General features: G+C 45.8%; 2 protein-coding genes across 6 annotated transcripts in view; both read right to left on the bottom strand.

Moving 5' to 3' along the window:
• The window catches only part of SIN3A (SIN3 transcription regulator family member A), a 66,049-nt gene extending 21,178 nt beyond the window's left edge, over nucleotides 1-44,871 (bottom strand). For 2 of the 4 annotated variants that reach the window (XM_079953166.1, XM_079953168.1), the window contains exons 1-11: nucleotides 31,703-32,374; nucleotides 13,983-14,204; nucleotides 13,243-13,419; nucleotides 10,345-10,451; nucleotides 8,471-8,765; nucleotides 7,649-7,897; nucleotides 6,848-7,000; nucleotides 6,161-6,319; nucleotides 4,261-4,344; nucleotides 3,421-3,539; nucleotides 2,773-2,983 (exon numbers count right to left, since the gene is read on the bottom strand). In XM_079953166.1, the coding sequence (XP_079809292.1) occupies nucleotides 2,773-2,983; nucleotides 3,421-3,539; nucleotides 4,261-4,344; nucleotides 6,161-6,319; nucleotides 6,848-7,000; nucleotides 7,649-7,897; nucleotides 8,471-8,765; nucleotides 10,345-10,451; nucleotides 13,243-13,419; nucleotides 13,983-14,171 (1,743 nt within the window). In that variant the 5' untranslated portion in view covers nucleotides 14,172-14,204; nucleotides 31,703-32,374. Of the gene's footprint in view, nucleotides 1-2,772; nucleotides 2,984-3,420; nucleotides 3,540-4,260; nucleotides 4,345-6,160; nucleotides 6,320-6,847; nucleotides 7,001-7,648; nucleotides 7,898-8,470; nucleotides 8,766-10,344; nucleotides 10,452-13,242; nucleotides 13,420-13,982; nucleotides 14,205-31,702; nucleotides 32,375-44,847 lie in introns of those variants that run through there. The other 2 variants (XM_079953167.1, XM_079953169.1) reach the window with 2 other exon arrangements.
• Nucleotides 44,872-64,687: 19,816 nt separating this feature from the next.
• On the bottom strand, nucleotides 64,688-143,517 carry PTPN9 (protein tyrosine phosphatase non-receptor type 9). Of its 2 annotated transcripts, none has more exons than XM_079953302.1 (13): nucleotides 143,379-143,517; nucleotides 124,134-124,277; nucleotides 123,352-123,441; nucleotides 117,575-117,699; nucleotides 116,214-116,319; nucleotides 111,337-111,447; nucleotides 109,797-110,125; nucleotides 108,906-108,999; nucleotides 106,609-106,678; nucleotides 103,744-103,822; nucleotides 96,615-96,765; nucleotides 94,750-94,957; nucleotides 64,688-66,508 (listed from the first exon to the last, which is right to left on the bottom strand). In XM_079953302.1, the coding sequence occupies exons 1-13, from the start codon at nucleotides 143,409-143,411 to the stop codon at nucleotides 66,294-66,296; spliced, it is 1,755 nt and encodes a 584-aa protein (XP_079809428.1). In that variant the 5' UTR covers nucleotides 143,412-143,517; the 3' UTR covers nucleotides 64,688-66,293. The 2 variants fall into 2 exon arrangements, with proteins under 2 accessions (XP_079809428.1, XP_079809429.1); XM_079953303.1 differs by lacking the exon at nucleotides 143,379-143,517 and adding an exon at nucleotides 143,195-143,316.
• Between the last annotated feature and the right edge of the window lie 662 nt (nucleotides 143,518-144,179).

The raw sequence follows: 144,179 nt of genomic DNA, 5'->3' as shown, positions 1-144,179 counted from the left end.
TCCAAATCTGGCACTCTGTCTCCAGCTGTGCCATCCTTGTGTCATGCGTGGTTATCTCAACTTTTACTTCCTTTAAGTCAGTGCTTAAAAGCTCAAATCTTTTCTCCAATTTATCAATACTTGCTGTATTACGATTAAAACCTTCTCTAATGCCACTCAAGATTGCAATCACCGACTTCTCAAATTGCTGGGCTTTAGAGCCACGTCTTGTTTTTTCTGGGCGCATAATAGCTTAGGAATGTCAAGGTCAGTCCCACAGTCTGGCGCAGTGGTGGAAAATAACAATTTCCCTCCACCAGTCCCACTGCAGCCGGCCCAGAGGCTGTGTCCCTGTTCTTTCAAACAGGATGAAAACCAAAAGCCAGGGTGGCAGAAAGAAAAATCTCTGGAGCTCCCCTTTGTTCTGAGGGAAGAAGACACTTTTTATCAATTTAAAGTATAGCCAGGCAGCTCCGGAAAGTTTGTAACAAAGTCAGTGGAAACGGAGACTGAATGCTTCCTCTTCCATTGTGACATCACAATGGAGACTAGTCTTCCCTCCTGGGTGGTCTGCTGCAGAATGGGGAAGTCTCAATCAAATTCACAATCTTCCTAGGTTAAAGTCTTAAACACAATTACCCCCTCGAGGAGGGGGAGTAAAATTGCTTGCAAAGTTTTAAAAACTTTTCACTTCATTAGGGCTTTGGTCTTTGTACGCCAATTCTCTCTTTCTCCAACAAAATAGGACCGACCTCCATTTTTAAGTCTCCCTTCTCTTCCAAATTCTTTTCAAATTATTTATTGTAGTTACTTACAGTTCCAAATTTTTAAGTCTTTTTTTTTCCCCTGAAGGAACTGGCCGCTCACGATCACCAGTCTTGGAGCTTCGCTGCTTTGAAGGAAGCGGTCGTTTCCGCTGTGCCGTGTCTCCAAACCCGCTTGCTTTCGGGGCTCTTACGAGCTTACCGGGGAGCAGGGGAGTGGCTGGAAGGCACCCGCCGGAACACCAGGTCCTCAGAACGCTTGATCTGAGGTTTTTAATGGAGAACCACAACGCTCTCAAGGTCTCCCCAATTTCAAAGCGCTGGGGCTCTTTCAGCCGAAAGAGCTCCCGACTGCCATTATCGGGCGACCAACCGGAAGTGACATCATATGATTTATCAACTGTGAGGTGTAACTCTTGAGGCATTTGTCACTACAGTACCCTTTGAGCGAATGAAGACTACAATGGTACCTCAGGTTATAGACGCTTCAGGTTACAGACTCTGCTAACCCAGAAATAGTACCTCGGGGTAAGAAATTTGCTTCAGGATGAGAACAGAAATCGTGTGGCAGTGGCGGGAGGCCCCATTAGCTAAAGTGGTACCTCAGGTTAAGAACGGACCTCTGGAATGAACTAAGTTCTTAACCTGAGGTACCACTGTATTTAAGGCAGGGAGGGTTGCTATTTGTGGGATAACAACTCCCATTGCCTCAGACTTTTGGGAGCTAGCATGATGTGCTGGTTAGTGTGCAGGACACTAGTTCAGAGCATGATGGGAGTTGCAATCCAAATCCTAGAGGGCCACCGGTTCACGGCTCCTGGCATCAGGGACCGTATACAATATATTCCCCATTTGAGCCTGCTCACATCCTGGGTGCTTGAAATAATGTACAGCTGACTCCCAAGTTGAGTAGTGACCATGAGAGCTTATCTCAAAGATCAGGGAGACTTGGGTGGAGAATATAGGGGGCAGAAAAGGCAAATGCATTCCTCAAACACTCTGGTGGTACCAGGGTGGCAAATTATGCCACAAGCACTGTTTGCTCCCTCTCCCTGCCAGAGTCAAAGGACTCTGATACAGGCAGGAGAGGCAAGGGGTGGATGGACATCTCTGCTGACTCCACTGCCGAAAAGCCTCAGAAGCGAACATGTAAGCAGCTGGCTTCCTTATAAATTTGATTAATTTGGCTTAAAGTAGAAGGCATTCTTGTCCATGTGGGAGGTGACAGCAAAAGAAGAGATCTAATGAGAAATCTTTTGTGGAAGAATGAGATCCTTATTTGGACAATTTGGGAAATATCATAGTTAAATGGAATTGCAGGCAGGATTAAAATATGAGCAGCAGAAGATGAATGATAAATTTGTAATGAAGGGAATGTGGAATAGATAAAGGCATAATTGCTGCAGGAATGGGTGGGAATACAAACACCAGGGAAGAAGGGTGAGGAGTCAACTTTTAAAATGTGTAGAAATTTGGTGTAAAATTTGATGTTAATTTGTGAAAATTGTGAAAATTAAAATGAAATTAATTGGAAAAGAAATTATGTACATTTTATAATAATCTGGATATTTATTCGGACATATGGACTGCCTACATTAATTTATACATTTAAGTCAGGATTGACAGAATACTTTAATTGTTGGTGCTAGCTGCTGTTTCTTCTTTTCCTCTTATTTTTGCAAAAAGAAAGAAAGCTTATGACTTCAGTCATTTTGGCCAAAGTTGCGCCATTTTCCTCCTGCCTACTTAAGTCTCAGGGTACTGTCATTCCAAGGGCTCTTCCTCTGAACCTCATCCAAGGAAAGAACGACAGAACAGTGGTAGCACACATGGCTTAAAGGAATGTCCCAGGCACCTCCAATTTATTATGCTGCAGCAAATGATGGGAAAGATCTTTCCCTGAGACGATAGAGAGCCACTGCCAGACAGAGCAGACTCTCCTGGGCTAGGCAACTGTCCAAGCTGATGCACAGCACCTTCCTATTTTCCACTAGCACCATTTACTTCAATATGAAGAATGCTGCCTTACCTCCTTACACAACGGAGTCCGACCAGTGCACTTGGGCTGCTGGTAGCTCTTCGGCAAGGCTCTGTAGCTAGAGCCAAGTCTCTTACAAGAAGCGTAGTCTATTTCCATTGCTATCCCTTCTGTAGCCCGTTCCTTAGGGAAAGTTTCCATGTGTGCAGACTCTTTGTAGCCCAGAAAGTTTTTAAACCAAGTGAACAGCTCTGGGAATTTCCTAAAAAGAGGGGGGGAAATGGGAGAGGAAAGAGAAAAGATTATAGAACTCAATGGTTGCAGGAAGATTATCTAAGTCTTTTGTCTAAATGATTTACACATTTAGGACACAAAAAAGGACAAACTGCATTGCCATAACTTATTCTTGTTTGGAATTGTGGTTTAAGCATGCCACATTTTGCTGTGTGGATTCAGCACCACAACTATGGTTTGCAACCAACCAGAAGCAGAAGCATCTAATCTCTTTGCCTTGCAATTGGAGGAAGAAGGAAAGCAGGGGAGGGAGCAAGTGAGCCCAATGTTCACTGCTGCTAATTCCCAACTTTCCAAATCAAGTTGACTCAATGCAGCCAGTAAATTCATCTCCTTTGTCAAGCACCCCAATGTACAAACAGCTGGCAATGAATCATGGAGCCAAATATCATTTATTTCACTTACCCCAAAAATGGAGAAACTAACTGCACAAGCTCAGCTCGGGATATCACCTCCTGATTAAAAATGACCAGGCAACGGAGGAAATTCTCATATGCTTCTGTGCTTCGCAGAGCTTTCCGAACCTTGTGGGGGAAGGAAAAATATGGTTAGCAAATTGTTGAGAAAAATGAATGACAACACCGTCAATACACTGTACTTAACACCATCTCTTTGGGATGCAACATGAGAAACAATTCATAAATGGAATAAACACCTATATAAAATTTTACTGATTTAAGAGCTAATGCTCCAATTTAAACAAGCCTTGAATCCACTTTGGTAGATTATTATTATGCGGTTTTAAAGCTGGTTAATCTTAGTACCTGACAAATGAAAATGTTGTTCATATGCATCTGAATTTGTTTTTACACATTTTACATTCTTTTTGATAGTTGTAATTGTTTTCATTGCTGAAAATTATAATGCAAAGCCGCCTAGTTCACTGCTACTTTTGTACAGAAGGGTACTTTTTTCAAAATTTGCTGGGGTTTTGCAAATTTTCAAAATGTCATTTAGTCTCTGAAACAGTGGCTTCAAAAGGTATCTAGAAATCAGAGATCTCACCTAGTCAGGAGAAATATACAGCCGGCTGAGGTGTGAAAAGGGGCAGTGATGCAGAAGTTGTGTGAGAAGGTCAACCCCCCCCCATGTTAGATGCTGAGACTGACAGACAGGTAACATCTGGGAGGCTTAAGGCTGCTTTCCTAATGCACACTGATCTGGGAGTAGGACTCAAATAAAAGAAAGTGCTAGGGCTGTTTGAAAACCAATGGCTGCTTCAGCAGATGTCATCCAAAGCCTCACCTTGTCAAAGAACAGAGACTCTGTCCCATGTTTTCCAGCTTCTACCACTGAAGGGTCCTTCAAACTGAGCAGCTTTGGTTTCTTCTGCAGAAAGAGAGAATGAGCCGCAAAAGAGTTTCAAAAACCAGAGCCGAAAGATAATACTTGGGCTGATGCCTATTGCAAAATATTTTAGTTTTGCTAAGCTGCTGCAGAGAAGCCAGAGAAGTGGAGAATGGTATACATTACTGTTGTTTTGGTAGAGTTAAACAATGGTTACTGAAGGCATATGAAGTAGGCATGTAAGAAAACCAGTCAGTAGAAACATACTACTAACTCTTCCCTGGGTTTTCATTATCAGCTTGGAAAGGCAAAGCATTAAAATACGAATGGTGAATTACAAACACTGTTTCATTTGCAACAAGTTAATTGATCAACAAGAGTTCAACAACCTTCCTTATTTGCTGGCATCCCATCCCAGGTCTCCTCACACAAGGGCTCCCAGATGCCATGGGACACCTTTACTGGCTGTTCCCTCACTCTCACCAAGGTTAACTCCCTGCTTAAGAGTTTTTTCTCCTAGAGCAGCACAGCCCCTCCATTCCCTTCAGAAGAATTTGCATCCTGAAATGTTATTGTAATAAATAAATATTAGGAAGACAATGATTCAAAAGCTCTGATAGGCTCTGATGAACAAATGATTTTCCAGCTAAAATGAGCCCATTTGTAACTTACAACTAAGCATACAGTCAATCAAGCATACAGTCAATCAAACTAAGCATACAGTCAATCAAAACGACCTTGACAGATTAGAGAACTGGGCCAAAACAAACAAGATGAATTTTAACAGGGAGAAATGTAAAGTATTGCACTTGGGCAAAAAAAATGAGAGGCACAAATACAAGATGGGTGACACCTGGCTTGAGAGCAGTACATGTGAAAAGGATCTAGGAGTCTTGGTTGACCACAAACTTGACATGAGCCAACAGTGTGACGCGACAGCTAAAAAAGCCAATGCAATTCTGGGCTGCATCAATAGGAGTATAGCATCTAGATCAAGGGAAGTAATAGTGCCACTGTATTCTGCTCTGGTCAGACCTCACCTGGAGTACTGTGTCCAGTTCTGGGCACCACAGTTCAAGAAGGACACTGACAAACTGGAACGTGTCCAGAGGAGGGCAACCAAAATGGTCAAAGGCCTGGAAACGATGCCTTATGAGGAAGGGCTAAGGGAGCTGGGCATGCTTAGCCTGGAGAAGAGGAGGTTAAGGGGTGATATGATAGCCATGTTCAAATATATAAAAGGATGTCACATAGAGGAGGGAGAAAGGTTGTTTTCTGCTGCTCCAGAGAAGCGGACACGGAGCAATGGCTCTAAACTACAAGAAAGAAGATTCCACCTAAACATTAGGAAGAACTTCCTGACAGTAAGAGCTGTTCGACAGTGGAATTTGCTGCCAAGGAGTGTGGTGGAGTCTCCTTCTTTGGAGGTCTTTAAGCAGAGGCTTGACAACCATATGTCAGGAGTGCTCTGATGGTGTTTCCTGCTTGGCAGGGGGTTGGACTCGATGGCCCTTGTGGTCTCTTCCAACTCTATGATTCTATGATTCTAGGGACCGCTGTCCCACTAACAGCTCACTCTGTTCTTGCTTTGGGCTTTATGCAGAAATGCAGCAGACCTTCTGTGACCTTCTTCATGGTCTCCTCCTCCAGCCCAATCCTACTGTTTTCAAACATAAATATGTGCATCTACCAACTAATGAAACACCTTCATGCATCTGATCCAGTAGCCTCTAGTCCACAGAAGCTTAGGCCACAATACAACATTTAAGGGTCACAAGGGACTCTGTTGCTTTCATTGCAACAGACCATTGCAGTATCTGGTATCAGCCTATTGATGAAGATGATGATCAATGCTCACCTTCACTGGAGGAGCTGTCCCAGTTGTGGCATGCCGCCGGATCTGACAGCCATTCTGATTAGGTCTTTGCTGCTTGCTGTTAAGTTGGGGCTTCTTGACTGTGCCCCCATGGTCATTTCTCACAGACTCCACTTTCTCTGCAGTTGTCTTGCTTAAAAGCTTGTTTAAACAACAATGTACAAATACATTTATTGATCCCAGTATCTCATACAGGCAAATGTATTTAATTGTAATCACCCAGGCAAAGCTCTAGAGCTCAAGGAACTTGATATTAAAATGGCCTTGTTAACTGGGGGGGGGGCAGGGGGGGGCGGGCGAAGAGAACAGGACTCACGCAAAGTATATCCTTTCCAGAAAGGAAATTAAGAAAATTGGCTCTTTGCCTGTGATACTCTAAAAGGGAATCATAAGACAATTTGTTGTTTAGTCGTGTCCGACTCTTCGTGACCCCATGGACCAGAGCACACTAGGCACTCCTGTCTTCAATAGAAACCCAAATTAGGAACTCTTGCTCTGAAGTCCAATCTATTTTATTTATTTAATTATTATAATTAAATATCCCCACCTCATTAATCCATATCCCAGTACTTCAAAAGTTACACTATGCCATAAGGAGTAAGCAGAACAGGATAAGCAATGCTCTCCTTCAAGGTGCCCTGTAAGTAACAACATTAGGAGCAAACTCACCACAGAGCTGTTTGCATCTGGCAGGAACTGCCCAAACTCCGAGAGCAGATCTTCCTGGTTCTTGAAAAGACGGGCCACCTGGGCATAGACCTCCTGCTCAGTCAGTGCCGGTGTGTAGTTGCCTCCTGCTTCCTTGGCATTCCGCTGCTCTTTCTGTCATGAGATGGAAGAGAAAGGAAGAGCTCAGAGCAGCTGTTCTAACCAGTTTCATTCTCCTGGTTCTTTAAAGAAAATCCACAACACCTAGCATGAGAGCTCAAGAGAAAGGCATCAGATGACAAGATAAAAAGGACACTGAAGAAGTTTCCTTCCTGCCCCTGGAAGGATTCCACGGAGGGCCAGACACTTGAGAGGCACATCTGGCTGTTCTACAAGTGTTGCACCCTTTGTATGACTCATCTCCATTAATGATGGCTTTTAAACAGCATCTCTGGAGAAAATTTCCTGCTCTGCAGGTAGGAACTTTGAAGGTTTGAAGCAGGTAGGTTTGAAGCAAAACTGAGCTAGTGTCAACTGGCTGGGGATTTACTACTTGTTATGCTTCACCCAGTCAGGGCTTTTTTTAGGCAGAACTTGCCGGAACTGAGTTCTGGCACCTCTCAGGTGGGCGCCATTGCCATTATAAGAGAACAAGGGAGGTGTTCAGGGTGAGTTCCGGTACCTCTTTTTCTAGAAAAATAGCACTGCACCCAGTAATCATCTTTTCCTGCTTTGCTTGACAAGCCACTCTTTTCTTCTATATAAAAGTGAATATTGAACAGGAAAAAGGTGTCATTAAGACTTGTGCAGTTGCTCACTCACCTGATAGGTATGGAGGATCTCCAAGAAAGCCTTGTAAATGTCTGGCTGTCCCTGGAAACGATTCTTGATCTTATTGACGTAGTTGATTGCATGATTAAACTCAACCGGCTGGTTATTCTGGAGGGATGGTGTGGATCCAAGAGAGATTGTCACAGGTGCATGGGGCTGGACTGGTGGAGAGCGAGGGGATGCATAGGGGATTGGGGGAGTCTGCTGGCTGGTTGGTGTATGTGTCTGTAGCTGGGATGGCTGGGAATGAAAAGCAGACACTGGGTTACACTGGTTCCTGAACAGCCACGTATTGAGTGAGCCCTTAGTGAGCCCTCCAGAGTGCTGCGTGACTATGCTCAAAAGCAAAACAAACAGCAAAACTTATTATTACCTCAGGATACAGAGCTTGCCCAGAATAACCATGCAGCAATATAGAGATGAAAGGAACGAGACGCTCATCTACTTCAACTTCTTTCCCAAAGGCAGTGCTATTCCCTTGTGAATCCACCTAGCTAGATCATTTACACAACACCAACTATGGTATGCTAACAAAGCAGAGCTGCAAAGCTTGGTTGGCCCAGAAATTTTTGTGCCTGAAGAGGGAAATTCCAAACAGATATTGTGCTCGTGCAGTGATTCTTGCACAGAATGTGTTGGTGGATTGTGCCCCGAAAGTCAGCTATCTGTCTCTGACTCTCCACTTTGGCAACATGCCTCCTTGACAAAACCCCAAATCAACCTCACTTTCTCCCTTGAGGGGGCCTTCTCTGTCCGGAAACCACAGGTGTCCCTACTTCTAAGCTAGAGGCTACCTGTTTCATTTGAGGTTACCTTGCTGATCTTGGCAGGTGTCGGCTGTGGTGCTGGCTGTGCCGGGGCTGGGGCAGACTGTGCTGATGGCTGAGACTGATGCTGATGCTGGGGCTGGGGCTGGGGCTGAGGCTGGGGCTGGAGGCCGTGGGTCGGGATCTGATGAACCTGCCCTGGTGTCGTTACATTCACCATGTCATTAGTCTGCACTTCAATTTTGTAGCCAGGAGGCAAGAAAGTGTTGAAACCCATAATCAAATCAGGATGGCCTTTGAACAGCTGAGACACCCGGCTAATCACTCCTGGAGTATCAATGCTGTGAAATCAAAAGACAAGGAGGAAGAGAGAGATCAGGTCTCCTCTGTGGATTTGACACATTTCAGACACGCATAGCACTACATTTAGAGAATGTTGTTAACACACATCCCCCATTATAGCTACTAGCAGAAAATAAGGCAGGCAAGCTGCCAACAAAACATGCTGCTTGGGGAAATAAAAGTAACCAAATTCTTGAACAAGCACCTCTTTCCTTTCCAGCCTGCCCACGCCTGAAGAACTTCTGGAATGGTTCTGCTTCAACTACCCTCTTTAGCAGAAATATGTCATGCTTCTATAAAGAAGAGCGCCTTACCTATGGTGTCACCTCAACTGTGGAATGCCCCTCATCAGGAGGCCCACCTGGCATGACATCACAAGCTGTCAGAGCCTGATGAAGACCGTCCTATTTGTCCAGGCATTTAGACTGTAGATGGGTTTTGGAATTGTTTGTTCTGTTTTTAGCTTTTTAAGAATTTATTTTTAATGCTTATTTGCTGGTTACAAATGAATTTATTTGTTTTATGAATTGATTTTATTAACACTTTGGAATTTTTTTTAATGAAAGGCAGATAATATTTAATGTAAATAAAGAAAATATATAGGCATGGGCATTTCACAATAAGCAAAAAGGTGAACAGGACAAGTTTGTCTGATAATCTATTGCTAAAACTCAAGATTCTAAATCTCATGGGGGAGGGGGTGAGAAAAAAGAGTTCTCAGGGATTGTGTTTTCTTTTTCTGCCCCCCCCCCAAAAGCATCTACTTCTTTCCCCTTCCCCCAAGAAACAATCTTTATACAAGTATCAAATCTGCAATGACAAGTTAAGTGGCTGTTGGTAGTATTTATCATTTCCTTTTTATTTTGATACTTTGGCAACTCCTGTTTGCTTTATTTTTCTTTGGGTATATTAAAAAATCTAATAAAAATTCATTTTTTTTTCTTTTTAAAGTGCAACATCAGAAAGTAAATCATGGACTTCTTAATTTTGTTACGTGCATTTCTTCCACAGTGGAAGTCGATGAGACAGGTTCCAAGTGAGTCTTCAAAAGCAAAAAAAGGCAGCTGCAGAAGTGAACATGAAGCATAAAAGCCTCTCCTGGAAAGAGGAGTTTTCTCAAAATACATTGAGAACCATATCTAGTGATGCAGCCACTTTTTCACATTTTACTTGTGTTTTCCTATGGCTGCTATTGATTCTCTTCCAGCCTCCTATCAAGACACTAAGCATGCTCAGGCCCTACCAGTTTCAGCAACTTTGCTATATCAAGCCCATCCAGACTATGATTTGGACCTTGGATAAGGCATACTTAAGAGCAAACTTTGCTTTTTGGGGGACCACTATAGATGGGGGTGTTAGGCATGAGGGGTTTTAACCAGATCAGGGGCTAAAAAAGGAAGTTTGGCTACGCACAAGAAAAAAACAGCAGGCAAGATAGGACTGTGGTGAATTTAGGGCAGACAAAGGGAAAGATTCAAATGTGTGATATTGTCAGGTATTTGATTTTGACCTTACTAGTGAAATACTACATGGCCCAAAGAAGCATCAGTTAAAATAAAGCACACAGCAGGTTCGCACCTTTGAGATTTAAACTCCTTCATGATGTCCAAGAAGTCGTTGTAGACTTGAGGCTGGCTGCCAAATTGCAGCTTCACTTGGTCAAGGTAGGAGAGGGCATCTTCCACCTAGGACCAACAAAAGCAACTTAGGAACATGTCTTTCTGTCACCATTTTATCTCCATTCTTGCACATGCACAGGGAATGCAACCCCTGAGATACAAAAGAGCAGTTAAGCAAAACTTATTCTTCCACCAGAAAGCAATTCAGCACTGTGTATAGCTCTCTCTTCTGTGAAGCCCAGCCGTAGAGTGGTGCCTCGCAAGACGAAAAGAATCCGTTCCGCGAGTCTCTTCGTCTTGCGGTTTTTTTGTCTTGCGAAGCAACCCTATTAGCGGATTAGCACTATTAGCGGCTTAGCGGCCAAGCGGCTTAGAAAAAGGGAGAAAAAAGCGAAAAAAATCACAAGACTCACAAGACGTTTTCGTCTTGCGAAGCAAGCCCATAGGGAAATTCATCTTGCGAAGCGCCTCGAAAAACGGAAAACCCTTTCGTCTAGCGGGTTTTTCGTCTTGCGAGGCATTGGTCTTGCGGGGCACCACTGTACATAAGAGATATAAAGGCCTGGGGGAAAACAGAGAACTGGGAAGAGTGGAGGAGAATAGTCTGTCCCGCACTTCTACCATTTTTTTTTTTTTGGGGGGGTGGCCTTTCTGGAGCTTCACATCTCTTGTCATGCAACACAACAGTCCTCTCAAGAAGTGAGTAGTGCTACTGCAGCCCAAAGCAAAGTTCCAAGGAGGGGCACAGTAAGGGACCTGACACTACTTTCTTGTTTTACGTTGTGATGGGTGTGGCCGTTTTGTGATGTGCATTTTGCTGCTGCTTTCTGGGGAAATTTACAAATTACAAAGGGTTGGATAAGAGCGTCTATTTCCACAGACCCAGAAGAGTGATGGATCCAGGGCTTCCAAGCAGGCTTTTAAAACAAATGTCTAGTGGACAAGCCTGAAACTGCAAACCCTTCATAAGCAGGGTGCTGTGCAGAAAAACAATATACTGTACCACAGCCACTCTTCAGGCTGGTTATTTAAGCAATATTTCAGCCTGAGTGAAAACCTGTTTTTTAAAGGTTTTTTTTTCTGCAACAGCTGGGCTATGCATGTGCTCTTTTCTCAGACTTACGTAACAGTTTTCCTGAGTTCAATGATAGAAACTTTTGTTCACTTTTTTGTTCGACAACCAAGGCACAATTGCCGGTTGGCAAATTCCTTTTAAAAAATGGAGAAACACGCCTCAGAGGGCTTCTCTCCCCACCCCCTGCAGGCCATTTCCTGGCCGCAGCCAAGAGCTATACCAGAGATACTTTCACAAAGTAATACTCACTGCGCCTGACAGTGGCAACAGCACATGCTGCAGCAGAAAACAAGTACAGGACAAAGAAACACCCCCCAAAAGTAGATATTTACATACATATAAGAAATGGGATGTATGTAAAGTCAGCCTTACTCAGAATAAAAGTTAATGAAAAGGACTGTCTTAAGTTCATTAATTTCAGAGGGTTTACTTTGAGTAGTACTAGTATTGAATACAGCGTAACAAAACAACCTATAGAAGAGATGATCAGAGGCTATCAGAGTTCACACATCCCCTTGTCAGGGACATGCCCTCCTTGGCCAAGGACGACAACCATAAAGCTCCCTGGGAGACCTTGGGCCCAACACCATCTCCTAACCTAACCTACCTCACAGGGTTGTTGTGAGGGTGAAATAGGGAGGCAGAAAACCATGTACACCACCTTGAGCTTGTTGAAAGAAAAATGTGGTATATAAATACAATAATTTGTCCAGGTGAGCACGCAAGAAATCAAAACGTCCTAGGCCTGCACAAAATTTTAGTGGGACAGCAAGTGGCCTTAACCAAAAGATTGGGAACCTGTGGCCATCCAATTGTTTCTGACATACAACTCCCATTATGCCTGACCACTAGTGTGGAGACTAAGGCTGATGTGAACCGGAGTCCAACAAGAACTTGGGGGAGGGGGTGTCACAGGCCCTCCATCACTGACTTAAAGGCTGTTTGACTTCTGCCTCCCCCTCTGTTGCTGACCTTTATGTAGGGGTGGCAGTGGGAAAGAAACCTTTTAACAGCCAAGATATGAGATCCATGCAGTTAGATTAACAGCAATGTAAGAAGAAGAGAGAAAGCCATAACAGTACAGTTGAAGTTCTTCAGTGTTACTAAACTATGGATAAAACAGGGTATGTATCTTATTTCTACTATTCCTCAATGTACACCACTATAGCTTATCTGGTCAGGTTTGCAGCAAGGCACAAAAACAAACCTTGACTAGTTATTCCAAAAGCTGCTAGCAAAGACTCATACAAAAACTGCATACCATCCCCTAGATAAAACCTCCCCTAGATAAAACCAGGATTCTCCTACTTCATGGGTAGGCAAACTAAGGCCCGGGGCCCAGATCCGGCCCAATCGCCTTCTAAATCTGGCCCACGGACGGTCCAGGAATCAGCGTGTTTTTACATGAGTAGAATGTGCGCTTTTATTTAAAATGCATCTCTGGGTTATTTTTGGGCCATGGGAATTCGTTCATTTCCCCCCTCAAAATACAGTCCGGCCCCCCACAAGGTCTAAGGGACAGTGGACCGGCCCCCTGCTGAAAAAGTTTGCTGACCCCTGACCTAAAAGTTCTAAAAGCCCGCAGCCATACAACACTTTATTTTATATATTTATACAATATGTTAATCGCTTTATGTTGCCAACGGCAACCCAAAGCAACTTGCAACCAAGTAAGTGGATATCCACTTGAGCTAACAGAGTAACTTTCTCATTTCCCCAAGCAGTCTGTGCTTCTCTGAAGAAAGGTTAAATGAAACCAAGTTAATCTACCTCAGACCTTACCTTCAGCCTCTGGAACTGTTGCTGCCCCTGCACTGGTGCTGCAGGGGGAGTTGGGTGAGCATGACTCTGCACCACTTGGCTGCCATGAGGCTGGGGTGGGTTGGGATGGTGATGCCCACTATGGGCAGTTGCGAGAGTGGGCCCATGACTGCTGGAGCTCTGCGGCACAGTGGACACCTGGGAAGGAGAGAATAAAGACAAGCCACTAGGGTTAAGCCTTATGCCAGCATGGGTATCTCCAAACAATTGCTCTGGAGGTCACCTGGGAATGATGACTCTGTGGCAAAAAATGAACTCATATTGCTGAAGCATCTTTGGTTGTCCAGCCTAGAGCTTTGCTTTCAAGTGCTCCTTTGAGAAAGCTAAGCCTGGCCTGGAGTGACATGTCTGAACAACAATGATGCATCCCTGTGCAGAGTCCCCACAGTTGGGCACAGGAAGAGCACGGCTAGAACCCTGTCACCTATTTAAACTGATACACCCATCCCCATTACTGACAGTACCAGCTTGACCATGAGATTTACTTCCAAACAAACACGCTGAGGATTGCACTGTTAAATGATGGGCCTCAAGACTGTATCTACTTCCAAGGGCAAGGAGGCTCGAGTCTCACACACTGGGAGGTGGATGAGAGAGAAAACATGCTCTTTATTGTTATGTTATTGTTTGCCCACAGAGCAATGAAGATTGATGAACTTCCTGAGAGGACATAAGTTTAAAAAACATGACAGCAATTCTACCTGGTAGCTGGGTGTTACAGAGTACTGTATCCCAGTAGCAGATTGCATGGTCTCCGAAACAGATTCATATACAGGAGGTGCTGGAGCAAGAACACGATGCTGGTGTTGGAATGGTTCTGTGTTGCTGGCGATACGTCTCTGCTGTGACGCGTACACAGGTGACTCCTGTTCATCCAGTCGCCGCTTCATTCTGAATTCATGCTCAGGAAAGCACTATAAAACCTGTTAGAAAGAGGAATGGACAAATAGAAGCAATGAATTGTCAACCTTAACAGTAAAAATTTTATTTCAAAATCAAGGAGACAAAACAACAAAGATTCTAGTTATGCATTTAAACAAAGGCTGCTCTTTGTAGGAATTTAGAGCAGTGTTTCCCAAACTTGGGTCTCAGCTGTTTTTAGACTACAACTCTCATCATCCCTCACGAGCAGGACCAGTGGGGTCAGGGTTGGTGGGAATTGTAGTCCCAACACAGCTGGAGACCAAAGTTTGGGAAACACGAGTTTAGAGGGTATAATGTGACTAGACTGAAGATTTATAGGTGGACAAACATATTACATTTTAGTTTCACCTTAAATGTATCATGATAAACTTGACAGAAACTGGATGGCTTCATGAGTGCAGTTATGCCAAACTATAGAACTAAAGCACCATATACAAGATAAATGCTACCATATCTGCTTGTGCAGATCCTAATCCACCCCCACCCCACCCCACCAGAAGAAAGACCAGTTTCAATCCAAGCTGAGTTAGCAAAGTTCTTCTGAATGGCCTTTGCAGATCACTCTTTTAGCCTAACCTACTTCTCAGGTTAACCTGCTTTTTAAAAGCTTCCTTAAGTGTTTTTGTTTGCAAAGTGTTTTTGTTTGCAATACTCTACTTCACAAGGGTTGTCTGCAGTGTTAGAAACTGAGATATAAAAGCTAGGAGCCATAGCAAAACAGATCATACAGAGAGCACAGTGGGACTGAAATTTAGGCACGTGTGGGACAATAACAACTAGTGAATTTCATGGCTGAGTAAGGATTTGAATTCCAGCATCATAATATCCTTTAAGAGTTGTGGTAACCAGGATTGTACACAGTATTTCAAGTGCAGCTGCACCATAGGCTTGTATAAGGCCATTGTGATATTTCCAGTTCTGTTTCCAATCCTTTCCCTGATGATCCCAAAAATATAATTCCCCATTTTTACTGCTGCCACAACCTGGGTCAACATCTTCATTGGGCCCTATGACCCTATAATGGTAGGACACCACCAGCTCAGCCCTCAATAGCATATATGTAATTGCGTGCATCCCCTTACACTTATTAACACTGCATCAGATTTATCATTTTAATACTCATTCACCCAGTTTGGAGAGATCCCTTTGGAGCGATTTACAGCCTCTTTTTGTTCAAAACTACCCTGAACAACTTGGTGTCATCAGCAAACTTTGCTAACTCATCTCCAGGAAGGAATAGAAAGGCGTTCTGCCTCATGCTGCAGAGTTGGGTTCAAAAAGCAGGTAAATCTCACTCACTGTCACAGGACCAGAACCAAGAACAAGACAAAAATGGTTCTCATATCTATTTCAAGATATAAGAATATTTATTCTACTTGGACTCAGCATTCAAAATTAGCCAGGTGCTGGTTACATTTTGCAACTGACAACCGGCCTTTAACGAGTCAGTGGAGATGTCCAGGCGCCATTGTTTGGTGCCTAACATCTCCACCTGACTGGTGTAGCTGCAATGCCACGTCAGTCAGTTGGTCTGCGGGGCAGCAGCGCACCAAAATATATGCCTCTTTTGCTGCTGCACTGCTCTGCGAATCACCTGGTCTGCAGGGTAACATGGCACCAGAAGTGCTGCACAAGCCAAGTGATTCCCCACAGCCAGCCAGCCACTCCAGCTCACTGGGCTTTAGCAGCTCCGCAAAGGCCACCTGGGTCCAGTTTTGTTAGGGCCAAGGCAGTGACTTTTGAGCCCTGGAAGTAGAGGGCTGCTCCTTGTGGTGACGGGCAACAGCGGGATGCGGACGGTTGCAGCAAGAGGGTGCAGACACCCGAGATTGCACTGCTGGGGATGCTGCCGAGGAGCCTTTGGGGGCTGTTGCCTGGAGCCCCACCAGCGCTGCAAATGCAGACCTAGCTGCTCGTTTTGCTGCTCCAACTTCTTAAGCAGCTCCTGCAGCTTCCAAACATTGGTGTCAGTGCTACCGCAGCTCCAAAGAACCCTGTAACCCTTTCGCCCCACAAGGCAGCTCCAGGAGTGCTCCAGTTGCCGTCTACTCCTCCTATTCTCCCTGTGTCAGGTGAAGCTTCCCCCTCCACCCCCTTATCCCCCTTCCCCAACACAACCTGGCCGTGTAGAGGGGGCCCACCTTCCTTAGGCCAGCTCTGCTCTCCCCACCCCCATGCTCAATATGCATTCCTAGAAAAGAAAATGATGCAGCAGAATCCAAATAAAGGGGGCAAACCTTCCAAGCAAGCCAGCAAAAATATTATTATGGGAAAAAATGAAAGGCAAAGCAATAAAAGAGGCACTGCTTAACTGCCAGAGTCATTTCACTTCTGAGAAGCAAGATCACCATTAGAAACTCCTTAAATAATCAGCCAGCTCAGGAATCAGCAGCAGAAGCCCCACAATAAAAACCAGTCCTTTTTCTCAATGCCTTCTTTGCCTCAGTCTTCTCCGATAAAGAAAACAAAGAAGATTGGAAGAAATTCAAGATCTATCTACAAAAGTATTGTAATTTGGTTGAATGCTAAGAAGGATGCTAGATCATAAATAATTGCCTACCATTGAATTAGATTTGAATTTGACGATAAGTGAGATTGAGGGAAACACAAAATTTTTGGAGATTAGATTAAATTAACTGAACAAGATTTAAGAATATAAATAAGATGCTAAATTGCTGGAAAAAATTTATACTGATGTAAGTGGGAGTGGGAGACGTGAGGGAGTCCAAAGAAGTTCTGAAAAATGTGTTATGATCCATGTTATATTGTTTATTATTTTTGCATTTGGTATTTAAAAAAAAATCTCAATAAATATTTATAAAAAAAAAGAAAGAAAACAATGCCCGACCTGAAGAATTTGGAGCAAATGATTCAGCAGAGGAAACACAGCCCAGAATAACTAAGGAGATAGTACAAGAATACTTGGCTAGTTTAGATGTATTCAAGTCTCCAGGGACAGATGAACTGCATCCAAGAGTATTAAAAGAACTGGCAGATGTGATCTCAGAACCACTGGCAGTCATCTTTGAGAATTCCTGGAGAACAGGCGAAGTCCCGGCAGACTGGAGGAGGGCAAATGTTGTCCCTATTTTCAAAAAGGGGAAAAGAGAGGACCCAAATAATTACCGCCCAGTCAGTCTGACATCAATACCAGGGAAGATTCTGGAGCAGATCATTAAGCAAACAGTCTGTGAGCACCTAGAAAGGAATGCTGTGATCACCAATAGTCAGCATGGATTTCTGAAAAATAAGTCGTGTCAGACTAACCTGATCTCGTTTTTCGACAGAATTACAAGCCTGGTAGATGAAGGGAACGCAGTGGATGTAGCCTACCTTGATTTCAGCAAGGCATTTGACAAGGTGCCCCATGATATTCTTGTAAAGAAGCTGGTAAAATGCGGACTTGACTATGCTACCACTCAGTGGATTTGTAACTGGCTGACTGACCAAACCCAAAGGGTGCTCATCAATGGTTCCTCTTCATCCTGGAGAAGAGTGACTAGTGGGGTGCCACAGGGTTCTGTCTTGGGCCCGGTCTTATTCAACATCTTTATCAACGACTTGGATGATGGACTCAAGGGCATCCTGATCAAATTTGCAGATGACACCAAACTGGGAGGGGTGGCTAACACCCCAGAGGACAGGATCACACTTCAAAACGACCTTGACAGATTAGAGAACTGGGCCAAAACAAACAAGATGAATTTTAATAGGGAGAAATGTAAAGTATTGCACTTGGGCAAAAAAAAATGAGAGGCACAAATACAAGATGGGTGACACCTGGCTTGAGAGCAGTACATGTGAAAAGGATCTAGGAGTCTTGGTTGACCACAAACTTGACATGAGCCAACAGTGTGACGCGGCAGCTAAAAAAGCCAATGCAATTCTGGGCTCCATCAATAGGAGTATTGCATCTAGATCAAGGGAAGTAATAGTGCCACTGTATTCTGCTCTGGTCAGACCTCACCTGGAGTACTGTGTCCAGTTCTGGGCACCACAGTTCAAGAAGGACACTGGCAAACTGGAACGTGTCCAGAGGAGGGCAACCAAAATGGTCAAAGGCCTGGAAACGATGCCTTATGAGGAAGGGCTAAGGGAGCTGGGCATGTTTAGCCTGGAGAAGAGGAGGTTAAGGGGTGATATGATAGCCATGTTCAAATATATAAAAGGATGTCATATAGAGGAGGGAGAAAGGTTGTTTTCGGCTGCTCCAGAGAAGCGGACACGGAGCAATGGTTCCAAACTACAAGAAAAAAGATTCCACCTAAACATTAGGAAGAACTTCCTGACAGTAAGAGCTGTTTGACAGTGGAATTTGCTGCCAAGGAGTGGTGGAGTCTCCTTCTTTGGAGGTCTTTAAGCAGAGGCTTGACAACCATATGTCAGGAGTGCTCTGATGGTGTTTCCTGCTTGGCAGGGGGTTGGACTCGATGGCCCTTGTGGTCTCTTCCAACTCTATGATTCTATGATTCTGTCAAGGGTATGCAGTACAAGCACCTTTCTCCCCCTAGAAAAAAGGCACTGGTTAAAAGCGTGGCACTTGCTTTAACAGCTTCATGGCACCTTTTTTCTAAGGCCCTGAGTAAAACCCATTTAACTGTCCATAACTTGCAGTCTCACAGAAAGGCTGAAGGGGTGGCGTGAAAATTGGCCAGATCTCCCTTTCTGCCCCCGCCCCAAGAGAAGCAATCTATTTAACTGTGTGAAAGAGCTTCTTATGTAAATTGTACAACAATGGAAAAGACATCAACAAGCGTCCTAGAAGGCATCTCCTGCCCAGCCAGAAGAGTTCTCTGCACCATGTGCAAACCATGTGGCTGCAAATCTCAACTTGGCCACAAGGGAGCACTCCTGAGTTGCAGAAAGCGACTGGCAACTGGTTAATTTCGAACACTGGTTGCCTGGGAAAAGGAAAATATGTTCACAAGGCAACTAGTCCACAGAACCATTGTAGTCTGCTATCCACATGATGCCCAGCTAGCCATTCTGGCTCTGAAAGGCACAGAGGACCAACTTTTTTTTACACCTCCCTTACCTGCTAGTCTAAATGAGATTGTTTCTTCCCAAGGATGACCAGATTATGTGGCTACTTATAAACATCAGTGAGGAATGAACTGTTATCCAGACAAAAACTTTGAAAAGGAAAATGAAGAAAAAGAGGAGAATGCGGCAAATTAAAAAAACAAAAATAGTCATACAAAGATAAAGGTTAGGGCCAGAGGCCCAACTGGACTGCAGTAGTGGATACTTGGAGCTGTCTTCTAGCTACTTTTTCCAACAATGTGAATGCTGAATGTTGACTGTGACATCCTTTTCACAACAAGAGCAACGCCATACAATAGTTCACTCCAGGGATCTAAATCATCCCCCTTATCATACCCCAGGTGTCACCTGTGGATCATTTAGGCAGTTTAAGGCAGGCTTGCAGAATAATACAGCTTTATTTCAAAGAGCTTCACATGCATTACCTCCCTGATCCTTACCACAATCCTGTAAGGTAGGCAAATGCCAGTCTTCTTATATGGGAGATGTGGGGCTGAGGTGAAGAGAATGTTGGCTTGCCTAAGACCACCTAAGAGGGTTCCACCAACTGGGAATGTCCCAGGCTTCCCCACTCAATAACTGTGCTACACTAGCCACTTCAGCTATACATACACTCAGGTAACAAAGTAGAGATGTTTTTACAAAAGCTGGGTGCTTTTAGTTTTTTTGCCCTTAAAGCCACTAATGACAAGTTAAATATGATAGCTTTGCACCTTTTAAGAATTATTTGCAAGGTATTTCATGGTATTTCAGAAAGGCAATAAAAAGGCTCATTCATGGTTGTGAGCCATTATATCAGTGAGTCAACATATTAGTTCTGTTGAGTGACACTTGAAAGGAATCTTCCCCAAACTGGTGCCCTCTGGATGGTTTGGGCAACATCAGGACCAGCCAGCACAGAAAGGAAGTGGTGGACATAAAACACAGTGATGATGTCCATCTTTTAATATCTTGCCTTCTGCAACAAATCTGTCCCCAAAAATGATGGGATGTGTATCATGTGCAAGGCAGAACCACAAAAACCAGAGACCCTCTAGTTTGTTGCCTAACCTATGGATGATGATTAAATAAGTCATCAGAAATAACATACAGTGGTACCTCGGGTTAAGTACTTAATTCGTTCCGGAGGTCCGTTCTTAACCTGAAACTGTTCTTAACCTGAAGCACCACTTTAGCTAATGGGGCATCCTGGTACCGCTGCGCCACCAGAGCACGATTTCTGTTCTCATCCTGAAGCAAAGTTCTTAACCTGAAGCACTATTTCTGGGTTAGCAGAGTCTGTAACCTGAAGCGTATGTAACCTGAAGTGTATTTAACCCGAGGTACCACTGTATTCTACCCTATTTTTTAAAAGCTTTCCACAATGGAGATTTCAGTTTCCATAATTAAATTTCCTCTTGAAAATATTTATGAACGTTTGTTTTTCTTTCTACACAATCTCCCTAAATGACAAAAATTAGAGACAATATTCACTCCGTTATGGAATATATTTATTCTCTTTGATTCTTGTCTATTGGAGTTCTATTGGAATTGTCTATTCTACTAGAACTTCATTTGATCAAGCTCTGCAAGTCATATGGACTTTGATCAAGCTCTGCAGTTCATACCTGCAGTTCTCAATATCATACCTTTTCAATTTGGGAGACATGGTCCAGGGATGTTATGTCAGTGAGGGGATATCATTTCTTTACAGGGGAGGCTAGCATGGGGGCTGGGATTGCCACCATCAAAGGGCATGGGAGGAATGGCGGTAGGGGTAGATATTATCGGCGAAGGGTTTTGAGATGCGGTGATGCTTGAACCCCTTCCAATCTATGCCCCATCCCAAGGGACGTGGTTAGGGTGAGCAGGGATTACCCACTTCCGTCATTGGTGCTGTGCAATGCCAGGTCCATAGGCAATAAAACCGCCACCTTGCGAGACTTCTTTATCTCGCAAGGGGTTGACGTGGCGTGCGTGACGGAGACCTGGGTGTGCGAAGGTGAAGTAGTCACCTTGCATGCGATGACACCACCAGGTTTCTCCGTCCTCCACCAATCACAGTCTGTGGGTCGGAGGGGGAGGGGTAGCGTTGTTAATCCAGGAGGATTGCTCTTTCAGGGCTGTACCATCACTTCCAATCTCCAGCATTGAATGTGTTGGCCTAGTGTGGGGCACCAAGGAGAGCTTGGCTGTCTGGCTGGTGTACCAACCACCTAACACACCAGCAGCCACCCTGTCAGGCCTGTTGGATGTGGCGGCAGGCTGGGCCTTGAAGTTCCTTAACCTACTGGTTTTGGGAGACTTCAACGTCCATACTGATGCCACCCCCTCCTCACGGGCTCTGGACCTGGTGTCTTCCATGGCGACACTAGGGCTCTCCCAGTTTGTTTTGGGTCCCACACCAACAGGCCACACGCTGGATTTGATTTTTGGTGCGGGTATAGATGTGATCATGTCCTCACTTGTGGAAGTGCCACGATCTGATCACTATGCTCTGAAAGCCAGGATTGACTTCCCGCCCCCACCCCGCTTGAGTGGTGAGCCTATTTGAGCTCAGCCGCGAAAACTGATGGATCCTGATGGATTTCGTCAGGCCTTGCGGGACCCTGCTCCCCCAGCGGCTCACTAGATGAGCTTGTCGAGAACTAGAATAACTGGCTCTTGGTGGCTGTAATGGTTGTAAGGGGGTTACTTGTGCGTAAGTTGCCTTCAGATTTAGTTATATTGCCTGCCCAACCATGCCTTGGCTGACAGCTCACACTCCGTGACCGGTCAGTCACTTGCAGAATCTGTCAGTGGGCGTTTCTTGAACCTCTTCCAGCATAAGAGCTGTTTGACGCCTAGTCTCCTCCTACTTTCCCTGTGCGGAACTCGTCTGCGCAAGTACGGGGAAGGCAGGGGTGTGTCAGCGCTCTCTCCACTAGTCTCTGGTGAAGGGTCTTGGAGAGCTGTCTCCACTTCCTCCATCTCCCTCTCTTCTCTACTGGTGTTACGCTGAATTCCTTCCCCCCTGCTGGTCCCCTCTCTGGCATCGCTCTGGAGCCCTGCCTCCGCCTCTCGCTCTGATGTCAGTTCCCTGACAGTGGCCATCAATGAGATCGCACCTAAGCGCCCTCTGTGACCCCGCCGAAACCCCCTGGTTTACCGAGGAGCTCCGGAAAATGAAGCGGGACCTCAGACACCTAGAGCGAGTACGGCGGCGTGCTCGCAACGGAGCCTCAAGAACATCTTATAGGACGCTTATGAAAGCCTATGAGATGGCAGTGAAAGCTGCAAAGACGTTTTACTTCTCAGCTTCCATTGCATCCACTAGCTCTCGCCAGGCGCAACTTTTTAGAATAATTAGGTCTTTAACAACCCTAGAGGAACAGCCAAATATAAATACGAATTTGACCCATAGTTGTGAGGCATTTGCGAGCTTTTTTGCGGAGAAAGTCTTGCTGCTCCGCCATGACTTCCCTGCCAATTTGGATACAGTAACAGAACTGGAGGCCCCTCGACTGTCCCCAGGTCCAGTATTGGACCACTTTGATCGGATACTCCCTGCCGATGTAGACAGCCAGGATGGGCACTTGCCCTGTGCCCATCCTGGCTGATTAGAGCGTGTCCAGACGAGGTGCAGGCCCACCTGGGTGAGATCATCAATCAGTCCCAATCAGGGGACTTTCCCAGGGGAGTTGAAGGAAGCAGTGTTGCATCCGCTTTTAAAGAAAACATCTCTAGATCCTTTAGATCTATCCAATTACCGCCCGGTTTTGAATCTTCCATACCTGGGTAAGGTAATTGAGGGAGTGGTTGCCGAACAGTAGTTGGCAGGTTTCTGGATGAAACATCGGCTCTGGACCCATTTCAGTCCAGCTTTCGCCCTGGTTACGGGACCGAGACGGCTTTGGTTGCCCTAACAGATGATCTCCGTAAATAGCTGGATTGAGGTGGGTCAGGACTGCTGATTCTCTTAAGACCTGTCAGCAGCCTTCGACATGGTCGATCACAAACTTTTGGATCACCGCCTTGCCAACATGGAGATTCAGAGCACAGTCTGACAATGGCTGCGCTCCTTTATCTCAGGTCAGGGACAGAGGGTGGCGCTAGGAAGGGAGTTATTACCGCGGCACTCCTTGGTGTGTTGGAGTGTGGATTGCACAGGGTGCAATCCTTTCCCCGATGCTTTTCAATATCTTTATGTGCCCCTTGCCCGGAGCTTTGGGCTGGGTTGTCATCAATATGCTGATAACACCCAGCTTTATCTGTTGATGGACAGCCACCCTGACTCGGCCCCGGACACACTGACCTGATGCTTGGAAGCTGTGGCTGGATAAGTTGCGTGGGAGCCGGTTGAAGTTAAATCCTTCAAAGACGGAAGTCCTCTGGCTGGGTCGAGACGACATGGGGTTGGGGGGCCAACTCCCATCTCTTGTGGGGGCTCAATTAGTACCAGTGCCTTCTGTCAAGAGCTTGGGTGTAACCTTCGATGCCTCCTTTTACTTGGCGGCGCAGGTTGTGGCCACAGCAAAGGTGGCATTTTCCCATCTCCGCCGTATTAAGCATTGGTCCCTTACCTTTCTCGCCCTGATCTGGCCACAGTGATCCATGTGACGGTCACCTCCAGGCTTGATTATTGTAACTCACTCTACGTGGGGCTGCCCTTGAAGCTGACCCAGAAACTCCAGTGGGTGCAGAATGCTGTGGCGAGGCTCCTTACGGAGTCCTTTCCATGGGATCACATTCATCCAGTGCTTTACCAACTGCACTGGCTCCCGGTGGTGTACAGGGTGCTGGTTTTGACCTACAGGACCGCCTCTTCTGGTATGCCCCGCAGAGGACCTTAAGGTCCACAAATGACAACATTTTGGAGGTCCTAAGTCGCAAGGTGGTTAGATTGGGCTCAACTAGGGCCAAGACCTTTTCAGTACTGGCCCCAACACGGTGGAACGCTCTCTCACAAGAGACTAGGGCCCTGCGGGACTTGACATCTTTCCGCAGGGCCTGCAAGACAGAGCTGTTCCGCCTAGCCTTTGGTTTGGACTCAGTCTAACCCTTATGTTTCCCTCCCCTTATAGTATTGATCTATGGGCTATTATTAAAATGAAGCTGCATTTTAAATTGTATTTTTAACCTGTATTTTAAATTGTTGCGTCCCCCCCCCCCGTTTTTATTGTAATTTTACTGGTGTTAGCCGCCCTGAGCCTGGCTCTGGCCGGGGAATAAATAAAAATTTACTATTATACAGCTTCCTACTCAAACATATACTGGTCTTGTCAAGAATTCTTTACACATTATTATTACTTCCTGTTCAGATCATAATTATTAAGGAGAAAAAGAATGCCACTATCTGAGCCCTACATAGGGAGGTTCAGAGAGAGCAAATATCAAATGCTGACAAAAACATAATCGCCTTCAGATGATCTGGTTGTGCTGTACTGGTCTCTGCAAACGTCTTCACTTTAGCCAATTTATCTTGTTTACATATAATCCGCTTGAACATTTCAACAATGCAAAGTGGCTTATCTCTGGAAAGTGATATGCTTTACATTTTAAAATAAAAGGGCATATCCTCTTTATTTTCCTTTTTCAACCAAAGTGCCAATGAGAATTTGAGCCAATGTAATAGGGGGGGTTTAAAATTAAAACAAGCTTTTTAGTAGGACAATAACATCAAAGTAGCCCAATGTGTGGCTGAGAGTTGAACTACCATTCCATGAACTAAAGGCTGCCTTTTGTTCACCAATAGAACTGGGATTCAGTAGCAGTGCATTCTGCATTTTTCACGAATTACCTCTCATACAGCTCTGGGGAGTCTCCTAAACCTCTGGGGCAATTTTTCAAGAGGCAAAGGGGCTACCGAGGAAGGGATGTCCCAAAAGCAGAACTCACAGGATTCATCCACCAGTGGCACCATAATCAGAACCTACAAGCTCAACACTAAGAATGCTAAGCTTCGCATATGCTAAATATTCCTGTTTCTCATTCCAGATCCCTTCAAGCAACTGAAATAATTTTGTCCTAATCTGCATGGTCTAAGCCTCAGGAGGCTAAAGGAAACTATTGACATACATAACCTTCCATTAACTCTGAAGATACATACATGTCAGTTGATAGTGCTAATTAGATTTAGGTCACTTAACTATAGGAAGTGATGCTCCTATGTATTGTTCCCCAAGACACACACACTCTCTCTCCTTCTGCATCCATTAGAACAGTGTTTCCCAACCTTGGGCCTCCAGCTGTTTTTGAACTACAATTCCCATCATCCCTGACCACTGGTCTTGCTAGCTAGGGATGATGGGAGTTGTAGGCCAAAAACATCTGGAGGCCCAAGGTTGGGAAACACTGCATTAGAACACATGCTGTTGATTTGCCCAGAGGTTAGGCAAGGTCAGACAGCTGCTGTAACAGTCACCATTCAGAAGTAGATCCCAAACTTGTAACAGGGTTTTGGGAATTGCTTGAAAATGAAAAAAAAGCAAGCAACCAAGCAAGCAAACCACCAACTGTGTTTTTCAAAGGAACAACACAAATTTCTAGTTAAGACAACAAAGAGTAAAATTTCACCCAGAAGATTAAGTACCATAATTTTAAAAATATCAACTTCTAATACTTAAAATGTAGAGATAAGGCACACAGTTATAGAACAACATAGTATATCCAGCATCATTTGCAATACAACTCACCCCAACCTTAGCATGGAAAAGAATTGTAGCATCAGCAATTAGCAGGTGAAATTAGCTTTAATTCAAATGTCATCATTACACAAATCAAACCTTTTTCATCAGCCAAAAGCAGATTTTTTTCCATTCCCCATTGCATATGATTTGCACTCACTAGAAAGAATGAACTTTATCCACTGATTTCAAACCACTACTCAGGAAGAAAGATATGTAAGAAATGGAAAGGAGAAAAGGACAGTTTTAAGAGGACACCATAGTCTGGCAAAGTACAGTAGCACATATGAGGCACACTCCCTGATCTGGCTCCTCACAGGGTCCCTGCCATGGGAGCATATTCATCCACTGCTTTTCCAGCTGCACTGGCTCCCGGTGGAGTACAGGGTCAGATTTAAGGTGCTGGTTTTGACCTTTAAAGCCCTTCACGGCCTAGGACCCTCGTACCTACGGGTCCGCCTCTCCCGGTATGCCCCACGGAGAGCCTCAAGGTCCATAAATAGCAACACCCTAGAGGTCCCGGGCCCTAAGGAAGTTAGATTAGCTTCAACCAGAGCCAGGGCCTTTTCAACACTGGTGGAACGCTCTGCCTCATGAGACCAGGGCCCTGCAGGATCTGATTTCTTTCCGCAGGGCCTGTAAGACAGAGTTGTTCCACCTGGCCTTTGGCTAGGAGCCAATTTGATTCCCTCCCCCTCTTTCTTTTCCTTTCTCCTCCTGTGATGAGGCTGCATTTTAATGTTTCAATATTTTAATGTTGTATTTTAATCTTGTTTTTAAGTTTGTATTCATTCAACTTGTTTTTATTATTACTTGTTAGCTGCCCTGAGCCCAGCCTGGGGAGGACGGGGTATAAATAAAAACTATTATTATTATTATTATTATTATTATTATTATTATTAAAAATGACCATTTCCCTAAAAGGCATTCCAGACTGATCCAAATATAAGGGCACAAACATTTACAAATCAAGGGCAATGTCCTCCTACTCAAAAGATATACACCAGGGTTTTACAGGTGCAGGTGCCAGAATGCCCTCTTCCTGGCAACTGCATTTGCCTATGTCTGTGAAGTGAGAGGCCACTCTCCTCCACCAAATAATGTGCTTCATGCCACGCAGGGGAGAAAAACAGCTATAAACCTGTATGGTGAAGTGTCAGGTTCAAGCCACTCAGATATAAAGCTCAATAGGTGACATTAACCTAATTCCCTGACAGGGTTGTTGGGAAGATTAAGATTAAGTTGGTGGCGGCGGGAAAATAACCGTGTACCTGAGATTTTTGGAGGAAGGGCACAATAGAAACATAATAAAATTAAATAACATCTGAATCTTGTCCTCTGACACAGGCAAAAGAATCAAGAAAAGGGAGGAGTCAGCATCATCCTTTGCCACCCTTAGGCTAAGAGACACGCAATGGCTGCTTGCAGCATGCTTGTGAGTAGCTCCAGTGCTAAGAAGGATCCCACAATTTGCCTAAGTTCCAAAGGGCAGCAAGGAGTGGAAAGGGCTCTTTTTTCACTCTGCACTAGGTTTTGAGAGCAGCCAGTAGCAGCAATGCACCTTCTGCCCAGTATGAAGACAACCAGCCTCTATCCCAGGGGTCAGCAACCTGTTTCAGCCATGGGCTGGTCCACCATCCCTCAGACCATGTGGTGGGCCAGACTATATGGGGGGGGGCAGGATGAACGATTCCCATGCCCACAAATAACCCAGAGATGCATTTTAAATAAAAGGAAACATTCTACTCATGTAAAAACACGCTGATTGAGAAGGCGATTGGGCCACATCCGGCCCACGGGCCTTAGTTTACCTATCCCTGTTCTATCCTGAAGCTCTAGCTGTGAAGCCTACTAGAAAGTCTAAGAATCACTATCTCCCCTGCAAACTACCGCAGAAGGTTGTTGTTAAAAAGATAAAATGTCACTGTGGAATCCTTGAAGGAAGAAATTGATAATAAGCAATTCATCAGCAATTACCTTATCCCCTCTTGGATATGACCAAAGTAAAGGCAAGAGGCAACATACCAATTTTTTATAACCATTTCACTCATTTATAACTGTGGAATACAGTGGTACCTCGGTTTTCGAACGTCTCCATTGCTGAATATTTTGGTTTTCAAATGCCATAAACCCAGAAGTAAATGCTTTGGTTTTCAAACACGCTTTGAAAGTCGAACATGCCATGCAGCTTGAACTGGGTGTAAGATCCTGAGGCCTAGCTGTCAGCTATTGAGTTTTCGGTTTTTGAACGTTTCAGAACTTAAAAGGTCTTCTGGAATGGATTACATTCGAAAACTGAGGTACCACTGTATGGCTATACTGAAGTAAAATCTGAATTTTTTAAATTTTAAAAATGTAAAGTTTTAATTTAATTTTTAAAAATCTAATTACTTTTAAGTAGACAAAACCAACTTATGTAGGCTGTGGGTCCCAATGCATTTTAGAACACAGTTTTTCCAAATACCGTGGTACCTTGATTTAAGAACAGCTTAGTTTATGAACAACTTGGATTAAGAACGCTGAAAACCTGGAAGGTGTTTTGGTTTGTGAACTTTGCTTTGGAATAAGAACATGTTTCGCTTCCTGTTGAGTGTGTTCCATTTGTAAATTGAGTCCCCCGCTGCTATGGGAAAGCACGCCTTGGTTTAAGAATGCTTTGGTTTAAGAACCAACTTCCACAATGGATTAAGTTCATAAACCAAAGCACCACTGTAATAATTTTTAAAAATTGCAGTGAATTTTCAGAGATACAGAAGTCCCCAGCTTCATAGTTGCCGTCCACAAGTTGATGACAGGATGGGGGGCATGAAGCTAGCATGCTCATTCCCATCAGTCTCCCTTGGGTGATTAATAGACCGGGCAATAGGCTGCCTGAATAGGGCTATTGAGAATGAATTATCAGTAAAGAACTTCAGATTTCTGCATGATAAAGTCACAAGTACATATCCAGAGGTCTAAATCCTAGCCTTTTGCACTAGGAGTCAGCAAGTTTGTTTATAAAGCACAGACCCTGTTATATTAATGCAGCTGCACTGAAGTACTTTTACAATCAATATCACTCATAGCAACAAACCACTCTAGATTTCATTAATGCAGATAGAGGCATGAGATTTACAAATCAGAAGCATCAACATACAGTAAGAATTTTATTTCCTGTTTCCAATAAAACTATGTTTGTATGTTTTTGGCGATATTGTAGCACACCATTTGTGTAAATGACCACATAAGGGCCAGTAGTAATTTCACATGCTCCCTGATCTAAACCGCCTATAACATCACTCCCCTATATTTTTTTATTAAAAAGTCCTAAGACTTTATGTTATTGTTACTGCTTTGTAGTGGTTTATAAGCCCACTTAAGCATGGAAGTGAAGTAAACATAAAATATGGCTATGCAGAACTTATGTCAACATGAAAATGATATTCTATGCCCAACAATCCTGTATGTGCCTACTCAGAAGGCCGACTGAGCTCAGTGGAGCTTCCTCCCAGCGGATTACTCCCAGCCAGTGTGGTGGAGTGGTCAGAGTGTAGGACAGGACTGGACAGACCCAGTTTCAAACCCCAATTCAGCTGTAAAGTTCAAGAGGTGACTACAGACTTGTCGTTTTCACTCAGCCTAACTTACCTCACAGGGACGTTCTGAAGGAAAGAAAAGGGAAACTGTATGCTAAATTGAGCTCCTTGAAGAAGGCAAGATGCAGTTTTAATAAAATGAATGAGTATAACACATATGTAGATTTGAGTTGAGAAGTTTAATATCCTGACCCTATGCTGACCTATCCCTCCATCCCCCACAAAACCAAACCAATGGTAACTAATGACAAAATGCTTTTGGCAGGGATGGAGAACCTGTGGCCCTCCAGATGCTGCACTGCAACTCCTATTAGCCTCAGTTGGCATGGTTAAGAACACCTAGAGATCCACAGGTTCTCCATCCCTGTAAAAGAAGCACAAAACCACTCTGCCCTGAAACCATAGCATAGAATACGATGGAACCTTTAAGAGAACTAGTATGATCTATTTCTATAACTGCACTTCAAGTGGAGAGACATGGTTGTATCCATGACAGCAAAAAACTGAATAAATAAATTAAATTCAATAACATTGCACACAACATGTAAAATATTTACACAAGGTTTGAAGAAATCTAGAAACTTACACAGCAATTTTTTCAAAGGGAAAAACAGTCACTTAAAAAAAATCATTTTAATAGTTATGTATTATTTATAACCAACTCTTCTAGATATCCAATTGCATTCCTAAAATAGAGGAAAGTAACTGCCAGCTAGCTGCTCTCTAAATTCCACAACACAAACACCATTATTTTTAAACAGCCACTCTTAAAAATTGCACACTTTCTATTTAAAGAGCATATTTAATGGCAGTGAACCCCATTTAAGCACAACCCAGTGTCTGGAAAAGCAAAATGTGCTGCCTCTGTTCACACTCGGGCATCTGAGGACAAAAGGCATCAGTGTAAGAACTGAGTGATTAAGGATTCAAAGTGATTGGTTGCATTACAAGGGGCCTCCAGGGTCTGTCACCATCCGCTCTTCTGGCAACAGCCCAACTTCACCCTGATGACCTCGGATAAGGTCCTTTAAAGGGGGCTTTTATGACTGTCATAGCTCTCGCCTGGAAAGCCATGAGGTGGTGCCCAGGCAGCTACTACTTCCTGCAGCTGCTTCTCAGGCACGTGGAATGAAAGGGTGGCTGTTCCTGAGCTCCCGAGCTGCTAGCCAGGTTTTTTACCAGCCACACGTTGAAGAGCTTTGTGCCCACACTGACAAGAAGAAAAAGCAAATACATCCATTCATTTAGCCACGCTTCCTCATCCACTCAAGCTTTCCCTGCCGGAGCTGAAGTGAAAGTGAGCCATCAGGATAGCGACATTCCTGGGATGTTCTCCCCAGGGAGGTTCGTCTGGCATTTTCATTATACTTAGGTGAAAAAGTTCCTCTTCAAAAAGGCCTTTGGCTGGCTAACATCCTATATTCTTTTAAATGTGCTTGCAGGAAGGGAGGGGGGATTATTGTTTTGTTCTATTTCTTAAAGCATTTTGTGTTTTTATCTACCCGAGATCTACGGATGAAGGGCGGTATACAAATTTAATAAATGATAATGATAATGTTAATAACAATGAAGTCCTCTTGGTCTTACTCCCAAGTAATCGGGGCTAGGCTTGCAGGACAAACAGCTCTCCTCCTCTTCGTCGTGAAAGTGAAGCAGAATTCCAGGAAGAGTGATAATGTTTGATTTTATTTTATTTTGAAAGGACCCAAACTCCCGACTGCAGCGACCACGGCCCGCAGGAGGGGCCGCATCACCCTGGGCGAAACTACCGAGGGGGGAAGGGGAACAGAGGCGGCGCCGGTGGCCGCGGAAGCGCCACCGGAGGGAGAGGGAGAGGGAGGCCCCGCCCACCCGGCGGCGCCCTCGCCCCCTCCCCGAGGGGGCGGAGCCACAATGCATCGCGAATAAGCAGGGTGGGGAGACTGAAGAGAGCCGGCCGGGAAGGGGAAACTTGGGGGGCGGGCCAGGCAGCCAGAACCGCCTAGGATTGGCGGCGCGGGAACAAGAAGAGGGGCCGACACCGCCTTAGTGCCGATGACCGAACGAATCGCTTCCACTCCCTCCATCCCCCCCTCCCTCTCCCGCTTTCAACGGATGGCGCGCGCGACACAGGCGCGAAGCCACGCCCCTCCACACACTGCGCGCGCACCAAGCTCCGCTTCGCCCGCCCGCCCGCCCGCCACGGGTCTTGTCAGCGCGCGTGCGCGCGCCCAGCCGCTCGCGCCTTCTGCTCACCTCAGCGCCGCCGCTGCCTCGTACTTGCCGTCCTCCTCGCGCTCAGGGCGCCCGCCTCGTCTCGCTCCCCGCCGTTGCCGCTTTCTCCTCAGGCGGCGGGGCTGGGAGCCTCGTCAGGAGCCGAAGGCCGAGCCAGGCCTCCGTCTGCCCGCCCCGCGTCCCCCACACCGAGCAGGGCGGCGAGGCAGCTCGCGGCGGGGGCGCCGCTCGAAGGGAAGCGGGCGAAGGGAAGCGAAGGCAGCAGCGAGGGAGCAGGTTGCCCAGACCAACCGCCTCAGGACGGCCGCCGCCGCCGAGCACTGCCCGCTTCTCTGTTCCTTGGGAAATCCCGCCTCTCCCCTGCCCCCGGGGCGGCCTCCCGCACGGCCATTGGGCGGTGCTGACGCCGCTCGGCCTCTCTGCCAATTGCCGCGCGGCGCTGGCCAGCTTCCGCTGCCTCGATTGGGCGACGGCTCCCAGGAAGGGGATGCGAAAGGAGGGTTGTAGGAGGAAGGGGGAGAAGGCTAAAAAAAATTCCGGATCGGAATCAAAGGCCCGCCCTTCCCGTTCGCCCATTGGATGGCGAAGCACGGCCCCAGGCCCGCGGGTGGCGGAGGAAGCCGTCGCTCGAGGAGGCGGAGAGGCAGGCCCCGCCCACCTGGGTGGCTGCAGGAGCCCTTTTGTGGAATGTTTACATCGCGGCTCGTGGCGGCGCAGCGGCCTCGGCAAAGGGCGGCCGGCAGGGAAGGAGGGGCCCGTGGGGCGCCAGGCGCGCGCGGGCCCTGGCCGGGAACGCGGCGCCGCCAACACGCCGCCGCGCGGCGCGCTTCGAGGACCCCCGGCTGACGCCGCCGCGCGCCAGACAAACGCAGGCGAGCAGCGCCAGAGCGCGCGCTCTCGGGAGGAAGGCGGGCGGCCCCGGGGCAACAGGTTGCCAGAGCTACCATACGGCCGCGAAGTAGAAATGCCCGCAAAAAACAGTCGCCGGGAATAATTTCTGAAAATACTGGTGCGCAGGAGGTCCGACAGCTTGGGGTTAGGAAAAACATTTATCAAGTCCCCCTTGTGTTTACGGGGATTTCCAAAGGATTGTTAGCATTCAAGTTTCTAACCTCTGGCAATAAAGAACTGTTGCAATCCTATGCATTCTTACCTCGGAATAACTCCTGCTCTGTTCAGTGGTCCTTACTTCCAAGGAAACATGTATAGACTTGTACCACCTATTTAAGTCAGTCACAGAATTTAAACTTCACAGAGTGAGAATACCCTGAGAATACCCTGAGAATACTCAATTGGATCTCCTGACTGTTTTCATTGTCACAGGCAACCAACCCCAGATAATATTGAATTCTTAAAAACATTCAGGACACCTTGCCAGCATCATGAGAGCCAATTCCCAAAGAATTTTCCCAAACCAAGTACTGTACACACAAGACCAGTTGAACACAGCAAGCTGCAGTGTTAAATAGAAATTCAGTCCGCACAATGATCGCTATAGATCTGCAGTCCAAAAACAAAAACTACTTTGCTTGCTATGTGTCCTCTTTTTAATATATACACTGGGGAAGCACATTTTTAAGCAAAAAGAGAGCCCAGCCACCAAAACAACGCTAAGTATGTTTTAAAAATGTGTATAGTTAGCTTGCAAATGCTCTCCCCCACCCCCAAACTTTAATGCTGGTGCATCATCACACGAGAGATTTATGTACACAATGACTGGTTTGGGAAATTGCAGTCTTAGAAAACTCATTTGCTCTTACATCAGCTGTGCTTTTTTCCAGAGGTAAGACACCTGCCCATCCTAAACCTACATTCATGTACACTCACACCTGAACATCCAGTTTAAAGGGTAGCAACACAACCTGCCTCTCCAAGTCAATGATGTATGTCTTGAGTCGCAGTTCTGATCAAATGAAACGCATTATAGAATTGTTGAGTTGGATGGGTCCATGGCGGACTTCTAGTCCAGCCCCTGCAATGCAGGAATCTTTTTGTCCAATGTGAGGTTTGAACCCACAACCCTGAGAGTAAGAGTCTCATGCTCTACCAGCTGAGCTACCCAGGCTCTGACATGTAGGAGTCCATTCCAAACCTTCAGGTGGCATGAGTTTATAGGCTGCTTTGGTAACAAAAACAACTTCCAGAACAGCAAAATTCTGTAAAGTACAGTTTATCTATCCGTGTATGTATTATTTATTTATTACATTTATATACCACCTTCTTCTTCCAAGGAGCTCAAGGCGGTGTATGAAGTTTGTAACCACTGCATTAAACCAATGATTTTCCAGCTAGGAACTCCTTTGTTGTTGTTGTTGTTGTTTAGTCGTTTAGTCGTGTCCGACTCTTCGTGACCCCATGGACCAGAGAACGCCAGGCACTCCTGTCCTCCACTGCCCCCCGCAGCTTGGTCAGACTCATGCTGGTAACCTCAAAAACACTATCCAACCATCTCTTCCTCTGTCGCCCCCTTCTCCTTGTGCCCTCCATCTTTCCCAACATCAGGGTCTTCTCCAGGGAGTCTTCTCTTCTCATGAGGTGGCCAAAGTACTGGAGCCTCAGCTTCACAATCTGTCCTTCCAGTGAGCACTCAGGGCTGATTTCCTTCAGAATGGAGAGGTTTGATCTTCTTGCAGTCCATGGGACACTCAAGAGTCTCCTCCAGCACCATAATTCAAAAGCATCAATTCTTCGGCGATCAGCCTTCCTTATGATCCAGCTCTCACTTCCATACATCACTACTGGGAAAACCATAGCTTTAACTATACGGACCTTTGTTGGCAAGGTGATGTCTCTACTTCTCAAGATGCTGTCTAGGCCTGTCATTGCCCTTCTCCCAAGAAGCAGACGTCTTTTAATTTCGTGGCTGCTGTCACCATCTGCAGTGATCATGGAGCCCAAGAAAGTAAAATCTCTCACTGCCTCCATTTCTTCCCCTTCTATTTGCCAGGAGGTGATGGGACCAGTAGCCATGATCTTCGTTTTTTTGATGTTGAGCTTCAGACCATATTTTGCACTCTCCTCTTTCACCCTCAATAAAAGGTTCTTTAATTCCTCCTCACTTTCTGCCATCAAGGTTGTGTCATCTGCATATCTGAGGTTGTTGATATTTCTTCCGGCAATCTTAATTCCGGCTAGGGATTCATCCAGCCCAGCCTTTCGCATGATGAATTCTGCATATAAGTTAAATAAGCAGGGAGACAATATACAGCCTTGCCGTACTCCTTTCCCAATTTTGAACCAATCAGTTGTTCCATATCCAGTTCTAACTGTAGCTTCCTATCACATATAGAGATTTCTCAGGAGACAGATGAGGTGATCAGGCACTCCCACTTCTTTAAGAACTTGCCATAGTTTGCCATGGTCGACACAGTCAAAGGCTTTTGCATAGTCAATGAAGCAGAAGTAAATGTCTTTCTGGAACTCTCTAGCTTTCTCCATAATCCAGCGCATGTTTGCAATTTGGTCTCTGGTTCCTCTGCCTCTTCTAAATCCAGCTTGCACTTCTGGGAGTTCTCGGTCCACATACTGCTTGAGCCTTCCTTGTAGAATTTTAAGCATAACCTTGCTAGCATGAGAAATTAGTGCAATTGTGCGATAGTTGGAGCATTCTTTGGCACTGCCCTTCTTTGGGATTGGGATGTAGACTGATCTTCTCCAATCTTCTGGCCACTGCTGAGTTTTCCAAACTTGCTGGCAATATTGAGTGTAGCACCTTAACAGCATCATCTTTTAAAATTTTAAATAGTTCAGCTGGAATACCATCACTTCCACTGGCCTTGTTATTTGCAGTGCTTTCTAAGGCCCATTTGACTAAACTCTCCAGGATGTCTGGCTCAAGGTCAGCAACCACACTACCTGGGGTATATGAGACATCCGTTTCTTTCTGGTATAATTCCTCTGTGTATTCTTGCCACCTCTTCTTGATGTCTTCTGCTTCTGTTAGGTCCTTTCCACTTTTGTCCTTTATTATGGAAATCTTTGTACGAAATGTTCCTTTCATATCTCCAATTTTCTTGAACAGATCTCTGGTTCTTCCCATTCTATTGCTTTCCTCTATTTCTTTGCATTGCTTGTTTAAGAAGGTCTTCTTGTCTCTCCTTGCTATTCTTTGGAAATCTGCATTCAATTTCCTGTATGTTTCACGATCTCCCTTGCATTTTGCTTGCCTTCTCTCCCCCGCTATTTGTACGGCCTCATTGGACAGCCACTTTGCTTTCTTGCATTTCCTTTTCATTGGGATGGTTTTCGTTGCTGCCTCCTGTATAATGTTACGAGCCTCCATCCATAGTTCTTCAGGCACTCTGTCCACCAAATCTAAATCCTTAAACCTGTTCCTCACTTCCACTGTGTATTCATAAGGGATTTGACTTAGATTGTATCTTACCGGCCCAGTGGTTTTTCCTACTTTCTTCAGTTTAAGCTTGAATTTTGCTATAAGAAGCTGATGATCTGAGCCACAGTCAGCTCCAGGTCTTGTTTTTGCTGACTGTATACAGCTTCTCCATCTTTGGCTGCAGAGAATATAATCAATCTGATTTCGATGCTGCCCATCTGGTGATGTCCATGTGTAGAGTCGTCTCTTGTGTTGTTGGAAAAGCGTGTTTGTGATGACCAGCTTGTTCTCTTGACAGAACTCTATTAGCCTTTGCCCTGCTTCGTTTTGATCTCCAAGGCCAAACTTGCCGGTTGTTCCTTTTATCTCTTGACTCCCTACTTTAGCATTCCAATCCCCTATAATGAGAAGAACATCCTTCTTTGGTGTCACTTCTATAAGGTGTTGTAAGTCTTCATAGAATTGGTCAATTTCAGTTTCTTCAGCACCAGTAGTTGGTGCATAAACTTGGATTACTGTGATGTTAAAAGGTCTGCCTTGGATTCGTATCGAGATCATTCTATCATTTTTGAGATTGCATCCCAGTACAGCTTTTGCCACTCTTTTGTTGACTATGAGGGCCACTCCATTTCTTTTACGGGTTTCTTGCCCACAGTAGTAGATATGATGGTCATCCGAACTGAATTCACCCATTCCCGTCCATTTTAGTTCACTGATGCCCAGGATGTCAATATTTGTTCTTGCCATCTCATTTTTGACCACCTCCAACTTACCCATGTTCATGGTTCTTACATTCCAGGTTCCTATGCAATATTTTTCTTTACAGCATTGGACTTTCCTTTCGCTTCCAGGCATATCCGCAACTGAGCGTCCTTTCGGCTTTGGCCCAGCCGCTTCATCAGCTCTGGATCTACTTGTACTTGCCCTCTGCTCTTCCCCAGTAGCATGTTGGACGCCTTCCGACCTGAGGGGCTCATCTTCCAGCGTCATAACTTTTATATGCCTGTTGTCTTTGTCCATGGAGTTTTCTTGGCAGGGATACTGGAGTGGCTTGCCGGTTCCTCCTCCAGGTGGATCACGTTTGGTCAAAACTCTCCACTATGACCTGTTCATCTTGGGTGCCCTGCACGGCATAGTTCATAGCTTCTCTGAGTTCTTCAAGTTCCTTCGCCACGGCAAGGCAGTGATCCATGAAGGGGAGGAACTCCTTAGAAGAGGGCATAATGTTTCTGATGCTCCCAGTGCCATGAAAATATACTCAGAACTGTGTGTGAGTGAAAGTATCAAAAGACGGGGCTCAATATGTGTGTTTCTCTACAAAAAAAGAGCACAGGTGCAGCAAAATGCACAGACCACCAGTCACTGGTACGATGAACATTCTCTCCTGCTGTGTGGGTCTGGTTCCATGTCTTAATGCATCCTCTTGCCTATTTATGTATACATATACACACTACAGATGCAAAAGAAAACAGCCCATCTACATTATGGAATGGCAGAAACCACAGAGCAACAAGAAGAAATGGGATTAGGCAGCTCACTACATCCATAAGCCAGACACTTGGCCCACCAAGCTCAGTCCTGTCCACGGACGAGCAGCAGCTCTCCAGGGTTTCAGGCAGGGAGATGCCAGGGACTGAACCTGGTGTCTTCTGTGTGCAAAAACAGCAGCTCTATTGCTGAGCTATGGTCCTTCCACATTTGCATGCTCCCCAAGAAATTATTCTTGCAACTGCATCTTGTAGGGACTTGTTGAGCTGCTTGACATAGAATGGTCAGAAGCAATGTTTTTTCTGGGGGTACTCAAGGATATGCAGTACTGGCACCTATTTTCTTTTTTAAAAAGCACTGGTCAGAAGGGAAATGGGCTAGCACCCAAATCAGGGAGAAGTCTCTCCCACATGTGATTTCATGCAAAGCTTTGGTCTGAGAGAACCAAGGTACAGCTGTAATGGAATGGAGTATCCCGAGAGAAGGCATGGCTGGCTAGAACACTGAATACAAGCACTCCACAAGGCACAATTACATTACAGTTCCTGCTTAAAAACAAGAAGTGATTGTTTACTCCCCTAACCTAATGCTGTGGACATAGCGTATCTTGGTTTTAGTAAGGCTTTTGACAAAGTCCCCCATGATGTTTTTGCAAGGAAGCTGGTACAATGTGGGTTGAAAGAAGTATCTGTTAGGGGCATTTGTAGCTGCTGACCAAACCCGAAGAGTACTCCTTGTCATCCTGGGAAAAAGTAACAAGAGCTGTTTGACAGTGGCACAGACTTCCTCAGGAGGTGATGGACTCTCCTTCCTTGGAGGTTTTTAAGCAGAAGTTGGATGACCGCCTGTCATAGATGTTTTTGCTAAGATTCCTGCATTGCAGGAGGTTGGACTAGATGACTCTTGGGGTCCCTTCCAACTCTGCAATTCTAGGATTCCACCCAGCTGTCACCAGTAGTTACATATTAAACTCACCCACTCCTTCCAACAATGATATCTGGGCCAGATCAAAGGGCAGGAAGGTGACACAGTCTCTGCTTATGCCCAAGTTCATCACAGCATACATGAGAGGAGGCTCCTTCTTGGATTTCAGATCCACTATTTGGGAGCATGATTTTATCCAGGAAGCAGCAAACACAAGCATTGCCCAAGAAGCTCCAAAGTGGTGCATCATCACCCAACAAATCCCATAATTGTGAAGATGGCAGCCACACATGCTCAGAGCATTGCTTGTCCACACATTTTCCCACATGGATAAAGCTACTAGCAATTAAGCCGCTTCCGTCACCAGGAACACCTCTGACTTGCAGCTGCTGCACAGCAGACGTTCACATTAGCCTGACTCTTAAAAAAAAAGAAGTAAAAATAAATCAGCCAACATGACTGGGCTTGAATTAATAGAAACTCTGTCCCTCACAAGACGGCGCCTAAGCTAAATGTGGGGAAATAATTATATTCACTTAGCTGGAAATCTCTAGGATTTGATTCAGTGTGATAGCTTTAAAAAGGTAGAGAAAAGTGGACTAATTCATGGATAACCAAGTCTGCCATCAGTGATTGGCCACATTAGCTACATAAAACCTCCACATCTAAAAGCACCTGTGAGTATCAGCTCCTGAGGAGGACCACTGCCTTCATGCCCTTCTCATAAACATGACAGAAAAAGCAGATCGACCCAGTGTGTGAAATTAGCCAGGCACATTTTGCACCTGGCTTTCAACCACTTGCAACCAAGTGAAGATGCCTGGGCGCCAGGATGGCACCTGTCATCTTAGTCATCTCAGGATCATTGGCTCTGAACTGTTTTCACACACTAATATCCCATTTTGTAGAATTCCGTTTTATCTGCAAAATCAGAATGAATTTCTGGAACCAAATTGCTTTTTCTGTTCTGCCTGAACAGGGCGGAATAGGCCAATATATATGCAGACTGTCCCTCAATCAAGTGACTTTTCTTCTTTAAGTTCTCCAAGCTCTTAACCTAGCTCAAGGTTGGCAGTGAACTAGCCAGATGGTTAACTGAGAATCATAGCCAGCCCATCATATGAAAAATAGGACTTTAGAGCCATCTTGCCCACGAAATGGCAACTATACATTCCGTTTTAGTGACCACAACCTTGGTTTAAGGCAGTGGTTTTTCAGCAAGTGTGCCATGGCACCCTGGGGTGCCTTGATTAACAGTCAGAGGTGCCGTGGGCAACACTGCCCTCTGTCCCTCCCTCCTCTGATGCCCTTTCATGTCTCTGCTGCCCAAAGGCTTGCACAGCTGTTTGTTGCAGCAGCCCTGGCTATTTGACACCTTGGTTATCTATCTAACACTATTGAAAACGCTGGTCCAATTCTGTGGGGGGGGGGTTCTCACAAAAGCTGTGTTCTAGACCAGAGCTTTCAAAACTTTTCATGTTGGTGACACATTTTTTAGACATGCATCATTTTGTGACACGGTAATTCAGTTTTACTAGCAAACCGGAGGTTAAACTAACCTCTTTCCAGCCCCAGGAGGAGCGCTGGGAGTATTCGTGTGACACACCTACACACTGCAGCCAACACAATGTGTCATGACACACACTTTGGAAAGCTCTGCGCCAGACAGTTGGGATCCAGACTGAGGAAACCTGCATTCAAATCCTTACACAACCATGAAATTCACTGGGTGTTACCTCAGCCTGCAATGGCATCGTCACACAACAGCTATCATAAAGTTACGAAGGTAGGGAATCATAGAATCATAGAGTTGGAAGAGACCACAAGGGCCATCGAGCCCAACCCCCTGCCAAGCAGGAAACACCATCAGAGCACTCCCGACACATGGTTGTCAAGCCTCTGCTTAAAGACCTCCAAAGAAGGAGACTCCACCACACTCCTTGGCAGCAAATTCCACTGTCGAACAGCTCTTACTGTCAGGAAGTTCTTCCTAATGTTTAGGTGGAATCTTCTTTCTTGTAGTTTGGAACCATTGCTCCGTGTCCGCTTCTCTGGAGCAGCAGAAAACAACCTTTCTCCCTCCTCTATGTGACATCCTTTTATATATTTGAACATGGCTATCATATCACCCCTTAACCTCCTCTTCCCCAGGCTAAACATGCCCAGCTCCCTTAGCCCTTCCTCATAAGGCATCGTTTCCAGGCCTTTGACCATTTTGGTTGCCCTCCTCTGGACACGTTCCAGTTTGTCAGTGTCCTTCTTGAACTGTGGTGCCCAGAACTAGACGTCTGACCAGAGCAGAATACAGTGGCACTATTACTTCCCTTGATCGAGATGCTATACTCCTATTGATGCAGCCCAGAATTGCATTGGCTTTTTTAGCTGCCACGTCACACTGTTGGCTCATGTCAAGTTTGTGGTCAACCAAGACTCCTAGATCCTTTTCACATGTACTGCTCTCAAGCCAGGTGTCACCCATCTTGTATTTGTGCCTCTCATTTTTTTTGCCCAAGTGCAATACTTTACATTTCTCCCTGTTAAAATTCATCTTGTTTGTTTGGGAAGACACGCATGAATTAATATCGTCCCACTGAAGCTTGTTTAGTTCTCCTAAGTAACTTTTGCCCCAAGCTCTTGATGTTTTATAGCCTCCCTGCACCGTACCGGTTCTGACACCCCAACACCACCAAGAGGAAAAGGAGATCCTTCAAAATTTTGCAGGCAGCAAAAGAAAAATGCTGAAGTCTGAAAGAGAGAAAGAGTTATGTATGATTGTCAAAGACCAGTGGAGCAAGAGTAAAAACCACTTCCTGTTGAGATCAAGGAGTTAAAAAACAACTTGAAACCTACCACTTGAACTTAACAGGGTTGTATTTGACTCCTCATAAAACAGTCCTCTGCTTTGATTTACAGACTGAACTCCAGGAGAATTTACTGCCCCTAAAGACTAGAAAAGATTGCTTTGAAGAACAGAAGACACGCCGTGCTGGATCAGGCCAAAGGCCCATCCCGTCCAGCATCTTGTCCTCCTCGCAAGAGCCACCCAGATGCCCATCAGGGGAAGCCCACCAAAAGGGCATGAGGAGCACTCTGTTCACCTGCAAATCCAGGTAACTGATATTCAGGAGATGCCGCCTACAAGAGGGTCATTGTAATGGTCATTGTGGCTACTAGCTACTGAGAGCCTGCTCTTCCCCAAGTTTGTTTAAACCCCTTTCCTTTGCAAAGCCTCCATCCAAGTTGGTGGCCACAACCCCCCACTCAGCCACAAAGCTCCCTGGGTGACCTTGGGTCAGTCACCTTCCTCACTAGGTTGTTGTATGGATCAAATTAGGAAGATAACCATGTACAACCACCTTGAGCTCATAGGAAGATAAAGGTGGCATATAAATGCAGTACATAAATAAACAAAGTGTACTGTGTGGAAAAAGTCCTCTGTCTATCCTGAATCCTCCAACATTTGGCTTCATGGGACAACCCCACTGGATTCCACTTTCTCCATGAGATGCATAATTTCATATACAGTCGTACCTCGGCTCCCGAACGCCTTGGGAGTCTAACGTTTTGGAATCCGAACGTCCGCTGGGGCTTCTGCAGCTTCCTGCAGCCAATCAGAAGCCATGCTTTGGAAGCTGAACATTTCAGAAGTCGAACAGACTTCTGGAACAGATTCTGTTCCACTTCCGAGGTACGACTCTACCTCTATAATATGCTCCCTAATACTCACCTTCCCCACGAACCCCCAAATGTTGCAATCCTCCCACATATGGGAGTTATCTGCCAGGCTTCTTATTATTGTTGTTGTTTTAAAGCAGCCTTATGGGTGAAGACATGCCTCACCCAGGAGCAAAGGATGACAGAGACTCATCAAGTGCCTTCTCAGGTGTCCTGGAGCTGGTGAGGAAACACAGGGGCAGGCAGGACAAACACTGAGGGGGAAATGAAAGGCGCCCACAGCATTCAAAGGTATTTGGCATTCAAGTCATAATGGAAGAAGGGAACAGAGCAACCAGCAAAGTTGCCTTACATTAAGTCAGACTGTGGGTCCACCAAGCTCAGCGGCTCCTCAAGCATCTCTCCCTGCCCTTCCAGCAGATGCCAAGGATGGGACCTGGCCCTTCTGCATGCAAAGCAACTGTTCTCTCCAGGAACAACTTTTAATCCAGAGCCCCCAAGACACACAGGCAGAAGCCACAATGCTGGCTGTTCAACAGCCTCCACCCCTTTTTCTTGTACAAGGAGGAAGATGTGTCCTAGCCCTCCCTGAGGTTCTGCACAAGGCAGGGTGGAGATATGAGCTTTGTTGTGGCAGCTCTTGCAGGAAGGTGGCAGAGAGTCCCAGATTCCTCTTCTGAAAGGCAAAAGCACCAGGAGCTCTGCTCCATCCCACCCCAAGCCCATCCGTCTCTGGGCATCCCACAAGCTTTCTCCCTGGCCTCTGAGGTTCCTATACCTGCCCTAAATCTGGATGCTTCCTATCTTTGCGACAGTCAATAGTGAATCTTCCATGGCTCTAACTAACCCCCATCCATACCATTTCTACTCCAATGAGCAAAGAGAGACGCTATTTGAGCCAATGGTATAGCAGAACTGATGGCGAGAGAAACCGGCTCTGCTTCTACCTAGCCTTCGCCAACCTGGCGCCCTCCAGCTGCACTGAACTATAACTCCCACATAGTTCCATCTGGAGGGTGCCAGGTCGAGGAAGGCTGAAGTACCTGCGATTCCACAGGTCGGATGTTCCCTTTCTGTTTCCTAGAGGCACAAGAGCAGCCCTGCAGGATCAGCCACTGCACCGGACGCCGGGCAGCCAGATTCCTCTGCAAATGTACTGCTTCTGCAAATGGAGGACTCAAGGGCCTTTAGCGCACCGACCCCTCGTGCAACTCAAGCCTGCCGAAATGTCGCGAGGGAGCACGATCCCTGGGGCCGGCTCCTTAGATCGCTCTTATCCTACTCCTCCTCTGCAACCGAATTTCAGTTTCACTTCCGGGATGCTTTCCAACAGCCGTCACCTCCCCCCCCCGCCCCCCAACCATAACAGGGAAGGAGGCGGAGCCCGTTTTCCGCCCTGCCCCAATCCGCTTCAAGGAGAAAGGCGCGCTCCCTCGCCGCTCCCCTCGGGAATTACGAGTCACATTCTTGACCAACGGCACGATCCGAATTGCGGCGGCGCCTCCCCCGCCCTGGAAGCCCGGCCCTCTTCGACGAGATGGCCGCGGGAGGGGCCATCCCGGCCAGAGCGCGGCGTCCCGCCTCCAAATCCACGCACTTCGGGGGGGGGGGGGAGATGCCCGTCAAAGCTGCGCCGTAAACGACGGAGGCCGCCGTCCCTCTTCCTGCCCAGCCCCGCGAAACGCAGCGCCGTCTACTCCCGAGCAAACGGGCGCAAGGGGAGGGGAGAGCAAGACCTCCGAATGGGCCGCCCTCCCGCCCGCTTCTCTTCCCGTTGCCTTCGTTGTTTTCCCAGCACCCCGTTCACACGCACACCCAAAAAGCAGCCAAGCCCCGCGTATGATTTAAGTGATAAAAAAAATAATAGGGAGATCCCCTCGGCAATCGCACGCCAGCCAGGTTTTTGTGGGAGGTTTTGCGCCTCCTCCCGTTGTGGGAAAATCGGGACGCCACATTAAAGAGACTCCCTTCCCCCGTGGGAACGGGAGAGTTAATGCGAAGGCGGCCGGCGGATCTGGCGAGCGAGCCACCCAGAAGCCAGCCGCGCGAGGAGGAGACGAAGTGCCACAGCTCCGCGTTAGTTGCAAGGAGGGCGCCCGCCAGGCGAGCGAGGCGCGCCATCCCGGCACAGGCGCCACCGGGGGAACCCTCGCCCGCCCGGCAGCGAGCGAGGATGGAGCGCGGCGGAAAACGAAATCGGAAGCGAGACTTCCCCGCGGAGGGGGGGGGGGAGCAGCCGCGGATCCCCAGACACGCGACACACGCGCGATTCGGCCACAGAATGACGCTCCCCGGCTAGTAACAGCCGTCCTCCCGCCCCGCCAGGAAAAGGGGCGGAGGGAGCAGCGTCGAGACCACATCCGGCCCGGGAGCCGGTGCGCGGCGGGCTTCCAACTCTCCCCGCCAGCCCGAGGCCAGAAGCGGGCGCTGCAAGCCCGCCCTTGCCCCTCTGTCCCCCGGCAGCGCTTTTGCTTCGGGGGGCGCCGAGAGGCGGAGGGTCCCTCGCTCCTCCCTCGGCCGCTTTGGGACAGAGCGGAATCCGGAGCCGCGCCGGAGAGAAGGCGCCGCGCCCGGCGGGCAGGCAGGCAGGCAGGCGAGCGAGCGAGCCCAGCCCCCGCCGCCCTCCCCCTCTGGCGGCCCGGCTCCGCAGCCCCTCCCCCGCCAGCCACGGCCTTCCGAACTCGCGCGCCCCCCGCTTTCCAAAGGGCACCTCGGGGGGACGCGCTGGGAAGCAGCTGTTACATACCCTCCAAGCCGGACGAGGAATCCTGAATGGGAGGGAACGCCCCCCGAAGCGGATTGGCTGCTGGCGGAAGAATCGCGGAGGTTGGGGCGGGGACTGACCCGACATAGTTAGGCCACGCCCCCCGGAGCGCCCGGGCTCCGCGCGGGAAGGCGACTTCCGGCCGGTGAGCGGCCGAAGGAACTCCGGGAGGCCCCTGGGCTGCAGAAGCGCTTTCCCGCCTGCTCCAAGGGCGTCCAGCTGGGCTCCCCGAGAACAGGAGCGGAGCGGCTGCCGGATCCTCTTCCCACCGCGGCCAAGCAGATGCCCTCGGGGGAAACCCGCCGGCAGGCTGCCGCCCAAGAGCCCCCTCCCGCCCCGCCAACAGCCCCTTCCGCCAGTTCGTCGGTGGGGAAAGTGCTGCACTTTCTCTGTCCTGAATCTTTCACCGTTCAGCCACTTTGGGTGTCCCTGAGTCTGAGTATTGTGAGAGACGGAGAGCAACGTTTCTCGATCCACTTTCTCTGTACCATGTATAACTTTATAAACTCTAGGACTGCAATATCTGATTTTCAACATGATGATATATCACCAATCAAACACCATGATATACTGATATATCATGATGTCTGAAATAAGAATGCAGCTATGTAGAGGCATTGGCTGGTTTCATGGTTTCCCCCACATCATGATTTTTGCATAGCACACCATGATTCACAATATTGCCAACTCAAAAATTATAAAACTAATATCACAATATAGACTTTGAACCAGTTCTGGACAATGGATTGCCCAGTCCTAACACACATTAGGAGGCACGCGGGTGGCACTGTGGGTAAAACCTCAGCGCCTAGGACCTGCCAATCGCATGGTCGGCGGTTCGAATACCCGCGGCGGGGTGAGCTCATGTCGTTCGGTCCCAGCTCCTGCCCACCTAGCAGTTCGAAAGCACCCTTAAAGTGCAAGTAGATAAATAGGTACTGCTTTATAGCGGGAAGATAAACGGCGTTCCGTGTGCTGCTCTGGTGCCGGTTCGCTGGAGCAGCTTCGTCACGCTGGCCACGTGACCCGGAAGTGTCTGCGGACAGCGCTGGCTCCCGGCCTCTAGAGTGAGATGAGCGCACAACCCTAGAGTCTGTCAAGACTGGCCCATACGGGCAGGGGTACCTTTACCATTACCTTTAACACACATTATTATTTTATCACTATTAAATTTGTATGTCGCCCTATACCTACAGGACTCAAGGTGGATCACACTCATTTGTTGTTGTTTAATCGTGTCCGACTCTTCGTGACCCCATGGACCAGAGCACGCCAGGCACTCCTGTTTTCCACTGACTCCCACACTTAGGTCAAACTCATGCTGCTGGCTTCGAGGTACAGTGAAATTGTATATACTGAATCACAGCCATGTTATCACAATTTGCTTTAAAGTAAAAAAAAAAAAATCATCTTTACAAATGTTTTCTAGATCAAAATAGTTTCCTACACTGCCTTGGCTTCAGAGACTAGAAATTATTGTCTATTTTTTACATTATTCTTTTCATATTAAGTCTGAAAGTAGTAACAAAATATACAAAGCAAAAAACTTTTATCCTCCCTTTTCAAACTAGAATCCAACCATCTCGTCCTCTGTTGTCCCCTTCTCCTTGTGCCCTCCATCTTACCCAACATCAGGGTCTTTTCCAGGGAGTCTTCTCTTCTCATGAGGTGGCCAAAGTATTGGAGCCTCAGCTTCAGGATCTGTCCTTCCAGTGAGCACTCGGGGCTGATTTCCTTCAGAATGGAGAGGTTTGATCTTCTTGCATTTCATGGGACTCTCAAGAGTCTCCTCCAGCACCATAATTCAAAAGCATAAATTCTTTGGATATCAGCTTTCTTTATGGTCCAGCTCTCACTTCCATACATCACTACAGGGAAAACCATAGCTTTAACTATACGGACCTTTGTCGACAAGGCAATATCTCTACTTTTTAAGATGCTGTCTAGGTTTGTCATTGCTTTTCTACCAAGAAGCAGGCGTCTTTTAACTTTGTGACTACTGTCACCATCTGCAGTGATCATGGAGCCCAAGAAAGTAAAATCTCTCACTGCCTCCAATTCTTCCCCTTCTATTTGCCAGGAGGTGATGGGACCAATGACCATGATCTTCATTTTTTGATGTTGAGCTTCAAACCATATTTTGCGCTCTCCTCTTTCACCCTCATTAAAAGGTTCTTTAATTCCTCCTCACTTTCTGCCATCAAGGTTGTGTCATCTGCATATCTGAGGTTGTTGATATTTCTTCTGGCAATCTTAATTCCGGCTAGGGATTCATCCAGTCCAGCCTTTCGCATGATGACTTCTGCATATAAGTTAAATAAGCAGGGAGACAATATACAGCCTTGTCGTACTCCTTTCCCAATTTTGAACCAGTCAGTTGTTCCATATCCAGTTCTAACTGTAGCTTCTTGTCCCACATAGAGATTTCTCAGGAGACAGATGAGGTGATCAGGCACTCCCATTTCTTTAAGAACTTGCCACAGTTTGCTGTGGTTGACACAATCAAAGGCTTTTGCATAGTCAATGAAGCAGAAGTACCGTAGATGTCTTTCTGGAACTCTCTAGCTTTCTCCAAAATCCAGCACATGTTTGCAATTTGGTCTCTGGTTCCTCTGCCTCTTCTAAATCCAGCTTGCACTTCTGGGAGATCTCGGTCCACATACAGCTTGAGCCTTCCTTGTAGAATTTTAAGCATAACCTTGCTAGCATGTGAAATGAGTGCAATTGTGTGGTAGTTGGAGCATTCTTTGGCACTGCCCTTCTTTGGGATTGGGATGTAGACTGATCTTCTCCAATCCTCTGACCATTGCTGAGTTTTCCAACTTGCTGGCATATTGAGTGTAGCACCTTAACAGCATCATCTTTTAAAATTTTAAATAGTTCGAGAGCCAGTGTCGTGTAGTCACGTAATCTGGGGAACCGGGTTTGCGTCTCTGCTCCTCCACATGCAGCTGCTGGGTGACCTTGGGCCAGTCACACTTCTGTGAAGTCTCTCAGCCCCACTCACCTCACAGAGTGTTTGTTGTGGGGGAGGAAGGGAAAGGAGAATGTTAGCTGCTTTGAGACTTCTGAAGGGGAGTGAAAGGCGGGATATCAAATCCAAACTCTTCTTCTTCTTCAGCTGGAATATCATCACTTCCACTGGCCTTGTTATTTGCAGTGATTTCTAAGGCCCATTTGACTTCACTCTCCAGGATCTCTGGCTCAAAGTCAGCAACCACACTACCTGGGGTGTACGAGCCATCCATATCTTTATGGTATAATTCCTCTGTGTATTCTTGCCACCTCTTCTTGATGTCTTCTGCTTCTGTTAGGTCCTTACCACTTTTATCCTTTATTATGGTAATCTTTGTACGAAATGTTCCTTTCATATCTCCAATTTTCTTGAACAGATCTCTGGTTCTTCCCATTCTGTTGTTTTCCTCTATTTCTTTGCATCGCTCATTTAAGAAGGCCTTCTTGTCTCTCCTTGCTGTTTTTTGGAAATCTGCTTTCAGTTTCCTGTATCTTTCACTATCTCCCTTGCATTTTGCTTGCCTTCTCTCCCCCACTATTTGTAAGGTCTCGTTGGACAGCTACTTTGCTTTCTTGCATTTCCTTTTCATTGGGATGGTTTTCGTTGCTGCCTCCTGTATAATGTTGCGAGCCTCCATCCATAGTTCTTCAGGCACTCTGTCCACCAAATCTAAAATCTTAAACCTGTTCCTCACTTCCACTGTGTATTCATAAAGGATTTGATTTAGATTGTATCTTACCGGCCCAGTGGTTTTTCCTACTTTCTTCAGTTTAAGCTTGAATTTTGCTATAAGAAGCTGATGATATGAGCCACAGTCAGCTCCAGGTCTTGTTTTTGCTGACTGTATAGAGCTTCTCCATCTTTGGCTGCAGATAATATAATCAATCTGATTTTGATGCTGCCCATCTGGTGATGTCCATGTGTAGAGTTGTCTCTTGTGTTGTTGGAAAAGCGTGTTTGTGATGACCAGCTTGTTCTCTTGACAGAACTCTATTAGCCTTTGCCCTGCTTCGTTTTGATCTCCAAGGCCAAACTTGCCAGCTGTTCCTTTTATCTCTTGATTCCCTACTTTAGCATTCCAATCCCCTATGAGAAGAACATCCTTCTTTGGTGTCACTTCTATAAGGTGTTGTAAGTCTTCATAGAATTGGTCAATTTCAGTTTCTTCAGCACCAGTAGTTGGTGCATAAACTTGGATTACTGTGATGTTAAAAGGTCTGCCTTGGATTCGTATCGAGATCATTCTATCATTTTTGAGATTGCATCCCAGCACAGCTTTCACCACTCTTTTGTTCACTATGAGGGCCACTCCATTTCTTTTATGGGTTTCTTGCCCACAGTAGTAGATATGATGGTCATCTGAACTGAATTCGCCCATTCCTGTCCATTTTAGTTCACTGATGCCCAGGATGTCAATATTTATTCTTGGCATCTCATTTTTGACCACATCCAACTTACTCAGGTTCATGGTTCTTACATTCTAGGTTCCTATGCAATATTTTTCTTTACAGCATTGGACTTTCCTTTCGCTTCCAGGCATATCCGCAACTGAGCGACTTTTCGGCTTTGGCCCAGCCGCTTCATCAATTCTGAATCTACTTGAACTTGTCCTCCGCTCTTCCTCAGTAGCATGTTGGACGCCATCTGACCTGAGGGGCTCATCTTCCAGCATCATAATTTTTATATGCCTGTTGTCTTTGTCCATGGAATTTTCTTGGCAGGGATACTGGAGTGGATTGCCAGTTCCTGTTCCAGGTGGATCATGTTTGGTCAAAACTCTCCACTATGACCTGTCCATCTTGGGTGGCCCTGCACGGCATAGTTCATAGCTTCTCTGAGTTATTCAAGCCCCTTCGCCACAGCAAGGCAGTGATCCATGAAGGGGCTCACACTCATAACAAATAGCAAAGGTCCCCAAAATACTGGCAGACTCTAGAAATGTTTCAGCACAGATATTAGCATCTTTCCCAAAACCCATATCTGAAAATGAACAATAAAATTAGTTCAAACAATTGTTTTACTAACTAAGCAAATAAAGGCATATATTTTCATTGAAAAAACGGATCAATACAGCTCAAAGCATTGCAGGATTGGGGAGGAGCACAGCTAGAAGTGTGCACAGCTTTAATTTAACGTTTGTGTCTATGTCCAAAAACAATTCTTCCAAATTAACCTGCTGGGTTGGTTTTTATGCAGGCATCTATACCTGAACACTACAATCTAAAACCTCTTTAATTACTTATTAATTGTTGTGCCTAAAAGATTTCAATATACAGCAACCATACTCAAATTGTCAAAATATAACAGTGAAAACTCTAATCAATGTTTTAGATATTAGGCAACTTCCAGAGGGAAAGCCATTGCAGTTGCAACATGAAATAAGAGTCTTGTGACATCTTAAAGACTAACAGATTTACTGTGGCACAGGTTTGCAGATAAATGAAGTGTTATCCTCAGATGGCAAACAGATTAGAGTAGATAAGAGAGAGAAAGTATAAAGAATAACATCATGATTTACGATATATTGCCAGGTCAAAAGTTATGAAATTATTTTTTAAAAAAATTATTTAATCATTTTTTCGATACAAACAACCGCAAAAGACACTTCAACAAAAACCATAATATCAATAATAACACAATTTGACAATTCAGATTTAAATACACTGATATACCTATGACTGCACCTTTTAAACAATATTTTCCCACCTCTCTCTCCTCCCCTCACTTTCCCCACTATCCGCCTTATCGCTTAAATATTCATTCCAGATTTCTTCATATTTATCCATTCTTAATTTGCGTCGACATGCAATTCGTTCATATGTAGCTAATCTGTCCATATTATCAATCCATGGGCTCAATTGAATCGTTTTGCGGCTCTTCCAATTCATCAAAAAAGTTTTTTTGCTTCTAATATAGCACGGTACACCCATTTTTTTTGACCCCTTGAAATTTCCCACGTTTCCAGAATATAATTTAAAATTAAATTCAATTCCCCTAAATAACCATTTCTTTTTATTACTCTTACTATAAGTATCCTCACGTCGCACCAAAATGATCTTATCATCGGGCAGTTACAGATAGGTAACCGTGTTGGTCTGCCATAGTCAAAACAAAATAAAACAAAAAATTCCTTCCAGTAGCACCTTAAAGACCAACTAAGTTAGTTCTTGGTATGAGCTTTCGTGTGCATGCACACTTCTTCAGATACGGGCAGTTAATCATCTTATGTACTAAGTTCGCATTTTTACTCCCACATCTCCAGCAGTTGTCTGCACTTGTTATTTTCTTCTGCTATAGTTTTGCTGGAGTCTAGTGGACTCTGAATATTATTTTCTGCTGAATAAGTCTTAGTCTTAGATCCATAGAGGCTAGTTCTGTTGATTTTATACTTGACTCCAATATATCATTTGTTATATGTACCCCTAACTCTTCACTCCATTTTTGTCTATCATATTCTAAATCATATTTCTTCCTGTTGAGTAGGGTTTTATTTAGTGCAAGTGTAGAGTTTTTTGTTTTTGTTGCAGGGATTAAATCTTGTAGCAGCATGGGTGTTTCCGATGCTGCTATAGCCAAACTGCCTTTCCAACATATGTTTCAATTGGATGTATTGCCATTGGGTTTCACTGGTTAATCCATACTTTATTTGCAAAGTCTTATATTCCACAAATTTGTAATTTTCATCAATTAATTGATTCAATGTCAAAATACGTTTTTTCATCCAATTTTGCCAAATTATTACTTTATTTCCAATTTTTAATTTTGGGCTGGCCCATATTGTTAATTTCTCATGCTGATAGGGGTCATCTTTATTATTTTTATTTATATTCATCCAAATTTTTATAGGTGCTTTAATAGTCTCTAGGATAATAGGATATTTCATAAAATTGGAGCCAAGTTTAGTCCACCCTATAAGAGCTTCAAAGAAACTATACTCGAGAGTACAGTGGTGCCCCACAAGACGAATGCCTCGCAAGACGAAAAACCCGCTAGATGAAAGGGTTTTCCGTTTTGGAGGCGCTTCGCAAGACGAATTTCCCTATGGGCTTGCTTCGCAAGACAAAAATGTCTTGCGAGTTTTTCCTACTTTCCCCCCCCCCTTTTCCCCCCTTCCCCCCTTTTTCTAAGCCGCTAAGCCGCTTATCCGCTAAGCCGCTAAAAGCCGCTAAGCCGCTAATAGCGCTAAACCGCTAAGCCGCTAATGGGCTTGCTTCGCAAGACGAAAAAACCGCTAGACGAAGAGACTCGCGGAACGGATTCTTTTCGTCTTGCGAGGCACCACTGTAGCCCAATTGGGATTCCTGCTAGCTCTCCAGTCATTAGTCTTACTCAGCAGGTAGGCCTGGTGATATAGTTCCCGATTTGGGAGGCCAAAGCTGCCTTCCTCAGTTGGCAGTTGCATTTTATGTAGTGATATTTTTGGTGGCTTTGTACCCCACAGGCACAATCTAAATAGTTGATTTATTTTTTGGAAATAAAATTTGGGAATATGTATTGGTAATCTTCTAAGAATGTATAAAAGCTTTGGAACAACATTCATTCTGAGGATGTTAACCTTTCCCCAAAGGGAGAGGTTTAGAGTTCCCCACCTTTCTATATCAAAAGAAATCTCATTTATAATTTGATTCAAATTTAATTTTACAATTTGGTCCATATCTGATGAAATAATTATACCCAAGTATTTGATAAAGTCTTTGCACATCCAAAATTGATGGTTTCTATACAATGTAGCCCTTGGTAAAATCTCTGATTTTGTCCAGTTTATAGAATATCCCGATATTCTGCCAAAGGTTTTTATTTTCTCCATAATTTTTGGAATTGTATCTTCTGGTTTTGTAATAAATAAAAGGTTATCATCCGCAAATAATACAATTTTGTAATTATGTTTGTTGTGTTTTACACCCTTGATATGCTCATCCTGAATTATTGCTCTTGTTAATGGTTCCAGGCAGAGATTAAATAGTAATGGGGAAAGAGGACATCCTTGTCTCATTCCTCGATTTAAACTAATTAAATTTGAAATTCTTCCATTTGTCCAGAACATTGGGTTTTTATAAATCATTTTAATCCAATTACAGTATTCTATAGGGAAACCAAATTTATGTAACACAAACCCTATGAATTTATATGAATTTTTGTGAATCAAAAGAAGTGCCATGGTCAGATCACTTCCTTGTGCAACTGGACTTCTCCACGACCCTTCCCCTCTGCAGGGTGGTGGGACTAATTCAGATGGTCCGCCCCCGCCACTTAATGGATCCAAATGGCTTCCAGAGAGTGGCAGGGGATTCTGGTGGCCCGCTGGAATGCGGAGTTAACCAGGGCTATTGACTGTCTGGCTCCGAAGTGCCCTCTCCAATTGCATGGAGCCTGGACAGCCCCATGGTTTTCTTCGGAGCTGAGGGTGATGAAACAATCGCTGAGACGGCTAGAGCGTCGGTGGCAGAAAACTCATTCTGAATCAGACCGGACACAGGTTAGAGCTCAACGTCGAGCCTACCAAGTGGCAATAGCGACGGCGAAGAAGACTTTCTTCACCGCCTCTTCACTTGCATCTGCAGAAAATAGTAGCTGGAGACTCTTTCAGGTGGTCCGCAATTTAACTGAACCACCTTTACCACCGAGGCCTTGTAAAGATCCCAAGATCTCCTGCAACGATTTTGCAAAGTTTTTTGCAGATAAAAATCACTCATATTCGGAAGGAGCTAGACACCACCATGGGAGCAGGGCTGGGGCGGGAGAGTGCTAGAGCCCTGTCTGGTCAAGTTGCATGGAATCAATTTCAATCCATTACCCACGAGGATGTGGACAGGCTGCTTGGACGCGTAAAACCAACCACCTGTCTCCTTGATCCCTGCCCATCCTGGCTAATAAAAGCAAGCCGGGAAGGGCTGGGTGATGGGCTCTGCGGGGTGGTGAATGCCTCCCTCTGTGAGGGAACATTCCCAGATCTGCTGAAAGAGGCGGTCATTAAACTGCTTCTTAAAAAAACATCTTTAGACCCGGCCAGTATGGTCAACTATCGCCCAGTCTCAAATCTTCCGTTCTTGGGCAAGGTGATTGAGCGAGTGGTTGCTGAACAACTCCAGGCACGCCTGGAAGAAGCGGACCATTTGGATCCCTTCCAATCGGGATTCAGGCCTCATCATGGGACTGAAACTGCCTTGGTTGCGCTGGTCGATGATCTCCAGCGAGCTAGGGACGAAGGTGAGAGCTGTTTCCTAGTTCTGCTGGATCTCTCAGCAGCCTTTGATACAATCGACCATAACATCCTTCTGGACCGTCTAGAGGGGCTGGGAGCTGGGGGCACTGTTATACAGTGGTTCCGCTCCTTCGTCCTGGGCCGTGTTCAGAAAGTGGTGGTGGGGGATGAGTGTTCAGACCCCTGGGCTCTCACTTGTGGGGTGCCTCAGGGTTCTGTCTTCTCCCCCATGTTTTTTAACATCTATATGAAGCCGCTGGGAGATATCATCAGGGGGGTTGGACTGGGTGTCCATCAATATGCAGATGATACCCAGCTCTACCTCTCTTTCAAATCAGAACCAGTGAAGGCGGTGAAGGTCCTGTGTGAGTGCCTGGAGGTGGTTGGAAGATGGATGGCGGCTAATGGATTGAGGTTGAATCCTGACAAGACAGAAGTACTGCTATTGGGGGACAGGGGTCAGGCAGGTGTGGAGGACTCCCTGGTCCTGAATGGGGTAACTGTGCCCCTGAAGGACCGGGTGCGCAGCCTGGGAGTCATTTTGGACTCACAGCTGTCCATGGAGGCGCAGGTCAATTCTGTGTCCAGGGCAGCTGTTTACCAACTCCACCTGGTACGCAGGCTGAGACCCTACCTGCCCGCGGACTGTCTCGACAGAGTGGTGCATGCTCTAGTTATCTCCTGCTTGGACTACTGCAATGCGCTCTACGTGGGGCTACCTTTGAAGGTGACCCAGAAACTGCAATTAATCCAGAATGCGGCAGCTAGACTGGTGACTGGGGGTGGCCACCAAGACCACATAACACCGGTTTTGAAAGACCTACATTGGCTTCCAGTACGTTTCCAAGCACAATTCAAAGTGTTGGTGTTGACCTTCAAAGCCCTAAACGGCCTCGGCCCAGTATACCTGAAGGAGCGTCTCAAACCCCATCGTTCTGCCCGGACGCTGAGGTCCAGCGCCGAGGGCCTTCTGGCGGTTCCCTATTTCTGGGTTAGCGGAGTGTGTAACCTGAAGCGTATATAACCTGAAGCGTATGTAACCTGAGGTACATAAGAAGCTTACATCAGAGGGAAGATAATATCCTTCCCTGCCAACAATGCCAAGCTGCAAAGATTAAAAGAAAATAATATTAAAATTTCTTTAAAAACACTATGGCACCCCATGGCAAATGACCCATCTACGGGTACATATGAAAGAATACAACAACTAACATTAGAACTGAATAATATACTAGCTCAAAAGATTGAGTTCAGCCTACTAAGTCTAAGACAAATATATTGGGAACAGGGAAAAAGACTGACAAAAATTCTAGCTAATTGTCTAAAATAAAAGAAAGCGAACCAAATAGTACCCTTAATAAGAAATGAAATAATATTGCAGCGACCTCATCAATAGATATAAATAATGAATTTTTTTAATTCTCAAAAAAAATTATATTTAGGGCCAGAAAATATATCAGAGGATGAGGTGGAGAACTTCTTTCAAGATATTAAAATACCAACTATTGAAGAATATCAAAAAGATATGCTATCAGCACCCCTAAATATATCAGATATTGAGAATGTAATAGAAACAATGGGGAATGGGAAATCACCTGGACCAGATGGTTTTCCTATAGAATGGTATAAAATATTCAAAAATCTACTAGTTCCCAGACTTCTATGAGGAAATAGGTCATAAAGGTATATCTGCTACAACATTCCATGAAGCTTTAATAATAATTATTCCAAAACCTAACAAAGACCCTACTAAATGTGCAAATTATAGACCAATATCACTAATGAATGTTGATGCAAAGATTTTGAATGCAATATTGGCAGCAAAATTACAAAAAGTTATTCAAGACTTGATACCTAATAATCAACCAGGTTTTATAAAAACAAGACAAGCTACAGATAATATCAGATTAACAAAGATTTGATGAAAAGGAGTTTATGATATGAGCTCTGGGCGGCTTCCACAGAGACCAAAAATACACTAAAATGTCACACATTAAAAACGTCCCTCAACAGGGCTGCCTTAAGATGTCTTCGGAATGTCAGGTAGTTGTTTATCGCTTTGACATCTGATGGGAGGACATTCCACAGGGCGGGTGCCACTACCGAGAAGGCTCTCTGTCTGGTTCCCTGTAACCTCACTTCTCACCTGGAGTACTGTGTCCAGTTCTGGGCACCACAGTTCAAGAAGGACACTGACAAACTGGAACAGGTCCAGAGGAGGGCAACCAAAATGGTCAAAGGCCTGGAAACGATGCCTTATGAGGAACGGCTAAGGGAGCTGGGCATGTTTAGCCTGGAGAAGAGGAGGTTAAGGGGTGATATGATAGCCATGTTCAAATATATAAAAAGATGTCACATAGAGGAGGGAGAAAGGTTGTTTTCTGCTGCTCCAGAGAAGCGGACACGGAGCAATGGCTCTAAACTACAAGAAAGAAGATTCCACCTAAACAGTAGGAAGAACTTCCTGACAGTAAGAGCTGTTCGACAGTGGAATTTGCTGCCAAGGAGTGTGGTGGAGTCTCCTTCTTTGGAGGTCTTTAAGCAGAGGCTTGACAACCATATGTCAGGAGTGCTCTGATGGTGTTTCCTGCTTGGCAGGGGGTTGGACTCGATGGCCCTTGTGGTCTCTTCCAGCTCTATGATTCTATGATTCTATGAAACCGGAAAGACAGAGCAAGCAAGTGGAGTGCAAAATCTGGTAGAGAGGAACCGAGATTTGGAACAGCATGTGGCTCTCCTGACGGCGCGGCTGGACGAAAGACGAACTCAGGATGCACAGGTCAGACCCACCCCCATCGCAAGGAAGGTACACAAGTTTGGGGGAAAGCCCCAGGACTACAATGCGTTCTGAACGGAAATAAGAGTACGCTTTGGAACTGCAGCATAATGACTTTGCTGATGATGGGGAGAGGGTAGCCTACATCGTGGGGCATCTGGAGGATGGGGCACGCGAATGGATCAGGCCCCTAATGGCCACGCAAAATGCTGCCTTGAAGGACCTTAGGAAATTTTTTCAAGCGATGAATGCGATGTATTCCAGTGAAGTGGAGCAAAGTGTGACTCGGCGGGAACTGATGGGGTGCAAGCAGGGGAACCAGTTAGTGAGAGACTACTGGTCGCGCTTTGCGATGTTGATCCACCGGCTTGGGTGGGATCTGGACTCTGAACCTATTCAAATGTTGTTTGAGGAGGGGTTGTCCCCAATGGTGAAGGACGAGCTGTCCCGTGCGCCCCGTCCACAGTCGATGGATCAGCTGACCAAGGCTGTGCTTGCGATTGGAGTGCGCCAGGAAGAGCGGGCTCAGGAGAAACGCGAGGTGAGAGGGGAACGTTGCCATGACTACCGCATTCCTGAAATACCGAGACAGCCTTCCCAGGCGGCTGAGCCAATGGAAATAGATGGCGTGCGCGCGCGAGGTTTCAAATCTCAGTGAAGGTCGCAAGAGGGAGGGAAAGGATTGGAAAACCACCAGGAAGTGTTTCCTCTGCCAACAGCCAGGACATTTTGCCAGGGTCTGCCCTCAAAGGAAGGCCTGGCAAGGGATGGTGGGAGCTGCTGGCTGTGAGGAGAAGGGGGAGGAAGTGCAGGCGCAGGGAAACGACAACGCCTGGCTGCCAACCAGCAGGGGCAGCAGCCAGGCCAGCAACCAGCCCCAGCCTGACCCTCCCAAAGTAGCTATAGCCATAGAAGTGGTGCTAGAACTCCCGAATGGGCACCCAGTCAAAGTTAAGGGGCTGCTGGATTCAGGCAGCTCCTGCAATTTTTTCAGCAGGGACTTCGCTCTGGAGCATCAACTCCACCTGCTGCCCCTGGATTATCCCTTGCAAGTGACCACTATCGATGGCAGGGAACTTCGGGGGGGGGGGGAGTGACACACCTGACCCCGCCAATGAGAATGAGGGTTTCCAGGCACACGGAAACCATTGCCTTTCACGTGGCCACACTTGCAGAGCCCCCGATAATACTGGGGATGAGCTGGCTGGCACTGCATGATCAAGTAGTGTCATGGCATCAGCGGTCAGTCACCTTTGGGTCAGCTTACTGCTTGGAACACTGTCTGGGGGGGAGAACCCAAGGATGACAGTGGCCAGGGTGGCTGGGCTGGCTGTGGAACCAAAAGGGGAGGTGCCACCACAATATGCTGACCTGAAGGAAGTCTTCAGTGAGAAGGAGGCGGATAGACTACCCCCCCATAGGCCCTTTGACTGCCAAATCAACTTACTCCCAGGGGCTCAGCTGCCGGTGGGTAAGCTGTATGCCATGTCTGACCGGGAGATGCAAGAGTTGTGACAATTTATTGACAAGAACCTGAAGAGGGGGTTCATAAGAGAATCAAAGGCGGTGGGGGGCAGTCCGGTGTTCTTTGTAGACAAAAAGGACACTAATCAGCCCAGACTTGTAGTGGATTACCGGGCCGTCAACCTGGTGTCCGAACCCGTGACCTTCCCGATGCCCAGGATTGATGACATTTTAACACGGGTGAGGCAGGGGAAATTTTTTACCAAGCTGGACCTCAGGGGTGCGTACAATTTGATTAGGATGAGGGAGGGGGATGAATGGAAAACCACCATGTTCACCCCCCCGGGGGCTTTTGAATACTTGGTCATGCCATTTGGATTACAATCGGGCTCCACCTGCTTTCAAGCTTTCATGCACCACATGTTGGGGTCCCTGCGGTACAAGAACTGCGTAGCCTTTTTGGACGATGTCTTAATCTATTCAGACAATGAGAAGCAACATGTCAAAGACGTCAGGGAAGTGCTACAGAGACTGCAGAAGCACCAGTTGTGGGTCAAGCTGGAAAAATGTCAATTTCACGCCAGAGAGGTCGAGTTTCTGGGGTACAAGTTGTCAGACAAGGGCCTAGCTATGGACCCAAGCAAGGTGCAGGCAGTGCTGGAATGGAAGGCCCCCAAAACCCGGAAGGACATGCAGAGGTTCCTAGGGTTCAGCAACTTCTACAGGAAGTTCATCAAGAACTTTGCCCACTTGACAGCGCCCATCACAGATTGCCTCAGTAGCAAAAAGAAGTTCACCTGGACAGAAAGTGCCCAGCAATCCTTTGAAAGACTGAAGAAGGCGTTCGCTTCGGAAGAGCAGCTCCTGCACGTTGATCTGGAGAAGCCCATGAGGCTGGAGACCAACGCGTCAGACCAGGCCATTGGAGCGGTGCTTTTGCAGCCAGGGGCCAAGAAGGGCTGGAAGCCGTGTGCCTTTTTCTCGAGGAAGCTGAGCAAGTCGGAGCAAAACTATACGGTGTATGACCACGAACTGCTTGCGATCTATGCGGCGTTTCACCGATGGAGACATCTGTTAATAGGGACGCAGCACAAGATCCAGGTTTGTACAGATCACAAGAACTTGGAATACTGGAGGACCGCGCGAGTACTCAACCAGAGACAGATTCGATGGGCACAGGAGTTCTCCAAGTTTTCCTTCGAGATCCGATACGTGGCGGGAGAGGAAAACGTAAGAGCAGATGCGCTCTCCCGGAAGCCGGAGTACATGGAAGGAGAGGGACCACCAGAGATCCGACACGTGTTCCCCGAGAACCGATGGGTGTGTGGGGGAGCGTTGGTTGGGAAACGAGAACTGGCCGGCCTTACTAGAAATGACGAGTTCGCTCAAACTAAAATCAGGGAACTCCGGGACAGAAGGGAAAACCACGGAGGGTTTGAGGAAAAGGAAGGGCTACTGTACTATAAGGAGACGCTGTATGTACCAGGGGAGACCTTGGGGGGAAGGTACTCAAACAACTCCACGACAACCCAACAGCTGGGCACTTTGGACAGCACAAAACCATGCTGCTTGTCACCAGGCAGTTCCGGTGGCCAAGGGTGAGGGAAGATGTATGGGAATATGTACGGGGGTGCGACCGATGCCAGAGGGCAAAGGGGGAGAGGGCGGCCTCCACAGGGTTGCTGGAACCCTTACCCACGCCGGGAAGACCCTGGGAGGTGGTGTCCATTGATTTTATGACAGATTTGCCCAAGTCAAAGGGGAAGACAGCAGTCATGGTAGTAGTCGATCTACTGACGAAGATGTGCCATTTCATAGCTTGCTCACATGCAGTGACGGCAGAGGAGACAGCCAGGTTGTTTGTGGATCACATCTTCCGGCTGCATGGGGCTCCTTCGAGGGTCATCTCAGATCGCGGGAAACCATTTACTTCCCGGTTCTGGAGGAAGCTCATGAGCTTGCTGCAGGTCGAGGTGGGCTTCTCGACGGCGAGACACCCGGAAACCAACGGGCAAGCAGAAAGAACGAACAGTATACTCCAGCAATACCTGCGCTGCTACGTCGGCGAGAGACAGAACGATTGGGTAGAGAAACTCGCGCTGGCGGAATTTGTGTACAATAATGCTGAACATGTGTCCACGGGAATGAGCCCGTTCATGGCCAATTATGGGTGTCACCCCAGGGCCTTCTCGGGGAGGGGGGAGGAAGGGTGGAGTGTACCTGCGGCTGAGCAGTTTGTGGAAGAAATGGAGGCCTTGCACCAGCAACTCAAGATGAACTTGGAGCGGGCCAAGGAAGTTTATAAGAGGCAGGCAGACAAGCACCGTCGGGAGGGGGAGGCCATACGGGTGGGAGACCGAGTGTGGTTGTCAATGCAAGGGTTACCCCTAAAGGGAGGGTGCAAGAAGTTGCAGCCAAGGCGGCTGGGACCTTTTGAGGTAACACAGCAGGTGAACCCTGTGGCATTTAAGCTCAAGTTGCCTGAAAGCATGAAGATACTGTGGCTAGTTTCAGAACTCACAGGGTTAAGGAGTTCTGAGTGACGTCTCTCCATTCCTGAGGCGTGACTAGAGGGAGTGGCTTTATTCCACTGTCTGTTTGTCTCTGCTTCCGAAAGAGACGGAAGCAACATGAGTGCTCTGAGTCCAGGGAAATCCAGTAAAGTTCTCTTTTATTGTTTTACTGCTTGAATAAAGACTGAGATATAAACACACTAATGTCTAAGTGTGAGTGATCTTCTAAACACCGGGGAGCAACAGCACGCTGTGTTATTACTCTGCAATCGTGGCGGACGGAGGATCGAAGCAGCAAGGAGGCAGCGAGAGAGGGAAGTGTGCCGGGCTGCGGTTCGATTAGCTACGGCTAATTGGGGTCCAATCCAATTAGCTACGCCACGCCTTCATAGATACATCCGGTGTTCCATACTGTACTCTCACCGTACAGGGAGGGGTGGGAATTTTCAGGGCGGGAGGGAGGAGTCACCACCCACCCATGGGTAGAGGAGAGGGAACACCACAACCAAGCCACGGAAATACTCGATTCCAGGTGGCGAGGGCGCCAGGTGGAGTACTTGGTAGCTTGGGAGGGAGAACCCAGGTCAGAAAACACGTGGGTTCCCACTGAGGCTATTGATGGGTATTTGGTGGAAGAGTTCCACAGCCTGTTCCCAGATAAACCAAAACCACTAGCGAGATTCTGGGAGGAAGAATTTGGAACCACAGACGACAAAGAGGACTTTGTGGGTTTCCCTGCCTCAGAAGAGGAGGGAGGGGAGGTGTCAGAGGGAGAAGAATCAGACTGGGAGGCCCACCCCGCGGGAAGAGATCGGAGCGGGTGGGAAGCGGGTTTTGAATCCTCCGAGGAGGGCGACAGCTCCTTCCATGGATTCCCCGCATCGTCGGCCGAGGAAAGGGAGGAGGTTGGATCAGAAGGTCGGGCCGGGGGTGGAGGGGGTCCTGGGGGGGAGGTGGATGTCAGGGAACTTCCATCAGAGCTGGAGGCAGAGGGAAGGCTCCAGAGGGATGCCGGAGAGGGTCCCAGTAGGGAGAGAGGCAGCCCATCTGCTGGGGAAGGAAATCAGCGTAACACCAGTGGAGAAGGGGGGCAGAGAGGGGATTTGGAGAGGAGGCTCCAAGACTCTTCGCCAGAAACCAGCGGGGAGAGCACGGGTACTCTGCTGCCCACTCCCTCCCTGCGCAGAAGACTTCCGCGCAGGGAGAGTAGGAGGAGACTTGGCGTCAAAGAACTTCTTTGCTGGAAGAGATTCAAAAAACGCCCACTGACAGATTCTGCCAGCGACTGAGACAGCCACGAAGTGAAGGGCTGTCCAGACAGAAAGGGTTCAACCAGACAACCAAGCCAAGACTGGCGGCAACTTACGCACAAGCAACCCCTAGAACCATTACAGTTCCCTATCCCTGGTTCACATTGACTAACAGGTGGAGCAGAGGTCTGATTTAGTAAATTATTATTACATTCATACAGCACCTTTATCTTCCAAGGATCTCAAGGTGGTGTACATAGTTCCCCTCCTTCCCATTTCATCCTCACAACAACCCAGTGAGATAAGTTAGGCTTCTAGCCTAAGGTCACCCAGTGAGCTCCATGGCTGAGTGGGGATTTCCCTCCCAGGTCCTTGTCCAACACTCTAGCCATTATGCCACATAGTTTCTCATGTCCATCCATATTCCTGGGTTCTAAGGCATATAGGATTGTAAAGCTAAACACTTGAATTGTGGTTGGAAACGGAAGTGTTTAATTCATTTTTTAGGAAGGTGGAGGGGGAAATCACAGGTACTGAGACCTGGGATTCCATGCCGAGTTATTGATTTCACTTCACAGGCTGGTAAGATGTGGAGGCAACTGGGAAACCCTCTGTGCTGTCAAGAGACAGACATATTTCATCTTTTGCCATTGCTATTTCACTGCCCCCGACTTGTAGCCATGGGCCAAAGAACTCGGTGGGTGTTTTGGTTTCAGTAATTATGACTGTGATGTAGAGAAAAAAAAAGGGCTGCCTCTTTCCTTGCAACAAAGGCAGCAACTAAATATTGGACAAATATAACAATCCTTAATGGAGTTCAGTCAAAGGTGCTGCCAAAGACAGGTAGGTCACAGGATTTGCACGAAGCAGAAGAGTGAGTCATTTTATTGCCAACAAAATGCCTGCAATTTTGAGCTGAGCTTTAACCACCCAATTACCTTGATTTCTTTCTTTTTCTTAAAAGAAAGAAAATATAATCAAGTAAAGAATAGGAGAAACCAGAATCAATGATCCTCTTTCCACTCCAGGTGGAGACCAACACAGCAGCAAAGGTGGTGTCTAGTAGGTCTCAATAAATGAGATAAATTGCTTATGTTTAAAGGACTTTTTGTTGTGATGCGACGGGTGGGGTGAAATGCCAGTTTGTGAAGGACTTAAAGAAAAGAAGCTGGACTGATACTAGCTACTGCCAAGTAACTCTTGCATGAGAGGAATTTATCTGTTATAAATTTTGGAAAGTTGTTTCTGTATTTGCTATGCATTTGGACTCCTCTTAGCTTTTGTAACCCAATTTTACCTGCTCCCAAGGAGCAGGTTTTTGTATTTTGCTTGGGTACAATTGGATGCCATTTTTAATCAATATGGCAGACTGAACTTTCCAAAAGCACGGATTTCAAAAGTGCAATGATTTTGTTTGGCTTCTTAGAAAGCCCAAGCACTGCTGGCAGAGCATTTCCTTTGCATGCAACAGGTTCCAGGTTCAATCTCCAGCAACCGCAGAAAGGGCTGGGAGAGATCCCTTCGGACATCCTAGAGAACTTCTGCCATGGTTTGACTCCTATAAACAGCTTCCCACTTTCCCATCTTCTGTGAGCTGCTTGGAGTACAGTGGGTTTGTAGGAAATGAGGTATGTAAATGATCTGACTGCTTCTTGGCCTTTCAGCTAGGATCATGCAAAAACATTATCTATGCTAATTCATCGGTTCTTACCAGATCCAATACAAATCCAATACAGGATTTGAGGACTATATATTAACTGGATTTTTGGAACTCGGAGATGGAATAGGGGCTTCCTCCATCTGCTCCACGCATCAATCCAGTACAGTGGTACCTTGGGTTAAGAACTTAATTCGTTCTGGAGATCCGTTCTTAACCTGAAACTGTTCTGAACCTGAAGCATCACTTTAGCTAATGTGGCCTCCCGCTGCTGCCGCACCGCCGGAGCACGATTTCTGTTCTCATCCTGAAGCAAAGTTCTTAACCCGAGGTACTATTTCTGGGTTATTGGAGTCTGTAACCTGAAGCGTCTGTAACCTGAAGTGTCTGTAACCCGAGGTACCACTGTATTGCAGTACACCTCCAAGAATGGCTCACAAAAAATAAACAAATCAACTATTTTTGAGAGATGTTCAGTGCAAAACTGAAATTGAGAAAGAAACCACGACAGTTTAAGCTGGTACCAGAAACTGACCCACACCAGGAATCTCCCAGTCATTCACATGCTTTAACTGAGGGCCAAGTAATGTTTTTCCAGCTTGAGGAGCACACACTCTCATCAGTTTTTGGAAAGCTGTATGCCAGGCTGGGTGGGGCCAGAGGCAAAGGGGGTGGAGCAAACAGATGCAACTCGGAACTTGCTATGGGAGCCAGGCCAAAGCACTAGAGGCGTCTCCAGCTCTCCGCACCCTGCTTCATACAGGAAAGCAGAAGCATTATCACAGCTCAAGGGCCTGTTCCTGTCAGGCAAAACCAGCGCCGGAAGTATGAGAATGGAGGGGTCTGGGGAAGAGTCCTAAGAGGCAGGCTGACTGGCCCCTGGGGCTTGACTTTCACCACCTCTGCTTTAAACCAAGGCAACAAATGAGACGGCAGTGAAGGTGTGGGTTGTAGGTATATTTATTTGCAGAGAGAGAGAGAGAGAGAGAGGGAGGGAGAGAAAGAAATCGCCTTACAATAGCAAATAGGAACATTTACAGTTATCTCCAATTCGGACATGATCAAGTTAATGTTAAATACAAAACTGAGAAAGAGAGGGAGAGAAAGAAAGAAAAAGGGATTGTAAAAAATAAAAAATATGCGCATTCAAAAGAGCTTATTCCAGTATAAAGTTACTGAGGGCAGCTCAGATGCCACCCTCCTCCTCTCCAAGCAGAAATTGGGGTGGAGAGTGGCTGTCAGCCTGCTTTAAGAAAACAGGAGCTCCCAGTCTTGTCACTGGCAGGCTGCGCAAGGAGAAAGAATTGGATGTAGAGAGCAATTGCCCCACTTAAACAAAATTCGCTTTCAAGGTTTTGTCGGAGAGGAGGGGCTGTGGAAGAGAACAGATCTGAGGCCCGATATCAAGTCTCCTTCCTCTACCTCCCTTCTCCCAGATGTTTGGGGGTTAAGCCCCACTTATTTGGCCACTCACATCCACACTGTCCCCTGCTGAGTCCTTCGTACCAACAACTGCCTAGCATTCCTGGATAGCAGCAAAACTGCAAGTGGCTTCCACATGCCCCGCCCCACATCGCAGGAAAAGAGACCCACAGATCTGCACCCCAGCTAATAACCTTTTCTGCAGGCTTAAGATACAATCACAGGCAAGAAAGGTGAAGGCAGGGGAGAAGAATCCCACTGGGACGTGGCACGGAGGATCCTTGCAGGTTAAGGGGTGCATCCTGCTGTGGCAACATCACATGGACACACACACACACCAGGCACTGCGGCATTTGTGTGATACGACATCACAACTTGCACGCAACCTGTACGCCTCTGCACAACAGGTGTGCCCTTGCAAGTGTGTGTATGTTGAAGCTACATCAGTGGGTGAACTGGGATGGCACAGTGGGCAAGACCAACCTTGGGCAGGCTGGGCAGACAAGAACCATTAACATAATTCATAACACTGACGCTGCCACTCAATACAAAAGGTCCCTGTAAGATATTAGGACTCTGCATCGTATTTATGCAAAGAGAATACTGGCTACATCTTTGAACGAGGAGTGTGTACATACAGACAAGGAAACACCTAGATTCAGTGGTAGGCAAGATGGAAATCTTCTTCTATCCTGGCCTTGGATATAACTGGAATCAGAACCTTCTGCATCAGAACCAGGAAAGCAGCACCCCCTCTGTTTCCAGAAGGTGGAGGACACTGACATGGCAAGGAGTTCCATCTTCTCCCTGTTTGCCTCCAGTGGCAAGTCAGGGCTGGAAGTTTGGTTTGTTCTTTTTTTAATAAGGCACAGTTCAATCAAGGGTGCTAGTCTTGGAGAATGCAAGCCTTCATAGCCCATGGCTACTAGTTGCGACTTGAGCTAGCCAGCTAGTCAAACAGAAAGTTTCTGATAGCCTCAGCAGCAGAAAAATTGGCTCAAATCAGTGTTCTGGGCAAAGCTGCATCTGAAGATGCTGACGAATCTGGTTTGGTCAAGAGGGAGGAAGGGAGGAAACAGGGTTTGGCCTGGTCCCTGCTGCTCTGTGGCCACTGGGCCAGGATTCCTATTAGCTCTTCTCCTTCCCTGCCCAGGCGTGGGAGGAAGGGAGCAGGTTCTCTCTCTGTGCATGCTCAATGATGGCCAAGTAGCAGAAGTAGTACTGCTCGGGGGTCTGGATGCTGAAAGCTCGCTGCGTCCTCATCCGCACCACTGTCTGCTGCACGTTCAGCGTGCCCACGTCCTGCAGTTGAGACAGGCAGATGTCCAGAGCACAGAAGGTACCTGGGGGAAGAAGATCACCGTAAGCCATACCCAAGCCAGGACCCCTTGGACACTCCACATCCACCTTCCCCCACATCCTGGGGCCCTTGAGGTATTGTTGGACTCCAGCTTCCCTCAGCCTCAGTCAGCATGGACCAATGGTCAGGGAGGGTGGTCCTGCAACACATAATGGCCTTGCTCTGCCTCCACAGCTGGTGGCTCTGAATACCAGTTGCTGGAAACTGCAGGAGGAGAAAGGGCTCCTTTGCTTGGGTCCTGCTTGCCAGTTTCCCTCGGGCATCTGGTTGGCCACTGTGAGACCAGGATGCTGGACTGGACGGGCCAGTAGCCAGGGACCACATCCAGCAAGCTCTTCTTTTTATGTTCTTAACACCGGGAGGGCCACAGGTTCCCCACGTTTTGGTTCCCCACCCATGTTCTTCAAACCCTATGACTGATTTCAGCCAAATGTTCATTCATTCATTGTGGGTTTTATCCAATGAAGTGCTAATTTAAAGTAACAAAGGTATACTTGTTTTGCACCAGCAGAACACTGTGAGGCAAGAGAAAGATCAAGCAGTTTGCTGCCACGTTTGCCCTGCAACAGAAGCAACAGAAGGAACAGTCTACTGTCCAATGAGCTTCTGCGAATGCAGCTGCTGAACTGGATTCCTCCACTATGCTAAACTGAAACTCGCCCATCCACTAGTGCAAGAGCCCTTGCACTCATGGACAGAAAACTCTGGATATAGTCCACTGTCCTGAAAAATATCACACGCATACACAAATAGGAATAAGGAAGCCCTGGCTGCCTCACAAATTTCTTTTTGTCTGATTATTATTATTAATTATTACTATTATTATTTATTGAATTTCTATACCTGGAGGTCTCAGGGCGGTTCACATAAAAAGATCACAGTATATAAAATAAAAATAAAAGGAATAACCCAATAAAAACCCTGAAAAAAAGCCACTACTGAGAAATCCCCATTCTTGTGTTGCCACCCTTCAAACCTCTTGAGGAGGCACACAAAGAAGGGCCTCAGAAGATGATCACAGGGTCCGGGAAGGTTCATATGGAAAGAGGTGGTTCACGAAGTACAGGTGAAACTTGGAAAATTAGAATATCGTGGAAAAGTGCATTGATTTCAGTAATTCAACTTAAAAGGTGAAACTAATATATGAGATAGACTCATGACATGCAAAGCAAGATATGCCAAGCCTTTATTTGTTATAATTTTGATGATTATGGGGTACAGCTGATAAAACCCCAAATTAACAATCTCAGAAAATTAGAATATTGTGAAAAGGTGCAGTAGCTATTCAATCCATAACACCTGCAATGGGTTCAGTAGGAAGCACAATCATGGGGAAGGCTGCTGACCTGACAGTTGTTCAGAAAGCCATCATTGAGACCCTCCAAAAGGAGGGAAAGCCTCAAACGGTGATTGCAGAAGAAGTTGGATGTTTCCAAAGTGTTGTATCAAAGCACATCAATGGAAAGTTATGCAGAAGGGGAAAGTGTGGAAGAAAAAGGTGCACAAGCAGCAGGGATGACCACAGCCTGGACAGGATTGTCGGGAAAAAACCATTCAAATGTGTTGGAGACTTTCGCAAGGAGTGGACTGGGGCTGGAGTTAGGGCATCAAGAGCCACCACACACAGACGGATCCTGGAGATGGGCTTCAAATGTTGTATTCTTCTTGTCAAGCCGCTCCTGAACAAGAAACGACGTCAGAAGAATCTTGCCTAGGCTAAAGAAAGAAAAAAAAGAACTAGTCTGTTGCTCAGTGGTCCCAAGTCCTCTTTTCTAATGAGAGCAACTTTTGCATCTCATTTGGAAACTAAGGGCCCAGAGTCTGGAGGAAGAATGGGGAGGCACACAATGCCAGATGCTTGAAGTCCAGTGTGAAGTTTCCAATGCCAAATGCTTGAAGTCCAGTGTGAAGTGTTGATTTGGGGAGACATGCCATCAGCTGGTGTTGGTCCACTGTGCTTCATTAAGTCCAGGGTCAACGCAGCTGTCTACCAGGAGATTTTGGAGCACTTCATGCTTCCTTCCGCAGACGAGCTTTATGGGGATGCTGCTTTCTTTTTCCAGAAGGACTTTGTCACCTGCCCACACTGTCAAAAGTACCAAAACCTGGTTCAATGCCCATGGGATTACTGTGCTTGATTGGCCAGCAAACTCACCTGACCTGAACCCCATAGAGAATCTATGGGGCATTGCCAAGAGAAAGATGAGAGACATGAGACCGAGCAATGCAGAAGAGCTGAAGGCTGCTATTGAAGCTTCCTGGTCTTCCATAACACCTCAGCAGTGCCACAGGCTGATAGCATCCATGCCATGCCGCATTGAGGTAGTAATTGATGCAAAAGGGGCCCAAAGCAAGTACTGAGTACATATGCATGCTTCTACTTTTCAGAGGTCCAATATTGCTCTATTTGCAGTCCTTGTTTTGCTGATTTCATTTAATATTCTAATTTTCTGAGATTGTTAATTTGGGGTTTTCATCAGCTGTACACCATGATTATCACAATTATAACAAATAAAGGCTTGACATAACTTCCTTTGCATGTCACGAGTCTATCTCATATATTAGTTTCACCTTTTAAGTTGAATTACTGGAATAAATGAACTTTTCCATGATATTCTAATTTTCTGAGTTTCACCTGTATTGCGGTCCTGAGCTGTTTTAAGGCTTTATAGGTCAAAACAAGGACTTCTGGTTGACTGCACAGTTATGGCAGTTGAGACCTCTTTCGGCTGAAAGAGCCCTTGCACTTTGAAGTTGGGGAGACCGTGAGAGCGTCGCGGTTCCCCGGAAAAAAACTCAGATCGGGCATTCTGAGGACCTGGTGTTCCAGCGGGTGCACTTTAGCGACTCCCCTGCTGCCCGGTAAGCTCATTAGAGCCCCAAGAGTGAGCGGGGTGGGAGACGCAGCACAGCAGAAACGAGTGCTTCCTTCAAAGCAGAGAAACTCTGAGACTGGCTAGCTTGAGTGGCCAATTCCTTCATTAAAAAAGAGACTGAAAGTTGGAACTGTAAGTACTTAAAAACTTGATTTGGAAAATTGGGAAGAAAAGGGAGACTTAAAAACGGGGGTCGGTCCCCTTTGTGGAACAAAGTAAAAATCGGTGCGCTAAGACCAAAGCCTAAAAGGAAAGAAAAACCTTTAAAACTTTGCAAGCAATTTAGCCCCCACCCCCGAGGAAAGGGGGCTTTGGATAATTTGTGCTATTTTGGAAATCTATTAATAAGTCTGAGATATCCTCTTTCGGTACTGGACCACCCAGGAGGGAAGTCTAGTCTCCATTGTGACGTCACAATGGAAGTGGAAACATTCAATCCCTGTCTCTACTGAGTTGGTTATAAACTTTCCTGCGATGCCTGGCAACATTTTAAAGTGGATAAAAAGTGTCTTCGGATTCCCTCAGAGCAAGGGGAGCCTTGGAAAATTTTCTCTTTGCCATTTTTGTCGTTGGGATTTAATGAGTTTTAAAGATTAAGGAGGGGACGCAGGTGGCGCTGTGGGTTAAAGCCTCAGCGCCTAGGGCTTGCCGATCGAAAGGTCGGCGGTTCGAATCCCTGCGGCGGGGTGCGCTCCCGCTGCTCGGTCCCAGCGCCTGCCAACCTAGCAGTTCGAAAGCACCTCCGGGTGCAAGTAGATAAATAGGGACCGCTTACCAGCGGGAAGGTAAACGGCGTTTCCGTGTGCGGCTCTGGCTCTGGCTCTGGCCAGAGCAGCGATGTCACGCTGGCCACGTGACCCGGAAGTGTCTCCGGACAGCGCTGGCCCCTGGCCTCTTAAGTGAGATGGGCGCACAACCCCAGAGTCTGTCAAGACTGGCCCGTACGGGCAGGGGTACCTTTACCTTTTAAAGATTAAGGAAGCTGCTCCTGATCCGGCTGCGGTGGGATTGGTGGAGGGAACTTGTTTTTCTCCCTTATTGTACCAGACTGTGTGACTGACCTTGACATTCTTTAGCTATGAGTTCAGAAAGAGAAAGGCTGAAACGTGGTTCTAAAGCAGCACCACAATTTGAGGAGTCGGTGATGTCAATGTTAAATGATATTAAAGAAGGATTAGATCGTAACACAGCTTCTATAAATAAGTTGGGGAAATAGATTGAACATTTAAGTATCAACATGAAAGATGTGAAAGATGAGATAAACACATATGATGCAAGGTTGACACAGCTGCAAAATGTTAGAGTGCAGGATCTGGAACGCTTGCAGTATGAAAATGCAAATTCAATCGCTTTTCTCCAATTGAGTGCGAAAGAATCACATCTGAGATTGAGAGGGGTCCCTTTTCTGGAAGAAGATAAACTCAGAGAATCTTTTATAGGATTTTTTGTGGATTTCTGGGATCTGAAAAAAGAGGAAGTGGAAGATTGGGTAGAGAAAGCTTACAGATTTGGCCCTAAAAAAGAGACCAAAACAGCTTACGATAGTATTGTGGTCTTTAAGACCAAGGAACAAAGAGATATCATTTTGGGACATCATTATAAAAAAGGCCTTAAAATTCCTGACAAATCGGTGGTGCTCTTTAAAGAAATTCCACGGCAATTTTTGAACCTGAGATCTCAGTACAGGGACCTGACTGACAGAAAGAACATCTTTTTTAGGTGGGAATTTCCAGAGGGGCTATCTTTCAAATTTGAAGGAAGACAGCAGAAGACTCTTGAGGAGGACAGATTTATGCAAAAGCACTTGGTAGAACTTGGATTACAAACCTCACAGCCGCTGGGAGCAGAGGCAGCATCCCCGTAAGTAGACAATATGGCATTGAGAATCTATTCATGGAACGTAAATGGCTTGAACCTACCCCCAAAAAGGGGGGGAAATTACCATATTTTGGAAAAACAAAATTTGGATATAATTTGCTTACAGGAAACCCACATTACAAGACTACATAGAAAAACTCTAATAAATAAAAGATTGGGCCAATAATTTATTTCTTCTGACAAAGTTAAAAAAAGAGGAGTGGTTTTCTACATTAAGGAAAAATGGAATCCAAAATTTGCTTTTAAAGATGAGGAAGGAAGACACATAGCAGTTGAAATTACAGCACAAGGTGAGAAATATTTGTTATTAGGAATCTATGCACCTAGTGATGGCAAAGTGGAATTTTTTAAGAACTTGAAAACAAGTCTGTTGGAATACATAGATTATAAAATTATATTGATGGGGGACTTGAATGGAGTTGCATCTACTTTGATGGATAGAACTCAGAGATCAAAGGCTACGAATTCTGGCAGACTACCTAAGACTTTTTTTTACCTAACTGAAAAATTTGATTTGTCAGATATTTGGAGAATAAAATCCAATGGAAAGAGACTTTACTTTTTTCTCAGGTGCAAACCAAGTATTTTCGAAAATGGACTATTTATGGATATCCAGAGACTTGGTTCCTAAAGTAATAAAAACAGAAATTTGCCCTAAAACTTGCTCAGATCATAATGCAGTTTTTATGGATTTGAAAATGTTTGTTCAGGGTTCCTTCAGATGGCGAATGAATGATGATTTGTTGAGAAGTACATCAATTGTTAATAAGGCCAAAAACCCCTAAAGGATTATTTTGAACTTAGTATGAATCAAGGAATGGAAACAAGGGTTATTTGGGGGGCCAGCAAAGCTGTAATGAAAGGGTTTCTGATACAACAAAACTCAATTAGGGGGGCCACTAGGGGGCGCATCAGAAGATGGCTGACAATAACATCTCTCCAACCCACACGAGGTAATTTGGGAGTAAATAGCCTCCCTACCCCCCCAGGATTGTGGGGTGGGACTGCCCTTGCCTGCTGTGCCCTATACCACCCCCGAATTTGTGGGGATGGGGCACTAGGCACAATGCCCTCCTGTGGGATTTCGGCGCTCCTGGACACCGTCTCTGATCCGCGCCACTAGCTGCAAGAACTTCAAAAGAAACAATTTGGATGAAGCGAATGCACATATTTCAAGGAAGAAGGGGGAGTAAAGACTGCTAACAGAAGAGATCTCTGATAAAACAAGAAGAGTCGAAGGAGCAAGTATAAATCACGAGAAGATACGCCAAGACTTGGTATGGCAAAGGGACTGATGGGGGAGGGGGGAAAAACCTTACTTTCTTATATGTGATTAAACAAGAACCCCTCCCCACAAGTCAGAAATGTCGTTTTAAGGACTTAAGCTGTGGATTTAAGGCTGTGTGGAGATAAACTTTTGAACCAAAGCATGTTTTGAGAAGAGCGTGGAATGTATAAGGGCTTTGGAATGACGCAGTTAAAAGTGCCGTCGCCATATTGGGAAGTTCTTTCGGAGGACTTAAGTCTGAGAGGAGAAATAGAGAAATAGAGCTGTTTTTATACTGTGGGTGAAACTCCTCAGTGGGACTTAAGAACGACAGTTCTGTAATTAATGATGGAAAGAGCGCTGTTATCTATGAAGGCGATGATATATGGAAACCATCTTGATTTGAGGATTGGAAGAACGGAAAAATTCACACAGGATTATTATTGGTGTTTATCGGTTTAAGGAGACTATCAGAAGAGATCATAAAGAAAAAAGAGAAAATATATGAACAAGAGGTGATGTGGAAACAGCAAGATAAGACTGGATAGAATTATGAACTTTGTTTGGACTGATTTGGACATTAACGCAGTAGCAAGAAGATGATCAGAATCCCCCTTCGGATCTTGAAATATGGGTCCCCTCAACAAAATTTAAAATTTGGCTTTGTAATTCGGAATTTATGTGATGTGATTTGATTTGATTTGATTTGATTGGCCGGTTAATAAAAATTATTTTTTTAAAAAAAACTCAATTAGGAAAAAGTCACAGAATGAGAGAAAAGATAAAATTATGGAACAACTAAAAGACAAAGAGAAGAAGCTTAGAGGAAACCCAAAGAATTTGCAGATCCAAAAAGAAATTAAAGCTTTACAGGTTCAATATTCACAGTTAGTAAATCAAGAAATTGAATGGAAGATAAGAAGGATAAGACAAAGAAATTTTGAATCTGCAAATAAATGTGGGAAATTATTAGCCTGGCAATTAAAGAAGAGACAAAAACAAAGTACTATTACAAACATTGTAACAGAAGGAAAATCTATAGAGAACCCTGCAGACATTAGAAAATGCTTTTATAAATATTATAAACAACTGTATAAAAAGGATAAAGAGGATATGGGAAAAATCAAGCAATTTATAAAGATTAATGGTTTGCAGCAGATTCCAGAGGATAAAAAGAACCTACTTGTCAGGGAACTGCCATCGGAAAGACAGGAGGTGGAGGGGCTCTCAGAAGTCAGGAGAGACTCAGCAGCGGCGGAAGGCAGCAGCAGGGGGAGAGTGGGAGATCAGGGAGAGAGAGAGACGAAGGAATGGCTCAGGGAGTCTTCCGGCGATAACAGCGGAGAAGTCTCAGGTCCTCCCATAGGTACACCCACTCCTCGCCGGAAACTGTCGCGCCGAGAATCTAGACGACGCGTTTCCGTCAAGGAGCTTTTATGCTGGAGTAGATTCCGTAAACGCCCACTGTCGGATTCTGCCAGCGACTGAGGGAGCCATGCTTAAGGGCTCCGCTAAAAACAGAGCCTTGCTAAGTTGAGCAAACTCTGAGGGACTAAGCTTTACGCACAAGCAGCTCATCATCCCATCACAGCAATCCGACAGTCTCTGAAAGCCGCTTGTGCAAAAGAAGCATTATGAGCAACCCAACCGGAGCAGGAGACGCAGGAAGAGCTGGAGCGGGTCCAAGCCTGGAAGAAAGGTACAGGATGTTGGAGGTCCAGCTAGCGCTGCAAACGGCTAGGCTCGAGGAGAGGAGGGCTCAGGATGCAGAAAAGGGGAAAGCCACCCCACTCACGAGGAAGGTGCCAGGATTGGTGCAGAAGTTTGGGGGGGATCCCAGGAACTATCAAGCCTTTAGAACAGAGATGCAATATGCCCTCAATCTGCAGTTTGATGACTTTCCCGATGAGGAATCGAGGGTAGCGTTTGTGATTGGCCATCTCGAAGGAGGGGCGAAGGACTGGGTGAGACCCCTGATGGCAGCTAATAATGATGCCCTAAAGGACTCGAGGAAGTTTTTTCACGCCATGGACCTGATGTTTTCCAGCGAGATTGAGCAGGGAGTGGTGCGCAGACAGTTAATGGGGTGTAAACAGGGGAGCCGATCTGTCCGTGAGTACTGGACTGAGTTCACCATGTTGATTCATAAATTGGGATGGGACCTGTCGGCGGAACCCATACAAATGCTCTTTGAAGAAGGGCTATCTTCGGCGGTGAAGGATGAACTTTCCCGGGCGCCCAGGGCGGAGTCTATGGACCAGCTGACTAAATCAGCACTGGCCATAGGAGCACGCCAGGAGGCGAGAGCTTTGGAGAAGCGGGAAGGGAAGGGGGAACGTTGGAGGGATTTCCGCATTCCAGAGATTCCCGAGCAGCATTCCCCGCCAGTAGAGCCGATGGAAATTGGAACAGCGCGCGCGCGGGCAGTTTCAAACCCCAGTGAAGGGCGGAAGAAGGAGGGAAAGGGCGCCAAGAAATGTTTTCTCTGCCAACAGCCAGGTCACTTTGCCAGAGTCTGCCCACAAAGAAAGGAATGGCAAGGGATGGCAGGAGCTGTTGGGGAGGAGGAGGAGGGAGTTAAGGAGCAAGTAAAAGCCAACGCCTGGCTGCCACCATCGGGGCACAGCAGCCAGGCCAAAGAGCAGTAAATGTGCCCACGCCGGAACCACCAAGACCAGCGCTTGTAATAGAGGTGTCGCTAGAGCTGCCAAACGGACACCCACTAAAGATAAAGGCGCTATTGGACTCAGGCAGCTCCTGTAATTTTATGAGTAAGGAGTTTGCAGCCGAACACCAGATACAGACTATCCCTCTAAGTAACCCTTTGCAGGTGACCACGATTGATGGGAGGGCGCTGTTGGGAGGAGAAGTTAACCAGCAGACTGTCCCAATGATAATGAGGGTGGCAAGACACACGGAACTGATAGCGTTTAATGTGGCCACCTTGGGAGGAGCACCCATTATTTTGGGAATGAGCTGGCTAGCGCTGCATGATCCGCTAGTGGGATGGCACCAGAGAGTAGTCTCATTTGGGTCAGCACACTGCCTGGCACACTGCAAGGAAGGGGAAGCCCAGGTGGGAGCCAAGGCCACCCTAGCAGGGATGGAAGTAGCTGATAAAGGGAAGGTACCACGACAATACGCCAACCTGGTTAACGTCTTCAGCGAAAGAGAAGCAGATAAACTGCCCCCGCACAGACCCTTTGACTGTCAAATTAACTTACTCCCAGGAGCACAACTGCCAGTGGGCAAGCTGTATGCAATATCAGACAGTGAGATGCAGGAGTTAAGGGAGTTCATTGACAAGAATCTCAAGCGAGGTTTCATCAGAGAGTCACAAGCAGTGGGGGGCAGCCCAGTGTTCTTTGTGGACAAAAAAAATACTAATAAACCCAGATTGGTCATGGACTTCCGGGCCCTAAATGCAGTGTCAGAACCAGTGACTTTCCCCATGCCCAGAATCGATGACATTTTGACCCGGGTGAGGAAAGGGAAATTTTTTACCAAGCTGGACCTAAGGGGGGCATATAATCTGATACGTATGAGAAAGGGAGATGAGTGGAAAACCACTATGTTCACCCCCTTGGGGGCCTTTGAGTACCTCGTTATGCCCTTCGGTCTACAGGCGGGCTCGGCCTGTTTTCAATCGTTCATGAATCACGTCCTGGGACCATTGCTTTACAAGAACTGTGTAGCATTCTTAGATGACGTCCTGGTGTACTCAGAGAATGAGGAGCAGCATGTGCGAGATGTAAGAGAGGTACTGAGCAGACTGCAAGAAAACCAGCTGTGGGTGAAACTGGAGAAGTGTCAGTTTCATACCAGAGAGGTGGAATTCCTGGGGTACCGGTTGTCAGACAAGGGATTGGCCATGGATCCCAGCAAGGTTCAAGCGGTACTGGAATGGAAGACACCGAAAACTAAGAAAGGCGTGCAAAGGTTCCTGGGCTTCGGAAACTTCTATCGGAAGTTCATCAAGAACTTTGCCCACTTAACGGCGCCCATCACTGATTGTCTTAGCAGCAAGAAGAAATTTGTCTGGACGGAAGAGGCGCAGCGAGCGTTCGAAAGATTAAAGAAGGCGTTTGCGTCGGAAGAATAACTTTTGCACGTGGATCTACAGCAACCAATGAGAGTGGAGACTGACGCCTCAGACCGAGCGGTGGGGGCTGTGCTTCTACAGCCGGGAAAAGATACGTCGGAATGGAGACCGTGTGCCTTCTTCTCGCGGAAGTTGAACAAATCCGAGAGGAACTACACCGTATACGACCGAGAATTGCTCACCATTCATGAAGCGTTCCGGAGATGGCGACACTTGTTGATTGGGGCGCAGCACAAGGTCCAAGTGCGGACCGACCACAAAAATCTGGAGTACTGGAGAACTGCCCGAGTACTGAACCAGAGACAAGTGAGATGGGCCCAGGAGTTCTCCAAATTCCATTTTGAAATTCGTTACGTACCAGGACCAGAGAACGTAAGGGCGGACGCTCTCTCTCGAAAACCTGAGTATTTAGAGGGGGAGGGAGCGCCTGAGGAAAGGCATATCATCCCTGAGGACCACTGGGTGTATGGGGCGGCATTGGTGGGGCAAAGAGAACTGGTAGAGGGCACCGAGAACGATGAATACGCCCAAGAGAAACTCAGAGAACTCAGGGGGACAGGGGAGAACACAGGGGGGTTTGAGGAAAAGAACGGGGTGTTGTATTACAAAGGGGCACTGTACATACCCGATGGGGAACTGAGGGGCAGAGTGCTCAAGCAGTTACACGACAGCCCCACAGCGGGGCACTTCGGGCAGCACAAAACCATGTGGTTGGTTACCAGGGAGTTTTGGTGGCCCAAGGTGAGGGAAGACGTACGGGAATATGTTAGGTGGTGCGACAGGTGCCAGCGAGCAAAAGGGGAGAGGCTGGCACCAGCGGGGCTATTGGAACCCTTACCCACACCAGAAAGGCCATGGGAGGCAGTATCCATAGATTTTATGACGGACCTGCCAAAATCCAAAGGGAAGACAGCTGTCATGGTGGTGGTAGACTTATTAACTAAGATGTGCCATTTTATAGCCTGTTCACACGCGGTCACAGCGGAAGAAACCGCCAAGTTGTTTGTAGAGCATATTTTCAGGTTGCATGGCGCCCCCTTGTGGGTGGTCAGCGACAGAGGGAAACAATTTACTTCCAGGTTCTGGAGGAAGCTCATGAGCTTACTGCACGTGGAAGTCAATTTTTCCACTGCCCGGCACCCAGAAACAAATGGGCAGGTGGAAAGGGCAAACGGGATTTTACAACAATACCTGAGGTGTTATGTAAATGACAGAGAAAATGATTGGGTAGATAAGTTGGCCCTGGCAGAATTTGCCTACAACAACGCGGAGAATGTGTCCACAGGGATAAGTCCCTTCCTGGCTAATTATGGGTGTCATCCCAGGGCATTTCCAGGAGAAGGAGGGGAGAGATGGAGTGTCCTGGCTGCGGAACACTTTGTTGAAGAGATGGAAGCGATCCACCGGCAACTCCAACTTAACTTAGAGAGGGCCAAGGAAGAATACAAAAAGCAAGCAGACAGAAGCAGAAGGGAAGGTGAAACCATAGGGGTGGGGGACAGGGTGTGGCTATCCACCCAAGGACTGCCGTTCAAGGGAGGGTGTAAGAAATTGAGACCCAAACGGCTGGGACCCTTTGAGGTCATACAACAGGTCAACCCGGTGGCATTCAAACTCAGATTACCCAACCACATGAAACTGCACCCAGTATTTCACAGGTCTCTACTGTCGCCATACCGAGAGGGGCGAGAGTGGGGGGAACGTGAGAGGGAGGTTACTCAAACACCAGTCATAGAAGAAAGGGAACGCAACATGCATGTGGCAGAAATCATTGATTCCAGGTGGAAAGGGAATCAGGTGGAGTATTTAGTAGAATGGGAAGGGGAAGCAGAGTCGGAAAACACATGGGTACCGGCAGAGGAGGTCAATGACGAGGTTTTAATAGAAACGTTTCATCAACGGTTTCCAAGGAAACCTCAGCCTGTGGGACGGTTCAGGAGGGAACACTTCGGCACCACCGATGAGGAAGAGGAGTTTGAAGGGTTCCCAGAATCAGGGCTGGAAGAGGGAATAGACTCAGATGGGGAAGAGGACACAGGGAGAAGAGACGGGAGGCAGTGGAGAGAAGTGTTTGAATCCTCTGATCATGAGGAGTGTTCTTTCCGGGGTTTTCCATCCTCACTGCCAGCAGGGGAGGGGGCGGGAGGGGGTGAAGGGGGCCCTGGAGGGGAGGTGGATGTCAGGGAACTGCCATCGGAAAGACAGGAGGTGGAGGGGCTCTCAGAAGTCAGGAGAGACTCAGCAGCGGCAGAAGGCAGCAGCAGGGGGAGAGTGGGAGATCAGGGAGAGAGAGAGACGAAGGAATGGCTCAGGGAGTCTTCCAGCGATAACAGCGGAGAAGTCTCAGGTCCTCCCATAGGTACACCCACTCCTCGCTGGAAACTGTCGCGCCGAGAATCTAGACGATGCGTTTCCGTCAAGGAGCTTTTATGCTGGAGTAGATTCTACTAAAAGGTTTAATTACAAATCAGGAAATGGAACAGGCAATAAATTCAATGCAACTTGGCAAGACACCAGGACCTGATGGTCTATCAGCGAAATATTATAAGACACTGAAAGGCTGGCTCATCCAAACTCTGGTAGAAGTATCTAATTCGATTCTGCAAGGGGGAAAAGCACCTGAAACCTGGAAGGAAGCTTATATTACTCTGATTCCTAAACAGGGTCAAGATAGATCCAATGTTAAAAACTACAGACCAATCTCCTTACTCAATGTGGATTACAATTTTTTTGCAAATATATTGGCCAACAGGCTAAAGAAGGTTTTATCTAAGTACATTCACAAAGACCAGGCAAGATTTCTGCCTGGAAGACATATGAAAGATAACATTAGAAATTATGTGGATATTTTGGAAAAGTTAGAAGCAAGAAAGAGTTGTAAAGCAACATTAATGTTTATTGATGCAGAGAAAGCCTTTGACAATGTATCTTGGAGTTTTATGTTACATTATTTAGAGAGTATGGGGATAGGCCATGATTTTTTAAATGGTATTAAAGCGATCTATCTAGAACAAAGAGCCAAAATTATTGTAAATAATGTGGTTTCAGAGGAAATTAGAATTGAGAAGGGAACCAGGCAAGGGTGCCCACTTTCCCCTCTGCTGTTTATTTCAGTCCTGGAGGTCTTGCTAAGTATGATTAGAAAGGATGAACAAGTCAAAGGTATCACAGTAGGTTCGAAACAATACAAATTAAAAGCCTTTGCTGATGATCTAGTATTGACATTATAAGATCCAGACTCCAGTGCAGTTAAAGCACTGGAGCTGATACAAGATTTTGGTCTGGTAGCAGGATTTAAATTAAACAAGAGCAAAACCAAAGTAATAGAGAAAAATCTGGATAATGAGGGAAAAAAATTATTACAAGAAAAAACAGGCCTAGATTTTGTGAAAAAAGTTAAATATTTGGGAGTAAACCTGTCCAGGAAAAATCTGAGAAATTATGGTATGAAATTAAAAGAGATTTGGCGATATGGTCAAATTTAAACTGTCATTAATGGGCCAGATTTCTGTGATTAAGATGAATGTGCTGCCAAAGATGCTTTTTTAGTTTCAAGCCCTCCCAATTATAGATAATGTGAAATGTTTTAAAGAATGGCAGAAAGCATTATCTAGATTTATCTGGCAGGGGAAGAAACCCAGAATTAAATATAAATTACTTATGGGCTCTAAAGAAAGAGGGGGATTTTCCCTGCCAGATTTAAACATTTATTTTGAAGCTGCTGCACTTTGCTGGACTAAAAAATGGATGCAATTAGAAGATACAGATCTATTAGATTTGGAGGGATTCGACAATGTGTTTGGTTGGTATGCATATTTATGGAATGACAAGGTAAAGGCCCATAATGCATTTAAAAACCATGTAATTAGGTGCAAATGGTGCAAATTGTGTTTCAAGGGGGAAAGTTGATACTTGTTGGGATTTACGCGCCAAATGAAAAGAAAGCAGAATTTTATGGCAAACTACAGTGGTGCCCTGCAAGACGAATGCCTCGCAAGACGAAAAACCCGCTAGATGAAAGGGTTTTCCGTTTTGGAGGCGCTTCGCAAAACAAATTTCCCTATGGGCTTGCTTCGCAAGACGAAATGTCTTGCGAGTTTTTCCGACTTTTCCCCCCTTCCCCCCTTTTTCTAAGCCGCTAAGCCGCTTATCCGCTAAAAGCCGCTAATAGCGCTAATCGGCTAAGCCGTCAATGGGCTTGCTTCGCAAGACGAAAAAACCGCTAGACAAAGAGAATCGCGGAACGGATTCTTTTCGTCTTGCAAGGCACCACTGTAAATGAAATAATGTTAGAATACTTAGATCAGAAAGTGTTATTAATAGGAGATCAACAAAATACACTTGAATCAAAAAGTAAAACTCATTAACAACAACTTATCAGATAATCTTGAGATATCCAAAGGTACCAGACAGGGGTGCCCTCTGTCTCCATTATTATTTATTACTGTCCTGGAGGTATTAAATAAGGATCTGAGAGAATCCCCAGAAATCAAAGGGGTGAAAGTGGGGGTAAAGGAGTTTAAAATAAGAGCCTTTGCAGACGACTTAGCTTTAAGCCTGGAAGACCCAAAACATAGTGTAAAAGCAGCCCTCAAAAAAATAGAGGATTTTGGAAAGATGTCCGGATTTAAGTTAAATAAAGATAAAACAAAAATGTTAGTAAAAAATATGAGTAAAGAAGATATAGAAGAATTACAAGCCACATCAGGAATTATGGTAGCTAAAAAGGTGAAATACCTGGGAATTTGGCTGATATCGAAGAATATAAACCTGTTTAAAGACAATTATGAGAATGTATGGAAAGAAATCAAGAAGGACTTAGACACATGGTCTAACCTGAAATTGTCATTTCTGGGTAGAATATCTGTGATAAAAATGAATATTTTACCAAGAATGTGATTTTTATTTCAAACTATACCGGTAATCAAAGGGACAGCACAATTGAGAGAATGGCAGAAAATCTTATCAAAATTTGTCTGGCAGGGGAAGAAACCAAGAATAAAGATGAAGATATTAGTAGACAAAAAAGAAAGAGGGGGTTTCACCCTGCCTGACTTGAATTTATATTATGAGGCTGCTTGCTTAGTCTGGTTGAAGGAATGGTTAACACTGGAAAACATGGATCTCCTGGACTTAGAAGGGCATGATAATAGGTATGGGTGGCACTCATACCTATGGTACAATAAAGGGAAGGTACACAAGGGATTCACAAATCATGTGTTTAGGAGATCATTATATGAAGTGTGGGAGAGAAATAAAAATCTCTTAGAGAGAAAGACACCTTGGTGGATATCACCAGTAGACATACTGACAATTAAAAAAAGCAATATGGAAGGGAAACGAGTAACATACGAGGATATTACCAGGAAAACAGAGAGAGGGGTAAAACTGAAACCATATGACCAAATTGAAACTGAGTTAACGGGATGGCTACAATATCATCAGATTAATAATCTACTAAATGAGGATAAAAGGAGAAATGGGTTTGAGGATAAAAAGTCGAAATTCCAAGTTTAACTAATAGAGTGTAAAGGAAAATTGTTATCTAGCATGTATGATTTACTGCTTGAATGGTACACAAAAGATGAAGAGGTTAAAGAATCGATGATAAAATGGGCGATGGATATTGGGCACAATATTGAACTGGAAGCATGTTTAAAATTATGGAATGTTGGTTTGAGATTTACATGATGTATGGCTTTAAAGGAGAATGTATTAAAAATGATGTATAGATGGCATTTGACGCCAATAATATTAGCTAAAATGTATAGGAAAAAAGACAGAAAATGTTGGAAATGTAGGGAAATAGACAGAGATTACTTTCATATGTGGTGGACTTGTGGCAAGGAGTTCTGGGAGTTAATCTATAATGAACTTAAAAAGATATTTAAGTATACTTTCCCTAAAAGACCAGAGGCATTTTTGCTAGGTCTGGTGGGAAAAGAAATTAAAAGAAAAGATCAGAACTTGTTCATGTATGCCACAGCCGCTGCAAGAACTTTACTGGCCCAAAGATGGAAAACACAAGATTTACCAACCATCCAGGAGTGGCAGGTGAAGATGATAGATTTTGCAGAACTTGCCAAATTGACAGGGACCAAGAGGACCAGAGATACAATAACAATTGGAATAAATTTACTGAATATATAAAGGAGAACAACAAAAATATTAAGACACTAGCAGGACTGGAATAACACCTCCAGTGTAAAACAGTAGTTATGACAATATTATAAGCAAAAAGTATGTGATGTATATACCAGCGGTCGGGAGTGAGGGAAGTCAGGAGTCGGCAGAGTCAAAGGGATTATAATGTGACAATAAGGATTGTTGGAAAAAGAATTACATGTTGAAAAAAATAAAAATTTATTTGGGAAAAAAACAAACAAACCATGTAATTAGGAAATTGCTGTATAATGTTTGGAAAAAAATATAAAGATCTCTTAGAAAGAAAGACTCCCAGATGGCTTTCACCAATGGAGGCAAAGGCCCAGAAAAAACTAAATATGGATACCAAATGGTTGAGATATTATGATTTATTATTGGAAGAAGGAGGTTACAAATTAAAACCATTTGATCAAGTTAAAGATAAGTTAAACTGGTTACATTACACCGGTCTACAACAAGTTTGTTGTCTGCGTTTTTTCAGTTGATTTAGGACGAATCTGATGCGCTGAATCCAAAAATCACATTGGTTTTGCTCAATCAGGTCAAGTTTTTGAGCTATGGCCACGTCTTTTTTTACGTTTTTGTTCACATGTACGCTTGTGTGGAGCATTTTAGAAGAAGGTGGGGGTAAAATGCCATGTCGAATAATTGTTTTGATTGGAAATGATTATTTTAATGACAAGAAGTCATTCAGGTCCGATAGTTCTGGGTGATTATGTCAAAAAGGGATCAGTTTGAAGTCATAAAACCTCGAAATCTTCTGTAATTTGGTGCGGCAAAGCATAAAGTTGGGGGATCAAAACTAAGTTAATGGGGCAGCCGCCCCATGAAGTATCCTGATCTTCAATCAGCACGTCGTCCTGTAGCTCATTGTGATGAAATTCCAGTGCCTATTTTCGGAGAACTTCCTGACATTAGTGACGAAGATGCCTCCAGTGTTGAAGGACATGAAGAAGAAGTAGTTCTTGAAGATGATGCTCCACATCCATTTCCCCAAAAGGAGTTGAATGATCTAGTTTGCGACCTCAGCTTGTCAAAAGACTCTGCCAAACTGTTGGCATCCAGATTGAAGGAAAAAAAACCTCCTCTCTGACAGTGCTCGCATCAGCTTCTTCCGAAACAGGCATCAAGAGTACCTCCATTTTTTCTCAGAAGAGAAGGACTTGGTGTGCTGTGCAGATATTGCGCAGCTTCTGCTCAAGCTTGGAGTGCCACAGTACGAACCCAAAGATTGGAGACTGTTCACTGACAGCAGCAAGCGGTCACTGAAATGTGTTCTGCTACACAACGGCAACCAGTTTGCCTCTATACCCCTGGCTCACTTAAGTACACTGAAGGAGAACTATGAAGCGGTGAAGTATGTGCTGGAGAAAATTGGTTATGATCAGCATAAGTGGTTTATTTGTGTTGACCTGAAGATGGTGAACTTTTTGTTGGGACAACAGTCTGGCTTCACCAAGTACCCATGTTTTCTGTGCATGTGGGATAGTAGGGACCGTGCTCAGCCTTACACGAAGAAGGACTGGCCTGTGCGGGAGGAATTGGTGCCTTGCAAAGAAAGGAACTTCATCAACGACCCTCTGGTGGACAGAGACAGAATACTCTTCCCACCACTGCACATCAAGTTCGGCTTAATCAAGCAGTTCACCAAGGCTCTGGACAAGGATGGTGACTGCTTCACTTACTTGTGCCAGGCTTTTCCAGGATTGACCATGGAGAAGTTGAAAGCTGGCATCTTTGATGATCCTCAGATCCGTCAGCTCATCAGAGATCCAGAGTTCGGAAACTCAACGAACGAAGTGGAACTGGAAGTGTGGAAGGCATTTGTTCTGGTAGTGAAGACCTTTCATGGCAACAATAAGGCCAGAAATTACGCAGAACTTGTCAACAACATACTGAATGCTTTCAGAAACCTGGGCTACAACATGAGCATCAAGATGCACTACCTATTTTCACATATGGACCGGTTTCCTGAGAACCTGGGTTCAATGAGTGACGAGCAGGGGGAGAGATTCCATCAGGACATGAAAGAGATGGAGACCAGGTATGAGGGTCGCTGGGACGCAGTCATGATGGCTGACTACTGTTGAACTCTGAAGAGAGACCTCCCTGCCGCTGAGCATTCCAGGAGTTCCAAGAAACGGAAGTTCAAGCCCTGAAGTTTGAAAAATGCTGAAGCAACATGCAATTTACTTGTACTTACCTTTATCAATGCCCACCATTCAGTTTACAGTAAACCTGACCTGATGGAGAGAAACGGATGCCAATTCCTGATTCAGCAGTGCAAAAATACCCTAAATCAGTTGTAGAAATCTAGACAACATTCAAAAAGTAAAAAATTGTTGCCCAGTGATCACCAGATTAATGAATTGTATAAATGGGATAAGAAAAAAGGTTTTGCTTCTGAAAAATCTAAGTTGGAGATGGAGTTGTTGGATACTAAGGATAAAAATTTATCTAAAATGTATAAGTTATTGTTGGAGTGGCATACAAAAGATGAACAAGTTAAATCTGTGATGATAGATTGGGCAAGAGATGTAGGACATAGCCCTTTTAAAAGGGCTAAGGAAATATTGAAAGAATTCTATGAAATAAATGAAAATCAGGATACGGATAAAAAAATGATTTGGGAAGCGAGTAAAGCCTATATGCAGGGTATGTAATACAACAAATGGGAAGGATAAGGAGAAATAAAGATACTAATATTATGGAAATAAATAAATAAGAGAGAAAGAAAAAGATTTAGTGAAAAACCAAAAAAATGAAGATATCCTCCAACAAATAAGGAACTTACAAGCCCACCTATCGAATTTAATAAATAAAGAAATAGAGAAAAAAATTACATGGACAAAACAAAGATATTTTGAACGGGCAAATAAACCGGGTAGGATGCTGGCATGGTTTATTAAGGAAAGACAGGTAGAAAGAGTAATAAATAGAATTATTGACGAAGAAAAAGAAATTATTGACCCAAAACAAATCAAAGAAAGATTTATAAAATATTTAAAAAATTATATAAAGTAGAATTGAAAGAGGAAAAGAAAATCCAAAAATACCTATTAGAAAACAGATTACCAGATATAGAAGAAGAAGAATATGCAATTTTAAATTCAAATATTGAACTTGAAGAGATTAAAAAAGTGATTAAAAATATGAAGGATGGGAAATCGCCAGGACCAGATGGAATTTCAGTAACATATTATAAAAAATTAGAGGAAATAATAACACCCAAATTACAATTAAATCTTAGACAAAGGAGAAATACCTAGTTTGTGGCAAGAAGCATTGATAACCCTTATCCCAAAGCAAGGTACGGATTTGAGACTTATAAAAAACTACAGGCCAATATCTTTATTGAATATACACTATAAAATATTTACTAGAGTTCTTGCAAATAGAATGAAAACTCTGCTAAAAAGGATAATTAAAAAAGATCAGGCAGAATTTTTGCCAGCCAGACAAATAAAGGACAACACTAGAATAATTATAGACTTAATAGAATATGCCGAAATGAATCAAAGTAAATAAATTTCAATGCTTTTGGTAGACGCTGAAAAGGCATTTGACAGTGTCTCTTGGAAATTTATGATTAAAACCTGTGAAAGTTTAAATTTAGGTAAAAGAATTATGAATGGAATTCAAGCAATTTATAAAAAACAAAGAGCCAAATTAATCCTAAACAATGAAATTACAGAAGAATTCGACATCGAGAGAGGGACACGACAGGGATGTCCTTTATCCCCACTCCTATTTATAACAATATTAGAAACCCTATTAAGAGCTCTGAGAAAGGATGAAGAAATAAAGGGCATATGTCTTGGTACACAGTGTTACAAAGTAAGAGCATTTGCAGAAAATGTGATTATTACAGCCGAAACACCAAAAGAAAGTATAAAAAAAGCATTAGAAAGAATGAAAGAATTTGGCGAAGTAGCAGGATTCAAACTGAACAAAGATAAATCGAAATTGCTAACAAAAAATATAGGCAAGAAAGGGAATAAAGGAATTAGAGGAAACAACAGGACTAAAAATAGAAAATAAAGTGAACTACTTAGGGATATGGATTACAAATAAAAATACAAATTCATTTAAGTATAATTATATTAAAAAATGGAAAGAAATTAAAGGAAGTATGGATAAATGGGGAAAACTAAAATTATCATTAGGAGGAAGAATATCTATGATTAAAATGATGATACTCCCCCAAATTCTATTTTTATTTCAGATGATTCCAATTGTAATAGGAACTAAATATTTTATAAGCTGGCAAAGAGATCTTGCAAATTTTATATGGCAAAGGAAAAAGGCAAGGATAAAATTTTTTTTTAAAATATTTTTTATTGAACTCTTTTTCATAAGAACAAAAACAAACAAGAAAAAGAGATACAAGAAAGAAAACAAGAAATAACAAACAAAAGATACCACATGGCAAAAATACAAAACCACCGACACATACAACCATACAAAAAAAAAGAAAAAGAAAAAGAAAAAGAAACGAAATGAAATGAAAACACAAAAAATACACCCACCCATCCCAAAACAGTGATTGACTTCCCTTCAAAACGGCTTGAGTTGTACTCCCACGTTATTTTCCTGCGGGGTATTTTTGTCACCTTTGTTTACACCTCTCAAACTTTATGTATCACCTACTGTGATTTTAATGTTACCTAGATTTGTTTCCATGTATGTAAGAAATTTACTCCAGTCGCTAATAAATTTTACATTTTTCTGATGCCTGGTCTTCTGTGTCATCCTTGCTAGCTCTATATACTCAACCATCCCTAAAGGGAAGGCTTCCGGTTTTTTAGGGAAGGTGTATCTCAAAAAATTTTTTAGTTCATCATAGATAAGTCCCCAAAACCTTTTTATTTTTTCACAGGTCCACCACATATGATGGAAGTCTCCTTCCTTCACCTTGCATTTCCAGCAAGTTTTATCCCCCGTCTTGTACATTTTTCCTAGTTTCACAGGGGTAAGATACCACCTGTACATCATTTTTTGTAGGTTTTCTCGAAGATCAACACATGCCGTAAATTTCATGTCCTTATTCCAGAGTTTCACCCATCTGTCATAGTCTAAGTTATAACCAAGATCTATGGCCCATTTAATCATTACCTCCTTTACCTCCTCGTCCTTCGTGTCCCAGTCTAATAGTTGGTTATACATTTTAGATAGGAGTTTGGAGTTTCCTTCTATTATTTCCACCTGGAATCTGGACTTTTTCTCACTCATCCCTATTTTTTTATGCTCATTCCATAGGGAATTGATTTGGTAGAATTGTAGCCAGGTTGTTAATTTATCCTTAAGTTCTTCATATGGTCTGAGCTTCCACCCTTTATCTGATTTTACCAGTAGATCCTCATAGGTCCATCTTTGACCTTCCATGTTAGATTTTTTTATTGTCAAAATATCAACCGGTGATAGCCACCAGGGGATGTCCTTTTCTAAAAGTTTCTTATTTCTATTCCATACCTCAAGTAGCGCACCTCTGATTATGATTATAGAATCCTTTGTGGGCCCTCTCCTTATCCTGCCATAGGTACGCATGCCAGCCAAACCTGGCGTCAAACCCCTCCAAGTCCAGCAAATCTACATTCTTCAAGATAATCCAGTCCTTAATCCAACACAGACACGCAGCCTCGTAATATAGTTTCAGGTTAGGAACGGCAAATCCTCCCCTGTCGCTGCGGTCTGTGAGTAGTTTAAATTTAATTCTTGCTCTCTTGCCCTGCCAAATAAATCTGGACAGGGTTCTCTGCCAGTCTTTAAATGATGTTGTACCCCTGATCACCGGAATGTTCTGAAATAAGAACAGCAACCTTGGGAGGATACTCATTTTGACTGCGGCCATTCTACCCGACCACGAGAGTCTTAGCCTGCTCCAGGTGTCCAGGTCTTTTTTAATCTCTTTCCAGGTCCTTGTATAATTATCTTCTACTAAATTTATATTTTTCGCGGAGACCCAAATGCCCAGATATTTCACCTTTTTCACCACCTTAATTCCAGTTTTTAACTCTAACAGGTTTCTTGACTCTTCAGTTAAGTTCTTTGTCAGCATTTTAGATTTTGCTTTATTTAGTCTAAAGCCGGACAGATTTCCAAACTCCTCAAGCAGCTCTGGCAAGGATAAAATTAGAAGTAATGATGGGCCCAAAGGAAAGTGGAGGATTCGCAGTGCCAGATTTAAGAAAGTATTTCGAGGCAGTGTGTTGGTGTTCGATAAAAATATGGATATTATTAAAACATAATGAAGTCCTAACACTAGAGGACTAACACTAGAGGGTTGGGACAAAATATACGGCTGACATGGCTATTTATTTTATGACAAAAAAGAACAACATAAAAAATGTACAAATCACATAGTAAGAAAGGCTCTATTGGATGTCTGGGAAAGAACAAAAGGAAAAATTATTGAGAAAACTCCCCAATGGGTTTCACCAGTGGAGGCAACTACAACATTAAAGAGTAATGCAAAAGAGACTTGGCCAACATATAGGGAAATATTAGAAGATGCAGACAGAAATATTAAATTAAAAACTTACGAACAATTACAAACATTTGGAATAAATTGGTTACAATATTATCAATTAAAAGCAACATATGAAAAAGACATAAAAGGGGGGGATTTGAAAATAAAACCTCAAAATTAGAAAAGGAAATATTGCAAAGCGATCAAAAAATACTTGCAAAAATGTATAGATTATTAATGAAAACCACCTCAGAACACGAGACGAAAGGGGAAAACATGTTAAAGTGGGAGCACGATTTGGGATATGAGATAGATCTGAAAAGATGGAAAACTTTTTGGGAGAAAAACATAAATTTTACTGCGTGTGATTCATTAAGGGAGAATTTCAGAAAAATTCACCACAGATGGTACCTAACCCCTGACAGATTGTCAAAAATAAATAAAAGGAACAATGACAAATGCTGGAAATGTAACAGAACAAAAGGTACCGTATTTTTCACCCTATAGGATGCACTTTTTCCCCTCCAAAAATGAAGGGGAAATGTGTGTGTGTCCTATGGGGCGAATGCAGGCTTTCGCTGAAGCCTGGAGAGCGAGAGGCGTCGGTGCGCACCGACACCTCTCGCTTTCCAGGCTCCAGGAAGCTACCCGCAAGCCTTGCGTGCCCGGGGGAACTCCCCCCGGGCGCGCAAGGCTTGCGGGCGGCAGCCTGCAGCGCGGAGCAAGGGGCGCCCTTAGTAGGACGGCCATGCTTCGCGCAGGTGTCCGCAAGCCTTGCGCGCCCGGGGGGAACTCGCCCCGGCGCGCAGGGCTTGCGGGCGGCAGCCGGCAGCGCGGAGCACGGGGCGCCCTTTGGAGGACGCCCTGTGCTTCGCGCAGGTGTCCGCAGCCTGCCGCCCGGTGGGCGGGGCGCCCTGAAGCAGAGCGCCCCGCGCGCCGGACAGACATCCGCAGCGTGGGGAGCCCTGCAGGAGTTCCCCACAGGGCTCCCCACGCTGCGGATAGCAGCCTGCCGCCCGGCACGCATGGCACCCTGAAGCAGAGCGCCCCACGCGCCGGACAAACATCGGCCAGCCCCACAAGCTCGGGGGACAGCGGGGAGGCGCAGCGCCACCATCCCACTGTTCCGCGACCTGGTTTTTTTTTGGGGGGGAAATAAAGGAAAAAAAATTTCCTTTATTCCCCCCCCAAAAAAAAGTAGGTGCGTCCTATGGGATGGAGCGTCCTATGGGACGAAAAATACAGTACGTTATACCACATGTGGTGGACTTGCCCAAAGATTAAAACCTTTTGGGACATGATCCACAACGAAATAAAAAAAATGATAAGGACATCACACACAAAAAAGGCAGAGGCATATCTACTAGGAATTCTAGATAAAGATATCCCAAAAGATTGTTGTTGTTTAATCATTTAGTCGTGTCCGACTCTTCGTGACCTCATGGACCAGAGCACGCCAGGCACTTCTGTCTTCCACTGTCTCCTGAAGTTTGGTCAGACTCATGCTGGTAGCTTCGAGAACACTATCCAACCATCTCGTCCTCTGTCGTCCCCTTCTCCTTGCGCCCTCCATCTTTCCCAACATCAGGGTCTTTTCCAGGGAGTCTTCTCTTCTCATGAGGTGGCCAAAGTATTGGAGCCTCAGCTTCACAATCTGTCCTTCCAGTGAGCACTCAGGGCTGATTTCCTTAAGAATGGATAGGTTTGATCTTTTTCCAGTCCATGGGACTCTCAAGAGTCTCCTCCAGCACCATAATTCAGAAGCATACACTCTTCGGCGATCAGCCTTCTTTATGGTCCAGCTCTCACTTCCATACATCACTACTGGGAAAACCATGGCTTTAATTATACGGACCTTTGTTGGCAAGGTGATGTCTCTTCTTTTTTAGATGCTCTCTAGGTTTGTCATTGCTTTTCTCCCAAGAAGCAGGCATCTTTTAATTTCGTGGCTGCTGACACCATCTGCAGTGATCATGGAGCCCAAGAAAGTAAAATCTCTCACTCTCTCACTGCCTCTATTTCTTCCCCTTCTATTTGCCAGGAGGTGATGGGCCCAGTGGCCATGATCTTTTTTTTTTTGATGTTGAGCTTCAGACCATATTTTGCGCTCTCCTCTTTCACCCTCATTAAAAGGTTCTTTAATTCCTCCTCACTTTCTGCCATCAAGGTTGTGTCATCTGCATATCTGAGGTTGTTGATATTTCTTCCAGCAATCTTAATTCCGGCTAGGGATTCATCCAGTCCAGCCTTTCGCATGATGAATTCTGCATATAAGTTAAATAAGCAGGGAGACAATATACAGCCTTGCCGTACTCCTTTCCCAATTTTGAACCAATCAGTTGTTCCATATCCAGTTCTAACTGTAGCTTCCTATCACATATAGAGATTTCTCAGGAGACAGATGAGGTGATCAGGCACTCCCACTTCTTTAAGAACTTGCCATAGTTTGCTGTGGTTGACACAGTCAAAGGCTTTTGCATAGTCAATGAAGCAGAAGTAAATGTCTTTCTGGAACTCTCTAGCTTTCTGCATAATCCAGCACATGTTTGCAATTTGGTCTCTGGTTCCTCTGCCTCTTCTAAATCCAGCTTGCACTTCTGGGAGTTCTCGGTCCACATACTGCTTGAGCCTTCCTTGTAGAATTTTAAGCATAACCTTGCTAGCGTGTGATAAAACTAACTTATTTCTATACGCGACAACAGCGGCAAGAATTTTGATTGCTAGCTATTGGAAAGAAGACAGCATCCCAAGAAAAAGAGAATGGTTGGGGAAACTTTGCGAGTACCTGGAACTAGAAAAACTGACGGATATAATAAGGAGAAAATCCAAAACTATGGTTATGAAGCAATGGGAGTTCTTAAATGATTATTTACAAAACCAGGGCTCGACTACAAAAGTCTGGTTGTGTTTAGAATAATCTTGTGCGTAATATAAAAAATACAAAGTGAGACATTAAGGAAACCCAAAGGGAAAATATGAGGAACAGAAGATCTGAAGAACGGATTATTAAAAACGCGTGAGTCAAACGGTGGAAGTCTTTTTAAAAAAACACTTTAAGGTAGATAAGGACAAGATGAAATTATACAATTGAATATAAATATAGATGGGAAATGGCTATGTATAGTGAATACTTATCTACTTTTAAAAATTTTCACTTATGATTTTTTCTGATATCTAATCTTTCATTTCACTCCTTTATTGTGAATAGCATTTTATAGAGGTATAAATAACTGTAAATATGAAAAGAGACAAAGTATTCTCTATTTTTTCCCCTTGGTTATATATATTTTCTTTTTCTTTTGTATTTTCTTTTGTTGTAAATATGTATGTTTTCTAATTTGTACTTAATAAATAAATATATATATAAAAGAAGAGATGTAGGACATAATACAATGTTTGAGGATTGATTGTGGAAGAAAGGGGTCATGTTGACTGCATGTACTGAGAGCCAGTGTGGTGTAGTGGTTAAGAGCGGTAGTCTCGTAATCTGGGGAACCGGGTTCAAGTCTCCACTCCTCCACATGCAACTGCTGGGTGACCTTGGGCCAGTCACACTTTCTGAAGTCTCTCAGCCCCACTCACCTCAGAGTGTTTGTTGTGGGGGAGGAAGGGAAAGGAGAATGTTAGCCGCTTTGAGACTCCTTAAAGGGAGTGAAAGGCGGGATATCAAATCCAAACTCCTCCTCCTCCTAGTGTGTTAAAGGAAAATATAATGAAAATGATGTACAGATAGTATTTGACTCCTGTAAAATTAGCAAAGATATATCATAACTGTGATAATCTATGCTGGAAATGTAAAGAAAAGGAAGAAACCTTTTATCATATGTGGTGGACCTGTCCCTTCTGGGAAAAGTTTTGTAATGAATTGAAAAAAATGTTGAAATATACATTTATAAAGAAACCAGAGGCCTTTCTTCTTGGAATAACAGGTTTGGAATTGCCCAAGAAAGATGTTAAGTTATTTTTGTATGCTACAACTGCTGCTCGAATTTTACTAGCCAAAAAGTGGAAAATGCAAGATTTACCAACGGTGGAAGAATGGCAGATGAAGATGATGGATTTTTCGGAGCTAGCTGACCTGAGCCTTGAGTGACAGCAAAGGATCCAGGAGGACCCCCAGGCTATGAACCTGCTCCTTCAGAGGAAACGTAACCCCATCAAGAGCAGGCGACCTCCCACCCATCTGGTCTAGGGAACCCCCCACCAACAGAGCCTCAGTCTTATCTGGATTGGGCTTCTGTTTCTTGGCTCTCATCCAGTCCACTACCAAGACTGGTCCAGCACTTCCACTGTCTCACCTGCAGGTGTCAAGGAGAAATAGAGCTGAGTGTCATCAGCATACTGCTGACAACGTACTCCAAACCTCCAGATAACAGGGCAACCAAAGCAGTTTCTGTGCCAAAACCGGGCCTAAACCCCGATTGAAATGGATTCAGAAAATCAATTTCTTCCCAAAGTGCCTGGATCTGGTCTGCGACCACTCACTCCAGAACCTTGCCCAGGAAAGGGAGATTAGCAACTGGCCAGTGTTATGGTGTTATGTTCCATTTGGAACAGTTTTATGCAAGTGTTATGGCCTTAATTGTTTAAAAACAATTAAGAACATCTAAAAACAGCCACACAGCCTTAAGATTAATTTCCAGGTTGCTGGAGGAACAGTACCCGCTGCCGTCAAATGCCTGGGTGACCAGGAATGCATAGAATCATAGAATCATAGAATAGAATCATAGAATCATAGAGTTGGAAGAGACCACAAGGGCCATCGAGTCCAACCCCCTGCCAAGCAGGAAACACCATCAGAGCACTCCTGACATATGGTTGTCAAGCCTCTGCTTAAAGACCTTTGAAATCCTGGCTGAATGTTATCCTGGCTGAATGTTATCCTGGCTGAATGTTATGCTTTGAAATCCTGGCTGAATGTTAATAAGGAAAAAGCTGGGACACACCGTGCCTGGGAAAGCCTCATTCCACAAATGAGGAGCCACCACTGAAAAGGCCCCATCACTGGTCAACGCCAACCAGTCACTAAGGCTGCAGGCAGATGTCTTTCTCCACCTTTCCATTTAAAAAAGATAAAGCTAAAGGACCCCTGACAAGTCAAGTCCAGTTGCAGATGACTCTGGGGTTGTGGCGCTCATCTCGCTTTATAGGCCAAGGGAGCTGCGTTTGTCCGCAGACAGTTTTTCCAGGTCATGTGGCCAGCATGACTAAGCCACTTCTGGCAAACCAAGCAGCTCATGGAAACGCCATTTACCTTCCCGCCGGAGTGGTACCTATTTATCTACTTGCACTTTGATGTGCTTTCGAACAGCTAGATGGGCAGGAACTGGGACTGGGCAACAGGAGCTCACCCTGTCGCAGGGATTCAAATCATCGACCTTCTGATCGGCAAGCCCAAGAGGCTCAGTGGTTTAAACCACAGCGCCACCCGCGTCCACTGAAAGCTTCTTTGTCTTGGCATCCTTACCTGTCCTGCCAATGCCAGCACTGCAATGCACCACAATAGGTGGCCCACCAGGATGGCCTTTGTAGCGTGGCCCCAAGGCACTGACAGCCACCCTCTGCTGATGTTTGACAGCCCCCAGGAAGTCGATGAGAGTTGCTGCTGAGGTCGGGACACCATAGTCAGGCCAGCTCACATACTGGAAGTGGGTCACCAGTCGCCTCTCGCGGCTCTGCGGAGGGAAGAATGGCGGAAAGGGGAGAAAGGAATGGACCCCGCTCTTGCCTGTCCCTTCTCTTATGTCACCCCCTTTACCTGGACAGCCCCCCCCCCATTTCTCACCCCTCTTCTCCTTAGATCAGCAGTGATTGCTTCCTGGAAGGGTCACAATGACTTCACAGGTTGACATAAGCAACAGGCCCCAACTGTATACCTATAATGGGAACCCCAAGTAAATATATTTGAAAGTGTTTGTTTGTTTGTTTATTATTTATTTTAATGCATTCCTATCCCACCTTTTCCTCCAAGGAGTTCAAGGTGGCATACATGGTTCTCCCTCTCCTCATTTAACCCCCACAACAACCCCGTGAGGCAGGTTAGGCTGAAGATGAGTGACTGGCCCAAGGTCACCCAGTGAGATTAATTGCAGAGCGGGGATTTGAACCTGTGTCTTCCAGGTCTTAGAGCAGCACTCTAACTGCTAAGTCACACTGACTCTCTATGGAGACAATGGCTGCTGAGCAATCAGGGCTCTATTAAATGTTCTCTGTGCACTCAGGCAAAGGCTCTTGTGCTGGCTGACTAAGGAGTTGCAATGTTGCACAACGGATTAATCAAATGCAAGAGCTGCACTGGGGAAAACTATTTTGTGCAACAGATTGCACAATCTGTTGTGCCACAAAGTTGCCACATTGTCTTGTGAAACAACGTTCCACTGGCAAGTATGCACTATTGCCACATGAATTTAACTCAACACTCAAGAGGGGATGAGTGCCGCACCCCATAGTCAAATTCGACTGGACTTAACTGTCCAGGGGTCCTTTACCTTACCTTTACATTGGCTAAAGCCCAAAGAAACACAAAATGTAACTATCAAGATTTCCAAACACTGGAGACTCAGTTCTGCATAGCTTCTGGTCACCACAGAAAAGGCAGAATCAAAGGTGCAAAATAAGTGAAAGCACCCAACTTTTCAGTATTTATTCAGAATGCAGAACCTGGCCTTCCTTGCTGCTGAATTCAGGCTAATTTGGCCCAGAATTCTGAGAGGCCTTGCATAAAGTGCGTATGCTGTGCCCTCGGCCTCCCAGTGACACTTGCGAGTAGGCCCAACACTTGACTGTCCACAAGGCGTTTTACTCTGCTTTATCAGTAGGAATATTCTCCAGCTGGATAGACTGCAGATTCACTGATCAACATATCGAATGTTCACAATGTCCAACATGAACCAGACATTACACACATTGTCCATTTATAGAGTTCCCTGTGTCTGTATTAGGAACACAAACATTCTCAGGATAGTCTGTCCAGGATTCCAGGCAGGGAGGAGTCTCTCCCAACCCTGCCTGGAGTGGTTGAACTGGGAGCTTTTGCTTGCAAAACAGATGCTCTGCCACTCAGCTATGGCCCTTCTCACCAGGAGCAAGTTGCTCCCTAGCAGCCCGCCTTGGTGCTGAGACAACCGACCTGCCTTGTCTTGTGGGGCTCTTCCTCAGGACCAGAACACAATACTGCCTTAGGCAGTGTTTCTCAAACTTGAGTCTCCAGCTGTTGTTGTACTACCATCATCCCTGACCACTGGTACTGCTAGCTTAGGGATCATGGGAGTTGTAGTGTAACAATAGCTGAAGACTCAAGTTTGAGAAATACTTAGAGAAATTTGTGGTTACCTCAAAGTTGTAGATCTCCAGAATGGTTTTCTTGTAATGGTTGAGGTTCTCTATGCCCAGATTGCTGACCGTCAGGTTTCCATAGCAAGTCTGGAAGTCTTTCTCCAATGGCCAGTATTGGCCACACTTCCGTCTGCCTCCTTCTTCCAGCCTTGAACACAAGAAAGGGAAGTTGAAGGGCTAACCGATTTAATCAGAAGCCCACACTGAAGAAAGACTCCATGTTTCCTGTGAATGACATCTGCATATCTACCAGGCCAAGTTCAAGCAGTTTGCAGAGGGTCCCTTCCAACTTTACAGTTCAAGGATTTGATGGTTCTATGAAATTTGTGTGTGTGCTTTTGAGTAATCCTGGTGTATATTTTGCTCTAGGAGGCTTAGTTTGGTCATAATCGAGTGTACACTTCTAGAGTTAATGCTAAATACATTGCTTCTGGTCAAGGAGCCACCATGAACATTTCTGTCCTGAGACTTCCGGTCGGCGCCAGCGTTTAATGGCGGTCCGAGCCTCGAGCTCCGAGGCAGGACTGCTTCGCTAGTTCGGGTCTTACCCGCTACGGCGAGCGGGGGACCCCTAAAATCACAGGCGCGGAGCCTGTGAACAAAGGAGATTCGGTGGGCACCTTTTGCGCCCCCCGGCACTGTGAAGGAGCCTTTTTAAAGGCTTCTGAGCGGCATCGGGGTAAGCGCGGTGCTGAGAGTCGTCACCCAGCTAGCGGAGTGAAGCCGCGTCGCCATGAACGGAGAGCGCCGATTCCTTCCTGGAACTGGAAATTGACTACAACACCCGTGAGTAAGATTGGAAATTGACGGGACACTAAAATAAGAAATTTGGCTGAAAACGGGAAAGGCATAAATTAAGGAAGTCTGCCTCCCCGGAGCTGCAGGAGAAACAAAGCAACGAAAAATCAAGCTGCATTTGAAGGGAACTTTTCTTTTTTTTTAAGCTGTCAAACTGACATCGGACTTAAATTTCCCCCCCGACAGGCAGGAGAAGGGGGGAAGGGATTGGGACATTGTTAACCTGCTGGAAAATTAGTGGGAAAATAAGACCTTCCACTGTCAAACCCCCCCAGGACGGGCTGCCCAAACAAGACACCGGGATATGAACTGTCATTTAAAACTCTTTAAAGTGGGGGCTTGTTTGTAACAAAGTTATTGGACTTTAGATTTACCCTGTTGCATTTTGGCTACATAGAAGACAGAGAGTTTACGGTTTGGACATTGGAAACTACTGGCTACTGTTATACTTTCTTGCTCCTTTGTTTTTCCTTGCCATTTGGATACAATTGAATGCTCCCTCTAGAGGGTCTCAAGTGAAATTGTTGCATTTGGAAAAGTAACAGCGGGATTTTCCACTTGGAAACTAATTCTGTGAAAACAACCTTGAGGATATGAGTGGCCCAACAGAAGAGATAGTAACAAGGCTTAAAGCAAAACAATCCCAGAAGAAAAGGGGCTCGATATCAGGAACTGCACCAGCTGCACAGGAAAAAACAGCAGCTTCTATGGATCCTATGACACAGGCACTCCTTAAAATAAATCAATCTCTGGAAGCACTGACTAAGCTGTCGACAGAGAACTCCAAAAAATTAACAGAGTTGACAACAAGACTAGATGTTAATACAGCCAGCGTAAAGTCTAATACAGATTCTATAAATAGATTAATCCAGGAGAGCTCTGAAACACGAAAGATTGCAGAAAGTGCAAAAACTACGGCTGAGGAGACAAGGGAAAAGTTTGGGCCTATTATTAAAAAAGTGAATGAGCATGATGCAGCCCTCTCTTTACTGGAACTTCAGAGGAAAGAGAAGAATTTAAAACTAAGACTGGTTCCTGAAGGGGAAGGGGACAACCTTGTGGAATTCCTTACAGAGAACTTTGCAGTTTTTTGGCAAGAGGAATGGGCGGAAGATGATGAATTTGAGATAACAACAGCCTTCCGGCTGGGCAGGAGGCGGGACAAGAAACCAAGGGATTGTCTAATTACACTGAGATCAAAAGAAGAAAGAGATAAAATATTGAACTTGCACTATCAAAAGGCACTGGTGATCCAAAACTGTCAAATACAGATCTTTAAGGACATTCCCAAGTATATTTTAGAGGTGAGAACCTTCTATAAAAGCTTAGCAGACCTGTTGAAGAAAAACACCATACCATTCAGATGGGAGTTCCCACAAGGACTGTCCTTTAACTTTAAAGGAAGAAAGATCAAAATAAAAACAATTCAGGACAAAGAACAATTTCTGGAGAGATACCTGGAGGATTTGCAGAAAGGAACTGTAGAGGAGAAAGAACCACCTGATATAGCAAATCTATCATTTGGACTTTTACCACCACCATCGGAGGAAGAACAGAAGCTTGGAGCAGTTGGAGGAACAGGTACTTAAACACAAAATGTCTCTGCAACTTCTTAGTTGGAACTGTAATGGCTTGAACCTTCCTCGGAAAAGACGACAAGTTTTTCACATTTTGAAGAGAGAACAATTAGATGTAATATGTTTGCAAGAAACCCATATTGCCAGGATACACAGGAAATTATTGATAAATAAGAGACTTGGTCAAGAATTTATCTCATCAGACAAAGTGAAGAAAAGAGGTGTGGTGATCTATGCAAAGGAAAAATTGGCCCCAAAATTGATATTTAAAGATGAACAAGGAAGATACCTGGCAATTGAAATACAAATCCAAGGAGAAAAGATTTTGATTGTTGGAGTATATGCCCCAAATGAGGGGAAGGCCGAATTCTTTAAGAAGTTGCATGAGACACTAGTTGACTTTATAGACTATAAAATCGTAATGATGGGAGATATGAATGGAGTTGTCTCAACAAACATGGATAAAGCACAGAGACAAGTGATCTCAAAAGAAGGGAGACTACCAAAGATCTTTTTTGAAATGACTGAAACTATGGACTTGATTGATATTTGGAGAACAAGGAATCCTCTAGAGAGAGAGGGAACTTTCTTTTCTGAGGCAAAAATGACATGGACAAGAATAGACCAAATTTGGATTTCTAGCAGTCTGGCGTCAAGAACAAAAAAAGTAGAAGTATGCCCAAAAACTTGCTCCGACCATAATGCTGTGAAGATGGAGATGAAACTAACAACAACTGGATCCTTTAGATGGAGAATGAATGACACCCTATTTAGAGATGAAGAGATTTACAAGAAGGCCCTTAAAACATTAAAAGATTATTTTGAGATTAACAGGAAAACAGATGTGGAGAAAAGAACAATTTGGGACGCAAGCAAAGCCGTGATGCGAGGTTTCCTAATTCAACAGAATTCTATAAAGAGGAAGAAACAAAACGAGAGGAAAGAAAAAATCCTAGAAAAAATAAAAGAAGGAGAGAAGAAATTGAGGTCCAAACCAAAGTCCCATGAGATTTTGAGAGAAATAAAGTTTTATCAGATGCAGTACATGGAGCTCATGAACCAACAAATAGAATGGAAGATAAAGCAAATGAGACAAAGAACTTTCGAATCAGCGGATAAATGTGGGAAACTTCTGTCATGGCAATTGAAAAAAAGGCAGAAAATGAACACCGTGACAAGTCTAGAAATGGATGGAAAAATTATCCACAAACCTAATGAGATAAACAATTGTTTTCAAAGTTTCTTTAAGAAATTGTATGCACAAGGGCCAATTAATGAACAAGAAATAGAAGAATTCATCAGAAAATACGGTTTACCAAAAATTCCAGAACAAAGTAAAAGGATCTTAAATGAGGAAATAACAGAACAAGAAATAGAGGGTGCCATCCAAAATATGAAATTGGGAAAATCACCAGGACCAGACGGCCTGACGGCTAAATACTACAAAATGCTGAAAGAATGGTTGATACAACCATTGAAGGAAGTTTGCAATGAAATTCTGAAGGGGAAAAAGGCACCTGAATCGTGGAAAGAGGCTTTCATCTCACTTATACCGAAAACAGAAACTGAGAAGAACCAGGTCAGAAACTACCGCCCTATATCTTTACTCAATGTGGATTACAAAATTTTTGCAGACATTTTGGCAAAAAGATTGAAAAGAGTGTTGATAGAGGAGATTCATAAGGACCAAACAGGCTTTCTCCCAGGGAGACATATGTCAGACAATGTGAGGAACATTATAGACATTTTGGAGTTGCTAGATGTTGACATTAACAGGAAAGCAGTTCTGATTTTTGTGGACGCGGAGAAAGCCTTTGACAATATCTGTTGGACTTTTATGAAAAAGAATCTCCAAGGGATGGGGGTAGGTCAAGGTTTTGAAAACGGTATAGGTGCAATATATTCCAAACAAAAGGCCAAGTTAATTGTAAACAATGTGGTAACAGAAGAAATACCCATAGAAAAAGGTACACGGCAGGGATGCCCAATATCCCCTTTGCTTTTTATATCAGTCCTGGAGGTTTTGTTAAACATGATTAGAAAGGACCAGTTGGTTAAAGGAGTTCAGGTCGGAGTTAGACATTACAAATTAAGAGCATTCGCAGATGATCTAGTATTGACCTTGCAACAGCCAGACACTAGTACTAAAAGAGTATTAGAATTAATTGAAATATTTGGTCGAGTAGCAGGTTTCAAATTGAACAAACAAAAAACGAAAGTGTTGGAAAAAAATTTAACAATGGAAGAAAGAGAGAGTTTTCAGAATGAAACAGGCTTGGAAATAACAAAAAGGGTAAAATACCTGGGGTTAAACTTAACATCCAAGAATGTGAACCTATTTAAGGATAATTATGAAAAAAGTTGGTCAGAGGTAAAGAAGGATCTGGAAATATGGTCAAGGTTGAAACTTTCCTTGTTAGGCCGAATTGCTACTATTAAGATGAATGTATTGCCTAGAATGCTGTTTTTATTCCAGACGTTGCAGATTTTGGACAAGATGGACTGTTTCAAGAAGTGGCAGAAAGACATATCAAAATTTGTCTGGCAGGGCAAAAAGCCCAGAATTAAATTTAAGATTTTAACTGATGCAAAGGATAGAGGGGGGTTTGCCCTGCCGGACTTAAGACTTTATTATGAATCGGCAGCTTTCTGCTGGTTGAAACACTGGCTACTTCTTGAGAACACTGACATTTTGGACCTGGAAGGGTACGACAATAGCTTTGGTTGGCATGCATACTTATGGTACGACAAGGTAAAGGTGTATAAAAGTTTTAAAAACCATATTGTAAGGAAAGCATTGTATAATGTTTGGATTAGATATAAAGATCTGCTGGAAAGTAAAACCCCTAGGTGGGTGTCACCAATGGAAGCTAGGGAAGTAAAAAAGCTTAATATGGACTCTAAATGGCCAAAATATCATGAGATTCTAGAATATGATGGTGAAAGGGTGAAACTTCAGAGTTATGAGAAACTAAAGCCTAAGGTCCGAGATTGGTTGCACTATCATCAGATAAATGAGACATTTAAACAGGACAGGAAAATAGGATTTCAGAAAGAGAGGTCAAAACTAGAAACAGAATTGTTGGAACCCAATACTAAGAACTTATCAAAAATGTATAACTTGCTGTTGAAATGGAATACTCAGGATGAAACGGTGAAATCAGCAATGATTAAATGGGCACAAGATATTGGTCATGATATTATGTTTGCTGACTGGGAACAGTTATGGACCACCGGTATTAAATTTACTGCATGTAATGCTTTAAAAGAAAATATTATGAAAATGATCTATCGGTGGTACATGACCCCAGTCAAGCTTGCAAAAATTTACCACTTGCCTAATAATAAGTGTTGGAAATGTAATGAGACTGAAGGCACCTTCTATCACCTTTGGTGGACCTGCCCAAAGGTTAAAGCTTTCTGGGAAATGATCTATAATGAAATTAAGAAGGTCCTTAAGCGGACTTTTCCTAAGAAACCAGAGGCTTTTCTCTTGGGCATGGTTGGCCAATCGGTGCCAAAGAAGGATAGGATTTTCTTTATGTACGCCACTACAGCAGCAAGAATTCTACTGGCAAAGTATTGGAAGATGCAAGAACTACCTACTCTGGAAGAATGGCAAACAAAGGTGATCGACTTTATGGGACTGGCCGAGATGACGGGCAGAATCCGTGACCAGGGGAAAGAGACAGTGGAAGAGGACTGGAAGAAATTTAAAATATATCTTAAAAACAATTGTAAAATTGAGGAATGTTAAGATGTCAGGGGGTAAGAGGTAAAGAATTGCAGCAGTAATCAAAAAAAACTAAAGGAAACTTTATGAAAGGGAATTAAGACAATGGACCTAAGGGTTGCTAAAGAACCATTAAACAAGGATGCAGGGATGGGGAGGTATGGGGAAGTCAAAAGAAAGAAGGGTATGAAATTATGATTTTGAAGCTATATTGTTCTATATTGTTTTTATTATCTGTCTGAAAAACGAATAAAAATTATTAAAAAAAAAAAAAGAACATTTCTGTCCTGGGCTTTTTAGCTTTGTCTACCCATGTCCTATGGGACGCGGGTGGCGCTGTGGGTTAAACCACAGAGCCTAGGACTTGCCGATCAGAAGGTCAGCGGTTCGAATCCCTGTGACGGGGTGAGCTCCCATTGCTTGGTCCCTGCTCCTCCCCACCTAGCAGTTCAAAAGCACATCAAAGTGCAAGTAGATAAATAGGTACCACTCCGGCGTTTCTGTGCGCTGCTCTGGTTCGCCAGAAGCGGCTTAGTCATGCTGGCCACATGACCCAGAAGCTGTACACTGGCTCCCTTGGCCAGTAAAGCGAGATGAGCGCCAAAACCCCAGAGTCGGTCACGATTGGACCTAATGGTCAGGGCTCCCCTTTACCTTTACCTACCCATGTCCTATCTGAAGCCAAAGGGGCACATTGGTTGCCAGATGTGAATTTTTTTCACTCTCCCACCCATTACTTAGTTTATTGTAGATTTTGATTCCTGAATGTTTTAAAGCATCCTTTTTTACTGATGACTTTATTGTTTTTTCTCTTTGTAAACCACTCTAAGGATTTTCTTTCTTTCTTTTTTAACAATCAAGCCATGTATAAACTTCATGAAATAAATAAGTAAGTGGGCACCTGAACCTCTGAGCCCACAAATGGCAGGTGGTCAGTTAGTGAGGCACCTGTGCCTCTCCCCGTTCCAAGGCAGAGTGCAGGTGCAGAAAGAAGGTGTGGCTCTGCCTGAACACTCACCTCGTAGTCATGACTATCACCAGCACATTTTGCTCCCACACCATGCGCCAGAAGTCACCATATGTGTTCTCTAACGGCCCTGAAGAGAAGCAGCAGCACACACAGACAGACACAAATTAAGAAGGGAAAGGAACTGAAGGCCTCCTATATCTCCTCCGAGGAGTTCCAGGTGATGCAGATGTTCTCCCTCCCCTCATTCATCTTTCCAGCAGCCCTGTGAGGTAGACAAGGCTGAGAGAAGATGGCTGGCCCAAGGTCTTCTGCCAGGCTCCATGGTTGTGTGGGGATGCAAACCATGGTTTCCCAGGTCCCATCTAAAGCCACTAGACCTCATTTAAAGGTTTAACGTAAGGATTCATTCTCCCTGGCATTTCCCCTTCAAAGGACTCTCAGCTCATGAAGCTTTGCTGCCAGCCAGAGAGCCCTGGACTGGGCGGAACAACAGCCTGGCTTGCTAAAACCCAGCTTCAGACAACTCCTCAACCCATGGTTAACTTGCTAAATGCATTCCCACCAAATAAGTACCGTCAGATGTGGTGAGAAAACTGCGGCAACAGTCATCGTCTTAGGGGGTTTTCCAAAGTATTGCAAGAAGCCCATGGGCAAAAGGGTGCCCTGCTGGAATCCTTGAACTCCAGCTCCCATCACCCCCAGCCCACACAACCTATGATGGGATGATGGGCGTTGTAATCCAGCAACATCTGGAGGCCCGCAGCTTCCCCAACCTCTGGTTCAAGCCTATTGGCCAAGAGAGCTAAAACTGAAGCTCTCACCTTGGGAGGTCCTGGATGGTGATGGGAGAGGGGGGACCTGTGGCCCTCCAAATGTCACTGGACTACAGCTCTCATCATCCCTGACCGCTGGCCATGTTGGTTTGGTGCTAATGGGAGTTGGAAGTGTTGAATGGTTTATTTAAATATTAAGGTTCATTATTGTTTCACAAGATGTGTATCTCTTTAAAGGCCAGAGTAAATATCATGACCTAGTTTTATAGCTGTGAAGCAGTATAGCAGGTGCTGTTAAGTTGTGTTAATTAATTATATACTATACCCAATTAATTATATACTATACCCAATTGCTGTGTCAGCAATTGGGTATAGCATATAAAGAGCATGTACCTCTCTCACTACCCTGGTGAGTGGGTCATACTTATAGATTTAATGTAAGGTAAGAGGAGTTTTTGTTTTTGTAATTAAAGCCAAGCAAAATATATTTTTACGTTTCTTCATTGTTTCCTGAACGTGTGGTCTCCCCAGCACACTTTCTGCAGTGCAATTAATCTGCTAAATATGCAACAGGAAGTTCAACCACATCTGGAGGGCCACATGTTCCCTATCTCTGCATTGAGATGCTGGGGGCACAGCTAGCTCCATTAAGGAGCTGGACAGGGGAGTGGTGGGCTGGGTAGTGCTGCCTGTCCTGGAATACCAGTTACTGGGGATCCCAAGCTCCAGGGCCCATCTAACCCAGCACCCTGTTCTCCCAGAATCCTCTGGGAAACCTGCAAGCAGGATTGGAGCACAAGAGCCCTCTCCCCCTCCTGAGGTTTCCAGCAACTGGATCCAAAAACATTATTCCCTCTGGTCAGGGCAGCAGAGCAGAGCACCTCTTCCATGAATTTGTCCAACCCCCTTTGGAAGCCAGCTGGCGAGGGGGTCATCACTGCCTTCTGCAGCAGTAAGTTCCCACAGGTTACCTATGCACTGTATGAAGAAGGACTTTCTTTTACCTGTCCTTAATTTTCTAACATTCAGATTCCTTGGTTGTCTGAGTGTTACGAGAGAGGAGAGGGGGGAAATTCTCTATTCACTTTCTCTATGCCATGCCTCATTTTATAAGCTTCTCTCGCAACACCTCTTACTGGCCTTTCTTCTAAACTAAGCAGTCCCAAATGCTGCCAGCTTTCCTCATGGTGGAGTCACTCCATCTCATGATCCTTTCACTTGCCCTCTTCTGCATGTCTCCAAACTCCACAATATCCATTTTTAGGTGGCGTGACCAGAACTGTACACAGCAAAGCTCTGAACACCTTGGAGTGTGGGGCAGAACTCACTGGAAAGGCACCCTAGGAAGGTGCAGAGAGGCCTCACCTCAGAAGGGATATTGTAGGGATGGAAAAGGTTCAGCAAAGGGCCGCCAAAAAGATCAAGGAGAATGGAGAAATCCCTTTGAGAAGAAAGATTACATCTGGGACATTTTAGTTCAGGAAAAATTCTGAGCAAGGTATACAATGGCAGGTGCATAAGGTTATGCATGGGGAAAGCAGATAAATAGTTTATTTATCCTAATGTTAGAACTTGGAGGCAGCCAATGAAGCTGAACGATGGAAGCACAGTGCCAAACCATGGAATTCCATGAAATGATGTTGGATTATTGTTTATCTCTTCAAAAATTCTATAAATAAAATTAATAATAAAAAGGAATTTGCTCTCACAAGAGGCCGTGATGGCCCCCAACTTGGGTGGTTTTAAAAGGCGATCAGACAGATTCATGGAAGAGAACAGCAATCAGCGGCTCCTGTCAGCAAAGCCTTCTGCTGCCTCCATGGTCAAAAGAAGCAGGCCTCTGCGTGCCGGTTCCTGGGACTCACCAGCCAGGAGAGTGATGTCGCACTCCAGTCCTGCTCCTGAGCTTCCAAGGGGCATCTGGTCGGCCACCATGAGAAGCAGGACACTGGATTAGACGGGGCTTTCGTCTGATCCAGCCAGGCTCTTCTAATTTGAATCTCAGCTTGTGATGGAAAGTGCCACCACTGCTTCCTCTGCAACACAGTCTCTGCAGGAATGAAGTGGCTGCCCGCCCACCCACCCTGCTCCCCTGGCCAGATCACCACCCCAAACACCGATGTGCCCAGGGCCTCCCTACCTTGGGTGCCAATGTATGCATTCCTCTGCTTGTAGCCATCCATGAAACTGGCGTTGATGTAATCTGTCAGCTGGAGAGACGCAACAGGAAAGGTCACCCTGACAGACAGGCCAAAGCAGTGACACCCAAGCAGAGGCACACCATAACACCCTTGGGGGGCGCATGAGTATGTGCAGGGGAGAAAAAAGGGGGGGCAACAGCCCATGGCTTTCCTCCTGCACAACTGCATGACAAAGGCTAAATTGGGCCCCAATTCTACGCAGGAAGGAGAAATGCTCCAGAGGGAGGGTTGGAGGGAAACCCACAGCGATTTAGGGGGTACCCAGGGAAAGGAGAGGGAGGATGAGTATTGTTGCACCATCTAAAATGCTTTTGCTAGTGGAGCTGCTTGGTTCGAGACAGTCTGTTGTCTATGAATACATGAACTGGATTAAAAAGCTGCCTTCTTTCAGGCAGAACCTAGTTGGCCCTGTAACCAAGGGCACTTTACTCAGACTGGCAGTGGCTGTTGAGGAAGAGAACATCTTTTGTCTCACCTGATGGTTCTTCTATCTGGAGATGCTGGGGATTGAACCTGGGACCTTTTGCATGCAAAGCAGCTGCTCTACCACTAAGCTCTGAGCCCTTGCCCTAAGCTGTTGTTGGTGTAGCACAATATCATCTCTCTGAATGACAGCCCTTCCCCATTAGCTACTTCCTGACTCTGCATACTGCTTCTGGAGGGTTGCCTGGAAATGTAGAACTCATGTAAATGAACATAAGAGCGGTGAGACCTGGCTGAATTCCCCACTCAGTCACAAAGCTCACAAGGCGATCTTGGGCTCATTGCTGTTCATTTGCTTCACCATCCTGACAGAGTTTAATGGCGGTGGAACCAAACACTAAGTAAGCTGTCCAGAATTCCTTGGACAACACAAACGTGGAAGAGAAATGTCTTTAAAAAACAGGGGTGCCATTTCCACAAATGTCATCTGCTCACATTGATTGCAAGCACAGAATATGTGGGAGGGTTTTTTGGCGGTGGGAAGCATGGCATAAGAACCCCAATTTCTGGCTTGCATTTACTTTGAATAATGATATGCATTTTTCAAACTTTCTGCATGAAGAAACTGATCTCTCTGCTCTGAGTCAGTGCAGACAATAGCACTCTCCCAAACTTGGTGCCCCCCAGATGATCTTTGGTTGCAGCTCCAATCAGCCCTAGCCAGCAGGACCACTTAGGAAGCATGATGGGAGTTGTAGCCCAGCATCCTGTCTTATTGGAATGTGTTCTATGTGGGGCTGCCTTTGAAGGTGGCTTGGAAACTGCAGTTGGTGCAAAGATTGGGGGCCAGGCTGCTCACTGGAGCACAAAATACCAAAATAATAATAATAATAATAATAATAATAATAATAATAATAATAATAATATAATAATAATAATAATAATAATAATAATAATAATAATAATAATAATAATAAATTTATTATTTATACCACACACATCTGGCTGGGTTTCTTCAGCCACTTTGGGCAGCTTCCAACAAAATATTAAACTTTTATTAGTAGTCCATCAAACATTAAAAGCTTCCCTAAACAGGGCTACCTTCAGATGTGTTCTAAAAATCTGGTAGTTGTTTATATCTTTGACATCTGATGGGAGGGTGTTCCACAGGGTGGGTGCCACTACTGAGAAGGCCCCCTGCAACTTGGTTTCTCCCAGTGAGGGAACCGCCAGAAGGCCCTCGGCGCTGGACCTCAGTGTCCGGGCAGAATGATGGGGGTGGAGATGCTCCTTCAGCCCAAGCCTGACTGCACTGGCTCCCAATTCAGAGTGCTGGTTTTGACCTGTGGAGCCTTCTGCTGCTCATGAACCCAATACCTCCAAGACTGATTCTCCCCCTATGAACTGGCCCAGACCTTGGGATCATTATGCAAGGCCCTTCTTCACCCGCCCCCTTGGCGGGAGGCTGGCACCCCAAGAATAGGCCTTTTCAGTGGTGGCTCCCTGCTTGTGGAATGCTCTCCCTGGGTCAGCTTTTTCTCCAGGTCTTTGGCTCTTTAATAATCTCTGGCCTCCTTTACTTTGTAGGCCGTTTGAATTCTATGTTTTAAAATCAGGATTGACCTTTGCTATTGTGCGTTTTATTCATTTAGATTTTGTAAGTTAGTTTGAGTTACCCTTGGGGGGAAAAGAGTGATCAATAAATATAGCCAATAAATACCAGAGGGAATCAGATTGTGGAAGGCTGAGCTAGACCGACAGTCCGATTCAATACAAGGCAGCTTTGCAGAGCCAAAACTCTCAGCCAGCTTACCTCTGGATAGCTGAATTGCTTGGACAGCTTCACCCTCGTTTGGTCAAAGCACGGCACATCCCCATATCTGTTCTTCTCCTGGTTGAAGGGAGACCTGTGGCAAGCAAGCGCAGGCACAGTGAGTGCAACACAAGGAGATGGGGAACCTGGCCTTGTGGGGCCTCTGGATTAAAGAAGACACACACACACAAACTCAGGGACATACAAGGAAGTTGAGTGTTGGAAGATTTAGGACGGATAAAAGGGAAGTCCTTCCTCAGGCAAGAGGCAGTGGAGGCCGACTGTCTAGGCAGCTTTAAAAGAGGATTTGACAAATCCTTGGAGGAGAGGCTATTGGGGGCCACAGTGGCTCTGCCCCGCCTCCGCAAGGCTTCTCAATGGCAGTTGCTGAAGACCACAGGAGGGGAGGGCTGCTCTTGGGCTCAAATCCTGCTTGTGGGTTTCCCCCAGAGAGGCTGGACACTGTGAGAACAGGAGGCTGGACGTGATGGGCTGTGGAGCTGAACCGACAGGCTCCTCTTATGTTCTTCAATATGGATCTCTTGGAGAACTTAATTCCTGTGCACATTGCCGCATGGGATAAATTTCCCCAGTGTACCTGAAAAATGACAGGATACACCCTGACACTGACCACAGTCAAGAGCTGGTTTGATTGTTCTCTGAGCCAACCACCTGGTGCTCTGCAGGCCACAAAAAAGGCTACAAGTGAAGACCTAAGAAATGTTGCGGAAATTGGATGAAACTGGACATTGGGTGGGGCGAGGAAAGGGGAGTTTCTCTTCCCAAGACTGCGGAATCCTATGGGTGCTCCCCTGGCAAGGGGCGCCAGGAGCAATCACCCTCCCCCTTCTGCCACACCTCTTGCCCCCAGTGCCACACTTGAACCCTTACAAGGAGCAGGCAAATGTTCCTGCCGGGCTCCTGCGCCGGATGCCTTCATACTCCTCATAGATGCCCCGCTTCTGCTTCTGGGTGACGTGCTCCAGCACCTCCTGCACCGTCATGGCCTTTGGTCCCGGTGTGTGCACTGAGCCGTTGTCCCGGGGGGATGCCAGGGGCACCAGAATCAGCTCATCAAGGGGGTCCGGGTGGCCGTTCTGCTGTGGGAGGAACCTGCAGTTCCAGCTGAGGGGATCTAGTTTGAGGGATCCGCCCAGGTACTCGGGGAGACACTCTTGGGGCAGGTGCTCCTTCAGCTCAGACATCTTCACCATCTGGACCTACAAGAGAGGGGGCAGGTGGAAAGGGAGGCACAGCAAAACATGAACCCTCTGCTGCACTCTGCGTGGGGCTGCCCTGGAAGGCGAGTTGGACACAACTAAACAACAACAAAATGCAGCAGTCAGGTGATGGCATTGCTTGCCAGTTTGTTTCCAGGCCCAATTCAAGGTGCTCAGGTGGGTGTTTAAAGCCATAAATTACTCAGCCCCCCTGCATACCTGAAAACTGCCTCCTCCCCCACAAAACCTCCTACAAGGTGCTGAAATTGACAGAGGGGGCCCTTCTAGTTGTTTCCTCATCCTCACAGGCACGGTGGGGAGGGGAGACTGGGAGAGAGCTTTCTCTGAGGTGGCCCCTAAGTTGTGGGAGACCCTTCCCACAGAGGTGCACCTGGCACCTTCATTACATTCCGCATTTTTCGCTCCATAAGACAAACTTTTTCCCTCCTAAAAAGTAAGGGGAAATGTGTGTGCGTCTTATGGAGCGAATGCAGGCAGGAGGCTCTGCTCAGCGCTCCCTTTAAAGAGCCGCGTGGAGTGTTTGTTTAAAAGCCCCCAAGATCCACACACACGCTCCACGTGGCTCTTTAAAGGGAGTGCGGCTCTTGGGGGCTTTTCCCTGAGGAGGGAGAAGGAACTGACAGGCTGTCCCTTCCCACACCTCCCGGAAAAGCCAGCAAGAGCCGCTGCCAGGCTCTGCTCAGCGCTCCCTTGTAAGGGCTCCCTTTCGTCCCTCATCCCGCTTTGCTGGGAAGCCAGCAGAAGAGGTGCTGCACAGCTATTGCTCTTGCTCTGCTGGCTTCTCAGCGAAGCGGGAGGAGGGATGGAAGGGTTTAAAGCAAGAAAAGCGAGAGCCGCTTACATGCTCTGCGCAGAATATTTTTTTTTCTTGCTTTCCCCCTCTAAAAACTAGGTGCGTCTTATGGAGCGAAAAATACGGTAGCTTCCGGCGAACATTGAAGATGCACCTCTTTATCTTGGCTTGTGACACTTGAGGTGCATATTTTTGGATCCCACCTTATTTCAGCTATTGCAAGTTGTTTTAAACTGTTTTTAATACTGTGTTTTGATTGTTGCAACTTGCCCTAGGAGCTTAGGGGAAAGGGCGGACAATAACTAATAACAACAGTAATAGTAACAACAGTAGCAGTAGGAAGAAGGAGGAAGAGGAGCAGCACGATGGAGATGGTGAACGGTGGAGGCCCACTCACCCTTTCCCGGAGTTTCTCTTTAAGCAGCAGGCTGATGATGGAGTATGGAACTCGGAACCACATAGGAGCGCCCACAATGAATACCTTCTTGAGACGGGCTGGGAAGGCTCCCTGAGAAGAGGCAGGGAAGAACAGTTTGGAGGAGGAAATTTATGTTTCTGAATCGCTGTCAGCATTATCCATGACAGGGAGCCACTTGACGCACACACAAGGTTTCTGGAGAAGCCTATTGATGGCTATGGCCCAACAGCTCTGCCCTGCCTGACCTATAGACAGAGAAAGCGATGCCTGTGAGGACCAGCTGCTGAGCATCGCAAGGGGACAGAATTGTGATCTTGCGCTCCAGCCCTGCTTGCGGACTTCCCCCAGAGAGGCATCTGGCTGGCCACTGGATGGGCCACAGGGACCTGATCCAGCAGGTGCTTCTTATGAGGCAGAGGCCAATGTTTATGTTTTTTTCCAGAGTCAGCCCAAGACATCTGGCTGCCTCAGGCAAAGGACCAAATCCAATCTGCCTGCCATGTGCAGAAGCTGAAACGTACCTCAGGTGTATCCTCTAGCACACCTGAGGGGAGCAGGCCGCTTTACCGAGGGGAGGGGGCCAACAAGCCACACCACCATACGACTCTGTCTTCCCAAGGAGATGGATTGCGGGGGGCTCAGCTGCCCCCCTCCAGCAGCTGCTGCCTGAAGTGTCGAAGGCTCACTCAGCCTTATTGCAGGACTATAACTCAGTCTAGTCTGACTTGAGAGTAAGCCCACTGAAATTAATGGGCACAACTTAGTCTCCTTAACTGCAATCGGTCTACCCTGAGAATAACTTAGTTGGAAACAGCCATATAACATTTCAGCCAACACCTCAAAGTGCTGGTCCAATAGGAAGGATTTCCACAGGTGTCTTGGAAAGTCGGGCAACTGGCTTGAGCGCCAGCAGCCAAACGAGAATCAATCTGGATTGTGAGCAAGACAGCAACACCCTCTTGCCAACCTTTTTGCTTTCTCCTCCTGTGGCCAACAGAGGGAGACCCAAGTATATGCAAAGATGGCAAAGTGAGGTTTCAGGGCTCCACAGAAGATGAAGAGAAACCTGGAAGGCAATTTTGCAGTCCCTTTGCAACTCCTCCCTCCCTGGCAAACCAACAAGAGAATTTTGTTGGGGGGAGGTTGTGGTTATTGTCACTGCTTTACATGCAGAGAAAAGTTCCCTCCCCAACAGCATTTCCAGGTGTGGCCGGGAGAGAGTCCAGTCTGAAACCCTGGAAAGCTGCTGTCGGTCAGTGTAGGCAATACTGAGCTAGATGGAACAATGGTTTGACTCAGTAAAAGGCCGTTGCTCTTTGCATTTTTGTTGTGAAACAATGAACTAAATAAAAAAGGAGTCCTAACAGGGGGTGGGGAGAGAACACATTTCCGCTGCATGGTCTTCCTATTCGGGCTTAAGGGACAGAGAGAGTTTCCATTACATAGGCTCCGATTTCAAACAAGCACTCCACTGCTCCAGGGTAATTAACTGACTCACTTTTAATTGGATGAACATATTTATGGAACCTCAAATGCTCTTTTTTATTTATATTAGTTTAATTTTGTTTTTTTTGTTTTTTAAAAAAGGTCAATTAAATAGAGGAAATGGTTGCTTCTGACTTTTCTGGGAAATGGCTTCAAATGCCTTGACTGAACCGCAGGGACTGCTGTCATCCTGTCCAAGGTGATGACCTCTTTGGTTCTGTATTTGTGTTCCATATCTGTGATCTGCCAATTCACCAGCATCTCATCAGCCAGTTGGTGGATTGTGTTCCATGTTAGCCCCACTCAGACTAGACCCATTTAAAAATGACAGGCATGATTGTTCAATAGGCCTAGTCTGGGTGCAGCCTTTATTGGATACATCCCCAGTGCTTTAGACCTTAGTGGATAAACTTGCTTAAATTAAGTACAGTGGTACCTTGGTTCTCGAACTTAATCCATTCCGAAGTCCATTCGACTCCCAAAATGGTTTGAAAACCAAGATGAGGCTTCCGATTGACTGCAGGAGCTTCCTGCACTCAATCGGAAGCCATGGAAGCCACATTGGACGCTCGGCTTCTGAAAAACGTTCACAAACTGGAGCACTCACTTCCGGGTTTGCGGTGTTCGGGAGCCGATTTGTTTAGGAGCCTAGCTGTTCGACTACCAAGGTACCATTGTATGTCCCTTTCTCCAGTTTATGAGGGACCATCCAAAAGGCATGACTGCATATCTTGGTATTCCAGTGCAGGTGAAAACATCCTCTGCACCACACTGATGTCACTGGGCAAGAGCGGAGAGCTCTCCCACTTCAAAAGTGAAATACCAACAGGATTTTTTTTTAAAAAAGTAGACACCTTCTAAGAGTAACATGCTTAAGAGTATAAGGGGGGGGGCGGGAATCAACAAGGAAACGTTGCACCATTTGGGACTTTTTAGTCCCAAGAGAAAAGGGAGGTAAGGGAGGCAACATGAGAGAAGTCTATAAAAAGATCAATGACAGGGAGAAAGAGCAGAGAGAAAAGTTTTTCTCCCTCTCCCATAACATTAAAACATGTGGACAGCCAATACATCTTAAGGTTGGAAGATTCAGGGGGCATTAAAAAAGAACTTGGGACAGCTTTAAAAAAGTATTAGACCCATTCATGGAGGAGCAGGCTCTCAATGGCTACTAGCTAGGAGGGTTCTGCTCCTTCTCCTGGCCAGAGGGAATAATGCTTCTGAATGCTGGTTGCTGGAGACCACAGGCGGGGAGGGGGCTCTTGGGCCTGGGTCCTGCTTGTGCGTTTCCTGCAGCCATCTGATGGCTGCTGTGGGAACAAGATGCTAGACGGGATGGGCCATGGGCCTCATCCAGAAGGCTCTCCTTATGTTCTTAATCATACAGAATCTTTGATACCTTACCTCTTGGCATAGCTGTCAACTGTCCCTTATTTGGCGGGAAACTCCCTTATCCCAGTGCCGTGTCCCACTGCTGTCCCTTATTTATGATGTCCCTTAAATTTCCCGGGTTTCAAAGGAAGCAGCTCCTCTCCCTCTCTCCCTCCCTGCCGGCCAGGGAGGAGGGAGGCTCCAACTGTGTTGCTTGGCTGCTCCAGCCTCCTCTCACCAACCTCGGCCCCCGGGAGCCCCTCCCCACTGGGACTGGCGAGAGCCTCGGGCTCTTCCACCGCCATCTTCCTCGCGGCTGCCAAACTGAGCGTCTCTGCCTGGGGCCTCCCCTCTGCCTGTTGCCGCCACCGCTCCTGCTAGGCCATACTGCGGCTGCGCCACTGAAGGACCCGGATGAGATGGGCAGCCTGGTGCGCCCTATGAATTGCTGAGGAGCCTTGAAAGGAGAGCGAGGGCAACCATAGAGAAAGCAGTTCAGAGAGAGGAGGAGGAGGCAGAGGCGGAGGCGCGGGCAGGTGTTCCAAGGGCTAACCATAGAGGGGGAAAGCGGAGGAAGGACCGCAAGCGCTTCTCCCATAGATTTGTAGTGGTAGACTAGCATAGATGGTCTGGTCTGCGGGTTTACTTCGGGCGCTATTTCCCCCCCCCCCCCTTCCTCCTGCCCCACCTGATGGAACTGAGAGCTGCAGATGGAGCACGAGAGAAAAGATACAGAACTGCAGCAGCATCTTCGTAGCTTGGACTTTGTTTTGTGCAAAAAGTGGTTGCTGGTTGTAGTTATTTAATTGCAGTGTTTCATCAGCTGGTGTCTTAAGCAGCAACCTCTGGAAACGAAGGGCTAAAAACCGGCGCTGCTCTCCAAAATTATCTTGCCCCTTTTAACTTTGTATTTCAGCTGCTTGACTAAAATCCCTTATTTTGGCTGCTGATCCCTTATTTTTGAGGCTGCTGGTCCCTTATTTTCAAATCTGTAAGTTGACAGCTATGCCTATTGGCTGCTACTATTATGGCTCTTCCTGCCACCATTATCCACATTTATAGTCCACCTTTACTCTAAAGAACTGATGGTGGCACACCAGGTTCCCTGCCCCTCCCAACAACCCTGTGAGGTAGGCTGTGAGGCTGCGACTGCCCCAAGGTCACCCAGGGAGCTCTCTGATCGAGCAGGTATTTGAACCCTGGTCTCCCAGGTCTTTATCCAATGGTCTAACCACTAGACATGCTGGCTACTGACAGAAGGAACACCCGACTCCCAGGCCCATCACCCTTTAAGAGCAGCATCACAGCCTTCCTCCAGCTGCTTCCCCCTCCCAAGGTAGGCAAGGGGGAGGCCAGAGACAAGGTCAGTCCGGCCCATCTGGGTGGCCTCCAGTTGCTGTTGGACCACAGCTCCCATCAGCAACATCCAGCATGACCACTGCAAAGGCTGATGGGACTTATAGTGCAACAACGTCTGGAGGGACATCACAGGCTGAGGAAGACACAATCCTCGTGGCTACTTTGCCATCTTTCCGAGCCAAGAGCCACCTTGACGGCTACCCCATTTATTTACTCCGTAAAATGCCCCATTCCTGATGCCTCCCCTCATGCCATAATGTTAGCCAAACCAAGGGGAACCTCTGCAATGAGAGGGAGGACAGAACTCCAAGCGACTCCAGGATCCATCCAGGTCTCTGTAGCCGACAGGCCTTGGCCTCCTTCCCACAGCCCTTGACAAGCAATTGCTTAAGGCTTCTGGGCAGGGAGCCAGCGAGAATGAGAGAGGGGAAAGGGGGGGTGACAGAAAGAGAAGGGGGGCAGGACAGAGAGAGAGAGAAAAGGGGGTCCTGCCTACTGGGGTGGGTGACCCAGTCCACCACTGGTTTCATCCCTGCCCATAGCCAGCACACAGCCGCTGGTAAGGATCAACCCCACAGGAGTGCAGCCCTTGGCAGAAACAGAGGTTGCGCCCCCCCCCCGACACCAATGGCCCTTCCTTTTACCTTCAGAAGGTTCAGGATTTTCTTGCTGAGATCCAGCTCAAAGTTGGTATAGTGGGAGCCTGCCATGTCATATATAAATACCAGGCCATTTCGCTGAGTTTCAAAGCTGGCAGGGGGTAGAAAAGAGAAAGTGTGCACAAATTAGGACTTTGGTAACAGCCCAACAACATATCCATTGTATAGGAATGAGGACAGAAATGGAAAAATCAGCAGAACCTGAGATGTTTAGGATGCTGCTTATAGGTTTCTAAAATGACACCTGGTGAATAAGGAGATGTTCTCCCACTCTCATTCCATGAGAGCTCAGGGTCCTCCCATGTTTGGCAGAGAGAAAAGGAAGTATTTCTGCAAACAGCCCAGGATTAATTGATAGGAATCTTCATTGCCAGAGGTTAAGGTGAGGGCAACCAACTCAGAAGGCTTTAAAAAGAGGTAAGATCAATCCATGAAGGAGGAGAGGTCTGTCATTGGCCATTAAGTCATGATCACCACATTGAACCTCCAGGATCAGAGGCAGCAGATGACTGAATACCCTTTGGAGGAAAGTAACAGGGAGAAATCGCTGATGAATCATGTCCTGCTTGTGGCCTTCGCAAGAAGCATCTTGTTGGCCACCATGAGAGACAGGACAAGATGGGCTTGTGGTCCTTGTGATCCTTGAGATCATAAACCAGTCAATGTTAAGTATTTTAATTTAACAGGATAAAGTATGTGCTTAACTATTTGACTGAAGTTATCCAGAATTAACATGCACTCTTCTTCATGACAGTAGTTTATAAAATTATGCATTGCAAGGAGAAAGGGATGGAGGAAAGTTTCTCTCTCTCTCTCTTATAACACTGAAATTTGTGGGCTTCCAGCTGAATGTTGGGAGATTCGGGGCAGATAGAAGAAAGTACTTCTTCACACAGCACAGAGCTGAATTATGGAACTTCCTCCTGCAGGGGGCAGTGATGGCCACCAAGGATTAGACAGCTTCATGGAGGAGAGGACTCTCTGTGGTTACGAGCCCTGAGGGCTCTGCTCTGCCTCCACAACTGAAGGCAGTAAGCTCTTCTGAAGACCTGTTGCTGGAAGCCGAAGGAAGGGAGAGGACTCTTGCACTCAGGTCCTCTTTACAGGTTTCCCAGGGGCATCTGTTTGGCCCCTGTGAGAACAGGACACTGGACTAGATGGGCCACTGGCAAGATCCACAAGGCTTTGCTTGTATTCTTATATGGATCTCATTCTGGGTCAGATGAGAAGGCAATGCTGCAAAAAAGCTGCACACAGGATGCCAAAAAGGGGAAAACACACACATTATTGAAGTGTGGTCATCTGAAAGAAGCAAACCTCACAGGGATGGAAAGTCTTCTACTCACCTCTCCACAGCTCTGTCCAGCAAGTAGAAGAGCGCTTGGAGGACCACATGTTGGATGCTTTTGTTGGGATGGTGCAACTTGGCAGTGAAGAGAGCAATCGATGCTCCAGTGGGATCTCGTACGCTCTGCAAAAATGCCAGAGATAAAAGATCAGCAGTGAAGCAGACGAGGGGCAGATCAGTCTCTGCAGAGGCATAAAAAGTCAAAATCCGTTCAAAGCCACTTTGGAATTCTGGCTGTTGCATGACCAAATCCTAGAATCCTAGAACTATAGAGTGGGAAGGAACCATGAGGGTCATCTAGTCCACCCCCTGCAATGCCCAACATGGGGCTGGAACCCGTGGCTGAGATTAAAAAGTCTCATGCTCTACCAACTGAGCTATCCCAGCAGAAGCCCGTGGCACCTGGTGTTCCCAGGGGGGTCCCATCCAGGTACTAAACAGGCCTGACCTTGCTTAGCTTTCGGATCAGATGAGATTGCGCATGTTTTCTACCTAATGGCATGGAATGTTGAGGCAAAGCAGGGGTTGCCAGCCTATCTCACAGGGTTGCTGCAAAAAATGTCGACAGGCAGAAGTGATCTACAGGGCCTGAACCTCCTTGGAGGAAAACAAAGGAGATAAACCTAATAAAACAAACAAGCAGCTCTGAGGGCCAAAGTAATTATGATGCGATGCGGGGAAAGCAGAGTGAAACTCCAGACAGATAAAAGGAAGTCCTTCTTCACACAATGCAGAGTTCAAGGATGGAACTCCCTCCCTCCAGAAGCAGGGATAGCCATCAGCTAAGATTGGACCAATTCATGGAGGAGGAGGAGGCGACTATCAAGGGTTACCAGCCGGGATGGCTCTGCTCTGCCTCCACAGTTGGAGACAGCAGCACTTCTGAAGAGCAGTTGTTGGAAACTACAAGAAGGGAGAGGGCTCCTGTGCTTGGATCCTGCTTGCGGGCTTCTCATAACTGGCACCCAGTTGGCCACTGTGGGAACAGGATGCTGGACTAGATGGGCCACTGGGTGACTCAGCAGGCTCCCAGTGTTTCTCAAACTTGGATCCTCAGCTAGCTAGGAATGATGGGAGTTGTAGTTCAACAACAGCTAAGGACCCAAGTTTAATAAGAAGCACTGTTATAAACAATCTGCCCTCCCACATTTGTGGATGCTGTGATTACTAAAACACAACATGGGTTCCTCAGAAGCAAGTCATGCTAAATAAATCTCATTTCTTTTTTTGATTGAGTTACAAGCTTGGTGGATCAGGGGAATTTGGTGGACATAGTGTAACTTGACTTCAGTAACGTTTTTGACAAAGTCCCCATGATATTCTTGCAAGGGAGCTGGTAAAATGTGGGTTGAACAAGATAACAGTTAGGTAGATTTGTGACTTGTTGACTGACCAAACCCAAAGAGTAAAAGAGTACTCATTAATGGTTCTTCATCATCCTGGAAAAAAGTGACAAGTGGGGTACCACAGTGTTGTGTCCCAAGCTCATTGTTGTTCAATGTGTTTATAAATGACTTGGACGAAGGAATTGAAGGGATGCTCATCAAATTTGCAGAAGACACCAATCTGGGAAGCGTAGCTGATGCCACAAAAAACAGAATCAGGAATCAAGATGACCTTAACAGATTGGAGAACTGAGCACAAGCGAACAAAATGAATTTCAGCAGGGAGAAATGTAAGGTTCTGCACTTAGGCAGGAAGAACCAGATGCACAAGTATAAGATGGGGGGACACCTGGTTTACTAGCAGTACATGTGAAATGCATCTAGGGGTCTTGGTGGACCACAAGCTTAATATAAGTCAACAGTGTGATGCAGCAGCAAACAAGTTAATGCTATTCTGAATCAACAGAAGGAAGTCTAGTGTTCAGATCAAGGGAAGTCAAATTCTTGCTCTATTCTGCCTTACTCAGACCACACTTGGAATACATACTATGTCCATTTCTGGGCACCACAATTTAAGAAGGGTGTTGACAAGCTGGAAGGTGTGCAAAGGAGGGCAACCAAGATGATGAAGGGTCTGGAAACGAAGCCTTATGAGGAGCAGTTAGAATAGAATCATAGAATCATAGAGTTGGAAGAGACCACAAGGGCCATGGAGCCCAACCCCCTGCCAAGCAGGAAACACCATCAGAGCACTCCTGACATATGGCTGTCAAGCCTCTGCTTAAAGACCTCCAAAGAAGGAGACTCCACCACACTCCTTGGCAGCAAATTCCACTGTCGAACAGCTCTTACTGTCAGGAAGTTCTTCCTAATGTTTAGGTGGAATCTTCTTTCTTGTAGTTTGGAGCCATTGCTCCGTGTCTGCTTCTCTGGAGCAGCAGAAAACAACCTTTCTCCCTCCTCTATGTGACATCCTTTTATATATTTGAACATGGCTATCATATCACCCCTTAACCTCCTCTTCCCCAGGCTAAACATGCCCAGCTCCCTTAGCCGTTCCTCATAAGGCATCGTTTCCAGGCCTTTGACCATTTTGGTTGCCCTCCTCTGGACACGTTCCAGTTTGTCAGTGTCCTTCTTGAACTGTGGTGCCCAGAACTGGACACAGTACTCCAGGTGAGGTCTGACCAGAGCAGAATACAGTGGCACTACTACTTCCCTTGATCTAGATGCTATACTCCTATTGATGCAGCCCAGAATTGCATTGGCTTTTTTAGCTACCGCGTCACACTGTTGGCTCATGTCAAGTTTGTGGTCAACCAAGACTCCTAGATCCTTTTCACATGTACTGCTCTCAAGCCAGGTGTCACCCATCTTGTATTTGTGCCTCTCATATATTTTTTTGCCCAAGTGCAATACTTTACATTTCTCCCTGTTAAAATTCATCGTGTTTGTTTTGGCCCAGTTCTCTAATCTGTCAAGGTCGTTTTGAAGTGTAATCCTGTCCTCTGGGGTGTTAGCCACCCCTCCCAGTTTGGTGTCATCTGCAAATTTGATCAGGATGGCCTTGAGTCCATCATCCAAGTCGTTGATAAAGATGTTGAATAAGACCGGGCCCAAGACAGAACCCTGTGGCACCCCACTAGTCACTCTTCTCCAGGATGAAGAGGAACCATTGATGAGCACCCTTTGGGTTCGGTCAGTCAGCCAGTTACAAATCCACTGAGTGGTAGCATAGTCAAGTCCGCATTTTACCAGCTTCTTTACAAGAATATCATGGGGCAATTTGTCAAATGCCTTGCTGAAATCAAGGTAGGCTACATCCACTGCGTTCCCTTCATCTACCAGGCTTGTAATTCTGTCAAAAAGCGAGATCAGGTTAGTCTGACATGACTTATTTTTCAGAAATCCATGCTGACTATTGGTGATCACAGTATTCCTTTCTAGGTGCTCACAGACTGTTTGCTTAATGATCTGCTCCAGAATCTTCCCTGGTATTGATGTCAGACTGACTGGGCGGTAATTATTTGGGTCCTCTCTTTTCCCCTTTTTGAAAATAGGGACAACATTTGCCCTCCTCCAGTCTGCCGGGACTTCGCCTGTTCTCCAGGAATTCTCAAAGATGACTGCCAGTGGTTCTGAGATCACATCTGCCAGTTCTTTTAATACTCTTGGATGCAGTTCATCTGGCCCTGGAGACTTGAATACATTTAAACAAGCCAAGTATTCTTGTACTATCTCCTTAGCTATTCTGGGCTGTGTTTCCTCTGCTGAATCATTTGCTCCAAATTCTTCAGGTCGGGCATTGTTTTCTTTATCGGAGAAGACTGAGGCAAAGAAGGCATCGAGGAGTTCAGCCCTTTCTGTGTCCCCTGTTTTCATTTCACCATCTCCTCTGAGTGACCCCACTGTTTCTTTCTTCTTCCTTTTGCTACGAACATACCCATAAAAGCCTTTTTTGTTGCTTTTAACCTCTCTAGCAAGCCTGAGTTCATTCTGTGCTTTAGCTTTTCTGACTTTGTGTCTACACGTGCTGGCTATTTGTTTGAATTCCTCTTTGGTGGTTTCCCCCCTTTTCCATTTTTTGTACACATTCTTTTTTAATCTTAACTCAGTTAAAAGTTCTTTAGATAGCCACCCTGGCTTCTTTAGGCACCTTCCATGTTTCCGTCTCATTGGTATTGCCTGAAGTTGTGCTTTTACTATCTCCCTCTTAACAAACTCCCAGCCATCATGAACTCCCTTTCCTTTTAGTATTACTGTCCATGGGATCTCACCCAGCACTTCCCTAAGTTTTATGAAGTCGGCTTTCTTAAAGTCAAGAAATTGAGTCCTAGTATGCTTGGCTGCTCCTTTCCACTGTATAGTAAACTTCAGAAGAGCATGATCACTCGCGCCTAATGATCCTTCCACTTCTACCCCACTAACCAGGTCATCAACATTGGTTAGGATCAGATCTAAAATGGCTGTTCCTCTTGTTGCTTCTCCCACTTTCTGGACAATGAAGTTGTCTGCAAGGCCAGTGAGGAATCTGTTTGACCTTATGCTCTTGGCTGAGTTTGACATCCAGCAAATATCTGGGTAATTGAAGTCCCCCATTACTACTATCTCCCTTCCTTTTGCATGCTTGGCCATCTGTTCCAGGAAGGCATCATCTATGTCCTCCGTTTGGCTTGGGGATCTATAGTAAACTCCCACAATTAGGTCCCTGTTATTCTTCTCTCCCTTAATTTTGACCCAAATGCTCTCACTTTGGCTTTGAGGTTCTAAATCTTGGATCTCTTCACAGGTATACACATCCCTGACATATAATGCCACTCCTCCTCCTTTCTTGTCTGGTCTGTTTCTCTGAAATAGATTGTATCCCTCCATTATTACATTCCAGTCGTGGGACTTATCCCACCAGGTTTCAGTGATGCCTATTATGTCATATTTAGTTTGCTGTACCAAGAGCTCAAGCTCATCTTGTTTATTACCCATGCTTTGTGCATTAGTGTACAGACATTGAAGTCCATTAATCATTCCCCCGTGTCTCTTATTTAAGGATTTTTTCCTCCCACCACTAGGTCTGTGTGCTGTTTGCTCCATTTGGTCTATGACATTTGGATGATCATCTTCATCAATTGATAGACTCCTACCTTCAGGAGCACTGTCTCCCTCCCCCACATTAGTCAGTTTAAAGCCCTCCTGATGAGGTTTCTGAGATTTTTGGCAAAAACATTCCTCCCAACCGTTGTGAGGTGCAGCCCATCGCTTGGCAGAAGTCCATCTTCAAGAAACTGCAGTCCGTGATCTAAGAATCCAAACCGTTCCTGTTTACACCATTTGCGAAGCCAGCTGTTCACTTCCACTATTTTTCCCTCTCTCCCTGGGCCACGTCGTTCAACTGGGAGGACAGATGAGATGACAGATGAGTTGAAGGAGCTGGGTATGTTTAGCCTGGAAAAGAGGAGACTAAGAGGAGATATGATAACCATCTTCAAATATCTTAAGGGCTGTCATGCGGAAGATGGAACAAGCTTGTTTTCTTCTGCTCTGGAGGTTAGGACTCGAACCCATGGCTTCAAGTTACAACAAAGGAGATTCTGACTCAACATCAGGAAGAACTTTCTGATGGTAAGAGCTGTTCAACAGTAGGATGGACACTCTTGGGAGATGGTGGACTCTCCTTCCTTGGAGTTTTTCAAGCAGAGGTTGGATGGCCATCTGTCATGGATGCTTCAGCTGTAATTCCTGCATTGCAGGGGGGTCCCTTCCAACTCTACAATTTTATGATTCCATGATCTAAAACCACACTATGGAGACATGTGTCCCCTGCCTCCGCAAACAGGAAGCCCAACTTCCACAGTTATCCACAGCTCTGTCTGCCCAAGCAAAGCCCCTTACTCACCAGGATGGTGAACTTTCCACTAAGCAGTTCTGAGCGGAGAGGTTCCTCATGAGGCTTCAGCTTCACAATCCCTTCCTTCAGCCTGGTTTCCTAGGAGGAAAGAAAACACTCTGTTATTGTCTGCAACCAAGGTGGGGATCCTTCGTCCGCTCAGACCAGTAGCCCTCTGGGTAGGGCTGAGTGGAGCTGGAGTCCAGCAGCACCTGCTGAAAACATTTTTGTTTAGACAGGCCTCCCCAGATGCTTTGAAATTCTGATAGAAATTTTAACCTTTTTTAGTACAGGCAACTCCCCACATGTTCTGGGACATAAGTGAAAATCACGTAAGTGGAAGCACCCTCTAGATACCCTTTAAATCAGGGGTCAGCAACCTTTTTCAGCAGGGGGCCGGTCCACCATCCCTCAGACCATTCTACTCATGTAAAAACACGCTGATTCCTGGACTGTTTGCAGGCCGGATTGAGAAGGCGATTGGGCCACATCTGGCCCACGGGCCTCAGGTTGCCTACTCCTGCTTTAAATGCACTCTCTCTGCAAGCCAGATTAAAAATATTGTACCCAAAATAACCGCAATTGGAACTGAAGCTCTGGGACGTGAAAAGTGGCAGCTGCCAGGCAACCCTTCACATCAGTTGTTAGGCAGGGAGGCTGAGCAGCCTCCACAAAGCCCTCTCTTCCGCCCTCCCTGAAGTCCCTTTGGGCTCCTGGAAGGGTCTGCTCGTGAGCCATGAGGTCTCTCCAGCTCTCTCCCTCCATTTCTGGGGAGGAATTGATCCCCTTACCCTGTAGGAATGGAAGAGCTCGATTGCTCGCAGGACATCGAATTTCCTGGCCATGAGGAATTTGACTGCCACATTCCAAGAGAGGGGAGACACATTGTATTGGACTGTCCACTTGTTAATCTCTTCAAGGAATTGCTTGGTTGCCTGTTCCGGAGAGAAGAGAAAAGAAAAAGACACCGTTAATTAAAATCATCATCATGGTCCTTCATGCTGAGGTCCCAGGGCAAGCTACAACAATTTTTTTTTAAAATGTGTTGTTAGTTTTAAAAATAAAACAAAACAAGTACAAAACAAAACGCAATGATCAACAAAAGGCAATCCAAAATCAACACTCATTACAAAAAAAAGAAAATATTGAATTCGCACATCACAAATTCCGACATGACTTCCAGTCCCCCCAATTGTGGTTCCTAAATTACATTACAACTGCACACTTAACTTTATCTCTCATAGGTTGTTCAGTTGTGTTAATTTTGTAAAATTCTCTTATTTCATGCAGAAGTCAATTCAGGCCTGCGAAATAATTTAGATTATTACACTTATTATTACAGATTTCTTGTAGATATTCTCTGTAAATATTCCACTCTTTATTAAATATTTGATCGGTATGGTCTCGGAATCTTGCTAGCTCTGCATATTCTAACATTTTATTGTTGTTGTTTAGTCGTTTAGTCGTGTCCGACTCTTCGTGACCCCATGGACCAGAGAACGCCAGGCACTCCTGTCCTCCACTGCCCCCCGCAGCTTGGTCAGACTCATGCTGGTAACCTCGAAAACACTATCCAACCATCTCGTCCTCTGTCGCCCCCTTCTCCTTGTGCCCTCCATCTTTCCCAACATCAGGGTCTTCTCCAGGGAGTCTTCTCTTCTCATGAGGTGGCCAAAGTACTGGAGCCTCAGCTTCACAATCTGTCCTTCCAGTGAGCACTCAGGGCTGATTTCCTTCAGAATGGAGAGGTCTGATCTTCTTGCAGTCCATGGGACACTCAAGAGTCTCCTCCAGCACCATAATTCAAAAGCATCAATTCTTCGGCGATCAGCCTTCTTTATGGTCCAGCTCTCACTTCCATACATCACTACTGGGAAAACCATAGCTTTAACTATACGGACCTTTGTTGGCAAGGTGATGTCTCTACTTCTCAAGATGCTGTCTAGGCCTGTCATTGCCCTTCTCCCAAGAAGCAGGCATCTTTTAATTTCGTGGCTGCTGTCACCATCTGCAGTGATCATGGAGCCCAAGAAAGTAAAATCTCTCACTGCCTCCATTTCTTCCCCTTCTATTTGCCAGGAGGTGATGGGACCAGTAGCCATGATCTTCGTTTTTTTGATGTTGAGCTTCAGACCATATTTTGCACTCTCCTCTTTCACCCTCAATAAAAGGTTCTTTAATTCCTCCTCACTTTCTGCCATCAAGGTTGTGTCATCTGCATATCTGAGGTTGTTGATATTTCTTCCGGCAATCTTAATTCCGGCTAGGGATTCATCCAGCCCAGCCTTTCGCATGATGAATTCTGCATATAAGTTAAATAAGCAGGGAGACAAAATGCAGCCTTGTCGTACTCCTTTCCCAATTTTGAACCAGTCAGTTGTTCCATATCCAGTTCTAACTGTAGCTTCTTGTCCCACATAGAGATTTCTCAGGAGACAGATGAGGTGATCAGGCACTCCCATTTCTTTAAGAACTTGCCATAGTTTGCCATGGTTGACACAGTCAAAGGCTTTTGCATAGTCAATGAAGCAGAAGTAAATGTCTTTCTGGAACTCTCTAGCTTTCTCCATAATCCAGCGCATGTTTGCAATTTGGTCTCTGGTTCCTCTGCCTCTTCTAAATCCAGCTTGCACTTCTGGGAGTTCTCGGTCCACATACTGCTTGAGCCTTCCTTGTAGAATTTTAAGCATGACCTTGCTAGCGTGAGAAATTAGTGCAATTGTGCGATAGTTGGAGCATTCTTTGGCACTGCCCTTCTTTGGGATTGGGATGTAGACTGATCTTCTCCAATCTTCTGGCCACTGCTGAGTTTTCCAAACTTGCTGGCATATTGAGTGTAGCACCTTAACAGCATCATCTTTTAAAATTTTAAATAGTTCAGCTGGAATACCATCACTTCCACTGGCCTTATTATTTGCAGTGCTTTCTAAGGCCCATTTGACTTCACTCTCCAGGATGTCTGGCTCAAGGTCAGCAACCACACTACCTGGGGTATATGAGACATCCGTTTCTTTCTGGTATAATTCCTCTGTGTATTCTTGCCACCTCTTCTTGATGTCTTCTGCTTCTGTTAGGTCCTTTCCACTTTTGTCCTTTATTATGGAAATCTTTGTACGAAATGTTCCTTTCATATCTCCAATTTTCTTGAACAGATCTCTGGTTCTTCCCATTCTATTGCTTTCCTCTATTTCTTTGCATTGCTTGTTTAAGAAGGTCTTCTTGTCTCTCCTTGCTATTCTTTGGAAATCTGCATTCAATTTCCTGTATGTTTCACGATCTCCCTTGCATTTTGCTTGCCTTCTCTCCCCCGCTATTTGTACGGCCTCATTGGACAGCCACTTTGCTTTCTTGCATTTCCTTTTCATTGGGATGGTTTTCGTTGCTGCCTCCTGTATAATGTTACGAGCCTCCATCCATAGTTCTTCAGGCACTCTGTCCACCAAATCTAAATCCTTAAACCTGTTCCTCACTTCCACTGTGTATTCATAAGGGATTTGACTTAGATTGTATCTTACCGGCCCAGTGGTTTTTCCTGCTTTCTTCAGTTTAAGCTTGAATTTTGCTATAAGAAGCTGATGATCTGAGCCACAGTCAGCTCCAGGTCTTGTTTTTGCTGACTGTATAGAGCTTCTCCATCTTTGGCTGCAGAGAATATAATCAATCTGATTTCGATGCTGCCCATCTGGTGATGTCCATGTGTAGAGTTGTCTCTTGTGTTGTTGGAAAAGCGTGTTTGTGATGACCAGCTTGTTCTCTTGACAGAACTCTATTAGCCTTTGCCCTGCTTCGTTTTGATCTCCAAGGCCAAACTTGCCAGCTGTTCCTTTTATCTCTTGACTCCCTACTTTAGCATTCCAATCCCCTATAATGAGAAGAACATCCTTCTTTGGTGTCACTTCTATAAGGTGTTGTAAGTCTTCATAGAATTGGTCAATTTCAGTTTCTTCAGCACCAGTAGTTGGTGCATAAACTTGGATTACTGTGATGTTAAAAGGTCTGCCTTGGATTCGTATCGAGATCATTCTATCATTTTTGAGATTGCATCCCAGTACAGCTTTTGCCACTCTTTTGTTGACTATGAGGGCCACTCCATTTCTTTTACGGGTTTCTTGCCCACAGTAGTAGATATGATGGTCATCCGAACTGAATTCACCCATTCCCGTCCATTTTAGTTCACTGATGCCCAGGATGTCAATATTTGTTCTTGCCATCTCATTTTTGACCACCTCCAACTTACCCATGTTCATGGTTCTTACATTCCAGGTTCCTATGCAATATTTTTCTTTACAGCATTGGACTTTCCTTTCGCTTCCAGGCATATCCGCAACTGAGCGTCCTTTCGGCTTTGGCCCAGCCGCTTCATCAGCTCTGGATCTACTTGTACTTGCCCTCCGCTCTTCCCCAGTAGCATGTTGGACGCCTTCCGACCTGAGGGGCTCATCTTCCAGCGTCATAACTTTTATATGCCTGTTGTCTTTGTCCATGGAGTTTTCTTGGCAGGGATACTGGAGTGGCTTGCCGGTTCCTCCTCCAGGTGGATCACGTTTGGTCAAAACTCTCCACTATGACCTGTTCATCTTGGGTGCCCTGCACGGCATAGTTCATAGCTTCTCTGAGTTCTTCAAGTTCCTTCGCCACGGCAAGGCAGTGATCCATGAAGGGGAAGGGGAACATTTTATTATGCCAGTCTAATTTTGAGGGAGTAGAATCTCCGTTCCATACCTTAGCAACCAGAATTCTTGCTGCTGCTACTGCAAAAATAATTTTTTTCCTTACCCTTTTTGAAATTTCATTTCTCATTATAGCTAACAGGAAGGCTTCAGGCTTCTTAGGAAAGGAACATTTAAACATTTTTAAAAGTTAGTTATATATAGTTCCCCAAAATTCCTTTTTTTTGCAGTTCCACCACATGTGGGTCATAGTGCCTCCAGCAGATGTTTGACCTAGATTTATATATTTTGGCCAGTTTTACAGGCGTTAAGTACCATCTGTAGAGCATTTTCATGAAATTCTCTTTTTCCCTCCACAACCTTTCCCATGATTCCATTTGGATGTTGTAGCCAAAATCTCTGGTCCATTGTACCTTAACAGATTTTACTTCTTCCTCTTTGACCTCCCAGTCAAAGAGAAATCTGTACATTTTAGAGACTTTTTTTGTGTTTGTATTAGGTCTTTCTCAAGTCTTGAAATTTCTGTGGAGAAGCCTTTCACAAAATATAAAGCAAAGGAAAGCGTGGAAATATAGGCTGTTGGACCTTTTAAAATATGCCCTTGTGAGTTCCTTCCAAAGTTGTCCTCTTCCCCCAGCACATAAAAAGACCACACATGGCAAGTTATGTGTGGAAAAAGTTGCACAGACAGTAAAACTTACTTAGTTACAGAGCAGTGAAAGTTCCTAAAGTATTGGTATAGGGACTCAAGAGTGGCTTCTGAGAGCCATGAGGTCTGAGCTGAAGCAAGCAGCTGAGCCTCTTCACACAATGAGCTTCTCAGGTAATAATAATAATAATAATTTTTATTTATACCCCGCTCTCCCCAGCCAAGGGCGGGCTCAGGGCGGCTAACAAGCAATAATAAAAACAAGTTGAATGAATGAAGGTAGACGACTGAAAGGGGAGCAAAGGTTTAATAACCTTGTTCCTCCAGAGGCAAGCTCACTGCCTTGGCCCCACGACTGCCAGGGCCGGGGCCACACAGTGTCAGTATGCTGTGTGTGCATGCCGCAGGGCATGCTGACGTGTTGTGAGAATGCCTCGTGGCTAGCGCACGTGATGTGACCACACCTTGTGGCATGTGCACATGGCCACTGGGAAATTTTGAGGGGCCCCGGCTCCCTCCTTGAAAATCGAGGGGGGCCTCAATCCCCCCAGATCATAGAATCATAGAGTTGGAAGAGACCACAAGGGCCATCGGGTCCAACCCTCTGCCAAGCAGGAAACACCATCAGAGCACTCCTGACATATGGTTGTCAAGCCTCTGCTTAAAGACCTCCAAAGAAGGAGACTCCACCACACTCCTTGGCAGCAAATTCCACTGTCGAACAGCTCTTACTGTCAGGAAGTTCTTCCTAATGTTTAGGTGGAATCTTTTTTCTTGTAGTTTGGAACCATTGCTCCGTGTCCGCTTCTCTGGAGCAGCAGAAAACAACCTTTCTCCCTCCTCTATGTGACATCCTTTTATATATTTGAACATGGCTATCATATCACCCCTTAACCTCCTCTTCTCCAGGCTAAACATGCCCAGCTCCCTTAGCCATTCCTCATAAGGCATTGTTTCCAGGCCTTTGACCATTTTGGTTGCCCTCCTCTGGACACGTTCCAGTTTGTTATTACTTCCCTTGATCTAGATGCAATACTCCTATTGATGCAGCCCAGAATTGCATTGGCTTTTTTAGCTGCTGCGTCACACTGTTGGCTCATGTCAAGTTTGTGGTCAACCAAGACTCCTAGATCCTTTTCACATGTACTGCTCTCAAGCCAGGTGTCACCCATCTTGTATTTGTGCCTCTCATATATTTTTTTGCCCAAGTGCAATACTTTACATTTCTCCCTATTAAAATTCATCTTGTTTGTTTTGGCCCAGTTCTCTAATCTGTCAAGGTCGTTTTGAAGTGTGATCCTGTCCTCTGGGGTGTTAGCCACCCCTCCCAGTTTGGTGTCATCTGCAAATTTGATCAGGATGGCCTTGAGTCCATCATCCAAGTCGTTGATAAAGATGTTGAATAAGACCGGGCCCAAGACAGAACCCTGTGGCACCCCACTAGTCACCTGTCCCAAGGCGAGGGAAAGTGGACTCAGCTGAGCTTGGCAGGACAGCTTACTCTATGGTATTAACCCCTTCATGCATTAATTAGACTTAAGTATGCTGGTTATATGCTGCGCATTATCCCACACAATTCGCACCTGGTGTTCCTTGAAAATACTTTGTTTAAAAGCAACTAGCAGCTTAAAAAGCTTAAGGCTTAAAGAAGAAAACCCACAGCTCCCAGAGCTTTCCTGTTATCTGTGCATCCTGCAAACACAGAAACCTTTCATTAAGGTCTTGGCAGGTGAACATGAAGGCTAAATGGAACCTTTCCATTCCAGCTAGTCAGTCAAATGCTCTCTCTGTAGCCAGCTCTCTAGTTTTCTTTTCTCCCCCTGCCCTCCTCCCTCCCCAACCTCATTTCCTTTTGTGTTCTGTCTTGTATACTTTAAGCCTGAAGGCAGTAGCCATCTTAAAGGTAAAGGTAAAGGTACCCCTGCCCGTACGGGCCAGTCTTGACAGACTCTGGGGTTGTGCGCCCATCTCGCTTAAGAGGCCAGGGGCCAGCGCTGTCCGGAGACACTTCCGGGTCACGTGGCCAGCGTGACATCGCTGCTCTGGCGAGCCAGAGCCGCACACGGAAACGCCGTTTACCTTCCCGCTCGTAAGCGGTCCCTATTTATCTACCTGCACCCGGAGGTGCTTTCGAACTGCTAGGTTGGCAGGCGCTGGGACCGAGCAGTGGGAGCGCACCCCGCCGCAGGGATTCGAACCGCCGACCTTTCGATCGGCAAGCCCTAGGCGCCGAGGCTTTAACCCACAGCGCCACCTGCATCCCTAGTAGCCATCTTACCAGCACCTATATGCTGCTGCACTGGGGGCCCTTTTTATGGGGGTTGCTGAGAAGAGGGCTTGACTGTCTGACTTGTGTGCAAAATGATTTATTTCATTTATTTCCTGCCTTTCCTCCAATGAACTTGACAATATACATGGTCCTTCTTCCACAACAGCCCTGCAGTGCAGCTTAGATTGAGAGATGGTGAGCAGCCCAAGGTCACCCCAGTAAATGTCAGGGCTGAGCATGTATCTGAATCTGGATCCCCTCCCAGTCCCAGTTAAGCACAGAACCACTGTTGGGAGAGCCAGTACCAAAAAGATGTGGCATCCCCAAAAAATTATGAGCTTCCTGCAGGCAATTGACCGGCCACTGTGGAAAGCAGGAAGGTGGTCAAAGTGGCTCTTGTTATGTGCTCGCATGAAAACACAGGGAACTTCCAACAAAAGATCTTCAGCCAGTCAAAACAGAAGTCTAATGTCTGGATCAAAGGAAGTAACAGTACTGTTCTATTCTGTATTGGTCTGACAATACTGGGAGTCCTGTGTCCAATTCTGGGCACCACAATTTAAGAAGAATGTTGACAAATCGGAACATGTGCAGAGGGCAGCCAAGATGATCAGGGGTCTGGAAACCAAGCCTTATGAAGAATGGTTGAGAGAGCTGGAGATGTTTAGTCCGGAAAAGAGGAGACTGAGAGGAGATATGATAGCCATCTTCCAATATCTGAAGGGCTATCACACGAAAGAGGAACAAGCTTGTTTTCTCCTGCTCTGGAGGGTAGGACTCAAACCAATGTCTTCAAGTTACAAGAAAGGAGATTCTGACTAAACATCAGACTAAACAACTTTCTGACAGTAAGAGCTGTTAGGCAGTGGAACACTCTCCCTTGGGAGGTGGTGGACTAAGCAGAGGTTGGGTGGCCATGTGTCAGGGATGCTTTAGGGGAGTTTCCTGTATTGCAGGGGGCTGGACTAGATGACCCTTGGCAGGGTGGATAAAAATCAATGATTTTAAAATATATATATAATTTAAAAATCACATTTTTAAATTTAAATTGGATTTTTAAAATAAAATGCTTTTGGAGGGAAAATCTTTCTAAGGATAGTTTTCTATTTAAGTTACATTATAGTCCTCATCAGGAAATAAGGATTTGCTTTAAGTTTTTCATGTGTGCTAAAATTAAGTCTAAGGTGTGTTTATTAAAAAAAAATCATTTAACCACATCAGTTAACAAACATTGATACATATGCTATAATGTTATTGTTTTATTTAAATAGTTTAAACTGTTATTAAGGAAATGATTGTTTTTCTTCTTCCAATAAAGTGCAGCAGAAAAGTTGTCCAAATAGAAACAGTTAACTTATTAAACCTCACAATAATTTCATAATTATCTGTCAATGTATTTCTAATAGTGTAACCAAATCAGTAATTTTTGATATAACTGTAAAAACTACTCTGAAAATTTATTATTCCAAAAATTAAACCTTCATCTGTTTGTAAATATTAAGATTATAAAAGCAATTATGTGTCTTTCTGTAAAAAAAAAAAATTAAATCAAGTCTTAGTGACTAGTGATTTAAATCGTTATTTAATCATGATTTAAATCGATTTGATTTAAATCAAATCCACCCTGACCTTTGCGGTCCCTTCTAACTCCATAATTCTATGTCTCTATGATTCTACTTTGCTGCCTCCATTGCATCCTCATTATGTCATCTGGCAAAGCTTTTCCGGGCCTTTTACAGGCTGGCCCAAAGGAGGTGGGAGAACCAAGAGTAGCTCGCTGTGACTCGTTTGCAAGGCATTTTGAGGATAAGATCACTTGCATCCACCAAGACCTTGACTCTGCTGTTATAGCAGATGAATCTCATGGGGTGTCCAGAGCACAGTCTAGTCCTGTTGTGTTGGCTGAGTTTCAGTTGTGGCCGAGTTTCAAGGATGTGGCCAAGGTGCTCGGATCAGTCAGAGCGACCACTTGCACTCTAGACCCTTGTCCCTCCTGGCTGATAAAAACCAGCAGAGAGGGAACAGCTGGCTGGGTCAGGGAGGTGATCAGTGCCTCTTTACAAGACGGGGTGGTCCCTGCCTGTTTGAAGAAGGCAGTGGTAAAACCACTCCTTAAGAAACCTTGCCTGGATTCAGAAAAACTAACTACTGGCCAGTTGCTAATCTCCCTTTCCTGGGCAAGGTTCTGGAGCGAGTGGTTTCAGACCACATCCACACACTTTTGGAAGAAACTGATTTTCTGAATCCATTTCAATTGGGGTTTAGGCCCAGTTTTGGCACAGAAATTGCTTTGGTCGCCCTGTATGATGACCTCTATCGAGAGACAGACAAGGGAAACATGTCCCTGTTCATTGTTCTTGACCTCTCAGCAGCTTTCAGTACCATCGACCATGGCATCCTTCTGGAGCGACACTCCTAACTAAGGATGGGTGGCACAGCTTTGCAGTGGTTCCAGTCCTACTTGGATGGTTGTTCCTAGAGGGTGTTACTTGGGGAATGTTTTTCAGCCCCATGGAGCCTTCAGTGTGGGGTTCCTCAGGGCTCAATCCTATCCCGCACGCTGTTTAACACATCTCCATGAAACCGCTGGGTGGGGTTATCCGCAGGATTGGAGTATGTTGTCAGCAGTATGCTGATGACACTCAGCTCTATTTCTCCTTGACATCTGCAGGTGAGGCAGTGGAAGTGCTGGACCAGTCTTGGTAGTGGACTGGATGAGAGCCAAGAAACAGAAGCCCAATCCAGATAAGACTGAGGCTCTGTTGGTGGGGGGGTTCCCTAGACCAGATGGGTGGGAGGTCGCCTGCTCTTGATGGGGTTACGTTTCCTCTGAAGGAGCAGGTTCATAGCCTGGGGGTCCTCCTGGATCCTTTGCTGTCACTCAAGGCTCAGGTGGCCTCACTGGCCCAGAGTGCCTTCCATCAGCTTCAGCCGGTGGCCCATCTACATCCCTATCTGGACAGGGAGAGCTAACTACTGTTGTCCATGCTCTGGTAACCTCAAGGTTAGATTACTGCAGTGTGTTGTATGTAGGGCTGCCTCTGAAGACGGTTCGGAAACTTCAGCTAGTGCAGAATTCAGCGGCCAGGTTGCTCACCGGAGCAAGACTGTTTGAGCATATTACATCGATCCTGGTCCGACTGCACTGGCTACTGATTAGTGTCCAGGCCCAATTCAAAGTGCTTGTTTTGACCTATAAAGCCTCAAACGGCTCAGGACCACAATACTTTGTGAACCACCTCTTTCCATATGAACCTTCCTGGACCCTGTGATCATCTTCTGAGGCCCTTCTTTGTGTGCCTCCTCAAGAGGTTTGGAGGGTGGCAACACAAGAATGGGGATTTCTCAGTAGTGGCTCCCCATCTATGGAATACTCTCCCCAGGGAAGTTCACCTGGCGCCTTCATTATACACCTTTATTCGCCAGGCAAAAACATTCCTCTTTAACCAGGCCTTTGGCTGATTGACATCCAATGTAATTTTAAAAGTTGTTGGGGATTTTTTTGGGGGGTGTTTATGTTGTTTTCATTTGCAGGGGGCCTTCTCAGTAGTGGCACCCACCCTATGGAACACCCTTCCATCAGATGTTAAGGAGATGAGTAATTATATAACATTTAGGAAACATCTGAAGGCAGCCCTGTATAGGGAAGCTTTTTAAGGTTTTACTATGTTTTTACATACGCTGGAAGCTGCACAGAGTGGCTGCAGCAACCCAGTCATATAGGTGAGGTACAATAAATTATTATTATTATTATTATTATTATTATTATTATTATTATTTTGTATTGTGATTTTATGTTGCAACTGCCCTGAGACCTGCGGGTATAAGGCAGTATACAAATTTAATAGCAACAACAACAGCAACCCTGCCTGAAAACCTGGAGGGTTGCTGCCAGTCAGTGTAGACAACACTGGGATAGATGGCCCAGTGGTCTGACTCAAGACAAAGCAGTTTCTTATGCTCCTAAATGTTCTCTTTTGGCACAACAATCCTTCCCTAAAAATGCCTATTTCTGGGTAAACAGGGAAAGGTATGTAAAGATGAATGACCCCTGGGTAAGCCAAGACTTCAGGCTTCTATGTGACCCATCTTTTGCAATGCCTCAAAACAACTAGGTTAGTGTTGTCACTACAAAAACATCCTTCCTGGGGTGTGATGCTCACATAGTACCAACCTGCTGGGCTTGGGTGCCCTTGTATTGATCACATCTCGGTCATGTTCACACCATACACTGAAAGCACCCCAATGCTATGTCAGTGGTCATGGCTCCCCCCCCCAAAGAATCCTGGGAACTGTAGCTCTGTGAGGGGTCTCCTGACAGCCCATGGGACACTTAACAAACTACAATTCCCATGACTCACTGGGGAAAACCATGGTGACTGAACAATGGCGCTATCATCCAGGTTCAAAATCCCACTTCTGGCACAAGCTTGCCTTAGACAAACCTTGGTCTCACCCCCCATCTTCAACACAGAGGTGCTGATGTCAGCCTACCTTAAAGGTTGCTGTAAGGATTAAAATAATGCACACAAAGCACTCTGAACACTTAAAAGTGCTATACAAATACTAACAAATATCATCAATAACTTTACTGTACTAGCCCAAAGCTATGAAACATTATCCAGAGAAGTGGGATCGGTAGCAAAATAGTGGTGGTGAGTGTCATGCCCTTTTGCAGAATACTCCATTACATCTGCACCCAAAAAATTCCTCAGCATTCCATGGTCACCAAGCAAGTTCAGTCCTCACTGAACCACTGGGGAAGGCGGGGGTGGGTGAGTGGGAGAGACAATGACTTGGCTTCCTTCTTCTAGACTTCTTTCCCCATCTTTCCACAAACTTCACACATTTCCCCCAGACCTGCTGCTCCCTCCCTCCCTCCTGTGCATGAGTGAGGTCATTTTGGTTCCATAAGGAACAGCACTCATGGCCTGAACATTGCAAATAGATGGAATCCTGACTGGAAAGGCATGTGGGAACCAGGGCAAGCGAGGACAGAAGAAGAGGGAAAAGGCAACAGAAAAATGGAATGAAAAACAACATGGATAAATTTGCTATGCATGCCAAGCAATGCTGAACATGGGGAGGTGTCTCTAACACTTGAAATCATGCAATGAGGCTAGGCGTTTTTGCTCAGCTCTCATTCTACTAAATGATGAATGACATCTAGAAGGTGGAGAAGAAGGTGCCTCTTGCTGCATCAACCAGAAGGTTTCTTCCTAGGAAGAGCCCTTCAACTCCTCTAAAAAGTGTTTGGGACTTTTTAGTTAGAGAAAAGGTGAGCAAAAGGAGTCATGACAGAAGCAGAAACTCACGATATATAAGTGAGGCACCAAATGGCTCCTTAAACCAGGGTTAGTCACCAAAATGGAATGTCCAGTTGCCATTTGGAGGCCAGATCGCTCGAAAGCCATATTTTTCAATACAAACTTTTGGTTCCTGAAATTCATTCAGGTTGTGCAGATAAAATATCACAGATACAATTCTACAGGATGTGCTGCTAGTGTGTGAAAGCAGTCCAGATCCAAGGATCCCCAGGGATGCACCTTCAGATGGAGAAGACTCCAGACACCATCCTAGTGCCCAGGCATCTTCACTTGGTTGCAAGTGGCCAACAGCCAGGTGCAAAATGTGCCTGGAAAATTTTGAACGCTGGACAGGAGATTATAAAATTTTGCATGGCATGGAGAAAATGAGTAAAGAAAAATTTTTCTCCCTCTCTCATAATGCTAGAACTTATGAACATCTAATGAGGCTGAAGGCTGGAAGCTTCAAGCAAGTCCTTCTTTGTGCAGCACATAGTCCAACTACGGAGGCAGTGATGCTCCCAAAGCTAGATGGCTTTAAAAGAGGGGTGAACAAATTTATGGAGGAGAGGGAGTGGGAAGGCTCCTACTCAGGAGTTGCTGGCAATAATGCTTCTGGATATCACAGAAGGGCAGGCATGAGCATCGGAGTCTCACACTGATCAGAGGCTACAAAACCATTCCAGATTTGTTTTGTGGGGAGGGAAATGCAGGGAAGACAAAACAAACACACAACTAAAACATGGCCTTGATCCTGACAGCAATGATTGACTGTGGATTTCACTCCCTACACTGACCTTGCCACCAAGCAGACGGAGAAGCACATTGAGAAAACATGCTTTCGGAAAGAGGGAGCCATTTTGCAGCCTGGCATGGCTAGATTCTCTTGTCAGGGTCAATATAGTCTAGATTCACATCTCCTCCCTCTTAAGCCCCCAAAACACACACCGTAAGAAAAGTGGAAATCAGTGAAAAGAAGAAGGGTATGATGTCACTGATTCATGGCAGGAAAAAGGCGCCCCCCCCAAAAAAGCTCAACAACTTTGACCTGCCCCCCGAATGGGTAGATCACTGTCTTTTTTTCCTCGGAGTCTCTTGCGAGTTGGACACCCCTGGAATAGAACAAGGCATTCTTCCATCTTTACTGGGTGCCTCATTAGTATTAGTAATAATAATGATTAATAACAATTAATATTAATGATAATATTAAGAGACTCCTAAATGGCCTCGGTCCAGTATATCTGAAGGAGCGTCTCCTCCCCCATCGGTCTGCCCGGACACTGAGGTCCAGCTCCGAGGGCCTTCTGGCGGTTCCCTCCCTGCGAGAAGCAAAGCTACAGGGAACCAGGCAGAGGGCCTTCTCGGTGGTGGCGCCCACCCTGTGGAATGCCCTCCCATCGGATGTCAAGGCGATGGACAACTACCTGACATTCAGAAAACATCTGAAGGCAGCCCTGTTCAGGGAAGTTTTTAATATGTGATATTTTAGTGTATTTTTCATCTCTGTTGGAAGCCGCCCAGAGTGGCTGGGGAAACCCAGCCAGATGGGCGGGGTACAAATAATAAATTATTATTATTATTATTATTATTATTATTATTATTATATATGTAACATTTACAGCACTCTGATCATTCAATATGTATCACATAATACAAATATGAAATCACTCCGCTGAGGGCTCTCATCTCAACTATCACACCTGCCTAGTGTCACTTTCCTCCTGCTTCCTTCCTTGTGTCTTCCACTGGGTCCTCTAAACCCCTCCCCTCTCTCCTCCTCCCCAATTATCTCATCTGGTCTCTTCGATTAAACTGCAGGGGGGAGGGGCACCTCCAAAACAGGTGCCAAGTGTCACAGTCAAATGCTCTTAACAATGCAGGCACATCCGGTTCCTTGCAGTTGGTGTGTGGTCCGGGGAATCCAGGGCCCCAGCTGTGTGGCAAAGAGAAGGGAGGAAAGGGGGGGCTGCTTTGACACAATTGCACATCATAAATCTTGATTGAGAAAAGGCATCACAACCAAGACCTGTGGAAGTGAGCCCCAGTGCTTCAATGGGGGGGGGGGCACTTTCTGAGTGTACAGGCCTCAGTGGGAGTCCTTTCATTCATTAATAAGCCTTTGCAATTCTGTTTAACTAAAGACGCACCGTTTTGCCTACAGCAGTTTACTTATGAGGTGGGCTGGCCCACTCATAAGGCAAGGTGAGGTGACCACCTCAGGCAGCAGGATCCACAGGGGCAGCAAATCTCCTCATTTTTCAGCAGAAGAATGAAGGGAACTGTCAGCAGAAGTCTTGGCCCCCATGGCCAGATCAATGGGTTTCTTTTCCATGAATTGGGAAAGGAGACCTCTCCACACAGAAACCAATTTCAGAAAGGAGGGAAAGGAGAGCTAGCACATGTGTGAGAGAGACAGCGCACACATGTGGGAATCTGTGCATGTGTGAAAGTGTGCACATGACAGCATGCATGTGAGTTTGCACATGTGAGTGAGTGTGAGAGTGTATGTGTGCATTTGTGTGTGGCTGGGCGTGTGTGTGTGTGTGTGTGAGAGAGAGAGAGAGAGAGAGAGAGAGAGAATTAATGTGCGTTTTGGGTCAACTCACTTTGCACGTGCAGCCCTACACCACTTTCCTCCACAAAAATTCAGCTTGGGGTTGGGGGTGAATGATTGTCCATCCCTATTCTAAGCTGCTTGGTGCCAACTCTGACATGAACCTGTCCAATTATTAAGATTCCCCCCCCCCCAACTTGAGGAGAAGTGGATAGAAACCAAAGGCATCTCCTTTCCAAAGGTAGCTCAGTTGTGCAGTTCTCCCCCCACTCCCAAATCTTCACTCCATATCCTTCTAAATGACTTTTAGGTACCAGTTCAAAATGTTGTGTTCACGCAAGTTTTTAATGGAGTTGAGTATTGTTTCAGCATTCTTCTTACTGAGTCCGGATACATTTTAACACTTTCTGCAGTATATATTTTGCTTGCACCTTTGCTGTTCTGTTCTTATCATTGATCTGTTTTGGGGGGAGGAGGGGGGGTTTAGGAGGCATGCACTTTAAAATTTGTTGCAAGCTACCTTGAAAACTAAGATGAAGCAGCAGGATATAAATAAATGCTGGGGAAAAATAATTAAAAATATAAAAACCACATCCCAATGGAATGCTTTCCTAGAAATGGAATGCATTTGGGGGCGGGGGCAAGCTGATATCTTTCTCCCACTCCACTTTCCTTTCATATCCTCTCAAGAATGGCAACTTGTCAAGAATGGCAACTTGTGGCACCCAAAGCCAACTGCCAGTCCCTTGGGAATGCACAAAGGGAAGGTCACAGGGAGGGGGAGGCAGAGAGGAGCAACAGAGTTTTCAGGAGTAGAAGAGGACAACAACAGAAGAAGACAGCAGGGCATGGGAAAGGGGCAGAGTCCAGGAAGCACAGCTAGGATCTCAAAAGGTCTGAAGAATTCAGAGAAAGATAAATTACTGGGAGAATTTTGACTAAGGGACGCGGAAGTTATTTATTTATTTATTGTGATGCAGGTGGTGGAATTTTTCCCAAGTGATTCATTTTCCATTGGAATTTTTTTCCAGTTTCATGAGTTCTTTAGTAACTATGAATGGATGTCAATTGCAAATACACGTTGCTTGGCTTCAAAAAATTTTAGCTTCATTAACAATAATACAAGTAAATATATGCACACTAAATTAGATCTCTCTTTAGGGTGTCAGAAAAATGTCCTGATGCAACCCCCCCCCCAGTCCAATACAAACCACCCTAATTTGCATAGTGTAATTGCACTGGAACTTATCCTAATTTGCATAGAAAAGTTTTTTGGGAAAAACGTCTGGGAATTTTCCAGTGCAATTTTTTTGGGGAAAAACCCCAAAACACAATTAACAACATAACACAACACTCTTTCCCAGGTGGTTCTCTGCCTCATGTTGGCCGGTTGGGGCATCTGTAGCCGGCCCTCCAAAGAGGATCTCAAGGTTTGGGGAATTCAGTGTTTCAAGTAGGCTGATGCCAAGCCATTTAGGGCCTTAAAGGTTAAAAGCAGCACTTGAAGCTGAGCCTGGGAACCGAAGGAAGCCACTTCATCCAACTAAGCCCAGGCCTCGTGAGGCCCAACTACCCTCTGCTAGTCACTTGCCTTGAATCCCTGCTCTGGAGCAATATGGAATTAGTTTACAAGGCAAAAAAGCAACACATGATTTAATTTGCTAGAAGCAGCCAAGATGCTAACAAGAAAATCCAGGAAACATATTACTGCATTTCTGTATTTGACTAGTTAGTGTTTGGGCTTTGGAGGATATACTGAAATTGACATAAGTAATAACAACTTTCAGAAGCTAAGAAATATGTGGCGGTTTAAATCTAGGGCATGGACCTGTTCACTTTTCCAGGATGGAGTAATAATATATGTACATATGTAATATATGTACAATGCCAAGTGAAACGAAGCACATTGGTCAGGGTCTGGTCAATGCTTAGATGGCGGACACTAGCAAATAACAGACTTCCTAGTCCAGGGGTCTGTAAACTAAGGGCTGCGGGCTGGATCAGGCCCAATTGCCTTCAGGATCCGGCCCACAAACTGTCTGTGGATCATCGGCGTGGGGATTCTGTTCATTCAGGCTGCACCATTTTTTCCCTGCACCATTCCATTCCCCCCCACACACCGTGGCGGTGCCTCCTCCCTCCCTCCTCCTGGTTTCTCTGCACCCTGCCTAGAGGAGGAAGGGGGCTGAGTGCCATTTTAAGCAGCCCCTCTCTGGAGCCAGCCCTTTCACGCCTCTCATCTTCCCTCTGCCGCTACCGCCCTGGTGCTCCTGTGGGCCAGGGGGCAGAGCGGACGAGCTCCCTCTGCCTACCCACGAGAAGCAGCGGTAGCGGCGGCAGCCCTTGGGAAGGTAAGCACAGCAGCTGGGGCTGGGGAGGAGGACTACTTGCCCCCCTCACCTCTTCTTCCAGCTCCCCCCCCCCCGGTGCCGCTTCTCCAGCCTGCCACAAGGTCTGAGGGACAGTGGATCGGCCCACGGCTAAAAAAAATTGCCGACCCCTGTCCTAGTCCATGCCACCAAGACTAGATGGCGGTCTCCTCGGGGCAGGGACCTGCCCTCTTCTACTCTGCAAAGTACTGTCTGAGCCTTATGATCAGAAGCAGGGACCTTCCTATCTGGTGCATCCTTAGTCAAGAACTTATCAATGGGGACAGGGTGCCAACGTGAATAAAATTTTGGGAGGCCCAGGTAGGCCCCCCACACCACCACTTGAATGGCAAAGCCCACCAACTTTGGGGGTGCCTGGCCCCCTCAAAAATTTTATGGGGGGTGTTGAAGAGACCTTGGCCCCTAGGAGAAAATCTGCTCTTTTTCTGGATTCTCCATTTGGAAAGAGTTTTCTGACTGCTGCTTTTATTGTTTTTTTTTTTGGGGGGGGTGGGCAGTTATTGCTGCTCTATGCTTTTTAAAAATATTACATGATTTTACACTGCTGTTGTACATTGCTGGTTTTTAAGATGCTTTGGGAAATTCGCTTGAAAAGCATGGAAGACATTCTTTAAGAAACCTAAACAAAGCCACCTGCAATCGGATGGAGTAATAGCAACAATGTATGCCGCCTTCAGTTCTATCCAAGACAGGCTATAGAAACGCAAGATTAAAAAAACTCCCACAGACCATTTTATTTAAATAAAAGGGTTACATTTATTAGTATAGTATCTTTTTCTCTGCCAGGACGGACAACGTTCACTTTTTCTGCTACAAGTTAGGAGTGTGAAAACTTTAACGGAGAAGAGACGCTCCCGAGCGGGGTTTGTGTCTCCCGGCCTTCGCGGGGGTCGCGGACCCCTTTCTGGGGCGCCTCCCGAAGGGATGAGCAACATCCACCTCGCATGACTCAAGCGCAGCCGCAGCCGGCGGGATGTGCGGGCGCGACAAAGGAGGGCCGGATCCTTCCCGGGGGAGAAAGTGAAAAGGGCCAGAAGCAGAAAACGGCGAAGGGCAGAGGGCGAGGCGGAAGCGAGAAGTCCTTGCGAGCGGGGCGGCGGGGAGAGAAGCCCAGAGGGAGCCGCGCGGAGCCCCGGGCACAGGCGCAGGCGCGCTCTGGCGAAGAAGGGCGAGCCCAGCCAGGCTCCCGGCAGAAGCCCAGCATCCCGGCTGCCCCGCCCGCCGCCCGGGCAGAAAGCGGCCGCGGATCCTGCGCGCTTGCCGGCCTTTCCCCTCCGCGGCACTTCCGCTCCATGTCGCGCTTCTCTTTCTGGCCTCACAGCTTTTATAAAAGGGGTGGGGAATCTAGTCCCCCCCCCCCGAAAAAAGAAAACACCACACACACAAACACGGGCGGCGGGGGGGGGGGGAAAGGATTAGAAGAGAAAAACCAGTTAATGAATGTGGCGTCAATTAATGGGGGAGAAGCCCCTGAGGCGGCTGGATCCACCCCCCCCCCAGACAACTGCGGGGGAGAATTAGCCTTCCCGCTCCTCAAAAGGCACCCCGAGACCAAGAGCGAGTGTGTCCTTGCAGCCCCCACCCAAAGAAGCGAATTTCCTGGCTTGTTATCAACTCCTCCTCTTTTATCGGAGGATCCTAGCGGGAGGGGAGGGGGCGCCCCATGGCCCAGCCAGGCTCCTTCTCCGACTAGGCCGCATCGTAGCCCCCCCCCCCCGCAGCGGTTCTGATCTCCATGGAAACCTCCCCAGGGGGCCCCACTTCTGCCCCTCCCCTTGAGGTGGGGGTGGCGGGACTTGGAGGGACGCAGCTCCCCCGCCCACCAAGAACGGATTTCACCCCCGGGAAGAAGAGGGGAGGGGAAGCAGGGGCAAAAGGGAGCACAGTCCTTGGCCCTGGGTCCCCCTCAGACGGGGGGGGGGGCTGCTTCGCTTCCAGGAATGAGTCGACCCCAAAACAGATGGGTACCCAGCATTACTCTAGGCAAATAAATACTATTTATGCATCTCCTTACTCTTTCCCCTCGCGATCCGCGTTGTTGCGAAGCTCAGCCAAGAGGCCCGAGAGGCTCCCATCGCCGCCCAAGACCTGGGAAGGAGCCGAGAGGCGCCTCTCCGGAGAATCTCCGCCATCCCGGCCGCCCCGCCCTCCTCCCTGGCCGCGGTCCCCCCAAGCTCTGGGGCCCGGAGAGCTCCTACCTGCTCCTCCTCGGGGCTCAGCTCCGCCGCCATCCTGCCCTCGGGGCGCTCCCAGGACTCGACGCCGGCCAGAGAGCAGGAGATCGTGCGAGTTTTCCACAGCTACCACCCCACAAACATTTCCCAAAGCAGCTCTTCTCCTTTTTCCTCCTCCTCCCACGTTTTTCGGGGGATCGCTCAGCTCGGGTCGCTCCCAAAGTTGGAGGATCGCATTCTTCGTCGTCGTGGTTGTCTTCCCTCCCTTTTATGATGCGCTTTTGTAGATATATAGATATATGCAAGTATTTTTTGAAAAGGGCGGTGGGAGCACGGAGGGGAGCGCCCGATTATTAGTATTCGGTGGGTGGGTGTTTTGTGCGCCCCTCTCTCCTTTTCACTGTAACAGGGACGGCGACAACGACAACTTCGACAAAAAAAGTTCCATTAAAAAGAAAGGTCCTGGAAAACAAAAAACCTCTCCCTTGATAAAATAAGAATGCCAAGTCTGATTCAGCCGCGGTGAATGTCTTCGGGCATTAAATACGCCTACATATGGATCGGAAGGCAAAGGGGCTTAACGAGAAGGGGAGAAGGGGCAGAAAATGGCAAAACTTCCCAGCCCCCAAAGCTTGAAATCCTCTCCAGATTGTGCCGAGATATTCACCCTGCAAAGATCCCTCCTCCTGCTGCTTTCTGGGAGAAAAAGGAGGGAGGGAGGGAGGAGGAAGAGGAAGAGAGAATCAGTAGGAAGCAACTTCCTTTATATATACTGTATCAGAGGAGGAAGCTATCACCCCCCGCACCCGTCCTGTGGCTTGGAGG

Source organism: Podarcis cretensis, assembly GCF_951804945.1.
Source record: "Podarcis cretensis genome assembly, chromosome: 14".
Classification (NCBI taxonomy): Eukaryota; Metazoa; Chordata; class Lepidosauria; order Squamata; family Lacertidae; genus Podarcis; species Podarcis cretensis.
The sequence above is the reverse complement of the archived record's forward strand: the minus strand, read 5'-3'. Positions and strand labels throughout refer to the sequence as shown.

Coding starts and splice junctions, on each gene's coding strand:
- PTPN9 (XM_079953302.1), bottom strand. CDS start 143,411: ATGGCGGCGGAGCTGAGCCCCGAGGAGGAGCAG. Junction 111,448..116,213: donor AAATCCTGAACCTTCTGAAG/GTAAAAGGAAGG, acceptor GCCTCTTCTCAG/GGAGCCTTCCCAGCCCGTCT. Junction 66,509..94,749: donor TGCTGGCATTGGCAGGACAG/GTAAGGATGCCA, acceptor TTCTTCCCCCAG/GTACCTTCTGTGCTCTGGAC.